At 35.8% G+C, this 114181-nt stretch overlaps 2 protein-coding genes across 4 annotated transcripts; one reads left to right on the forward strand and one right to left on the reverse strand.

The window, feature by feature from the left end:
- Positions 1 to 11129: 11129 nt before the first annotated feature.
- Ype (yippee zinc finger protein) lies at positions 11130 to 30938 on the reverse strand. Of its 3 annotated transcripts, none has more exons than XM_081771889.1 (4): positions 30784 to 30938; positions 25134 to 25275; positions 23378 to 23550; positions 11130 to 12150 (listed from the first exon to the last, which is right to left on the reverse strand). In XM_081771889.1, exons 3-4 carry the CDS (start codon positions 23536 to 23538, stop codon positions 11952 to 11954), a joined length of 360 nt encoding a protein of 119 aa, XP_081628015.1. In that variant the 5' UTR covers positions 23539 to 23550; positions 25134 to 25275; positions 30784 to 30938; the 3' UTR covers positions 11130 to 11951. The 3 variants fall into 3 exon arrangements, with proteins under 3 accessions (XP_081628015.1, XP_081628018.1, XP_081628017.1); XM_081771892.1 differs by having other exon boundaries at positions 30769 to 30920; XM_081771891.1 differs by having other exon boundaries at positions 30652 to 30790.
- A 148-nt stretch (positions 30939 to 31086) lies between these two features.
- On the forward strand, positions 31087 to 107200 carry Coq8 (ubiquinone biosynthesis protein COQ8, mitochondrial). Its single transcript, XM_081771888.1, has 11 exons — positions 31087 to 31186; positions 38532 to 38743; positions 40657 to 40744; positions 46895 to 47259; positions 57258 to 57483; positions 66063 to 66187; positions 71518 to 71740; positions 93860 to 94000; positions 95636 to 95838; positions 101164 to 101316; positions 106704 to 107200. The coding sequence occupies exons 2-11, from the start codon at positions 38546 to 38548 to the stop codon at positions 106980 to 106982; spliced, it is 2001 nt and encodes a 666-aa protein (XP_081628014.1). The 5' UTR covers positions 31087 to 31186; positions 38532 to 38545; the 3' UTR covers positions 106983 to 107200.
- The last annotated feature ends 6981 nt before the right edge of the window (positions 107201 to 114181 follow it).

Here is a 114181-nt window from a genome sequence, read left to right on the forward strand (position 1 = left end):
CAAATATTCAGTCCTCCGAGCAGTATTTACCAGATTTTTTCCGATTTCTGCGTAAAACAGGGGGGATCCAGAGGGGCAAAGGGTTGAAAAAGGGATATTTTTACCCCAAAAATCCCGTTTTTCAGGACTTTCCCGCCTCACATACATGATGGAGACACGTGAGTCATACCGTCTGAAAGGCAGTTCCATTCTAAAGAGAATGACGGTCGAAGTATCATTCTAGGGTAATTAGGGATGTCTCAGGGAATTTCTTAAAAATATACTTCTATATAGGGAAAAATGGGACATGGTCGGTATATATATATGGCTAATTCCATTTGTGACTTACACGACAACAGACGTCAGACGGCAGTAAATATTATGTATTACAAAAATTATAAGATATATTCATGGGCAAGTTTTAGGTTATAAATAAGGGGCAGTAAGTCCTTCATTCATTTTTATTTGCAGCATTTAAATATGTAAACAAAATGGCTGAAACAAGTCTCTAAATATATACGTGACTTACACGACAGTAGGAGACATTATGTTTCGAATAACGGTTAACTATATGAAAATTCTGTTCTTCTATTGCTGCAAGAAAACTAAAACTTTTTACATGTATTAAGTAGATACCAAGCTATAAGACCAAAAGAAAATTATTATATTTTCTGTATTTATTTTAAAATATATGCTACAAATATAACGTGACTTACACGACATAAATTTGTGACTTACACGACAAGTCTAACATCATGTCTTCGTTTAATTACACTTTCAAAATCTTTTGGCGGACAGAGTGGCACTAATGATTTAGAGAGATAAAAGGAAGTTAACAGACAAAACAAGAAGTTAACAGTTCTATTATTGGAGCAAAATTTGTCAAATTCTAATTTATATCTGTGATCGACGTCTGTTAATGCAACATAGGCCTAATCTTTCTATTGCGGCCAATAAAATTCGTTATCTTGATGGTAATGGCGAAGAAATGTTACATACAGTTGTTCTGATTCTTTTCTCCACATCTAACAAATATTTAATAATTCTTTTTCGGCGAAGTGTAATAATATCCTGTCTCCAGTAGAGTATTCTTCGCTGCGTTTATTCCCTTCACATGCGCCAATGAACAGTTCTGGAATGTAATCGAACTTCCTTTGTGGTGAAGAAATATCTTAGATGAGACAACATTCAATAATATACGCTGAAACACAATGAAAGTAGTGCTGGTTTAGTGTTTTTGGAATATTACATATTTCTTTCTTATGAAGTTTCCATTGGCTCATCAACTGAAATTTTTGAAGTAATACTCTTTACTGTAGTATATTACATTTATGTTTGGGCATAACTTGCGTGCTCTCTCATTAAATTCTAAAGCAGATTGAGGATCAATTTGTCTTTGAGAGCCTTTTCCATAGTTCGTAGCCGAAAAATGCCAATACATTTCAACTTTCTGCAATGTTATTGAATAAAGTGAATAATGTTGTGCACCATCATCCGACTGATAATTCATATTGTCGATCGGAAAACCCGGATGACACCCTTCAAAATCTTCCATAAGTGTAGAGTTGAAACAAGCAAATGGAAACATATCTTGATGCATACAATCAGACATAATTACGCACGAATCATGTTCTGTGGTTTCCTTTTCTTCAGGAAAATATATTATTGCAGTTTATGTAGTACAACTGTGTGATATCCAGTGACCGGTTTGTATCTTTTCTTGGTACATAAAACAGTAATTTCCACTAAAAATCCATTTGATGTAATATGATTCTTTTCAACTTCTCTATCTATTTCCGCTTCCATTCAGCTTCTGAACTAGGCACATCTGAAAATGCAATAGAAAAGACAAGTGTTACATATTTGACATGTCCTAATTTCATAATCTTAAACTTTGTTGTGACTTACATATTTTCGTTTGACTAAGCATGTTTTCTACCAAGGAAGCGTGACAGAGTAGTAGCGTGCTAGATTTGGCTCCGTAGGTTGCGGGTTTAAAACATATAGCTGGCAATCCTGATTGAGGTGTTCCTCATTCACACCAGGCAAATGCCAAGATGATATACTTTCAATAGATCTGAACGAATCCTTTTTCACATGCCCACCTCCGTCCTATACCGACCTAAGCTTTAGATGCCTAAAGGCAATAAATACCAATTTAGAAGTATGTTTCCAAAACAACGAAAGAGTACGAGAAAACCAATAATGGTATTAAAAGTAGCTGGGCTAGAAACTTCGGAACCACATATGCCGGCATTGTTCCAGAGAAAGTAGATACTTCTTGTCACGTTTTTAAAACTTCTTTCTAGATCACATTGATTCATATTGCTTAACTTTTCATTCATTTGTTATATTTATACTCTAATCAAGTACATTTTACATCCATACTTCATAATATTGCTTTTATCCTCCTTATCTTTCATTCTCTTACACTAAACATGGCACTTAATACATTAATTGAGTTATCAATTCACTATTTATACGTTTTACTGCAGTTAGCTACTATTGACAGTGTGGTAACACTGCAACAAAATGTGACTTACACGACACGCATAATGTGACTTACACGACAAGGAAAGAAATGTGACTTACACGACATATTATATTTTGTATTTAAAAGAGTTACGCGTATTATTTCAGGACTTTCTGCACGGCCTTTGATTACCGTCTGTCCAAATGAAGAAAACTTAGAATAACAGCCTTTTTGTTTAATTATGTATACAAATACATAAACTTATTTATGTTTTCTTGTAACTTACACGACAGCCTAGTTGAATAAATCAATTATTATAATTTTCATGCTATTATTAAATTATGTGCAAAACAATGTCACTGATGTAAACACAAACATTACCTTAATAAATGCCATACGCGATCTTCACTTACCTACAGGAATTAGCAGGAAAAAACTTTGTGTTAACATCCAAACGTAGGTACGACATTCTGCGACATGAAAGTGGCCATATTTTACCTCCTGCAGAGCCATCTACAAATCAATGTTGGTATCATCTTGTTCATGTATGAAAAATTCAGCATTCTTAAAAAATAATTTTAATACTTATGTAGGCTAAGGTGAAACTTCAAATTTTTCCTTCGTAGGGTCACTTACCGCGGAATTGACCATATATATATATATATATATATATATATATATATATATATATATATATATATATATATATATATTTTTTTGGCGTGCTTACTTTTGCACCTAGAAGATTGAAATTGTGCATAAACATTCAGCCCACCTAGTAGTATTTATCAGATTTTTCAGATCTCTGCGTTAAAACAGGGGGGTCCAGAGGGGGAAAAAGTTGAAAAAAGGGATTTTTAGACCCAAAAAATCCCGTATTTCGTGATTTTCCCGCCGAACATACATGATGGAGACACGTGAGTCATACCGTCTGAAAGGCAGTTCTATTCTGAAGAGAATGATGGGCGAAATATGACCCTAGGGTAATTAGGGGTGTCTCAGGAATTTTTTTTCCCTGAGATCATGGTGTTTTGCGGTAATTTGGGGCATTGCGGGGATTCCTGATAAAATTTCTCCCGCCCTTACTATTCAAGATAAAAACTTGAAATTTGGTACACACATTTAGTTTATCAAGTACTATTTATCAGATTTTTTTGAGGTCTCTACGTTCAGACAGGGGGGGGGCAGAGGGCCCAAAGTTTGATAAAAAATTCCCTCAACATTTTCCCTTGACTACAATTTTCCCTCTCCTGGTATATGGTATGAGCATGCAAGTGATACCATTTTTAAGCCAGCTCTATTCTGAGGAGAATGAGGTATGAACCATGATCCTAGGATAAATAGTGACGATGCAGTAGCTGCTTGACTGAAAGTCTAAAAAATGGCCCAAAAAGCCAGGATCCGGAAAGGGTTAAATATACTGATATGAATTGACAAAATTTATCGATTACCTACGTAGCTTCCAACATTAGCTTGGATTGTACTTTCAATGATATGTACGCACTAAATTTTTAATTTAATACCTCAGTTTTAGCGTATTGATACGTTGACCTTTAAATTTTACATGCAAAGCAATAACAGGATTTTTTCCGTTATTGTTTTACATTTAGAGTAATGACGGGATTTTCCCGATGGCTAGGGCGGGAGTTTCTCAATTTAAGAAATTTACTGACCGGACTTCTTTAAGCTTATGTGACCTCTTCCAGCATAACTCCGTTGTTGCATAATAACACCAAGGCGAAACAAACTTATTTCTGTCAATATGTAATATAAATACATAAAGCAAAATATCTAAACCCAAAAGAACCTGGTTTAAACCAAAAAAGCCTAGTTTAAACTCCCCCCAAAAAACGAGTTTTTGGCATTTTCAAAAACAACCATGGCTCTTGCCAACCCTGCTTACTTTTGTATATAGGAGGTTAAAAAAATCTTATTATATGCATTGGTTAATCCTTTGGAATTCATAATGTAAATATGTTAAGAAGTAAAACTGTTTGAAATATCTTTTCGAAATTCATGGTTTATTTTCGAGGTTTTATATTATTATCGGCATCAACCACTAATTAAATGACTTTTTGTGTTGTAGAGAAGCAAAACAAAATCTGGTTTATCAATTTAAAGCAGAATTTTCAAAAAAGCCCAAAATTTCCCAAGCAAAAAAGCGAAGCAGAAAAAACCGAGTTTTTTCAAAAAAAACGGTTTTTTTCCGAGCCCTTGCATCTCTAGTGAAGTGAACACTGTCTTTTATAATTCCAAACTCTGCAATACATAAGTGTCGGAAGACTTATAAAAAAGCTATGTCCGTCCATCTATCTGTCGACAGATGTCAGAGCAAAAATGGTAAAATATATCGAGAAGCGCTTTTTTTTTTCCCCAATAGATTCCATGTTCTTCGTTAGCCTCTTGCTCAGACCGGAAGTGATTGAAATTAATTATTTCCAGTTTTAACGTTTCTCGCTGTACAATAAAAACGGTAACATATAACGACAAATTTTTGAAATCGTCATATCGTCACCATTCGCAACACTCTACCGAAACCGGGAGTGGTTAAAATTTACTAGTATTTCCTGTTTCAATACTGATTTTCATAGAGCAAAAGATATCGGGAAACGTTTTTTTTTTTTCCTCAATTGATTTAGCGTCCAAAGAATAGGTTTAAGTCCTAGGCTAACCCTCTATTCAAACCGAAAGAGGTAGAAATCAACCACTCCCGGTTTCTACGTTTATCACCATAGACTGAAAGCGGTAACAGATAGCGGTAAGATTTTTTCTTCAGTAGGATCACTCTCGAAAGATCACCACCACCACCTGCAACACTCTACCGGCACCGGAAGTAATTAAAATTTACTAGTAGTTCCGTTTTCCATACTGGCTTTCATAGAGCAAACGCCGCAAGGAATGAAGAAAGAATTGAATTTTTCCTAGCTACGTGATTTTAGTAAGTCTCCTCGGGTCATTAGCCAGAGGAAGCTATTGAAATCCAGTCATCGTGGATTTTGAAGAAGAGACCGGAGATGTTGGCATATATATATGGTGACTAAGCGCGGAGGTATGAATTGTGGCTGAGAGAAATGCTGGATACTGAGCAGCTGTTGTGGCTATGAGGAATGACTGTTGAATATCTGAAAAGGGCCGCCCATATAGGGCTGAGTTGAAACGCATTGTCTCTCTTGAGACTGTTCCTTTTACGTCAGATAACTATGGCTTCCTTTATTATTCTGTCCCAAAAAATTGCTGCACTTGGCTACTATGGTGGTATTTGTAAAATCAATTTTGTGGCCCAGCTCTAAGCTATGCTGTTAGTCCTCACTTTTCGAGTTGCTGAAGTCTTATGTAGCTGTTGTGTTCTTTTAATCGTTGTTCTATGGTACGTCCTGTTTGCCCTCTGCCATATTTACATGGTATACGATATATACCAGGAGTGTGCAGGTGAAGGTTGTCTTTCACTGGTTTGAGTAACGATCTGATGTAGGCTAAAGGATTGTGAATAACTCTTACACAATGTCTTGCAAGTATTCTGCAGAGTTTGTCAGAGGTGTGGCCGATGAAAGGTAATATGGTAGTAGAGAGAGAATTCTCACTATTGACTTTCTTCGATCACTTTGTGTTGGAAAGTGATGGTCCTTTTTATGACTTTGTTAATATCTGTAAGATTGTAGCCATTCTCTTGTAGCGTCAAACGAAGATGATTGAACTCCTCTTGAAAAGTCCTGGTCACTTGTGGAGACTGCTCTGTGAGTTAAGGTGTTTAGCACTGTGAGACATTGCGATTTCTGATGGAAGTTGCTTGCATTGAGATAGAGATCCGTATGTGTCGCTTCGTATACGCTGTGTCCTAATGTTCCGTCAGGTTTACGGCGAATAAGAATATCAAGAAGAGGCATCCAGTCTGCTCCAATTCCATAGTGAATTCGATTTTAGGGTGGCGACTGCTGCCAGAAAATCCCGTAGTGTTTCAGGTTCATGTGGTCAGATAGGAAAAGTATCGCCAACGTATCTAAGGCCGTGTCCAAAAGTACATAGTGCACACTTCGAGGATGCACACTCGAAGTCTACAAACGGAGTGCACACTAAATAGCGTACACAGCTCGTCAAATTAGCTTTTGATCCGTACTTGATTCCAACGCCTCATAGTGGTGGAACATGGAACATTGATAACAGAAGAAGGGAGAATTTCGCGTACTAGAAAAAATAAACATGCTTTTTTTTTTTGGATGAATGATATTCCAGTCATATTAAATATAAATATATCGTACAGATTGACAATATGGGGTAACCATAAAATGACTTAAGAGTTTCCTTCATGTACGCCAGTAGGTTCAGCTTTGCCGTACCTGCAGACATTTGTCACTTCGGATCTTTCACGCATAGATTAACAAGAGCGGAGCGCAAATGCAATACCTATATATATTGGTGATGTTCTATTTATTAATTCCCGGAAGAACAGTAGCACTGGTGGTTAGGGCGCTGATGACACTATGCTTAGGAATTTTATTGCAAGCGAAAGTAGGCAATTTGCAAGAGCGTTAGGACACCGAAAGTACTGAGGGAAGCATATTTACAATAATATGGCTCAAAACTACTTTGGGAGAGTTCATATTGGGTATAAATGCTTCTTGTACGGAATATGACACATAGGTTCGTAGTTCTACTGTATTGCTCCAGTTACAGGTATACTGATTGGACAGTATGTCTTATGTAATCGCTCTCATTGTTCAACTATACGGAAGTAATTATTTGTTCATAATCGTTTCATAGTGGGCACAGTAATGGAATTATATGAATTAAGAGGAAGGCTAACTTTTACTTTGGCCATTTCATTCAATGAATCGTTCCATGACCCGATTCGTATCGAAGACAGAATACAACGTGCCCACCGGTGATCTACCCCGCCTTCACTCGCTAACGCTCGCTCGGCAATACTTTGTGAATTAAATATTAAACTTTGGTACAAAAAGGAACCAACCTAGCTACTAACCTATATGTATGGGCTAACGGGCAAGTTTTCAAAACCGGTACCGAAAGATCAAATCACTGAATCGAAGAACCGAAAAAAAATCAAATGGCCAAAGTAAAAACTTACCAAGAGGAACTTCTGAAATCTTTGATAAATGTACGGAAAGAAATTATTTTATATGTATTTCACTTTTGGGCAGCTGTCAAAAATGCAAAATGTACGATAATTGGCATATTAGTCTCTCACAAGTGCAAGGAAATATGGTAGCTTTGAATGGAATTTGTTTAAAATCAAAACTAGAAAATTAGGCCCATCTACCTAAGAATTAACTTTTGCAGCTGCAGCTGTAACTGTAGCTGTAGAGAAATGAATAATCTAGGTTATCATTATTCTATACTAGAGCTTAAAATTTTAATTCATACGGAATTGATATTTTTTATTTACATGCAAATAGCTGTATTACCGATAGTCTATCTCAATTAAGCTACATAAACCATGTAATGTTTAAATACAAATGCTTTATATCATTATTAAAGAAACTATTTGGTTGCTTTCCCTTTGCATGCTGAGAACAACGTAAATAGATTTATTTGTGTAACATTTTTATATTTCACTTCTAATATCATTAAATTGTATATTTATCAAGTAAATTATTATTAGATCAGCTCACAAATAAATTCACCTCAACAAAAATATTAAAAATATGGCTTTTAAAATTGTAATAGGTTATTTTATTAGATATCGCCATGTTAAGCACACAAGTATACTAACATAGTGTACATCCTCGCACACTACGCACTATGCACTCGCAGACTTGTGAACTTGGACCTTTTGACGCACACTAGGTGACGTCAGTTCCGGAAATAAGCGTACTTCAAATGTGCACTTGTATCTTTTGGACACGGCCTAAAGAAACAGGACGGCTTACGAACCGCCGCATCAAGAGCTTCACGTTCAACCCACTTCATGTAGAAGCTGGAAATGACAGGGGAGAGGAGACCCACGGCTACTCTATCCGTTTGTTCATAGCAACATCCATCGCACAAAAAGTACGCTGAAACAGGTCAGTTAGTTTCAGGCTGAAATGATTTCGTATAAGCGGCATCACTAATATTAGCATACCACATACATCATAACTAATCATACCACAAAACTTCTATGTCTGCCAATCTATTACTGTTACTATTTTCATATTCAATTCATTGTTTTCAACAGTTCATTTAAAGAAACATCATTTTCACACAGTTTGCGATCACTATCAATAGCAATAACAAAATTGTTGACAGATGCACTGACTTTAGTAGCGCCGATGCATTTCTTTTGAATACAATCAGACTAAAATTTTAAAAAGTGGGGTGAGGTTAACGAAAAGCCTCACGTCCACCAAAAGAATTACTGCCGCCTTTTTGAAAGGGTACGGTCAATTATCAATATCTCGTCGTACAAAAATACGTAACTGTTCGTGAAATAATATACTTTGTGAGCCGTTGTGATTGCAAGTCCATTTCATGAGTTTCTTCTAGCTTCTATGAGTTATTGGCGGTATATTCGAATTACAGAATACATACAGTTTTAAATGCTTTCGATTTGTGCATACAATATTCTCTAAAACAATCCAAACATGGTTTCGGACTTTTATCAACGGTATATGGTGTATCATTAGTATTACCCATAAAGTCAATAAGAATTTAATTGTGAAGCACCGAAACAGATTACCATCAGTAATGTACTGTATTGGCAATATTTTAAGAGTGTCTACGTAAAGTTGAAATCAACTTCAGTTAATGGAGTTGGAATAAATCTTAGTAATTACATAAGGAAAATCTCAAAAAAGCTCCTGTAATTTTCAAATCGTACAATTTAAGACATCCTCTATTCTCTTCCAGCTCCACTTCCCCCCCCCCCCCCAAAAAAAAAAAAAAAAAAGGAAACGCTACTTGTCCTGTTCTTCAGTCAGTATATGTGTGAGAGCTATGGTGCTAGAGGTCACAGAAAGTATTCCAACTCAGTTCAGACTAGCAAACAATTCTATCTGGTTATACTGCAATATTCGCCGGAGCAATGGGTTTAAGAAAATTTACGAACCACAACAGTCTCGAATAAAATTTAAAAAAAGTGGAAAGTGCTAAAATACTTATTCTACAGCTTCAATTCTTCCAAATAAGTACCAGCTTTTTTAAATTCCTTTCTAATGAACACACACCTAATAAAGTTAAATATTTTTATCGTTGCAAACTGAATTTCATTTGTTTTTTCAGTATTGCAATTACGAAACTAAAATAATTTGGAACACAGACTACAAAATTATGTATAGTTTAATAATGTATGTAAAACCTTAATTTCTATGTGTAGCTCATTTAAGAGGAAAAAGCTCTAACACTACAAATCGTAACCTGGTGTGCTCTTAGAGCTCCTTTGTGGCTAAACGGTTAGCGTACGCGCCTTTGGCGTGGGAGATCCAGGTTTGATACCCGGCGGAAGGTCATGTGGTTCGGATTCCACGTTAATCAGTAGGTCCTGTCTCATATAGCCTCGCTGCTGAAAGGAACGTTAAACTAACATCAACTTAACTCGTATGCTCTTTAATTCCGCTTTTATGTTGCCCTTGATCATACATTTGTTAACTACTATATCGAATTCACATTTTACTTCGTAAATGCCACAATGAATTTCATACCTTGATTGCCTTAATTTTAAATCCGGGAAGAAAGAAGGACCGAGAACTCCCCCTTTTGATGCATATCATATTTCTCACTATTGTTACAGATTTCATAGACCTTATAAACCACAGGTAACAGTAACATCTTTTCCTCAAGTATTCTTGTAATAATAATTTAGTTTCTCTAATTTGAAAGTTTGATATGAGAAACTGTCTACCAACTCTTATAAATAAATTACATTTGATTCTGCGAGTTGATTTTTCGGGAATGTAGAAACAGCTGGACTTAAATTACCAACACATTTTAGAAATAAAACTAACTTTCTCCTTTATGGAAAATGAAATTAAGAGAATTTAAAGAATTATTAATTTCTAATTCTACTGTGAATTTAATCTTTGGACTTATGTTGAATTCTTTCAGAAGAAAGTAACTGGTTATTGCTCTTGTATAACTTAAGTTTTCAGCGTACCGGGATATATTGAATACATACTAGTTCTTCTTTAAGTAAAATTTTAGTTTTGAAGCGATTATTACAGTTGACTGACAAACAAGATGAAGAATTACCCATAGCTAAGTCTCCATGATGCTGATAGAATTTTCTTCAAATTTAAAGTAATTGGTTGTGATACGAGATTTCTGTCAGAAAATTCATTAATTTCTAACCAGTACTGTATGCACAGAACTGCCAAATTGAATGGAATAGAACTGTACATGTATCAAGGTTATAGATAAGAATCTCAGTTTTATTGATCGAGATTATTTTTAAAAACTTAAAACTACTCAAATTGAGGGGGGAGGGACGAAGCGGCTTGTTCCTCCTGCTTTATTCCTCAGCTCGTATTGTTTTTCGTAACAAATTCATGGTTTGCGTACGTACCTTCAATGTGAGAGATGTGGGTTAAATTCCCAGTTGAAGCTCATGTGACTCGGACTCCACGTTAAGCTCTAGATGCAAGTATCGCCTCGGTACTGCACGGTGTGAAACTCCAAAGCAGCCAACCACCCAATAAATTCGTCGCATATAAGGATTATGCGGTATTTGCAAATAAAATCTAATAAATTACATTCATCATAATTTATTACATGCATTATTATTCTTCTATTTGACATTATGTTGGAAAGATGTAACATTTTAAAAGACAGGAAAGAAGTCTGAAACAGACGTTTATGGCATTAAATTCAGAACCTTTTTCTTTCACGAATATTACACACAAAGCCATTATGTTTTAGCAAGTTAAGGAAATAGAAAATATATCTCCTCTAATAAATATTATTTCGAAACTCCAAGAATATGACATGTATCTAAATTACGATGTAATTCAAAAATTTAAAACTATAAAATACAAAAAAATGGCATACTTGATATGACCAAAATTTGTTTAACGATGTCTTATATTTTTTTTTTTATTTAAAAGAAATGTTTCTGGTGTTGAAAATGAAGCGATGAACGATTTAATTTTACCACACATATATACGAGATATTTTTTTCTCCAGTTTAGTCCATTAAATCGTTACCATTAACCACATAACACTTCACAATTAACTAGAATTATCAAAAATATACACTTAAAAAAATGCACAGATTTCACTTTTTATATATATGATAACATATACACAACGTTCTGAAATACTAACTTGTAAATTATGTGGTGAATAATATATAGCTGGACGAATTACACTTACTCTTTCCGTTTTTTTTCTTTAATGGTAACGAAAAATTATATCTCTATAAACAATACTGAGTCATTAACAAAATTACACAAGGAGGAAATGAATTAATGTGTGGTAACTCCTTCACTGTGATGCTACATGATGAATTAAATGATGAAACGAAAATGTCTTTTTTAAAAAAATGAACGAATCAACATTGTGAATCGCTGCATCAGTCATCGCCCATATGCTCATCAATGCCATCACTCTCCGTAACAAGAGCTCGTTCCAAAATCACTCGGCCTTCCTTATATCTCTGATTCTCCTCGGTGGCGAACTCATAGATCCAGCCAAGTTTTGCATCGCAATTTTTGCAGGAAACATCACGGACCATGTGTCTGCCTGTCAGCATCACTCTATCTTGAACTTCACTGAAAGCAAATAAAATGTTTTAGAATGTATTTTGTAATAAACTTGTGGCATTATCCACACACATTACTTTCTTCTGCGTACATATTTTACATCTTTCCCTTTCAGGATAAATTACTGAAATTAGTTTTTTCGCAATCCATGTACTAATTATTTCAAAGGATAACTTAAAATAGAGAAAGAAACTGGTAAGAATAAATTAACATATTTAATGGGATGGGAGAACTATTTAGCATGATCTAAGGATGATATGAGACTACAGAAATATAAATACGTGTAAATTTACTACGAGGGGTTTTGGGAAAGTCATGTCTAATTACCTCTATTTTCATTTTTAGGTGAATGAAAGCAACCTGGCCATAAAGGACAAGCATATTTAAGAAGGTGGACAAGATCTGAAGGAAAACTAGAGCCTCCACAGTTGCACAAGTTGAGCAAAACCCAGAAAAAACTAATTTAGAACAGAAACATATGATTCGTTTTTTTCTTTTGTAAGGGCGTCAGTGTTAATAAAAATTCATCAATACTTGGTGGAAGTGCATGGTGATGATGCACTGTCGTATCGACAGATAACACGATGGATAAGCTCATTTAAGTGTGGTAAAACAAACGTCGAAGATGAACCTAGGAGTGGTCGATCAAAAAGCAGCAACTTCACCTGAAGTCGCGGAAATTGTACAAAAATTGGTAATGTCCGATCGACGAAAAAAGATTAGAGAAATAGAGGAGGAAGTAAGGATTGATATTCAGTCTCTGGGATATTCTACACCAACATCTTTGGCTCACAAAAGGTCTGTTCCAGATGGGTTCCACACAATTTGAACGTTTTTCAGTAGCAAACTCGGGTGCAAATGTGTCAGGAAAATTTGGACTTTATAGAAGGAGATAACTACTTCTACCAGCATGTAGTGACAAGGGATGAAACATGGGGTCACTGGTATTGACCCAGAATCTAAACAAGAGTCCATGCAGTGGAAGCATCAGGGATCACCAACTCTAAAAGAATTCACGGCAAAAAAAAAAAAAAAAGCTACTAAGGTTATGGTAATTGTTTTCTGGGACAGGGAAAGAATTCTTTTGCTTCAAGCTATACCAAAGGGACATACCATCACAGGGACTAAAATCACTTCAAAATTTATGCCGAGCTGTTCAGAATAAACGACGCGGAGGTGCAAATCGTCGAATTTTGCATCTTCATGACAATGCATCTGCACACACATCCCATCTTGCGCAAGCTGCTATCAGAGAACAGGGAATTACTCAACTTTTCCACCCACCCCAAACGATTATTATTTGTTTCGTCATTTGAAAAAATATCTCAGGGGCCAGTGATTTTCAAGCGACAAGCACATAATGGATGCTGTGATTCAGTTCTTTGCCTCCAATGAGAAATCTTTTTATGTTAAAGGCACTGAGTCACTTGGAACAAAATGGAGATATGTGTAGAACTGGAAGGTGATTACACTGCAAACTAATATTTTTTTTTTCTCAGCTCATTGGTTTTCTTGTTCGCCCGCCATAGACATGACTTTCCTAATAACCCCTGGTAATATCACGGTTCCACGTTATTTTGGTATTTTAGTAGTACACTTAAAACCATGAGAAATACTGTATGCTATACTGAAAGTCGGAGACTACTATTTCGTACTCTCTGTTTTCACTGCAATATATTCCATGCATAAATTAACTAACATCACTACATGAATCATGAACACTAAATTTAAGTACGTGTCTCCCTCAAGCTTTTGGCTTGCCGTACGCTTAAGTGAAAATCATGCTTAAAAGTTTTAATCGTTTACATTTAACTTTTTTTTTTTCACCAATTAACCTGCGGTAATATAAATATTAATGCTCAAACCTAATCATGGTTACAGTCTGTTAATGGTAGCATGTTTATGTGGGTTTGTCGTAAAGACTCTTAAATACTGCAATGTCCTGAAGATAAATGTTAAGAAGTGTCTGTAGTTTATATACTGTGCTTGACATGGAATAACACTTATGGATTTTATATAAGTAATTACAACTGTAAAACGAACGTTGTCTTTATAAACAGCAAAGCACGTTCATATTCAGCATAAACATTAATCATTTTCAAATAAAGCTAGGCAAGCAGTGAACGTAGCAGGGCAGCGACATTTAATGATTAGAAAGTAGTGTGAAACAGTCTGAGACATTTTCCTCTTATGATAAGGATCTAACATGTATTAGAAGAAATGCTATATTTTTTATACCTAACATTTTTTTCCTTTTATTTCCTCAGCAGCATAAAGATAATAGTAAAAAAGTAAAACGACATTTCCCATTCGAGGTAGACAATCCAGGTGGTGTGAAAGAACGGATTCACACTTCTATCTCAGCACTTTAGATGTCAACACCAAACTCTCGCAGCTTTTACCCACGAAGTCTCCCCAAATATCCTTTTTAGGTTGGCAAGTCGCAGTCTTTATGGAAAAATATACTGTCTGACAACCTTTAAACTTAAATCTTTCGGTGATTTAATAATAATAATAAAAAAGTGAGAATGTTACAGAACTCCTTGTGAAGACAATCAAGAGATTCACTTTTCAGCAAAACCTTGTCTTGTAGATTTGGAGGACTTCGAGTCAAAGTCATGTAAACAGCCTAAGGACTGGCGTCTACATTGGAATACCACTTCTCGTAAGATTAGCGAAGTCGAGCACTGCCGGGTCTAGTAAGAGGAAAGATGAGTGGCGTTCTGACAAGATGGTATTGACATTGTGGCATCCATCCAGTGTCGTGACGACAATTGGAGAGGCACTTGAAGGAGAGAAGTAGTGAATTCCGGTCTAGAAAGCCAACAGCAACGGCGAGGAGAGCCGATGTGCTGACAACATACTCTCCCAAGGCATGAGTGTCACAAGCTGGCTGGTAGGCCCTGGTCCGCTGCGTCAGAATTTTTAGCTTTCAGTTTTAGATACTGGCAGGACGCTGTTGCATTTTCATCAACAAAAAAACTATTAATTTCAAAGATTTATGAAAAAGTAAACTGTATATCTACCCCAAAATGAGCAAAAGGAGCCTAAAATCCCAATTAAATTAATCTTTCAGTAAAAGGACAATAGAAGTTTCTTTCCCAGTCAACCGTTTCTTCTATTTCTTTCTTTTTAATTTTATTATTTTCAAACTGATGTGTCTTTCCACCAATCAACTTTTCACTTGTAATGACGTGTATCGTGATTTTTTTACGAACCAGTATTCAACCTTAGCTCTATATAGATATTACAACGGAAGAGTAATTAGAAAATTAAATTGTATGAATATTTCGTACGATACCTTGCATATATTTGGTCTAGGAATTAATTCGTGCGGGTGGACAAGAGATGGCGCAACGAACGAAGCGTCCCACAGTTCCGTGTATCCACACATGTGTTGCAAACCCCTGTCATCGCGTATCGTTCGAGGTATAGGGCAGTGGATTAAAGCGTCAACAACACCAGTTTGTAGTTAAGTGAACATGGCGCAATTTGTGCCTGATAAAGTGTTTTTGCGGGGTGTCCTGATGCATTACTTTAACATGCAGAAAAGTGCGACTGAAAGTCATCGTATTTTGGTGGAAGTGTATGGTGACCATGCTCTAGCTGAGCGAACGTGTCAGAAGTGGTTTGCACGGTTTAGAAGTGGTGATTTCGGCTTGGCAGACCAAGAGCGAGCTGGACAGCCAAAAAAATTTCAAGACGAAGAATTGACAGCATTGCTCGAGGAGGATTCGTGTCAAACGCAGGAACAACTTGCAGCAGCATTAGGCGTTGATCAAACAACAGTCTCCAAACGCTTGAAAGCCATGGGAATGATTCAAAAGATGTCACATTGGGTTCCACATGAATTGAAAGACAGAGACGTTGAAAGACGAAAAACCATTTGCGAATTGCTGCTTCAACAACAGAGCAGAAAGGGGTTTCTGCATCGAATTATTACGGGTGATGAGAAGTGGATCCATTACGAGAACCCTAAACGAAAAAAGGCCTGGGTGAAACCAGGTGAACCAGGTCCATCACAACCAAAACGAGATATTCACTGTGCAAAGGTTATGCTGTGCATATGGTGGGGTATGAAAGGTGTGGTGTACTATGAGCTGCTGCAACCGGGTGAAACTATGAATGGAGAACGTTATCGACGACAATTAATGCGTTTGAAGCAAGCTCTGGCCAGAACACGACCAGAATGGGAGAACAGACATGATAAACTTATTGTTCAACATGATAACGCTCGCCCACATGTCGCAAAACCGGTCAAAACCTATTTAGAAAATGTCGGATGGGAAGTTTTACCCCACCCGCCGTATTCACCAGACGTTGCTCCTTCGGACTACTACTTGTTCGATTGCATGAACAACGATTTGATTGGACAGTGGTTTACTTCTTCAGAAGATATCGAAACATGGGTCTCTGACTGGATCGCTTCCAAGGATGAGGACTTCTTTCGCCACGGAATCCGTACATTGCCTGACAGATGGGCGAAAGTGGTGGCTAGCGATGGACAATATTTTTCTTAAGGTATTTATGTATTTTGTGTTTGTACTACAGCTTCAATGTGTGCGTACCAACCGCACGAATTAATTCCTAGACCAAATAGCTAACACAAAGTAATACGAAACAATTATCTACACTGGTCAAAACATTAGAAGAGCAATTTAGAAATCACAAAAACGACCGTGAGGAATCGAAATTTTCGATGTATTTTGTTGTGGGGATCGCTGCCTTGATCAGTATAATGCACTTGTGCTGGATTGTCTAAACGAAGGAACGAACGTATATGAAAATGAAACGCTTTGAGTTTTACGTCCAACGATTATGCCGGTGATGATGAGAAATAAATGCAATGGTGGAATGAAGGTGAGACGAAACGGAAGAACCCCGAGAAAACCCACAGACACGGTATTTGTTCACCACAAAGTCCACTTGGCGCGAGCAGCAGAGATCGAACCAGAGACCCCATACATCAGAGGTAAATGCTCTACACTGAACCACCGCGTCCCCACGAATGCATGTGACGTCACACGATACAAGGTACATCTAACGATAAGACGTTAACTCGTAGTCCACTTGGGAACGTTAGTAGGGTCGCCTTGACAGGCATTGAGTGAAGATAAGCTGACGTAGTATAATGCTGAATCGAAATAATGGAAGCACAACACGATTCATACGAATTTGAATTTGTGGCATACGAGGGTCACTACGAAAGTTTTGAGATGTGAAATAACTTATGTACTTAAAATCAATTTAACACTTACATTTTCTCAAAGTATTCACCATTACACTGTACACACTTTTGCATCCACGAAAACCAGTTTTGGAAGCAATGTTGCCAATCTTTTTCTTCAAGTGTTGAAAGTTCATTCTTGTAAGCCACTACAGCTTCTTCAGGGCTGCAAAATCTCTTCCCACACATGCGATTTTTGATCCTGGGGAACAGAAAAAAATCACACGGGGCCAGGTCAGGGCTATACGGCGGATGAGTAATAAGTTTGACCACCGTAGATTTTAAAAACTGAATTGTGATGTTGGCCGTGTGTGTCGACGCGTTGTCATGATGAAGCAGGATCCCATGCAATCCAGTTCTTGGACGCCGTTCTCGAAGCTTCTGGAACAGTTTTGTTAGGCAAACAGTGGTGTAGCACTGACCAGTAACAGTCCTTTGTTCTTCAAGTGGAACAGTTGCAACATGGCCAGATTTGGAGAAGAAAGTTGCGACCATCTTCTACCCTACACTTCACGGTCGCTTCACTTTCGTGGGTGCATTTTCGTCTGGAAAGATCCAAACTGTAGACTGTCGTTTATTTTCAGGATCAAATTGATAGATCCAAGTCTCATCACCAGTAACAATGTCAGAGACGCATCGAGAATTGCATCCATCAAATCTTGCAAACATTTCTTCACACCATTCCACACGGATGCGCTTCTGCTGTTCAGTCAAAATGTGAGGCACCCAATGAGATGAAACCTTCCTGAGCCGAAGATGATCATGAAGAATTTTTGTTACTGCTGGCGATCCAATGTTTACTGTAGATTCAATGTCCTTGAAAGTTGTTCGAGGATTTTCTTGAATCATTTGGTCCACAGCGGCAATGTTTTCATCTGACACAGCTCTTGCCGGACATCCAGCTCTTTCTTCATCTTTAAGCGATGTCAGGCCTCTTCTGAATTCACCAAACCACCGAAAAATTGTAGCACGGGAAGGAGCAAGGTCCCCAAATGCCCCCTGCAAACGGTCAAGGCTTTGTGTCTCGTTCAAACCACTTTTCAAATCGTAAAGGATCATTGCCTGAAAATGTTCCCTTTCGAGCTCCATTCTAGACAGCCGAATACTGCTTACATCAACAAACAAGTGAAGGCGATACGGCCACGCCGATAAGTGAGGCGAGCTGAAACTTGCTTCGCTTCTTCGCTGTGGATACCACTACCGAACGCAATTGTTGGAATTCAAATATTGTGCAACAATGCGTATCTCAGAACTTCCGTAGTGACCCTCGTAGTCATAGGTAGGATGAAATCTACGCAGACACAACGTATGCTAGCTGAGGCCCTCGACATGACTTGAAATCATTTCCGGACTCTGAACACACTCTTAATAGGCGAGAACAATACATCACAGGTCAAAACAAAATTAATCCAAAATGTTAGTACGGGAAGATGGTTTCTTGGTGCTTTCGGTTCGGAGAAGTAAGTTATAAAATACAACTTATTTGAAAGTGGGGTTTGTACTGGCAACAGGACGCAGGATATCAATCCAAACCATACACAATCCCAGGAGGGAGGTCTTTACGCAAGAAGGTCGTTGGTGTATGTCCCTTTGACTGCTCAACAGCTTAGGGCCCACAGAAACAGGGATGCTGAAAATCGTTGAGTTAGAAGCATATTGAGTGGAGCACTGTTCTATTCTCAGACGAATCACGCTTCAGCTTACAATCAGTCAATCGACGTATTCTTACCTGGAAGAAATGTGGATCTCGAAACTGTTCACTTTATGTGCAGTAGGTATCGCAATATGGAGGTGGTTGAATAATGCTAGGGCAGGAATCAGCGACGGACGATGCACAGCCCTGCAGATAATCCGAAACGATAATCTAACAGCTCAGTGGTACAGAGAGAAGATTCTTAGGCATCATGTTGCACCTATGGCAGCAGCAACTGGCAATTATTTCATCTGCTGGACGATAATGCCAGACCTTACCAAGCATGTGTGGTAGATATGATGTCGCAGGCAGAGGATATCAAACGAACTGTATAGCCAGCGTCTCACAAACCAAAATCCTATTGAACACGTGTAGCACACACTCGGCAGACATATTGCTGCCAAGTCAGCACCACCTACAATTCTACAACAGTTGTAAATGGCCCTACTGGGAAAATGGGGAAACATCTCACACACTTGCATCAATAACCTGATCAAATCCACGTCTAATAGCAATTGTAGCCGTTCCGGAACGCCACACACCTTATTATAGGTATCTTTTATTGATCAAATATTCACTTGTCATGTTAATGTGATCTTCCTATGTGTAATTTTTTTTCCTTCATTCAAGTGCACAAATGTACCGTGTTATGCAAAAGTGAACTAAGCGCCAAACTTTGAAAATCCATGCAAATGCGACGATTGGTTCTTGATAAGCATTAGAACGTTTTGCACAATCGAAAAGAGAGGAAAACCAACACCTTTCCAAAAAAAGAAACATAATTTCACTTTTGATTACGCCTACATTAATGCTGGACATCAACCTTTTTACGTAATTTTCTTAAAAGTATGAAAGTGGCGCTTAGTTCGTTTTCGCAGGACACGGTACAAATTATCTCTAGAGTTCACTCTTGTTGGCCATCCAGTACTAAGCATTGAAGTTATCATGGCAATAGCCCTCACAAACAACTACATCGGTAATTTCGGTTTCCCTCAGTCGTTTTCTGGCTTACTCCCCTAACTGTTTTAACTCAGTGTATTTCCAGCGCTATTATTATAATTATTTTTATTACATTCCGCACTATGTTGTTTATAAACGGAAACAATTTTTTTGTTATTGGTTAAGTAATTTCAATATTGTTAAACTACATTTCTAGGAGATAAACCTATTTCAAAGAACGTTTCTTACCTAGTTTTCTTATTAAATACTACTCATCCTATACCACGAGGAGCTTTCACGCATCGAATCTCTAACAGCGCATTGAATTATCCATCATGAAACCCGAAGATCGCCATATTCTTTTATCATTTTAATATGTGGATTACGGACTCGCATACTCAACATTGGCGGCAAAACCAGATTTTGAAAAAAAGCAAATCTATGAATTATGAATAGTGAAATAATCCACTGATTGATTAACGTTTACGTACTTTTATCAGCAGCAAGGCTATACAGGGCAAAGCTTAGAGTTTGAAGTGAGGCACTGTAATGAGTTCGATACTCTCCCACCCGCATCCGGAACCTCATCGACTAAAGACACGCACCTAGCCATCAGAATAGCAAGGAGAAAGTCCATCTATTTATCCAACTATAGCGAAACCGAAATGAGGAAATTGTGTTTCGCATGTCCGTATGAGAGTATGTATGTATTCATACTATCAGTTCCACAGGGAAGTTTAAACGACTTCATGGTGACAGTCCGGGTAACATAGGATAGATGACGTCATTAAAATGTCAATATAGCGGACATCAGCCGTTATCATGTCTGACCTGATTTTTTCTTTCACCACAATGTGAGTATCAAATGAAAGCTCTCATCACGAGGATTCCGAATATATATGCGAGGGATTTTTTTTTCAACATCCGTTAAACCACCACAGAACCACATGAGACGGAGGAACGCAAATTAGTAAAATATGTTCGTTGGAGATCTGCATATCCTCTATGCCAAAAGATAAATTCTGGTATTTGACCACTGTGGAGCAGTGAACGCAAAACCGTATCAAGTATAATCAAAGCGCATGTCAAGGACAAATTACATGATGTAATTAGTTTTCTCTACGCGGAAGGGCACAATACCGCCGCAATTCACCGTCGAATAATTACGGATTATGACAGGAATTTTGCGCACAAGTGTTAAAGAGAGTTTAAACAAAGACTTAGGACCTACACAACCAGAAAAGCCAAGGATGGATATCTGAGGCGGAAGGCGACATTGAACGCATGAATCATATATTGTTTACCTGACTACGTCAAAGAAAAAAGGAGAGTATTGTGTTTGGCACGTCCGTATTGAGTGTATATGTATTCATGTAAATTAGTTCCACTGTGAAGCTCAGAAGCTCAAACGCCTGAACAGATTTCAACAGGGTTGGCTGGTTTAATCCAAGGTGGTTTAAACCAGCTGGTTTAAAAAAGTTTAAACCAAAAACGAAAAATGTTCGTAAAAGTGTAAGTGTTCGTAAAATCTTGATGAACACACATTTGTTGGTTATCATGTTTCACTCCCGTATAATATTCGTATTATATTCAGACCTAAATTCCCCATTCATTATTCAAAGAGATTATACCAAAAACAACTTTATATATATATATATATATATATATATATATATATATATATATATATATATATATAAATTTATGTATGTTCCTGTTGTGATTTTTTTATAGTTTGTTATTATTGTTATGCAACTACAATCAAAGAAAAATTCTAAATATTGTTTCGTTTTAATAATGTTTATTTTACTATTGATAAAATACATTGAAATGCTGTACTTTTTTGGGGTGGTGGTGGTCATACAAACTCGACGAGAGGCATTTATTGAAATCAGAAGTATCTTTGGTATCTATTTATGTATAAATGGGTAAGAGCCAAAGCGAACTCAAATAATTTGTATCTTTATTCACTTTTCTTACCGATATGCAAATTAAGTCGTGTTATTTCTTTAACTTGGACTAATAGAAGTCATAGTGAACTAACCCGGACTGAATTGGTTCTTCTGTACTCTGCAATATTTTGAAATTGTCCATATTTAATTCTGTATAATGGTTTCACTTGTGCAATTGTTTATCTTTTCTTCCTTTTGTAATGACTCTAGACAACTATATTAACAAGTACGTAAAGATAAGTACAATGTATTTTTATCAGAGTCCTTCGTGAGTGAGTTGGCAAACGTATCGCATTTATGGCCAATTAGTCCCGGTTTCGAGTTCAAATGGAGGACAATTTCTCTCGGATGTAAGCCGAAAAGCCGTTTGGAATCCGCTTTAAGCTTATGTGACCCCTTCCAGCATAACCTGGTTGTTGCATAATAACACCAAGGCGGGACAAACTTATTTCTGTCCATATGTGATAGAAATACACAGAGCAAATTATTTAAACCAAAAAAACCTGGTTTCTTGGTTTTTTCAATAAAACCCATGGTTTCTGCCAACCCTGGATTTCAATAAATGACATATTGTTGGAATCGTAGTGATAATCTGGATAACACTGGAGTGGTGACATTAATTTGAAAGACGTCAGCCGCCATTTTGTCTAAGCTAAATAAATAAAAGCTTTCCCTACCATATGGTTATCAAATGAAAGCTCCCATTAGGAGAATTCCAAATATTATATCTAGACTGCGCGGGAGAAACAGTAAGTCAGAAAGTGGCCAAAATGAGATAAGTCAAAATTGGAGATCTATGTGTCATGCTACACCTCCGGTTAACTCTAAACGGATAAGTCAATTCTAAACGTGAATTGAATAATCGCGTTTTGATACTGTTAGTATAAGGATTCACACTTATGCTTGGTAAAATAAAAAATCGCCCCTGATTTTTTTTTCTTTTGACATACTGTTTCTCCCAAGGAAATCGATAAAATTGGGAAGGAAAGAGGGAATTTACAATCCACAGTGATCCATAGTACATAAGGGAAATGTAATCTGCTATAATCAAGAGGATCACGTTAGATCAGTAACCGATAGTGTCTTGTCTTGCACTCGAAAGACCTTCTCTGCAACGACTCTAATCCCCTCTTCACACTCCTATTCTGATACAAGCAATCTTTTCCTATTTCAGAATTAATCTTCACCAGAGTGGTTAGAGCTTTCAAACCGATACCATTTTTGTGATTTTTTTTTTTCAAATAATATGACATTTAACAATTTAATTTTCCCTCAAATAGAACCACTAAGAATAAGTTATCAACATAAGTAACTTATCGACTAAAAGATAATTTTCAGCTTCGAACAATGAATGTAGAGAAAGATATATTACTAAAACTTATAAGCATAAAACATAATACTAAACGCATATACACCAAGATTTACCTGTAATTCAAATTGACGACTTTGTTGAACAAAAAAGCTCGTCCAGTGGCTCCAGTAAATCTTGTGCTTATCAGTTCACTCCTGTTTGTCAAAATCGTGTCACATGATGCACAGGAGAATAGTCTGGAGCCTCCAATATGGTCAAGAAAAATTCGGCCCATCTTTGTTTAATCCTATAAAAGCAAAACAAAACATGAGTATGCTATTATTCAATCAGTATACGTTATTTTTAGGCTTAATGGTTGTTTAAGCGCGCACATGATGTGACATTTAGACCTACAGCTTAACGTGAAATTTGAGCCCCATGACCTCGCAACGGGGATCAAAGCCCCGTCTTAAGCGCCGGAAGTATATGTTAACCATACAGATAACAGGAAGCTCTTCAACTACGGCTCATTCAAGATAAGCTGACAGATCAAAATAAGATTTCTTTACATCACACTCACACACATGGTCTGATAAATCTGAATATTGTTCACCTTTCCGCCATTAACCCCGTACGTTGAGGTATAGAAGTATGTGCATACACCTAAAGAATTAACTCTTTCATAATAGCTCTACATATTTCTAAAACATTTTGTTATATTAATTTATTAGTGAGATAAGTAATATCTTTCATGTAATAGTAAATAAATGAACATTTGTGTTTTCTTGGTAGTGGGGTTTTGAAATGATATTGGAATTGCAAGTGATGACAGAGTTGGGAATTAAATGGATTCATACAATAATTTCGTGTTAATATTCAATCCAAGAGCGAATACTGTCAGCATGGGAAAAGTATCAGAGGTCTAATATGATAACGGCGTAATTTGAAATAAGAAAACCAACTCGTGACCCGAGATGTTCTTACATTAAAAAGAAAAAATAGAATTTCAATAAGATTGGTTAGATTTCCAACCTCTTCCAACTCTTATATGAAAGAATCACGGAAATTAACTCTTATTTCTAGAAATTCAACTTAAAAAACTACGACAAAGATCACACCTCTAGTACATAAATAATAAATAATATTCATTGTGTCTTTTAAAGACACAAATAAAAATGGTAATTATTTGTTGCTGGAGTTTGACAATGGCTAAAAAGAACAATGCCTTCCCAACATCAGATACTGTGAATTGGGGTAAAAGTCTAATTTTACATGATACAGTATCTTGAAAATGTTTCGCTCCCTGTCAAGATTGGAGACTTATTTAACCCTTTTGCGACAGTACAGAGATGGGAAGAAGGCAAGTTTGCTTTGACTGCATATCAACTTATCTGGAATAAATTATATAGTTTAGTTTGAAATTGGGAAAAATGCAAGTATAAAGTGAACAAAATTGACCACTTCTCGAAATTGTTATTTGTTCCTACAGTACACAGTGACAGTAGCCCTGACAAACAAATTTACTTCTACAAATGATGAACTACTAGAATTACAAACTAAACCAGGTTTTGTTAGCAGTAGAAGGCAGTTGCGGCTACGTGCAGACTCTTAAATGGGTCGAATGTAGGATGGCGACAAAAATTACGGAAAACAATTCCCTAAATTCTCCCAGCTTTCCAGAACATTTTTTTTAAAAAAAAATTCTTCCTCATGTGTACTTATCCAGGATTCTCCCATGCTGGTGGATAAACAAAAGACCAAGAAAATCTGCCAACAATTATCACAGTAATATATTTTTCCCTAATCATACATGGAATTTAACGGAAAATTTAAATTCAATATTATGTCATTTAAAAATAAAATGTAAACACATTTTTTTTTTCTTTTTACCTTCAACAAACTTGATAGCAGAGAGTACAGCTGATTCTCTTGCACGTCAAGGGTTTCTCTTCCGGTATAACCAGCACGTTTCTAACTATCCTGATCTCTTCGCATACATTCACGAAGTTACAAAGAATTTTGCCAATTTAATCTGAAAATAACAATAACATAAAATTTCATATTCAAAAGACCTGTGAAAGAATAATAGCTTATATCAACATTCCTCTAATATAGGCGTTTTATTAGATAACATTTCTTATATATATATATATATATATATATATATATATATATATACAAACCTGAGGATCTAGTTCGTTTGTTGGTATCCAAGGGGAATTGTTATGAAAGTAGTTCGGTCACATTGATGTGTTATGTTATCATATTTAAAGATAGTTAAATACCTACAATAATAATAAATGTTAGGGAGACTTCCACCCCTAAATAAATTATAATAAATGTTAATATTGTTATTTAGTTCGTGTTAGAGGGGCCTTCCTCCCATCAATGCTTAAACTACTTACTTTTTATGAAGTATTGTCTTTCCTTGTCATAGATGTCTACTCTTTCACCTGTACATCTTACTTTTTGAGTGTTTTCTTGTAGAGTGAACATACACTTAGAGATTAACATTTAGTTATTTGTCTTTCATTAACTTGTTCGTGTTAAAAGAAATTCACAGAGGTTAGTTTTGGTGCTTATTTATTGATATTTTTTTTTCACTGCACTGAAAATATTTCTGATCCCAAATTAATACGTACTTCGAGATATTGTAGTAGAAGGCAGCGTCTTGTTTCAGTTGACAGCGAGTAGGTGGTGTTAGCACTTTTCCGTGATGATTCATGGTTTTAAAGCATTGTGATCGGTTTATAACGTAATGTTGTCATTCGGTGTGTCGTAGTATGGTTGTGTAAGTTATTCGGTCAACGGAGACTGTTTAACACGTGGTTTCTCTTTAACTTTTGTCGAAATGTGATTCTTTTTTGTTTTGTTTTATTGGTACCGTGCACGAGTTGAAATTGCTTCTTTGGATATTGAAATTGTGGTATTTAAATTTTTTTTTTTGGATGGAAAACGATGGAAATGGAAGTAGGAAGGGTTATAACCATGTTACAACCGTTTGCATTGCGCTACCTGGATTTTTTTTTGAAGATAATTTTCCTTTCTACTTCCAATCTTGACGATTTCCTTTCAGAAATATATCATTATTGCTTCATTATTCAGATAACTGTTTCAAATACTTATTTCTTTCAGCGAATACCAAGTAACGAACTTGAACCACATCTGATTAGTCCCCATCCTTTTTTTTCTTTCTTTCTCTAATGTAATAGCTTTCACGTACATTTTGTACACAAATCTCATTACACAGGATGGCCCAAAAGTAGATATATATCCTTGCTATCAAGTATAACATTCTAGCTTACAGGTTTATTTGCTTCAGCTGTTCCGAGTTTAAGATATAAGTAAAAAGAAAGGAAGAACAAATAATAAAGAAACTAAGTCTACCTGATGGATAACATTAAGAAATGGTATCAAGAGCAATGAGTTGACTGTATACCTACTTCTGGGCCACCATGTATATCGTTGAAGGAAACTATCATGTACAAAGAATTTTAAATTAGATTATTTAGCCTTGAAAAGCACTGAAGACTCTAATCTTTAGTTGTACTGGGAAAGTGGAATTAAGGGAACGACAAAATGACCCACAATGATGGATTAAATGATACCAGTGTCGTATGTGCCAATGATACCTAAATAGTAGTAACCAGTGTCGTATATGAAGAAAGAGTGTTCTAGGTTTAACCACATCTTCAAGAAGATATCTTTATTATAAAAGCAAGAGGCACAATGCTTATATACAAACCTCAATACATTTAACTAGCATGTAACCTATAAACATTTAGGCGAATTAATTCCTTATAATAATAATAATAATAATAATAATAATAATAATAATAATAATAATAATAATAATAACTAGCAGCGTTCACCCCGCTTCGCTGCGGTCACCCCGGAACGCAATAAACTTTGTTACTTAGATAATTTTTACTTTTTCGCTTTCAAGTGATATGATAAAAACCATAGAAGATTGCAGTAAATCTTAACATTATATCGCCTGTCATTTATGTTAACCCGCCCCGCTTCGCTGCGGTCATCCCGGAAGTTTTCGCTTTCAAGTGATATGATAAAAACCATAGTAGATTGCAGTAAATGTTAACATTATATCGCCTGTCATTTATGTTAACCCGCCGAGTGACACGGTCATGCGGGTTGCATATAAATACGTTTATTTTTACCTATGATGAACTAACAAAGGATTTGTACGTTATGGACACTTGAATGGTCAATTATCTCAAGACACTGGTAATTAAAAATTAAAGTGATATGATAAAAACCATCTAGGGTCCAAATCCTAATAACCCCCCAAAAATAAAAGAAATTGGTTCAGCCGTATTAGCGTGATGAGGGAACAAAGGATTTGTGCGTTCTCTTTTATATAATAGATAATAATAATAATAATAATAATAATAAAAAACAAGACGCATCAGTCTATGAGTTACACTCATTTCTAATTGATCAAAGTCAGGTTAATAGTTGTTGCTAGCTGCGTTGCATCCTGTACGACGCCAAGAGATGTCGCTAGAGTGCAGGCAAGCTGAATGCTTCTGTGGAGGCGAAAAGCTGTTATGGAAAAACAGACATTCCGGTTTACCATATAAGATATACCGTATATTAATGTATAAATGAACTCCCCGTTGATAAAAATTTATCTAGGCCTACGTCACTGGTTTTAAGGAATGAAACGTGTCTCAACTGCGACTTTAGAACAGCCACGCTACCCAGAAACAATGACCACCTCAGCGCAAAAATACAAACTGCTTGATCATGAACTACGAACTTGATTTAAAAATTATTTCTACCAAGCTTGCGTCACTCACATTCTACCCCTTATAAACACACCGTAAAACACCATTGTATGTGCTTTACTTTTCAGTTTGCATATGAAATAAAATGAATGAAATTTCCAGGTTAACATCCCATGACTATGCTCTGGACGCTAAATGAGACGAATGGGTTAAACCTGACTTACACTGAATAAAAACTTCTTGCACCTTGAGAGCGAGCGACAGAAAGATTGAGAGGGAGAGAGATTTTCTGCAACTGACAACGCTGATTCAGTTTTGAGCCGATCGAAGCTCAAAATACACTGTAAAGCGCACAATGTATACACAATAGTCAATCGAAGCGCTAATAATACGGTAGGGATATTTGACCTTTAACATTGGGTTTGACATTGACACGGTCACCTCGGAACCTGTAGCAATCGATTTGTCACATCAAATTACGTAGAAATGCTTAAAAAATTTTCGTAACAATATAAATAAATTCATTAATGAGAACTGAAAAAAAACTATAATAAAATAAAAAAAAAGAAGTTCTCGTATTAAAAGACAAACAATACATTGTGAACATGGCGAACGATTCCATCAGCAAATTTCTACAATAGAAAAGAGGTACTAAAGCAAATGGAGTCTCAGGATACTGACTAATGCTGGACATTGAAGAGTGACATCTCAGAAGCTAAATATAGCCGAAAATCAGCACTTACAACTTGTTATAGCACGGCCAACAAGAGATGGTCTCTGACGTTTCTTACCACATGCGGTGGAACATTGCAGCCCCTACTTTGATACCAGTATTAACAACCACGATCACTCTGTCTTATACCATTAATTAAATTGCCACTACAGTTGCGCCGGAAAAAACCTTGACACGCGAGTAGTGGCAATGTCACTGCGAGCTGTCAGAGACGTTCTCTTACTGGACGCACTATAGGTAACGAAGATGTTTACTTTTTCTTTACTGTACAAAAATACTTTCCCCAAATCGAACACCTATATGACGGGTGTGTGTCCCACAAGGTGTCTAACTATAATTTTGAAGCCTGTTGATAAAGGTGCGGCAAGGCAGAGGGGATTGCGCATTACAAATATACGATTTCCACAATATTTTACCAAAATTTAATGACCTTTCCATTTTTCTATGGGATTGATGACGACAGACTCTATACCCAAGGGCGCCAATTTTTCTCTGTAACTTTGGGGGCCCATTCATATATATAACAATACATATAACAATGAAAAATACATATTCGTAAAAATACATGGGGCTCAAATGAGCTTTAGGGGGCGGGCCCCCCATGATCGGCGCCCTTGTCTATACCAGGTAAAAGCTTTATCCTTCCACAATAATCTGACACTTACGTAATTCTTCTACGTTAATAAATAGTTGAGCTATTATCGCTCCAAACATGGATGCTTCAAGAAAATATGATCCACTTCGCGTAAAAAGATAAATTCTAACTACATTTTTGAATTAAAAATGAAAAAGACACTTTAGACTTAGTAGTTAACTTGGGTTCTTGTGAAAAAGCTTTTTTTTTTTTTTTTTTTTTTACCAGTGTAATTTACAAATTTGTGTTTCGGTCGTTTAAGAGCTGCGTTGTGTACTCGCATTTATTTTGTTACAGTTGCAAAGTTTAGTACACACTTCATTATAGGTTAACATTTGCTGAAAGAACCTATTAGTAGAACGTAGTTAATACCGCACATATTTACATCCGAATGGCCCTTTTGTCCCTTCAAACACATATAAAACCATGTACTGTATAACTAATAGATAAAGAAAGCAATCTCTCTTTTGGATTTATAACGTTCATTGCTTAATCTAGGAACCTATATGAAAATTTCAAGTTTAAGTACCGTTTTACCAGAAAAAAATAATCATACTTTTGGACACATTTTTTTTTTATTTTCCCAGCATAGCTTAGTAAATAAGTGTGCTACTATAGCATTGTTTATTATTATTATTCTTTCGTTATATCAGCATATAAATTATACAACGTTAAGTAGAATATAATTTCTACACTGTGCACACGGAAAATAAAGTATTTGACAGTTGACATTTTTTTTTTTTTGCCAATAACTCAGGAACAAGAGAATTAATTTGGATCTTTTTGTTGTTATCCTTAGCATAGTGATAATTTGATAACTTGCCAAAATCGGCACTCTAATATGTTAATTTACTGTTGAATTATTAGGGAAAGAAATTTTGTCAACTGAAAAATTCCTTCGTGACTGTACTTGTGGAAGATCCATATAAATTCTTTTTTTTTAAAAAAAAAGTTTCCTGATTCGTAATAACTCCTATCAGTTTTACTTGGATACCCATTAAATATTCACAAATATTTTACTGAATTTATAGTATGCAATAAAAGTATCACATATAGGCTGTATGCTATTAATGTTACGTGATGGATTGCGATAGCTCATGCCTATGTCGAAACCATTTTAATATGTAGTCAGAATACATCGATTGTAAAAACAAAAAGAACAGAAAATAGATATAACACATGTCAAATATTCTTAGTGCATGAAACTTTTCTTTAAATCCACAAACCTTAGATATTCACATTCGATCAATATACGACTTTGAATTCATAAGTTGGAATACTTATTTGACCTACCTAAAATTTCACAATAGGAACAGCTAAACACCTTGAATTTCCTTTCTCATTACAAGACAGAGCAAAATTTGTTTTTAAATTTATTAACGCATGTTGCAAATATACTAATGAACTTACAAAAATGAGTCATACCCTTAACGAAAATAACGATATTTGAACAACTCCAATGAATTTCCTTTGTCTTGTACTCAGCAACAGCAACTTCCAGCTCAAATGACGTCATGAACATATGGGTAAATAAACAACCTTCAAAATATATTTACAGCAATTTTCAATTGTGCAATTTTGATCGTTATCCATAATACTAAAATAATCTATGTGTATAATATATACTACCACATGAGCCATATATCATAATAACACTTTGAATTTCTGTCGCAATTTAAAGTACGAAAGAAACAAAATAGTTATTCAATTGACTTTAAATTATCAGCTGCGCAAAAAAAAAAAAAAAAAGGAGACACGGATCACGAATAAAAGGTGAACGAGTAAGCCAAGTGCGGAAGGAAGTTCATGGCAGGACGTTAATATTAATGTAAGTAAACTGATAACAGAATTTTACTGTAAACAAGTACAGTGTATAAACAATGCGATGTGAAACGAAAGAAAGAGTGAACTAACTTAAAAATAAAAATATTGCGCCACTGCGTCATGTTCTTGAAAATATATTACAATACTAAGGTTTATGTTTTCCCGGGCGCCAACCAAAAATTAAAAAATGATGCTTGATTTCAGTATTAAAACTAGGAGCATGTTGTAAGTAATCAGAGACGTAGTAGTTATCAACTAAAATATAAACCATGGTTGGACCTGATACTTTTGTTTATTCTTTGCAGCCTAATATGTAAATACACGTGGTTCCGGGTATGATACACGATGGTAGATGAAATTTGAATCGATTCCAGTGGTTCGAATTCCATTTTAGGGTTGAGTATAGCCCGCTCCCCCCAGTGATTTTTAACGAATCATAGTGATTCTAACGATTCATACTAGCTCTTAATGAATCGGAATCGCATGTTATAAAGATTTAAGATGTAAATCTTGCAGTAAGGAAGCTTTAGTATAAGTAGTAGTAGTAGCGGTAGTAGTAGTAGTTAGTACAATAGTAGTAGTAGTGATAATAGCAATAGTAGTAGTAGTAGTAGGAACGGGTTAGAAACCCCGTAGGGGTTGGTTGGTTTCTGTTCTCGATATAAGTAGTAGTAGCAGTAGTGGTAGTAGTAGTAATAATAATAGTAGTAGCAGTAGTGGTAGTAATAATAATAATAGTAGTAGTAGTAGTAGTAGTAGCAGTAGTAGTAATAGTGACTTCCAGTTCTGGTGACAAAGAACTGGGGGGAGCGGGCTATACACAAGCCCCATAAATGTATGTGCACACCATATGTAGCCTCGGCAGAATCAAGGGACTAAAATCCAACAAATGAATAAGTAATAGGTTAAGGGGCAGCGAAAATCCAGATCATGACTAAGTTAGTATTCAAATAGAAGCTTTATAGGTGAAGTCGGTGCCAATCCAGTTTTCTAGAAGTTATGGGACCATAGATATATAAAATTTAGAGAAGAAATAGCCAATGTTACGTCAAAAACGGAATGTATAAGTACATTTAGAATAGTCCGTCATAAAATATAAATTCTGCGGTTAAAATGAGCGAGGCCTTTGTGCCGCAGAGTAGATTCAGCATTTTCAGGCTTAAAGTTTTATTACATGCAGATTGATTGTACTGGTCCGTACATAAATTCACGAAATATATACTTTCTCTCCGCGTTCACTTGCTGTACTTTCGGCAATCATTTCTGAGCTGTTCACTTGTATTCCCCGGTGTAGATATACTTTAAGATGTCATGTACAAAAACACCAAGCTTGTGGTAGGTTGCCACTAGAATACACAAATGCTATCTAAGCCAGTTAGGGCAGCAGCACAGCAACAGGGAGCGTCCGTAGGGAACAGACGCACCAGCGATGGTGGGCATACGCATAGACGGGCCTTGTGGAATCCACTGCTTTCACGATACAAAGATATGTGATTGAACCTTTCATTTACACTTTCACTAAGAGATCTGAAAGAAACTTACCTTCTACTATTCTGCACATTTCCACATCTTAGCACTCTTTCGTGCTGACGGTTTGTAAGAACTTCACGAACACTTCAATGGTTCCGCTTCTTAACTCGTCACCTTCTATCACTTTATACACTGTGCTCAATGAGTACATGAAGGAGAATGTATGTGTGCAACATGTTACATTTAGATTTCTGTTTTTCTACGTAAAAATCTGTGTCAGACGTAAGAACACAACATACTTTGATTATTCATATACTGATTTATTACAGTGTTACTAATTTAGCTATTCTGTAAATTTTAGAAATTGTACATCCATCACTACTTACCTTATGGGCAAATACATGCATACAAGTTCGACATTCATTAATGTATTTTCACGTACATACGCATCTCACAGGTAAGAACACACATTTTGATTAATTACACACTACCGGTAATCCATAAAAATATTATTACGAATTTCCTCTGTAAATTTTACAAATCTGAGGAATCGTAAATCAATCTGCAGCCTTTATTAATTGTCAGGAAATATAATATCACTACTTTAGAAAGTGGTTCTCTAGAATTCCTTATTACATATTTACTTTAGGAGTTTACCGTTTTATATGTGAATACTCCATCCGAGATTATGACATAAAAACTACAATTCAGCTTATGCTAGGTGGCCATTAAAAAAACGTATGCTATCTAACTGCGTCAGGGCAGGAGCGCAGCAGGGGTGTCCGAGCGGCCGTGAGGTGTGCATCCGTCAAGAGCAGGTGCTTCAGCGATGGTGAATGTGTGCGTAAACGAGGATGTTAAAACCATTATATTTCATTAGATTGAGTCCTTTCTTAATACATTCACTGCGATTACAAACGTTTCCGGTTTGTACAATCCCGACAGTGCCTTCGTGCCTCCACATAACGTTCTAACTCTTTATTCCTCACTAACATACGTTGTTATAACACTGAAAATCGAAACGTTGCATGGAATTGCAACTGGAATTGCCTAGTGTCTAACATCAGCATCCCTCCACTTAAAATAGTACGAAGACGCAGTTTTTAACATGTCAGAAACAACACATTGAACGTGTTTGTACGAATTTCGCGAAAAATAACATTCACTATTTCTTTCCGGTATGTTTTACGTATCTCCGGACCTACGCTCCGGCACTTAACCTTAATATATTAATATCCATTGGCGGGATGTTTCTGCACAATGTAATGAACATGTGTTTTATACTTGTGTCAAACCATGATAAGTGGGTAATCTAACCCAGAAGTTCTCAATATGGACATTAAACAAAAAGGGCGATACACTATCTAGGGAACGTTCAGAATTTCATGATCTGTAAGATTTTTATTATTATTATTATTGGGCGAAGCTAACTAGAGATTGTCTATTCCACCTATGCCCTCGGAACTATACTTCGGTCCCACCCCCGCCGCCCTTTGGCGAATGAAACCCTCCCTTTGCTTAGGAGAAAGAAGTGAACGACCTCAGCTGTGTTGCTAATTTGTCATTCAGTCGTTTGGTCTTGACGAGTGAAGATCGTAGACTACTTAGAGTGGCTAGCAAGACAGAGCACAGCGAAGTCCGTAAAATAATTCATTGTGACAATGCTTCCGCATCCAACAATTGAAAGATCTCAGCTGCAGCAGCTTGTCCTTCCTCTTTCGAGGGAGGTACGGGAAGTCATATATCGACTGCAGCGCCAGAAGGGGCACAGTTGAAATAGAACGGCTCTAATTCCAAGTACTGCAATGCAAAAAGTTGAAATAGAAAGGCTCTAATTCCAAGTACTGCAATGCAAAAAGTTGAAATAGAAAGGCTCTAATTCCAAGTACTGCAATGCAAAAAGTTGAAATAGAACGGCTCTAATGCCAAGTACTGCAATGCAAAAAGTTGAAATAGAACGGCTCTAATGCCAAGTACTGCAATGCAAAAAGTTGAAATAGAAAGGCTCTAATGCCAAGTACTGCAATGCAAAAAGTTGAAATAGAAAGGCTCTAATTCCAAGTACTGCAATGCAAAAAGTTGAAATAGAACGGCTCTAATGCCAAGTACTGCAATGCAAAAAGTTGAAATAGAAAGGCTCTAATTCCAAGTACTGCAATGCAAAAAGTTGAAATAGAACGGCTCTAATGCCAAGTACTGCAATGCAAAAAGTTGAAATAGAAAGGCTCTAATGCCAAGTACTGCAATGCAAAAAGTTGAAATAGAAAGGCTCTAATGCCAAGTACTGCAATGCAAAAAGTTGAAATAGAAAGGCTCTAATGCCAAGTACTGCAATGCAAAAAGTTGAAATAGAAAGGCTCTAATGCCAAGTACTGCAATGCAAAATGTTGAAATAGAAAGGCTCTACTGCCAAGTACTGCAATGCAAAAAGTTATAACACGACTATGACGTAACTCTTTCTGCTTTCATTTTTATCGAACTTCTATGAAAAATACAATTGATATACTATTATGTAAGTTTCCAAACAAAAATGCAACTCGTGCACTTTATGAACAGTAAAAGAAAAATCACATGTTAACCGTATCCTATGACCGATTAACCCACACAACCTCCACGATACACAAACAAAATAGCAACATGGGATAACATTACGTCACCAACCAATCACAATACTTTAAAACTATGAATCATCGCAGAAGAGGGCTAACAACATCAACTTACTGTCAAGCAAGATAAAGCACACTCTCAAAGTACGCTTTAAATTAGGGTAGAAACATTTTCAGTTGAGTGAGAAAAGAATACAAATCCATGGAAAAACTCCAAAACTAATCTTTGTATTGGATTTCTTGTAACACGAACATGTAAATTAAAGACAAATACCAAAAATTTACTCTCTTGAAGTTGTATTCACCCAACAACAAAACACGCTCAAAAAATAGGAGCAGCAAGTGAAACAATAGATTTCGTTAAGTAGCTTAGATATTAAAGAAGGCAGTTTCCACCCCCACGCCCCAACTATTAAACAAACTAAATAACAATAACATCACTATTATAATAAATATTCAACTGTTTAACAATTTAAAGGAGACAACGTAACACACCAACATCATGGAAATACTTCCATGATGAAGAATCTATCACCTCGTGATACCAACTAACGAAATTGATTTTTTTTTTTTACAAATGTTATTTCCTAAAGCAGCTAAAGATTTAATAATTGAAGAATATTAAAATACCGGTTAAAATATCTCTTTTCAATAATAATCAATTGGTATTGCTGTTGCTGCATTGTTATGATCATGCATTAATGGAAACATGTTGCTGCATTAATGGAAACAGTATTCCTCTCTGTACTCACATACAGAAATACGTAGTATATCAGAAGGGGAAGTGAGTTTATTCTAAAACCAGGAAGGAAAAGGTAATAGAATGGTGTGCTGTGAAGTCAACAAAGCAGCAGTATTGTTGAATCAGAAATCGTGTTCAACCTTGTCTATGAATGGATTGGGTCAGAATGACAGGGGACGCTAGGCTTGAAGAAATTGAGAACCACTGCTCTAATTTATACAAGTGCGCTGTTTTTATGTGATATAGTGTTTTTCCACTGTTCTCGCCTGTGCACATACGCGCTCCCTGATGCGCATGTTGCGTAATGCCTTCCTGCCCTGATTCGTTAGATAGGTTGATTACTGTTTTTTGCGCAATGATTTTATGGCATACGAGCGGATACGTAATTATATCTGTAATGAGTCAGTCATTTTCCACTAATATTATCAATCTGTACGCAATTATTTGGGTATGCACCATGGAAACAGGAGTGTAGAATGTCTTAGAGACCCATTAAGGCCTCAAAAACTAAAGCTTTTTTCTTTTCTTTTTTTTTTTAATATGACGGGTTATTTGGAATTTGCACGATTATATATAATGGAGAAGATTCTAGAATGCTGGTCTGCTCGTATAGTAGTCAGATTGATTTCTTTTTTATCAAAGCTCGATACTCATCATTAGTAATGCCGGGCAAGCTAATTAGTGAAGATAGCGAGTGAAGGCAGATTAGTAGCCAGGTTGATTATTTTATTACGACTCAATTGATATATTCTAGAACCTTGGCTATATAATCTTACCTGTGACATTCCTAGTAAAAAGCTGTCCGACAGGTAAGTCATAGGTACTCAGTGTGTTTTCAGTTACCTCGTTTATGCGCATGCCTACCATCGTTGGTTGACGTTCCTTACAGACGCACTGTTGCGTGTGCCCAGCAGTTTCACCGTACTCTTACTCAGGTTGGATACAGATCTTGCTTTTAATGGTCATCTAGTACAAGTTTTTTGCCACGCTAATTTTTATGACATATGGCCTCACGCTGTTTTTATACCCATAACGGTTAAGCTCTTCGAGAGTCAGGAGAGAAGACAGGAAAAATCACTGCAGGAAATTTCTCGAAGACAGGAACAGGCTAGTCAAAAGTTGTTAGAACGTTTAGAGACTGCAGAGCGGGAAATAACTGTCTGTGTTAGGCAGGAATTAAATAGCAGTTTCCAGGAACTGAATGCAAGATTAGACGCTACCTTCACAGATTACTCAACAGCTTCAACTGACTTTCAGTCATCTTGTTCGCTGGTCGAATGAGACTGGATTTCGGTTTTCCACCGAGAAATCCCGGTGTGTTCACTTTTGCCGGCAGCGTACTTGTCTTGTTGACCCGGACTTATACTTCGATGGAATCTGTTCCCTGGAATGCAACGCCTCTCGTAAGAAACATAAGAAACTAGGGGTGGATTTCGTGTTGAAGTACAAAACTCATGAATTCACGTGTCTCATAAACTAGATTCTACCTCATTATCATCCGTCAGTTTGCTTATTTGTGTGTGTTTTGACCTTATTGACTTCGCTAGTCACGCGTCTAAATTACTGTCGTCATTTTGTGCAATCTTCAGCTTTCCTTTAAGGCAATCTGAAGTGGCAGGGCAGTCGTGTGTTTTATTTGTCCTATCCACATATTCTGTATCCTCACCTTCTCCTGCCCTGAATTTTGCCTTCCATGATAGTTTTATGGATATTATCTCCGTCCCATCGTGCCAAATAGCTGAAGAATTCGAAAAGATAGACTCTGAAGGAATCGTGAGATTCTCAGTGATAGATGCATTAGTTCTTCTTGCTGTCCAAGGTATACATAGTATTCTTCGCCACACCACATTTCGTATGCATCTTTCACAATCCAAGTTTCAGATCCATATAAGAAGACAGAGAACACTGTCATTTGGACCAAACGAATCTTAGTGGTGTTCGTGGTTGCTCGATTTTTCCAGATCTTAGATTTGCATGACAACACGTCCAAGCGTGATCCTTCTTCTAACCTGTTTTTCTTCTAACTCACTCACTAAAATGTACATCGAAGGTAGACAAATTAATGTATGATCTCTAACTCACTCAAACAGCCTTGAGTTGGACTTGTGCTCCTCAGTCGATTATCATTATCTTGAATTTACTGAAGTTTAATTCTAGTCCGTGTTGCAACATTTCTGTTAGTTCAGGTTCACTAGTAGCAGTGAGTGTTGTGTCTTCAGCAAAGCACAAGTTGTAAATTTTTCTTCCACCAATTGACAAGCCACTTGACCTACCATCAACTACTTCTGGTATAAGTTAGTGTATTCGCTTCACTTTAGATGTACAGTTGAGGAGATTGTTCAAAGATCCGTTACTGACTCCCCATTAAACAACAGCAATCAGTCAATGCATTACAATCTGTATTGGTGAAAGTCTTCATGATACTTGTAACAGATAGGAAATGCTATTTAAAGTATGTGGCAGAAATAGTAATAAAAAACAACAATAAATTACTTGATGCTGTATATTAATAATAGTGTTTTCTATTTCAGACAATGTAAATAAGATGGCAAAATCGTTAGGCCACGACTTACAGGTGGTGCTGAAGGGTTTAGATTGTGTGGCCCGTGAAGTGTTGAAAATCCAGGAATCTCAACTGAAAAGAAAATGGAATAACTCAAGTGTTAAATCTCTTAGCGATGAAACTTCAGTCGTAGTGTCAGAGAGTTTGAAGCAGATCGTTACCCAGAAAGACATTGTTCCGGTAAGTTTTTCTCTTTCTCCCTCGTGCAGAGGAGAGCCTTTGATTCGTTGTGATTTTGTTTGAATCAAATTTCGAAAAGATTTCTTTGAAATGAAAATAAGTGAGAGACTGATTTTGTTTTAGTAGTATTGTAAGGTTTACAACGAAAAAGTTTTCTCCATATAAACGAATCTTTTCAATCGCACTAGCTGATGAACCACCACACTAATAATGTGTAATATGTTAAATAAGAAATCAATGTTTGCAGTTCAGCAAACATGGAGACGCAAAAATGACACCGAAAACGTGCATATTGTTGTGTGAGGGAACCTAGAACACTTTGAATTAATTTCTCAACAGTGCTATATTGTTCGTGTGGTGCGGGCTCAAAGGAACAACCTGCTGAACTGGCACCGTTGCAGTTTCATTTAACGGAGAGCATCATCTTACTGTAGAACCTAAATGGATGGTGCGATTGGAAGAATCCTGACTCAGAACGGAGTTGGTCTATGGCCCCAGACCTTTGATACATATATATATATATATATATATATATATATATATATAGTGTTTTTTCATTGTGAAACTTGTATATTATGTTAAATCTTTGTTGTGGACAAATTCAATTCAAACCCATTATAAATGGAAGGGTTGATTGCCAGAGTAGGCTATGTGCCACGTTCATACTTTCGAGAAAATTGAACCTAAAGTCTGACCTTTCTATAAGTATATATATATATATATATTAAAAAAAACTCCAGCACTGCATGTTCCCCAATAGGTTAGTTAATCTCTCCTTTAATAAAGAATGGCATCTAGAGATAGTGCATGGATCTAACTGAGAAATTTCTATTTTAGCGTGTAAGCTATCCTGGCAGTCAACCCTCCAATTGACCTGGAACAAGCTGTTTTGTGTAAGTCTGTCATTTCTTGAAACATACTAAGCGTTATGCAAGATATTTTTGCATATTAAAATTGCTATTGGGTTTCGGTTCAGTTGTGAAACTAAAGTAGGCTTCCAAATAGTGAAACGAATTCAATAGTGAAACAGATCTCTAACCCCCGGATGCAATAGAGGGATAGTGAGAGATGAAACCTGTTAAGTAGTAGATCTCTGTCATTTCTAGTTTAAATAGTGGGTTACAGGAGATATGAAATCTTTTCTTCAGACGCTGAATTCATTCCAAAAACCACTTGACGCTATCTAGTACCGTTTTCGTTTTATGATAATCAACGTTGAAACCGGAAATAGTGAATTTTTATCACTTCCGAAATGGTGGAGATGGTATCTTTTCTTGAGGCTCTGAATCGATCTGATGGTATCTGAGACGCTTGTCGCTATCTATTACCGATTTTATACTGTTGTTATCAACGTTGAAGCCGGAAACTGTTAATTTCTACCACTTCCGGTTTCAAATTAGGGCTATTTAAGGAGATGAAGTCTGTTCTTGCAACGCTGAATCAATTACAAGAACCCGCTTCTTAATATTTCTTTCAGATTTTGTTATATGAAAATCAATATTGAAACTGGAAGTACTAGTATTGTTAGGGGCACTTATAGTATGTTTTCTTGCGACGCTGGATCGATTCCAGAAAACCAGTTGTCATTTTCTGTTAACGCTTTTGTTCTACTACGACCCTTTGATACCTGAACAAACACCAACGGACGGATGGATATAGCCGTTCTTTAAGACTCGACATTTATGCATAGCATAATTTGATAGTCTAATAATTCATTTACGAAAATATAGAGTTATTTGAGGGAGATAAGAAACTTTGTTTCTTCATATAAATTTAGAGAAAATGCTTCAATTATATAGCGCTTAATATTTATTTTATATAATGTTATAGTAAACACTGCAGAACAAAACTTGTACTTGTTACTTTATTGTTGATAGTGATAATGAAACTGTTTTTTGTTTTTTTTCTTGTAGAAAAATGTAAGCAAGAAACTAACTGAGGCTGTGGAACGATCATCTATGGTGTTGGAAGGAGTTAGAGGATATGTTATGTACGGAAAAGGTAATAAAAATTTCTCGTACCCCTATCAACTCAACATATCATGTTTGATTGGCCCTTTCAGACTTCGAATATTTCTACGTCATGTGAAGATATTGTAGCAAGATCGAAAAATACCAAATTTCGGTCTCTTAGGTTCATTATTTCTCGAAATTTTACGGTTCGAAATTTCCATTTTTTGTCAAGAAAGATGTATATATTGGCTTGTTTACTTTGATAAATCTCGGCCCCTAATGAACGTACGAACTGGAACTTGCGTCGTTGCGAAGCTCATATTTTTAGCTTCCTTCAGACATACAGCTTAATAGGGGTGTACTAAAACGTATTTTCGTAATATCGAATTCTAATTTTCCAATTCGAATTTCTAGATAAAGAGCAATTTTCATTTTATTTTATTTATTTATTTATTTTATTTTATTTTTTTAAATTCAAATGTAGATTACGTCTTTATAAAGATACAGTTAAAATATGATTTTGGAATCGAGAGATACAAACTTCGAAAGCTATCTGAATAAATAAAAAATAATATGATGTTAGTGTGCGCATATTTAATAGCCTAAATCTGCTTGATAATGGCTTAAGTAATTTGCGTACATGCATTCACTGGAATTTCTTTGTACTTAACATTTGACAGTCAGTTCCACTATAGTACATCTATCAGCAAAGATTTTCCTATAGCTAAAGCCTAGTTTGAAGAAATGTTTTTCTTGAAATTTCTGGTAGTTCTTTGGATATACGGCAAACACGACCAATAGTTTGTCACTGGGCTCACTGTGGATATTAATGACTTGTGATGGAGCCCACAACGCATCTAACTTATTTGGATATAAAAATACAAGTGATAATCCAGCAGAGTGCGAAAATGTTCCCTTCACCTGCTCATCTTTATTAATAGAAGCGACATACCAAGTCGTTTCACTAGCTGGTGTACGTTGGATGTTGAAGAGGGGAGAGCTAGTCACCGCAGACGGTCTATTCTCGGGGTGGAAAGACACGGAGGGTTCCTATTCCTGAAATTTCATAAATATCTTTGAAATTTGTTTTTAAAGAAATTTGTCAGTCGCCTCATATTCTGATTGAATAAAAAATCGAACTCAGTCCCTGAGATGCTCTTCTGTGCTCATTTATTAAGTTGTAATAGAGGTAGATCTGAGAATATTGGCGTTGGGTCTTTACCATGAGTTACGACTATTAAAAAAAAAAAAAAAAAAAAAAAAAAAAAAAAAAAAAAAAAAACTCAGCATGCACTCTAAAATCTTGTTGGTGTAAGTATATAAGTTCAGAAAGTTCTTACGATTCTTATATTGTCCAGCTGGACCATTCAAAAAATAGAAAAAAAATTCTCAGGAAATGGAATTTCACAAGCGTCTTCTGAAAAGAGTAGAAAGCTGTAATATCGTACTCAAAAGTAGTCAAGAGCTCCTCCGTGGCTAAGCGGTTAGCGTACGCGCCTTTGGCGTGGGAGACCCGGGTTCGATTCCCGGCGGGAGCTCATGTGGTTCGGATTCCACGTTAATCAGTAGGTCCACATCTCATATAGCCTCGCTGCTGAAAGGGACGCTAAACTAAAATCAACTCAACTCAACTCAAAAGTAGTCAAGAGATTACAACCAGGTTATAATGGTCAATTTCATCACCTTTTCGGTGATAAATAACAAAGGGTAGACTATAACTTGGTTGATATTCCAATGAAATTGTGCCCCATTTCGTACGGCAAAATCATAGTTTCCGTAAAGTCACAAACATTAAGTTCATTTCAAGAATTTTTTTATTTTCTTTTAATATGGTTGGAAGACAGACGTTGCTGTGATATAAAGTCGTTATATAAAAGAGTATTTAATTTTTGACAAAATAGCTCAGTAAATTCTGATGATGGCTTTTGGAGAATTTCTAATATACATGTATCAACCTTGATGGTTAGTCACAATTTCGATTAAGGTTTTCTCTAATGCTTAATCAAACAAAGTTTTAATGGCGTCTGTTCCTTAATAGCAAAAGCAATTTCCTGTGACAGTCTTCATACAAGGTTACACGTCATGAAATACAGACAATCTTTGTAAGTTGTTATGAAATCATTGGTCAGAATCTGTAATTAACCAGTTTCTGTTACTAACTTGACGTGTCGTACAGCCGCAGACACTGTGCGTCTCATTAGCTCCAGCTAAGATATTTTTTGAACGAAGTTCTGAGAAAAAAAGAACTATTCGTATAAGGGAGCTGCTCTTTAAATAACTGACATATTTCTCCAAGTTACACAAAAGCAGACGTTTAGAAATTTTAAAACTCTTCTCATTATTGTTTTTCAACTGAAATTTAGAATTTTATGTTTAGAAAATATCATTAGTTTGGTAGGATTCAAAATCATTCATCTGGTAGGATTTTTTTTAATTGAAATTTTGGAAAATCGAATTTGAAAATGTGAATTCGGATTTTCGAAAAAAAAAAAAAAAATAGTACACCTCTTTGAGTTGTATGTATTTAAAGGAACTTAAGATAAGGCTTTGCAGCAGGGTTGTCAAAAACCATGGTTTTTATTAAAAAAAACAAAAAAAAAACGTTTTTTTTGTTTAAACCAGGTTTTTTTGGTTTAAACCAGGTTTTTATGGTTTAAATGATTTGCTCTATAAATTCATATCATATATGGACAGAAATAAGTTTGTTTCGCCTTGATGTTATTATGCAACAACCGGGTTATGCTGGAAGGGGTCACATAAGCTTAAAGCGGAATAAAAACCGCTTCTCGAGTTACATCCGAGAGAAATTGTCCTCCATTTGAACTCGGAACCAGGACTAATTGGCCGACTCACTCACGAAAGAATCTTGATAAAAAAAATACGTTGTACTGACTTTACATGCTTCTTAATATAACTGTCAAGAGTCATTTCAGAAGGACAACAAGATAAACAGTTGCACAAGTGAAACTATTACACAGAATTACATATGAACAATTTCAAAGTACTATGAAGTACAGAAGAACTAATTTAGTTCAAGTTAGTTAACAACGACTTTTATTGGTCCAAATTAAAGAAATACACCGACTTAATCTGCATATCAATAAGAAAAGTGAATAAAGATATGAATTATTTGAGTCCACTTTGGCTAAGACTCATTTATACATAAATAGATACCAAAGATACTTATTTCACTAAATGCCTCTCGTGGGGTCTGTATGACCCCCCTCCCCCCCCCCACACACAAAGTACGGCATTTTCGATGTATTTTATCAATAGTAAACATTGAAACGAAACAATATTTAGAATATTTCTTCGATTGCAATTACATAACAATAATAACAACTACAAAAAAATCACAAAATAAACATTTATAAACTTGTAAAAAAAAGTTGCTTTTGTAGTATAATCTTTTTGAGTAATGAATGGGGAATTTAGGTCTGAATATAATACGAATAATATACGGGAGTGAAACGTGATAACCCACAAATGTGTGTTCATCAAGATTTTACAAACACTTACACTTTTACGAACATTTTTTTTTTTTTTTTTTTTGGTTTTTTGGTTTAAACCAGTTGTTTTTTTTTGAAAAAACCAGCTGGTTTAAACCACCTTGGTTTAAACCAGCCAACCCTGCTTTGCAGCGACGCAACTTCAAGTTCCGTTCGTCAGTTAAGAGTGAAGACATGCCAAAATTAGACAAACTGGCGTTTTTTTATGCAAAAATTACAAATTTCGAAAACTAGTGAACTTTGAAGGTTGAAATTTGGAATTCTTCAATCTTAATATGACATTTTCATGTGACATACAATTATCAGTCTAAGGGGAAAATAAAAGCTTTTTTCTGTATTTCTACTATAAGCATGATCCGATATGCTTATATTTATGTATTGAACAGTCGAGTTGTGTGAGACAAAAGAGTAGGCTTACCACACGTCCGTATTTAGCAGGACAAGTGGGTACTATGTTTCGAAAATTTATAAAATATCTGCAAGTGATATTCATATTGAGTGTTTCCATTTGTGTACAAATGTGTGTTTTTTGAACTGGAACTAGCTAGACTGACCACGTCAGTAGACAGTTTAGAAGTGCAGTGAGGAAGAGAGCGTTAGTAGCAATGTATATGTGAGAACTGAATTGTGTTGGTTTGTACACAGTACTGTAAGGCAAGTTTTCATGTATTGTATTAAAAACAGTTTTGTCAGTTTTGTTGTATAAATCGGTTTTGATGGTTTCTTAAATCTGAATTTTTTCTGAAGTTATTCTGAAGTTTTTCGAATACATTTTTCCTAATTTCATTCATCAATATGGTTACTCTACAAATAAGCATAAAATGTATCAGAGACTGACTTGAATCTCGGCTATAGCGTGAGTTAAAATTTCCCTCCACCATAATTAATTCCCAATAACATTCAGTCTCTTGAGTAAAAAGAGGAAAGAAAACTCAGAAATAATTTAAGTTACCGGTACCTGCATGTATTTGAACGTGAAATTCTAGATAGGTGCTTAATTACATAGAAAGTCTTCTCTTAGAGATACATATTCGCAAATCTTGTATTTTTGAAAACGCCGTTTTATATACAAAGAGAGAAAGACTGAGGAAATATGCGCGACTGAATTGGTGCATTTTTTTTCACTCTTTGTATATCATTATATTTGCACCTATAGAGGATTTGGTAGGGTTTCAAAGCGGTTATTTCTTCCACTTATCGTATATAATCTTTTTGTGTACGTGTGTAACAGAGCTTTTATTATTTCTTTCGTTTGCTGAGGCTAATTTTTCTTTTGTACGCTTAAAAGAAAGTAATCTGTAAAACAAAAAGTCAAATTTCGACTATTTATTAATAAATGATGGAGAAAACAACCAATTTTTAACACACTAGTTCGTCTTTGGATGCAAATTTAATGATTCTTAAAGAGTGAAAAAATGTGCGGGACGGGATGTGGGATACCGTGCCGATGAGTTAACCACTACACTACGCAGTCCACTCCTTGAGTCGGTGGGGGCACGGTGACTCAGTCGTAGAGCGTTCACCTCCGGTGCTTGGGGTCCCTGGTTCGATCTCAGCTCGCGCCGTGTGGACTTTGTGGTGGACAAACACCGTGCTCGTGGGTTTTCTCGGGGTTTCCCGTTTCCTCCCACTTTCTTCATTCCACCATTTCACTCATCTCTCATCATCACCGTCTCCTTTAGCCTAACCGGCATAACCGTGGGACGTAAAACTTAAAGATTTCATTTCATTTTTTTTCCTTGAGTCGGTGTTCATTCAAGACTGAGGAAATGTATGGCTGTTCACTGAGTGGAGTAGGTAGCGTAGTGGTTAATACCTCGGAACAGTACGCCGAAGATCCTGGGTTCGAATCACGGTCCACTCGTGCATTTTTTCACTTTTTGAGTATCATTTCAATTATTTATTTTTCATAAACCTTTTAACTTAACAATTTATTCTAATTCTTGGGAAAGATGGTAGATTCCTAGCTTTCGGTTTTCCTATCGAAACCGTAGCCGTAAGTAATTAAACGAGTCTAGTAAAGTACAGTTTCCAAGAAGGTAAAAATAAACGAGACGAAGTATACAGTTATTTCATGATTATTTCATATCCTGAATTCGCCATCAAACTTACATTTTGACGGTATGGAAAGGACATATGGCAAAGTGAGGCATGAATATTTAATGACGAAATACAGACAACTTTTTTTATTTATTATTTTTTCAAACTTGAATGAGAAAAAAGATTTCACGTTATGTAATTAATATGATTACTTAGTGTAACAGCGACCTTTAATAGGTGGACTGATAATGATAAACGACTTAAGGTTACTTTGGTATGTTTTGGTGGTATAAATATAAAATTTGATGAATGTTTGCACACCAGTGTAAGCTTTTGTTGTTTCGAGAACTGAAGCGTCGCATAGAGAAATATTCGTGAAGTCAAAGCTCTTTATTTAGTGTCTGGCTGTTGAAGACAACAGGATTGGTTACCGGAATCACATCAGGATTATAGTTCCCAGGGTACATATAAGGCAAGTATTAGTCGTAACAAATTGGGTCAAATTGTACATGTTAAAGCTACTAATAACTTTACTCAGACGTATCAAATTTATTATGTTGTTTATTTATCTTTAACCGAAAATTAAAATGACGAGAAAATCTATTTGTTTTGTAAGTTACTTAACATATTGTTCCTTCTTTTCTTTGTAGTCGCTGTAGGTAATATAAAAACAGATGATAGTGAGTGGGATACATATGCTCAGAGTTTGCAAGGTGACTTAGAGACGTATGACATAGAACCTGTTGTAAGACCGGAGTTGAAAAGAAGTGGACAAGCTCTAAGTCAAGAACTGTTGAAAGCTAAAGATATTAAAAGTGACCCGAAACGTGACAGTACTAATGTTCCAAGTCATGCTTCATCTGCAGCTGAATTAGTTGATAAACAAGATAAGACACCTGTGAAGGAAACGACGAATGAAGTGGTGACAGATAAACAAGTTGATACGACGCTTAAAGCTTCCTCTGATCCTGTTACTAGTATAAAGCAGAATGAAATAATAAAGAAAAGGCAAACTGTAAGTATGTAAAACGTAATATCCGCTTGTATGTGTTTATTTATTTTCGAATTAAATTGAATTGAAGTCTATAGTTTTTCACGTAATGCGACTGTGGCTCGTAAACGAAGTAAACTAGTGATAATTGTAACTGAATGATTACGACCTAGTTTCGATCTAATGGCCAGCATGTGTGCTTTAGATGCACATGCTTTGAGATTGAATTCCTTGTGGGAGAACATTGAAATTGGATCGCATTGTGTTGGTTCGGATTCCACTTTAAACTGTAGGTCTACGTATCACATAGCCTGGGTGTTGAAATGGGACGCTTAAACTTCGAAAAACAAACAAACAACGAAAGAGAAGTAAGGCATAAGGAAGAATCGCAAGAAAAATGTGATCCACGAGTCGTACGGTTTCGGGTTGAATCTTAAAAAATATATAAGCTTTAGCAACAACAAAATCCGTAAGTGGGTCGTTTTCGATTCGTGGGTCTTATATGGGTTAATCATCCATTTCTTTTAGCCCAAAGAACATAAACGTGAAACGTAAAACTAAAAATATCCTTTTCTGATAATACTCCCTTGTTTACTGTTCTTGCTTTATAATCTTGATAAAATATCCTTTATCCATATATTTGTTCGTGTTACTTCATATTCCGCTAATTTTACCATTTTTTCCGTTGTATTAACTGTATCAAACGATATCTCGAAGTCTATAAAGTTTATATATATGTGTATGTTGGTATCATTCTAGCTATTCTATAATTGCTAGATCTACTTGATTTTTCTTGAAGGTTTATTCTGTTATCACTTCCAGCCGTTTTATTGTTTCAGATCTTCAAGGGAGTTGTTTCTATGTTGAATTTTAACGTAATTCTGTATTTCAATAATATTAAAAGTTCTTCCCAATATTTATTTAGAAGATGCTAAATATAAGGATTCGTTTTAAGTCAGAGTGTAAAATTTGTCAATTAAACTTCTAACTAAAACTAATGGAGGACGAAATTAATAAAATCACGTACCTTAGCATATTTGTGTTTGTTTAATTGGATTATTTCAATGCCACATTGGCATCTTTATTCAAACGTTAACCTTGAATTACTTGTTGAGTTACTGATATATTACATTTTTAATGTGTCTTCCTCTTCCAACTAGAATGCTGTTTGTTCACACTCCACAAATATAAACTGAGTCTTGAAAAAACATTTGCGGAGTACATTAAATACATTTCAAATTAATGTTTAAAATACTAATGCGTAGTATGAAGAACTACGTTATGCTCAAATTACGTCGCCATTTTCCGTCAGTAAATATGAGCAAGTAGTTAAGTTTAGGGGAGAAAGGACATAGTAACAAGCAATTAGATTTACAGAGGTACAAGTTGATGGACAAGCAAATAGATTTAGAGGAGGAGGAACAAAAGTTGAAAAAGTTGCTATGCTCAGGGAAAATTGTCAGGTTTAAAGAATAAAGGAAATTGTGAACAATCTGTTAGTTTAGTAGAGCAAGGTGAAATGGCAAACAAACAGGTATATGTAAGGAAAGAGAGAGAAACTGGACAAGTAGTTAAATTTAAGAAAGGTAAGACAAGGTGGACAAACGAAACAAAATTAAATTCAAATAAATATTCAAACAAGCTGGGACAACAAGGTATTGAGGAAAATCGAAGTAGGTAGATTGAAACTAATGTTCTACGGTAGATGATTATAGTAATGAGAGAAACAATCATGGACAAAAAAATGTCAAAGCCATCCAGTTCAGAGCTCTGCTGTATGGGGTTCCTGGTTAGATCCCAGAATATGTGAGTTTATTGTGGACAACATATGTCCTCCTCCGTGGCTAGCCGGTTAGCGTACGCGCCTTTGGCGCGGGAGACTCGGGTTTAATTCCCGGCGGGAGGTCATGTGGTTCGGATTCCACGTGAATCAGTAGGTCCACGTCTCACAGCCTTGTTGCTGAACGGGACATTACTCAAAATCAACTCAACTCAACATCATGTCTATGGGTTTTCTCGGATTTCTGTCGCATTCTCATTCTCACTATTTTTTTCTTAAATATTCACTCTCATTAATCATCCAAATCCTGTAGCCTAGAAGGTATAATCATGAGACGTTCAGTTTGACTTCACTTTACCATGCAGTGCAGGGTTAATGGAAATCAGACTCTCATCTTCCTCTGAGAGAGTAGAAGAGTTTGCATATGTAGACTTCTATATAAATGCATCCGTAACACAGTAGAAGAAAGGACTATTACTACTTGTTTTCGCTTTCAAATTGTAGCCCTTGGTACAGTATAAACCGCATTATGTGACTAGAACGCTCCAATATGGTAACATCGTAAGTGTTGGGTAGTGCGTAATTATAAGAGGGAAGCATTTTGTTATTGCAGAAGAAAATGGTGTTCTGGCAGAACAGTGCTCTTTATTTCATAGAGTAAACTAGTTTTGATGGACACCGAGAGAAATATTCACACGTGTTTTGAAATAGCTGCACATACAGTGTGTTTTGCAGCACTTAAAAGTGTGAAACAGACAACACGACGACTTCTTCATTTTTTAATGAAGCTATTAGCGGTCAGTGTAACCGTTGTAACAGTTAAAAAACACAGCATTTTTATTTTTTTAATAGAATGAGTGTATTTTTTATAGATTTAGAAAAAATATAACGCTTTTCATTGTACTTCCACGATTTTATTTTATTAACCTTTTAATAGAGATGTATGGCTCTACCGAAACTGGATATATCACAGAATTTATACAGGTGAAGCATTATAAGTATACAGGGTGTTTCAAAACAATACCAACAACGTTTGGGAGGTAATTCCTGACACCAAGATAAGACAAAAAGTATAGACCAACCTGGGTGCACAAATGCTTCCTTTCGGAGTTATAGGCCGCCGAAAACATGAAAAAATTAACTTTAAAGGTCCATAGGTCCAAAACTATGGAACCTACCGTAGTCGGGTCAAGACTTCAGTCAGGAACTAATATGTGCGCTATCCAAAAATACATGTTTCAGAATCCTATGGTAGTTCCGCAACAATTTTTATAGAGGGAGTTCGGCTACGGACATATAATTTGAAGTACTCACCAACTACGTCTAGAAAAATTGTTGCAAAAGACCACAGGATTCTGAAACGTGTATTTTTGTATAGCACACATACTAGTTCCTAAGTGAAGTCTTGACCCGACTGAGGTAGGTCCCATAGTTTTGGAGCTATGGACCCTTAAAGTTCATTTTTTCATGTTTTCGGCAGCCTATAACTGCAAAAGGAAGCATTTGTGCACCCAGGTTGGTCTACATGGTTTGTCCAAGAAGAAATTAGACTGGCCTCCGCGCAGCGCTCCAGTCGCCATCAGAGCGCTCTCAATGGGTGGTATCGGTGGTGCGGGTCTTACCTAAGCATCGCACCGCGCGGCAGTCGCTTGTGAGAAGTGAGAGAATGAAGGTCGATCATTGCACAAAGTTTGTTTTTTCATTTTGGTCACGTGATAATAAGCTAAAAATGGAGCGGAAGATAGAGCAGCGATACGCCGTCAAATTCTGCGTTCGCTTGGGCAAAACTGCTTCAGAGACTCTTGCCTTGATTTAGCAGGCCTACGGAGACAATGCCATATCGAAAGCCCATGTTTTTCGCTGGTATGAGAATTTCAAAGACGGGCGGGAGACAGTTGAGGACAAAAATCGATCTGGACCCTTCGACGAATTGTTCGGATAAAAACGTGTCAAAGGTGAAAGAACTCTTGGACTTCAACCGTCGGTTGAGTCTGCGATTAATATCGGAAGAACTTAACGTATGCAAGTCACAACATTGTAACCGGTAATTTGAACGTGCAAAATTGGTACAAAATTGGTACTAAAAGTTTGTACAAAATTGGTACTAAAAGTGTTGAGTGGTGAACACAAACAACGATGAGTTAACGTGTGACGTGGAATGGTGGAGGTTGTAGAAGGTAAAGCAGACTTTTTCCTGTTTCCCAAAATCACCTCCCAAACGGTGTCGGTGTTGTTTTGAAACACCCTATATATACAATGTTGTATATTAAACCAATCACAACACACACCATTCGGGATTAGAGCAATATGTATTCGAGGAAAATTATAGGAACTTTATTAAAGATAATAGTTGTTATCAGCAGAACCACGTCCACGTATAAAAGCTTAATAAGAGAAGCACAACAAATAAAGTTGAATGCCAACAACGTATCTAGGAACGATGATTTGAGTCTAATGGTTATTCAGAATATTGTATTATAGTACTATTTAGTGTTATTTTTAAGTATTAATTGTTTCGCGAATTAACATTGAAACGGTGCTCTTGTTAATCATAATGCAATCAATTTTAAAATTATAATCACACTACTGTTGTCCTATAATGTGTATATTATTTCGCTTGAAGATAAGAGCAGTAATTTGGTTGATTTGAATTCATTTTAGCAGAGATTAAATAAACCTAGTTCTTAGTAATAACTGAATTACTGCTTGCGTATGTACCGAGGCGAAAATTTCCACTGAGATCAAACTCGGAACTGTGTGCACAAAGCAAACATGTTAGTTGCTTGGCCACGATGGGGCACTATGAATGTAGTAAATTGCTTTAGAATTATCATCGACGAAAACCAGGAATGTATAACTCTGCAAAAACTATGTTGAGGTATTATAGTGATAAATTGTTCCAGTAAACCATCGTCGTCTTCCTCATTGTAAATTGAAAATCGTTTTATATTCTCAGGATCTTCTGTGTGTTTGTAGATTTTGTCTTGTAGTCCATTATCTCGTCTTACCAATATTGTAGTGAATCAGTTTGTGATTAAAAGTCTCCCAGAAGTTACCTTTAAATACATAGATATTTTGATTTGTTGATGATTGTCTGATAAAGTTTTAACTGAGCTCCTTTCCGATCTAAATAACAAATTTTAACCCAAAATTATCTTTAAAATAGACTCTAACCGTCGAGTGAGTTCTTTTGACCCTTATGTATATCAGGGTGACAATTAATGAACTATATGAAATAAAACGGAAATTAGTGACAAACTACGTAGTACAGAAACTGTATTGCACATGTAAACGGCACTACAAACATTCGGATTTAAGTTACGACATTCGATATGTCTGCCATCTCTGGCGATAATGTGGCGCAGACGAACAGCAAAATTCTGCATGACCTGCTGAAGTGTCGGAACATCGATGCTGTAGATGACCTCCTGAATGGCAGTTTTCAGCTCGGCATTGGTTTTGGGGTTATTGCTGTACATCTTATCCTTAACATAGCCCCACAAAAATGAGTCAAATGGGTTCAGATCCAGGGAATATGGCGACTAAGCGAGTCCCCATCCAATGGCCTCTGGGTACCCCAGAGCCAGAATGCGGTCCCCAAAATACTCCTCCAGGACGTCAAACACTCTCATGGTCCGATGGGGTCGAGCTCGTCTTGCATGAACCACATCTTGTCGAAATCAGAGTCACTTTGGATAATGGGTGTGAAATCATTTTCCAAAACCATCACGTATCGTGCAGTAGTCACCGTGCCGTCAAGAAATATCGCATTGATTATTACATGAGTGGACATTGCACACCACACCGTCACCTATTCAGGGTGGAGAAACTTCTCCACTGCAAAATGCGGATTCTTAGTCCCTCAAATGCGCTGTACTGTGACATTTTCACTTGCAAATGGCCGACAGCATCACGTTGCGTGCGCACGCGGATACGAATTCCCATCATGCCTTGTGTTCAGCCACGCAGTTTGGACGTCATCATGTGAACCGTTCAGTAATTATGATGGTGTTATTTCATATAGTTCATTAATTGTCACCCTGTGTATAGTCCAATCAAATTATTGTTTTGCTGCGGAAAAATCGCCAGAAAGCTGAATTTTTCTGTACACCTTAATAGTGTCGTTATATACAAAATCTAAAGTCCCATCGATTTGACCCCTGAAGGAATAGCATTTTTTGCTGAAAATCTCGTAAACGGTTGGTTATTAGAAAATGTGCAGTCCAGAAAATTTGCTACAAAAATGGTTTAATTACTTGTTTTCGTAAAAGTAATCGTTTCGGAGTTGTTTCTTTATGAAGCATATGTAAGTGTATAAATGTTATATATACTGTATATACAATGTGGATCGGAATGAATATAGTACTAATTAAGTACGAGTTGGATCTGAAGTCAAATGGCATCAGTATTGAGGGTAGAGGGAAACGTTATTACATGGTTACGGTCGTCGTACACCATCTTGATGGCAGCCATATTGAATTCAGTTTGGTTATTTCAGATAGGAACATGATCATGCGATGTATTAAACGACACTTTCTTCATACGAGAAGTAGAATGGTGCTGTTTATTTTACGATAACTGTAACGGTGTGCACTTACGAGCGATTTTAGGATAGGGTTTGGACTCTGCGACGTGTTTCGAAAGGAAGAATTACGTTCCATACATACATACATACATTGTAACAGTATAACAATCACATTCATTGTTAGGGAGAACATCTGCAAACCACAAAGACAGCAAACAAACATAATCACAGGACATCATCCCCATGACCGCCTTTCTCTTCTAACTCTTCCATAAACGTTTAACTCACTGGCCGTACTCCCTACGAAGGCTGTCAGATGATATTTGTTTCTTTACATGACTCAGCAGTTCTTCTTTTCTGCTAGCCAACACCATTAATTTTACACTGATACACAGTAGTTTTCAGATGCCGCCCCATCCCATCAAGATAGAAATTGAAAGAAATTAAATAGGGGGACCGTTGGGCCATGTAACTGTTCCACTCTGACCTATCCATCTACCTGAAAATTGTTTATGAAGCTACCTGACAATATTGCCACCATAATGCGTCTATACTCCATTCTGTTGCCAATACTGAGGAAGTATAACATCTTCATTTAACAAATGTGGCATAACAGTACTTTTCAACATACCTCGATATGTCGCAGCATCCAGGCTCACATCAATGAAAATTGTCCAATGACTATCATTCCATATTGTCACTACACAATATTATCTCACCTGGACCGTGCATCTTCATTTAACTTGTCTAATGTGGATTTGAGCCCAATTCCGAACATTCTGCTGATTTACTTCATATGTAACAAACAGTTTGCTTCATCACTAGAAACTATTTTATGTGGTAACAGTAAATCACGTACCATCTACCCCAGCGCCAACTAAAAACTTCATTCGTCGATCAGAGTCATTCTCAGATGTTTTTGAAGCAGTAGCTTGAAAGGTACTCTCTCTCCCTACCCCCCCCCCCCTCCTCTGCTCAAAATTCTTTATATACTTTTGACTAACATCATGTTCACTTGTTAGACATCGCACACTTTTTGTTGGATTCTTCACCAACATACCTAATAGAGCTGCAGATGTGTTCAGATCAGTTGCACTTCGCTGAGGCAAATCTTCCACATTTTCAGTTGCAAGAAATGTGCACGAGTTTTCTTGCAGCACTGTCACCGGGTCTTGGTTAGAATGTTGCACGCTGAAGTCAGTTGCTACTACTGCTGAAATGCATCCCACAACTAAAAGGATTATATCTATCCTTTCGTCATGAGCTAACATCTTGGCGTTAATCTGCAAAAATCAAAGTGAAAGATAGATTTCATGACACACAGCGCTTCATAACATGTTGCTTAACGCTTACGTACAAGAGCAGGCAACACATGGAAATGGAACACAAAACCTAAAACATGCGTAAATGGTGCGGCGAACTGCTTAGAAGAAAACAACGACCATGTGGAACATATTCTATCATAGCGTTTGTTTATTGTTTTTGTGATTTGCAGATGTTCTCCGTAATGATGAATGTGGTTGTTGTAATGTTACAAGATGGTTATGAAACATAATTTTCCTTTCGGAACACCACCGCTATAGTTATCATTGATTGAAGTGCACCATTCAATTTCTCGTTGAAAGAGGAAGGGTGTCATATCACATGAACAAGTTGCCGTTTGAAAAAACGAAGTTGATTCAATATAGCGGTTGACATTCGTAATAATGTCATAACGTTTCCCCCAATACTGATGCCATTTGACCTCAGATCCAACCCATACGCAATTTGTAAAATATTCAACCCGATCCACACCGTATGTACATTGTATATACCATTTATACTACTTTATACCATACTTACTTCTGCTTCACAACAAAATAAGGTATATCCGAAACGGTTATTTAAAAAAAAATAGTAATAGAACCATTCTTGTAACAAATTTTTTGGATTACAAATTTTCTAATAGGTATTTTTGTCGTGGAACCAATAGCTTTACGAGGTTTTCATGCTAAACTCTTTTTTTTTTTCTTTACATTTGACTAGGTTTTTTTTTTTTTTTTTCAGGGATCAAATCGATGGGGACTTTCGATATATCGTTTAGAACGTCAGTATGAAGACCCGCACAAAAATTCAGCTTTCTTAGGAATTTTTCCGCAGAAACCTTCTTTGACCGGACTGATATACATAGATTAAATAACAATTTCCTTATATCGATTCACAGCAAATTGAATGCCTATGACTTATTTTGTGCTTCAAAAGACAGCTCGCTCTTACTTAATCAGAACCAATGTTTGAAAAATGTTTTATCGTGAGAGCTTTTAGGACTATTTTAGAGCGAGAAGGAATATCGAGAAACTTAAATCAGTTACAGAATTTGAAAAATATATATATATATATATATATATATATATATATATATTCATTGGAAACACTGTTTAAGTAGAAAAATAAAGCTTGGAATCACAATAGCCGTATTTGCCATTCAAAAAATAAGGATAACTGAATATCTCTCTCCCTTTGGTAAAGTATTATATACAGACTTTAAAGATTTGCCAGAAAAGTAGGTTCCAACATTGTGGTTAAATCTCTTAGGAACATTGAAAAGCCACTTCGAGTTACGAAAATTATTTGAAAGATAAATTGGGGAGTTCACGAAGCTATTTCCAGCTGAAATGAGTTATACATTGGCATAGTGAGGAGAAATATTTCCACCAGGATCAAAGGATGTTAAGGGGGACGATCTATCGTCTTCAGGGAGTTAGAGACATTTTCAAGCATAAATAAACTCAGATTTAAGAAAGTTGAAATTCTTCACAAGAGTTGGTCTCTTATTAAAAGATCTATTTTTAAATCTTTCTGTATCAAAATTAAAAATCTAATGTTAAATTGAGAGAAGGGAAATCTAGATAAAAGATTTACATCGGCAGCAGCAGCTTCGCTGAGTACGAAATACAGAATAAATAAAGAAATAAAACTAAAGATTTCAGAGCTCTACGTTTTTAATCTTCCGTCATGTTGGGTTCCAGAATTATTACAAAATAAACATGTAATCAAAACGAGAATCTGGTTTGTTCTACTTGACCAGCATGTACGTAAGTATATTAATCAAAAATCGAATATGTATCTCGACTTGTAGCTCGATCTTTCAGTGATTCAGCTGTTTTATTTGAAATGCAGTTTCCATGTAATTTCGGTTATTAGTATCAAAGAATTTTACTAAGTGTGAAGGACAAACATTATTCTACTACCAGTTTCTTTTCTACGTCATCTATACACAATAGTGATATGTTGGATGTTTTTAGTGATTTATATATCAGTCGTTTCCTTCTTCACCGAATATTCTTTGTACAAGTTCACGTTAGATCACATTGTCATTTTTTTCTTTAGTTCAGGGGATCCAGAATGTAACAGTTTCTCCTGTATATAATGTTGAAGAACGTACCCATTCCATCTGTATGTAGTTTTATATAAGTTGGAAGCAATTCATAGTGTTCAGCAGCTAAGTATTTTGTTTTCAATTTACACTGACTAAGACTACTGTGGTTCGTTGTTGCTGTCTATGACATTATAGAAAGCTTGTAGGTGACTTTTTTAATAATTTGAAGATATATCCAATATCATTTTTGAGCTATGTTAAAGACAACTTGCATAAGAATTATAATAGTATTATTAGCGTTTTAATATCAAGGTGATCGTTGTTTGTTTTAGTAAATTAATTAATTTCGTCTATTGTAGCTTAGTGATACGGCTAAACAAAGAAGAGTCCCAGCATCAAGACTTGGTCGACTAATTTCTTTTGGAAGTTTAGCAGCAGGACTAGGAATAGGAACTGTTGCTGAAGTGACAAGAAGATCATTAGGTCTTACGAATGAAACTTCTCTAAGATCTACTATTGATTCTAGTCCCTTTCTGTCAGAGGCGAATGCTGAGAGAATTGTTAATACGCTTTGTAAAGTTAGAGGTAATTTTATTTATTTATTTATTTATATTGTTATTAAGTCTTTTTAGTAGTAACAATAAGAATTATGTTTACTGGTCAACAGTTAGTTAAGGTCAAAGCTGTTGTGTATTCACCCTCTTTTTTCTTATCTTCACAAAACTTAAAAGCAGTAGTATTGTTCACGTTCACCCACACTAGATCTTAGCGATAGGCATAAGAACTCATAAATATGGATATTCATTTCATGTCAACTGTTTCAACTATGGACCTAGTCCTCGTAATTTCTTCTGTTTTCTGTCCGTTCCTTCAGTTCTTACTCTTCTATTTCATTTCTGTATTCTGTATTATCGTCTCTTTCTAACATTCTTTATCTGTCGTTTTAACTATTTTTTTTTTTAAATCACTTTTGACTTTTGAAAGTTTACCGTCATAATATGTCGTCATTTACCTTTCTTTACAGATTCGTTTCTAGTTCCAGACTGTTGTAATTTACTTTTTAATTGTGAACTAATAAATCTTCGCTTACTTGTCAAAAATGTCGTTTTCATAATACAGGGTGAGGCAAAAAGATGTTAATATTTAATCGGGGTTTACTCATGTGAAATTACAAGGCAGGGATTTGGTTACAGGGTTTCAATTTGGCGCCCATCCCGCTCAATGCACTTATGGAGTCTGTCCATTGTTCATTGTATGGCCCTCTGGGATATTTGGACAGAGATAGCAGCGATGACCTGAGCGATGAGGTGCTTCAGGTCGTCCAAGTTGCTAGGTTTGCTGGTACACACACAATCCTTGTCCATGCTCCACAAGCAAAAATCACATGGCGACAGGTCGGGGGAACGTGGCCATGGGAGAGGACCACCTCTACCAAACCAACGTTTACCGAACGTGTCGTTCAGGTAATCCCGAACAATCTGACTGTGATTAGCAGGGGCGTCGTCTTGCTTAAAATACCTCGCTGGAGAATAGCAAGTGGCGCGCTCCCCTCCATGAACGTGCTGAGCATGGCAAGATAATTATCTCCCCTGACGGTGTTTTCTTCAAAATAGAAAGGCCTAATCACTGTAAATTTACTCACTGCACACCAAACGTTCACCTTGGGAGGAATCCCGCATGTGTTTGCGAACTTCCTGCGGTGCTCGGTCGCCCATATGACGCCATTGTGTTCGTTCACACGACTGCTGATGTGGAATGTTGCTTCATCGGAAAACATGAACAGAATTCCGACTTCCAAGATAATTTGTGCAGCATTCACATGAGCTTGCTTGTCCGCGTTTGAGAGATGCGTACAAACTACAAGTGGCATGGCTATGTTCCTAAATGACGGTGTAAGATCCTAACCACTGACCTTTGAGAAGTGTTAAGCCTCTAGAGAAAGTCTGCGCGAGGACTTGGTTGGGCTGGCTACCATCGCTCCCTGGACGAGGATATTCTCTTCAGTTCGGACAGATCTCTTTCTAGCACTATTTCCCTTACAGTCGTCTTGAACGGACCCCTTCTTTACAAACTTCTCGTAGATCCTACCAATTGTCAGGCGCAAAGTTGCATCCCGTCCGGTCCAGGCCGAGAAACTTTCTTGTATGATGCTTGGGTTCTGAAAAACCTCCATCCAGGCAGCTATTTTCCTTGGTTCCTCAATGGAATATCGATACACCATGGTTTAATCTGCAAAATAAAAAACTAAAAGAACACCCATGGAACATCCTTTTGGTCTCACCCTGTATTTTATCTCATTTTACTTTTCCACGTTTGTGATCCGTATATAGCTGTTAATAGTACAAAGTTAGTTTTATATGGTGCAGTGCGCGACAAAATTTTCGAGACGGGGTTACCAGGATTCGATTCTTGCTGTAAATTTATAGTTTAATTCGTCTTTAGAAAGACACACGCAAATAATAATAGTCTTAAACGGACTTACTATAAACTATATACTAATATATACTTACTTGTCTTATTCCATCTTCCATGTTTCCGCAAAATATATACATCGAATGTGTACATATTAAGCAGAATGGGTGAAAAGTAACCGACTTTAAGACTCAAAATCTGTATTTTTTACATCACAAAAATCTCGGAAATAATCACTTGTAACTTCGCCGAAAACTTGAAATCGTTGTCCCAAATAGAGTGCTGTGATGAATCATGATTGGCATATCGTTTTGGCCTGTGTAGTGTTCTGCGATTGAAATAGACTAGTAAAATAACAAGGCAAAACCAATATTTACTTACATATTTGTAAAGAAATACCTACACTGAGAGAACAAGAACATTGATCACAACAAATAAATAAACTGTTAAAAGATGTACAACGTAACTTCATTCTTCATTAAATTATACTAGTTTTTATTGGTTGGTTGGTTAATTTAAAGGTTGGCGTCCCATTCAGCAGCGAGGCTATTATGAAACATGTACCTACAGCTTAACGTGTGATACAAAACGCATTCACTGCCACTGGGAAGGGATCTCGAGTCTCCTGCATCGTGTGCGACGCTCACCGTGTAGCTAAGTAAGTTTGCTAGCATTTACAGACAGTGAAATATTTATATTTGTGAGAAACTACTTGAATTAAGAACAAGTGAACTACTGTCTAGAAAACCAGGAATAACAGCGATGAGATCAGGTGTGTGGTGACCACACACACACACACACACTCCAGTTAAAATCGCCGGCTGATCAACTTAAGGCCTTCGGGACTTCGTGCCACTGAGATTAATTATTATTAGTATTATTATTACTGCAAGAACAGCAACTACAATCGTTCATTTGAAGTGATAAAAAGAGTTACTGCTTTCTTGTGAACATTCAACCACTTCTACTGTTTCGTCCTACACAACGTAATAAAATGTCATGGCAGTTTTTTGTTTTCACTTACAATACATATTTTTGGATAAAAATAGAAGAGAAATTGTTGATGTTACAAAATAAAGAATGCACGAGAAGATTATAGCATCCCGCGGAATTGTAGATTTAAAACTGGCACACCTTTTATTCTCCTGCTAAAGAGTGCCTGAAAAAAACCTTCCGATTTAGCGGCAAACTGCTGTTGTTGTTGTAATTGTAAATTGTATTTAAATGGACCGTGAGGCTTAAATAGACTGGTGCCAATTTTCAAAAAGATGCGTATTAATCGACCAGGAGGCATTTTTGGTGAAAAGCAGGTAAATAGTTAAAAAAAAAAAATTAAAAAAAAACATAATTAGACCATGCTGAATTCAAATTTTCTGTTTACCAAGCTGAAATTTCACTCTGGAACCTTCTAAACCATAGTTAAAATTTTCAGATAAATGGGTAACACACGTGAAATCAATGTTAATACATATGTATTTGTGTACGTTCTACATCTCCTCCTAAACTACAGGACTAATTTCGATTAAAGGGTCTTTTCTAGTAAGATAGTGAAATCGGCCCTTGATCCACATTGGATCGCTATTGACCCAAAAGATTACCCTTGGCCTAAAACTACCTCAAAAAAATTTTTACCCCCTACCCCCTTCCCTTACCGAATTATCGTATCATACATGCTCAAAATTGAATATTTTGTAATTTGAGTGGGGGTGATCGCAAAATCAGTGGCAGGGGTAATAATAATAATAATAATAATAATAATAATAATAATAATAATTTCAAACTTGTAATTAGGCGTTGAGCGGTATTTGGACATGATTTAACAGCATTTTCAGGGCTCTCGGAGGTGTCTACGCTACTACTTTCAGTACCTTCTACGCAGCAGCAAATAGAGCGTTGGCTTCGGATTCGAATTTCGCGGCCGGCCATTCTAATCCAGGATAATGCCTTTAAATGAGTCCCCTGGTAGAGTCTTTTGCGCTTTCCTGATTCCTTTCTATTCTAATGTGAACAATATACATAAAAAAGTCAAAATAAATGATTACACCGATAAATAAAAATTAAATCGAAGAAGGACAATGAAGTAAATTCGATCTCAGTTTGAAGATTCACTTATTCAAGGAGGATCATTTACAGTGAATCCTATTCCTCAGATATATTTTTTAAAATTATTTTACGATACGCATTATAGAAGATGATACGGCTGATTTAAATTTTAAAAATCAACAAAAATAATTTTAAAAACATAATGATTCTTTTCCTACCTTGAAAGGTAATTTTGTAGAGTAAATAATAATAATAATAATAATAATAATAATAATAATAATAATAATAATAATAAGTGAGTTTTGTTTGACACTGTGAAACTACAGTAGACTTCCAAACTATGCGAATTCAATACTCAAACTTGAAGTAATGCATCCATAACTACTGGTTGCGATAGAGGAACAGCATCAAAGATGGAACATGTTCCTCTGACGCTGAATCCATATCAAGAAACCATTACTCCTTACATCTGATTGTTTTTGCTGTATAGAGATTAATACTGAAGTCATAGGTGCTAATTGCTTATCATTTCCAGTGCATTAAAGAATAAATTCAGAGGTAAAATATATTCTTACGGTAATGAATCCATATCGAAAACTGCTTATTGCATTTTCATTTTACCAATTATGCCATCAATTTTGTAACCGGAGGTAGCAAATTTTCACCTCTTCTTGTTTGAAGAGAGAGACTAAATTTGAGACAGAAGTCATTATTGGGCCGCAGAATCAGCGTCACAAAAATTGCTTTTCAATCTCTCTTACAGCTTCAATATCTCTATGAGAATAAGTATTGAGACCGGAGGTACAAGTAAATTTAACCACTTCCGGTATTTGTAGACTTTTGCAGGTGGTGATGGCCTGTTCTCTTAAAGATGCTGAATCAATTGCATCAAACTCCTCGCAGCATAGCATAATTTGGAAGTCTAATAATACTTGAAGTCCAGAGTGTGCTATGATGTCTCATCCAAAATGGCGACCATGACAAAGCTAATAAAGCAAGTTTTGTTCACTATATTTTTATTAGTTGAACGAACAATTCTGTGTCACATATACAATGATCAAAGTTAATCAGCTTTAAATAAGTAGCATTTTCTTTCACTGAAATAGTATGTGCAACAATAGCACTTGTCTCATTTTCTCCAGGAAAATATCATACTGTTTAGAATGTAGGTTCAGATTGCCTCTACTTTTGTCCTTTTGTCACGGTGAATGTCTCTGTCTTCAAAATATCTTCTTCTGTTAGTAAAATATCCGACTAGTAGTTGTGCTTACGCTCTCAACACAGCTGCAGATATCAGAAATTTAAGTAATTACTCATTTTCCTGTCCTTATTGTACTTAAAATATTTAGTCAGATACCCATGTCATTGACAGCTCCCTTTCTATGGAAACTTGCGAAAACTATCCGCTTTCCATTGTTCGTATTAAAATTCGCAGTCATCTGAGTGCTGTGGGTCGTAAGTATCTGGACATTTCTTCAAGAATATCTGACCAAGAAAATCTCATCTTACGACAATGTAATCATTCGAAATCAGGACTTCGGTCGAGGATTTCGGAACAGGATGTTTATAAGAATCGTTGACATGAGTGTGAAAAGTCAATTTTTAACATGAATGTATTGTGTATTGTTCCTTGCGTCAGAATATGTATTTATAATACATGTTAACAAAGAACGTTTAGTGCTGTTTGTAGTACAATGTATATTACTTATTACTTATTATACGGTATAAATTCTTGATATTAAAACGGATGATATTTGGATATGGAAAGCGTCAAAGCGCCATTGAAACAAAGCGTCTTGGCAGAAGGTTTCTCCTTGTCAATGGAGTGGACTAATTTGAGAGACACCTAAATTAATGTCCATTACTTAGATACATTAGTATATCAGTCACAGATTATGTGCTTACTAAGTAATGCAACAATAACGTCCTTTAAGTATATGCCAGAAAGAACCTCTAGGGTTCTTAGGTACTATGGGTACTTTGTTATTTAATGTGTTTTTAAGTACTAAATAAGGAAAATTAATTTCTTCTTGCTAATGTATTTTCGTAAAGAGCAAAATGTAAAAGAAATTAGATCCAGGAAACCTGTATTAGTGAAAATCGGTGTTTAATTGGTATTCTAACAGTTACGAGTGTATCCTTGATTGAAGACTGTTGAGGAAAGGTTTTTGAGGGAAGATGTGGTGGAACCCATAGGATTCCCCGAACGATCAAGGCCTAGGGAACATTTAGTTTGATGTGGGAGCTCTTGAAATGAAGATATTGCATGCTGTTAGCAGTTTGATGTATACGTCATCTCATTCTCAAGTTTGTCCTTCAGATCAAGAACGATGACTGGGTAGTTGGAGAAGGACCAATTGAATTTGGACTTCATTGCCCCATCCCAAATAGGAGGAGGAGGGGCTTTATAGTTTTTGTTGTTTAAGGACTGTAGGAATAGTTCTAGTAGTGATTGACCGCGAGTTCGTATGAGGAAAATGTCTTGAATCGAAGCCAAATGAAAGATTGAAAAAGTGGAGAGAGAGAGAAAAAAAAAAAATATATGCACATAAACCTAAAATAGGAACGCACCCTTCCTAATATTTTCACAAAAGGAGGCAGATTGTGAGTCACTCAATTAAGAAAAGAATATTGTGAGTCACTCAATTAAGAAAAGAATACTTTAAGGTGGTAATAAGTTCCACTATCTCGAAATGGAACTGATTCCTCGAATTCCAATCCAATAATGTATTTCCACGTGAAATAAATTCAGCGTAATATGTGTTAAATTAGACAGGATTAAATTTAAAATTCATGAAATGATTATATATTAGTTCACTCCAGTATGAAGGTAGCTTCACTTTTGTCACGAAAGATCCATACACTATCGACTAACATTTATTCTGGACCTCAAATGTATAAGTCCAGGGTTTTTCACCGAGAGTTGCCTCCATAGAATCTAGGCAGTGTATTTTCGCATCATTCAGCACTTTTCTGCGCGTGTATGTCAAAAATGGTTGGAGAAACAAGCCAAGTTTCCAAAAATCCATACCTAATGCTTGTAGTGTAGTCCTATTTATAAAGTAAAAACGTCTGTCTGTGAGTAATGCTAATATGCAAATTTCAAAACATTTTAGAGTTACAGGTTGCGTAACAGTAGGTGAAAATGTTTATCTTTATTATTTGATATAAATGCAAGTCACACTAATTCCTAACAGTTCACAATCACGCCAATAGTTGTCACTAGCTGCGCTTTATTTCTACCTGACGCCAGAGATATAGCGAGTGTGCTGGTAATTCGCAGACGATCCGAAGGCTTGAGATGAACAGCTAGTTTAAAATAGTATGAAATCATCGAGTGTAAGTAACTACCCTATTGCAGCCCCAGGTTTGTAATGCACTGTTGAAATGTAAAGAGACGAGAATACAGTCATGTGGCACTAGTTATCTCGCAGAAGATGGGACATCACTATAATGTATACGCATGAGTTATATAAAAATACTATGAAATTCAGAGTGAAAAATATTCAACTGGATCGAGAATTGAGAGTGAGTTCCCATATGCTCCTAATCTACTTCCTAACCAAGCATGCATTCCCTATCGACCTCGATATTTGTCAGCCATTCAGAGCACACTGAGTGTATCGCAACTACAACTCCTGTTATGCGAGGACAGCCCAGTGTCTATATTAAATGTTAAAAAGTTTTCATATTATATGTACACACTTTTCTTTTATAATAAAATTAATTACCTTTTAGTGCTTCTAATTTTGTTCATTTTCCGATCAATTTCTATTTCACCAGTGTCCGAAATCTTCATCAGGGCTCATGTTTTAGAAGAAAATTGGAGTTGTCCTTTTAATATCACATATTTTGGTTCTCTTCTTGTCTTCGGGTTTTATGTTGAATATATATACAAATAACTGATGCGTTGTCGTCTTGTGTCTTGAACTATCAAATACCAGTAAAATTCACCATATTCGTGTGCTTGTTGTCAAGTCCCAATTCCGTCTATGTACTTTTAGCGTATGAAAAACATCATGTTTTAAATCATGTAATTAATTTTTATTTTATGTTCAATAGTTTATAATGTAAGCTGGTTGTTTCTCCAGAGTTCTCTATCTAGGTTAATTTGAGTTCCCTAGTTCGAATAAAATACGAACCTTCCTAAATGAATCCTTCAGTATGCAAAGAGACCCTTTGTAGGATAGTTATCTTATGTATATTGTGACTATATTATTGAATATCAGTGACAGTTGAATTAGTTTTTATACAGTAAATAAAGGAAATGGCCTATTTTTTCTCACATCATATTCTGCTATCGTATTTTAGTAATTCGACTGTCATAGGTGTTCAGTGATACAGATTGGGTTGTCAACCTATGTCAGTAACTGTGGTACAGTCCATGTGATCCAAATAGTTGGCCACTGATCTCAAAGAGTGAATGTGTTTGATTGATCAGTAAGTGAAGTGGGGGCCGTAGTGATTAACGCACCGGCATGATAAACTGGAGGCCTGGATTCGATTCTTGGTTCAGTCAAATATTTTTCACTCTGAATTTCATAAATTTCGCATTTTTGAAGGGTATAATGTGAGGAAACCAGTTCTTTCCTTCATTTACCATATCGTACTGTGAAATTCGGACTCAAGAGAAAAATATTTTTGCAAATTTTTGTAGTTAAGCAGTGACGGCAATAAACGAAGTATAATGGAGGATTGTAATGTTTCAGGTGCTGCTTTGAAAATCGGTCAGATCCTAAGTATCCAGGACAACAATCTTATTACTCCACAACTTCAAAAAGCATTTGAGCGTGTCCGCCAGTCTGCTGATTTTATGCCTACCTGGCAGGTTGAGGTAATTATAGAAACGTACTTTAAAATGTAATTGTTTTTTGGTGGTGGAAAAATACTCGCATTCGCATTGTGTAATTATCTGCCTACGTGAAGCTCTAGAATTACGAATCGCACATGAAATAGTAGTAGTTATAGGAGCATAAAGCTATGTATAATATTATCTAATTAAAGATTAAAAATTATATCAGTTTTATGCGATTTAACAACAACACTAACTAAAATGTAACTTCTACACAATGCAGACTACAGTGGAACAAGATACTAAGAGTTGGAAGGTAGATGGTAGTTGGAACTTGTACGTTACAAGAGCTTAGGATGTTGCAGAGTGAAGATAATTCACGTATTATACTGATCACGTATTAATATTCAGTATATTAACGTAATATACTGAAGTTCATAGTCCAAGCTCTAGTGTGAGCGAACAGCATCAGTCTCTGAACATGGATGGAAACTACGAGGAACAACCAAAGAGTTCCCAGAAGTGTGTTGTAGCTCTTTATTACGATAATATAAGTAGACATTTACTTAATCGCCTTCAAGGTAGGTATCTCCGGAACACACAAATTTGTTCCACCACTCGTCCCGTTACTAGAAACACTGACGATCGTCTTTTTTTTTTTTTTTTTTTTTCCTTGGTATCTTCCGAAGTACAGCCGTCGGATTGGTTTTGATATTTCCTACGGTGGCGAAACAGGCACCTTTGAGGCCCATTTTTCTTAAAGCATTGCCACTGTAAACTGTTTCTATGGCTATGAAAGTCTCTGAAGCAGATCTCCCCCAATTTGCACATGAACTTGATGTTTGCGCGTTGCCTAAACTGAGACATTGCGTCAACTAATCACCATTCTCTTTACTTATCAGATTGCAACACAAATGCCAAAACTACACTCCGGGAACTTTTTGACTTCCCATTGTATATTTGCATTTGTTTAAATAAAACTTTTTCCCACTGGTTCCAGGAATGGGATATAGGAGGTAGTAAGACTTCCAAAACATGATACAACAGTGCTTTGGAGCCTGCAGTTTTTGGAAGATGAGGACTGAAGGAGTAATCCATGTATGCTGTGTTGTAAATGTTTGTGAAAAAATAAATAAATAAAATAAAAAAATAGCGTATTGGTCCGGAGAGTATAATATTTTTAATATAAAAACTATTTTATTCAAAGCATACTTGCATTAAAGTCACAACCTCTCCCTTGACACTTAAAAGAACGAAATTTATTTCATGCCACACAGGGCTACCATCCGCATCAATCTCCTGCGACCGTGCCATGCCGTTCGGTAACTCGTGAACGACATATATATATATATATTGTAAATAGGTCATGTTATAGTTTGACAGTTTGACACCTAAAATTTGCTGCTAATGTATTTTCACTGAAGACTGAGATTTAAATCTGAAAACAAGTTTTAATAATAAATTTTCCAATATTCCCTCCCCTCCTCACGAAAAAGTGTTAATATTTTATGCTGGATATTTTTATTTTTCCAGTACAATCATCTAAAAAAAACTTAGGATCCTGTTATATTTGAGATCGTACTGTATGCTCATCAGTAAAGAACGTGTACTTACTCTATCAGTTGGCAGTGCATAAACTTTTCCACTAGTGCTTTGAAAATAGACGAGCGAAATCATGTTAATTGAGTGTTCGTCCTGTTGTTATAAGGATCAGATCCTACGTACTCACTTTCGAACTGTCAGAATCAGATATTAGTAGGATAAATTTTATGTTTAGATGTAAAAATAGCTTCAATGTATGGTGTTTTGGCAGAAGGTTTTCTCCTTGACAATGGAGTTAACTATTTTGAAAAGCACCTAGAATAATGTTCATTACTTAAGTAGAATAGTATATCAATTTTATATTGTGTGCTTTACTAAATAATGCAACAATAACGTTCTTTAAAAATATTGCCTGAAATAATATAATGTTATCATTTAAACGAATTTCTCCTGTCTCTAGATGTTGTGTATAAATCTGAGAAAGGAGTAACATTCAATATTCGTTTGTTGTCCTCTATTCATTATGTTGTATAGGAATCTTTTTAATCTCTCATTGTCGAGTATGATTTAAAAGTTTTTATCAGGTAAGATTTACAAATTTCTTCTTTAGATAAGTTGAAGAGAAAGGTTCTTCTATTCGTGATCATACTAATAAAATAGAAAACTAAAGTATCACCTTCCTCTCAACCTTGTGGCTCGAGTACTTTATTTTCGGTACACTTGTTCGCAAACTCAAGCTTTAAGTCCTATTGGGAATAAACGTCTCTGAATCAAATTCGAGCTGTGTTTCATGTTCTATCCTTCACAACCCCTTGTTCCCTGAGGGCGTGAAAGAAGGATGGGGAGAAAACGTGCTTTTTTTCAGACTTCTTGCTCCATTTAAAGGGTAACATTCATAAGTCCTAAAAAAATATAGGCACTAGTCCTAAATTGTAGGACTTGTGCCGCAAAATGATCTTTAGGTCTTGTGCCATTTAGGAGTAGTGCCGCGAAATGATTTTTAGGTCTTGTGCCGTTAAGGAGTAGTGCCGCGAAATGATTTTTAGGTCTTGTGCCTTTTTCATTCACCTGCTTTAGTTTCGAAATTCGCCACCACCACAAGAAACTGGGACGATGTAGTAACTAGTTGCCAATAATGTTAGGAACGTAGCTAATGCCAACGGTAACAGCTATATTTGTACTATTAAAATTATTATTATCTGTTCTGCAGTTATACATCAATCACATTATATAACCTATTTCATTCTAAGAATTAATTATATAATTGGTTAAGAAATTCGTTTCTTTCAAATGGAAATACGAGAATCCCATAACAGATTTCTAAAAAAAGAATTTAATAAAAATGTTTAAACAACATATTTTACCAGACTTTTCTGAAAGCAAACAAGCATTCAGAATTGCAATATATATACTCTGTGGAGTGTATTTTATTAGGAGTAAAACAAAAGCCCACTAACTTTCCAAAGGTAGGACATAATCCCAAAAGTCCACTAGATACTTCACAAGTGAACATTAAATACCGACTATATACATTAAGAACGCAGACAGTTACTATATTTCGCAGTGTGTTTTGATAGAGTTGATACGTATAAGCAAAAAAATCAACAAATAACGCTAAATTACTAATGTAATACGCAACACAATACGTTTGAAGAAATCAATACATAGTCATTTAGGGATGTAACCTGCAAACTTTTCCAGGGAAGCAGGCTTTTTCATATTAAAAGTAAACCAAAAGTATATTCCCAAATTACGAAAGCTTCAATAAGACAATAAATATATACATATTACCTACGTACATAAATACATTATTATTATTATTATTATTATTATTATTATTATTATTATTATTATTATTATTATTATTATTATTATTATTATTATTATTATTATATTTTCAGTTTGTTACCTTTTTGAAACCTGGGTCTTGACAGTGCATGAATTTAAAAGTACAGCTTGTGGGAAATGTACGAATAAGAAATCGTAAAGTGTACATGACAGTCCATTTGTTTGACTGTCTTCATCTTCTGTACTCTTATATAAAAGAGTTAAGATAAGTGACTTTCAGGACATACTACTACAAGTAGAGTCGTTAATTTTTTAAAAATCATTTTCTTACGAAAGCAGAATATAAGAAAGAATTTTTGGAAATATGTATTGTAAAAAGAGCGGGATAAGATTTTTTTTTTTTTAAAAAAAAGAGTAGCGTATCTCTCAAATCTCTGAAGCTAGTAAAATGAAACTTGATATATTTATAAGCTTTCAAATGTAAAACAAACAAACCAACCTGAAAATTCAACACATAAAAGGGAAAGAACAAAGGGTGCACTTTCTTTAATGTTCGAATTCCCCATTACTTATTCAGAAAATATTTATAAAATAAAGAAGGATTTGCTTAAGCTGGATGCGTGAAACTCGGTATTTCAACTTTTAACTAAAAGTAATAAAATATGTTTTAGCGTCTTGAAAATTACAAATTTTAAGAGGGAAGGAGGTTCAATTTCTATAATATTAAAATTTCCCACTGCTTATGAGATTTGAGCAGAAAACTTTACCTTTAGGTCTGGGTTCGTCCAGTTAAACAAATGAGAGTACAAAGTGGATGATTAATTTGGTTCTTTTAATTATTTCAACGTGTTAACGTAGTTTAATTTTTTTAAAAAGTGTTTCTTTCACATTCTATTACAAACATTATTAATTTACTGTAATTATTAAACAGACTAACCCTCACTTGGGCGGGCAAGAGTTTGTTTTGGGTGTTAAGCCATCATTTGTCGTCCGTGACATAACCTTCGATTTTAACTTCAAGTACAATCAAGGCATATTTGAATTATTATTATTATTATTATTATTAATAATAATAATAATAATAATAGTTAATTCCAACAGTAACAGCTACACTAGTAATACTAAAACTTGTTAATAATGGTAAAGAGTAGTTAATTATGAGTATGACAACTATTTGCTACGGAAAGAGTTGAATATGATAAATATATGTGTAAAAATAATTTACTTCAAATCAAACAAAGAAAGCAAAATTTATGACGTATATAACTAAAACTCATTATGTTACTAATACAAGATCAATGGTGTGGAAATAGAAAAAGACAGAAACAGACATTATGAAAGATCTGGGAATCACATTTGATAGGTAGTTACTATTTTGTCACCACACGAATGCTATCATGCAAACAGCAAGAAAGAACAATAGGCTTTACTTATTTTTTTTTTATTTTTTTTTTAATTTTATTTATTTATTTATTTTTTTAAATTTCAGAACGATAGAATATGTATTTATACAAATTACTTGTAAGAACTAAGCTAGAATCTCGTTCTGTAATATGAAATAGTATATCTAAAACTTTGACTAACAGATTGACAGTATGCTTGGCACGGACGCGATGGTAGCGCGACAAGAGATTTTTTAGGTACAGTGCCGTTTAGGACTTGTGCCGCGAAATGATTTATAGGATTTTTGCCGTTTAGGACTTGTGCCGCGAAATGATTTTTAGGTCTTATGCCGTTTAGGACTTGTGCCGCGAAACGATTTTTAGGTCTAGTGCCGTGTCCCCCATTTAAATAGTAATTCTTTTATAAGAGAATTCTTTCTTATATTCTTTTATAAGTCCGCGTACGATATGAATAAAGAAAAAAGTGTTAATCTGTTTTCGTCCGGTATTCTAGTTAATTTGATAACTTAGTCGATCAATGAAAGCTTTTTCTAGGGAAAAAAAAAAAAACTCCAAGGGAAATGTGAGTTCAATCATTGTTAGATTGTTGACTGAGACCACACAAAATGATAATTTATTTTCCGTGGTTTTTACTTTCAGAAAGTTTTGACGAAGGAGCTTGGCTCGAACTGGAGAACAAAGTTAGCATACTTCGAGCCCAAACCGTTTGCTGCTGCATCCATAGGACAGGTTCACTTAGCAAAATTACACACTGGTGAAGAAGTGGCCATGAAAATTCAGTATCCTGGGGTAGCACAGAGTATTGAAAGTGATATAGATAACCTTGTGAGTGTTTTGAAGGTTTGGAAGATTTTTCCTGAAGGTAGATTACTTCCTCATAGTTTATATGTTATAAATATTGTGTGTATTTGCTTCACTTTACATGAAAACTTGATGGACGATCGTAAAGAAAACGGCACCTATTCGTTGTAAATGTAAAATGGACTGTATCATTTTGTTGCATTTACGAAAGTCTTTGCGTGGTATTTTCATATTTTAACTAAAGATACAGAAACTAGAGGGGAAATAATGGACATGGGCAAATTGTGAATCGAATAGTGAGGAATGCCTTAGACTATTGAATGAGCGTCTGGCGGCTTTGTACAGAAATCAGTGGTAATTCTACAGAAAATTTTAACATGTTAGAACCACCGTTTTCCAGAAATACAAATGCCGGCCAAAAAGTATTGCGTGCTTTCAAATAAAACAGTATTTAGAGATACTGAGGAAAGTTTTTACACATCTAGACCATGTTACTCGATGTACTACCTTCATTTCTTTAACGCATTATTCCCATATTTTTCCCCAGGCCTGAAATGCACCCTGAAAAAATTCGGTACCTACCTTGGAAGTAAAGCCAACTTTTCATTGTTGTTTCGAGTTCAGGAACTGAGCTGAAGTACCTTCTTCGTGGGTGACATTTAAGTCTTCCAAATTTAACCAAATCGGAATAGGTTAGGGCTGGAGTGTACGGTGAATGAGGTATGATTGTTCGCCCGAGTTCAGCATTGTGGTCTTTCGGTCTGTGTGATGCTTCGCATTATCATGGGTATTGTAGCCTTTTTGTAATTAAATTTCTTTTCCACTGCCTTATTCAGTCAGTTTGTCTGATGTCTTTAGAAGTAAAATAAAATGTATGTAAGGAAAAGTCAAACTCATTTGGTGGATACTTTCTATAATCAAATGCATTTATTTTAAGTATGTTCTCTTTGGAACATTTGTAAGGGCTTCTATCGTAACATACACCGAGATACTCCTGTTATTTCGAATCCCTTTGTCTCACCTCCCTAATTTTGGGCCCGTTAACACTGACTGAGATCTTTCACGTTTGGGATGGTCATTGATTATTATTTCGCCATATTTCAATACTACTGAAGTCAATACAGTCACCCTTATACACATCCTTTAGCTTTCTGTGAAGTACCACAACGATGCCTTCGCCACTTTTCATAAGGAATTCGATCACTTTCTGCAGCTTAAAATTGACGTCTTGTCGGCTGGTCACTACTACCCAACTACTCCAAATAAATGTTAATGTTTATGGCTAAAGACCACAGGCAAGCGTACTTATTGTCGAATTATCAGAATAAGATTTTAGTAGAATATATTTCATGTTTATATGTGAAAATGGCTTCAGTGTATGGTGTTTTGGCAGAAGGTTTTCTCCTTGTCAATGGAGTTGACTATTTTGAAAAGCACCTAGAATAATGTTCGTTACTTAAATAGAATAGTATATCAGTTTTAAATTGTGTGCTGTACTGAGTAATGCAACAATAGTGATTCTTTCAAAAATATATTACGTAAATAACTTTAGTGCCTTTTAGATATACTGATCCTTATATACGTTGCTTAATGTGTATTCAAATTTAAAGTAAAATATTTTCAGTCGTCAGGTATGGTGTGTTTTCTCAAAGTGCAAAATCAATTATGTTCATGAATTAACTACGATGAAACATGAAATGAATAGAATCTGTACTTGCGGGGGGGGGGGGGGGAGCATGGTGGCTGAGTGGTAAGATCGCTCACCTCTGGTGAAAGGGATTCCTGATTCGATCACAGACCCGTGGGTTTTCTTTTGAGTTCTTCCGTTCCTTCCCGCATGTTCATTCCACCAATTAATTCATAATCATTCACTTTCATCAATCATCCGTCCTTTTAGGCGTTAGTACATTAAGCAAACGTGGAGCATTAAAAAAAATGGTTTATGGAAACCTCAGAGGAACAGTTTGGTTGGTTATTCAACTTACAAAATTAATAAAGGTTGATGAAAAACTAGGTTTTGAGGTCATCCATATATTTTAAATAAATTTTCTTTATTCAAAAAGTAAGTGTGTTCATCATTTTGTTCTGTTTTTACTAACCAAGTTCACAGTCTGATTATTTTAACTTAAGCTCTTAAAATTCAATGTACTGTGCAACCCACGTAATAATGAATTTCAAGGAACCAACACAATGAGTTCTTTATATCCGAACTTCGTTATAAACGAAAGTCATGTATTTTTCCGAATTGTATAGAAAAAAACAAAGGATTAGATAACAAGCAGATACGTTTTAAAAAAGAGTATACAGCATGATAGCATTACATCTGAAGATAATTTTATTAATAGAGTTGTTATCTAGCCTATCGTACATGTTGCTGTTCTTTCTACCTGTTCAAGTACGCTTGAAGAAGTCTGTACTCTTCTTCTGAACCGTGTCTGCTGCCGCTGTTCGTAGCACCGCCGCTTCCATTTCATCAAGTGCCCGAAATGCATTGCCCAGCACCCTGTTGATGTGTTCAAAAAGATAGTGTTGCAAGTTTACCAAACTTTGGATCGCTTCTTTAGAACTTACGGGTTGTTTTACATTTTCCACTTCTCTCTCATCATCGGAATCTGCTTCATCTTCGTAGCCTCCCTCATGCTTTCCACAATTGAATTATCAACATCGGAATTCTCAGTTACAATCGCGTCATCTGCAGCGACGTATTCGACAAACGTGATTCCATGTGTCGCTGCTTCCTGAAATTCACTCCAGGTTTCAGAATCAGCAAAAACAGAAACAGAAAATTAATAATAAGGGACGCTCCTTGGGAAAGTCCGCGTCCTGGACAGTGAGTAATGCATCAACCAACCTTCTACATGACTCTCCTCCATGCTGTTAGTAAACTAAAGCATCTGTCAGTTGTGTGTGTGTGTACCGTGGCTTCTATCTTTAGCGAAAGATATTTACACGCATGTCTGTTATTGTCGTGTAAGATAGAAAATAAGAAGTGTAAACAAGAAGTTGAGTTGAGTTGATTTTAGTTTAGCGTCCCTTTCAGCAGCGAGGCTACATGAGACGTGGACCTACTGATTAACGTGGAATCCGAACCACATGAGGTAAACAAGAAAATAGGAAACCGCGAGAGAAGTTTTTTGTTTTGATAGGACAGAAAACCTGGAAACTAGGAAAAAAAAAAAAAAAACCTTGTCGGTCATGCTGCGTGCATAAGTATTTACATGGCAAAACCACAATTGAAGGGTGGCAAAAATCCATGTAAAATTGTCTGTAATAACAAATTATTAACTTATATGTTATATTTAAAATCTATCTGACTATGTTGTATAGAAATCTTTATGTTGTCTGTAATGGGAAGATGTATTGTTAGTGGGGATCTGTGTTATTTTTTTTTCTTAACATGCAATTATTCCGTCTCGTTATCCTTTGTCTGTGATGTGTCATCATCTGTCTACAGGTTGCAGCATCTTCAATTCACCTCTTCTACCCCTGCTACTTCTGCTTTATTGTTCCGTGGAACTGGCGTAGGTTTTGCATTCGGCTGCTTGTCCCTGTATTTTATTTTGTCTGCATATGTTGGTTGAGTTACATGTATTAATCCGTTGGTAGCTGTTGTTTGTGCGAAGACTTTCTTTATCGGTTTCTGTATAGTTTCCAACATCTTGTTTCGTTCTTCTTGTTGACTGGTTGGTGTGAGAATGGTTGTGACCCATGTAATAATGCGGTTTGTAGCTATCTCTATTGCAGAAGTGATTTGTTGTTCTATCCCGGCAGGAGCTCATGTGGTTCGGATTCCACGTTAATCAGTAGGTCCACGTCTCATATAGCCTCGCTGCTGAACGGGACGTTAAACTCAAAATCCACTCCACCCATTTGTTGTTCTAGGTCAGATGTATGGCCTTCTGAAACATTAAATTTTGTGTAGTTTTCAGCTGCTTCGGTGGTGGTGTGATCCTGGGAAGGGCCAGATCGTCTGCTTGGATTAGCTTCTTCTTCTGTTGTGATGTTAGTGTATCTCTGTAGATGGGTGCTTCGTGGTTTTTTGGGGGCAGGTACTGTTTCCCGTTGTGTCCTTTCTGCTTGCAAATGGTACAAAAGCCATTATCCACTGGTTTGTTGCAATCCTCTTTATGCGCGTTACCACAGCGGAAGCAGACTCGCTGACTAGAGCATTGGAACTTCAGATACCCGTATTGGTAACAATTCCGGCAGGGTATCGATCTTGAAGGCTGTCGGGAATTCTCTTCGCTTTATATCGCCTGTCTCCAGTTTCCAGTCCTTGTGTTGTGAGCCTATTGATGTTATCAATGTGCTTGGAAAAAGCCTTAACAGTGGTGCCAGGCCGTTGTTGTGTTCATACGGATGAGGTTGGTAAAGCAGATTTCCTGTTTTTATAATGCTTTTTTAAGTGAATTGATGCTAGTTGTGGTCTCAACTCCCCGAATAACATATGTATACGTTGATGTCTTTTTCTCCTGCTTTTGTGGGACATGCTGCATTCTTTCTTCTTGTGTTCTGGTCTTCTTACTTGAGCTTCTCGCTTCTTCGGGGAACTGTTTTTTTCCTCTTCTATGCTGCATCAGCTTGAAGTCATTTTCTTGACTATCTGTTATTGGTTTTTCACCTGTATGAGGGAAGTTTTTCACCTGTGTATAATTTTTGAGCCTGAAAAGAGTCGACAATTTTAGGTTTCTCCTGTGTGAGCTGTTTGTTGTGTTTTGACTTGATGCTTTGTTCTCGCTCAGTAGCTACCTTTTCTGGTTGAGTCGCTTCTGTTGGTTTTGAAAGCTGTCCTAGTATGATGGCTTGTGGGCCAAAGTCACTATTTTTGAAAATTTTCAGGAAGATCTCCCTTGTGGCTTCTGATTTGAAATAAACGCGATGCTTCCCTCCACTCATGCTGAGCAACATGAAATCTTCTGCATCGATTTTCTGTTTGATGGTGACTTCGAAGTTTATATTTTGACTGGCTTTGAAGATGCTCACGGGTGGATACATCAAGTAGTCATCATTGATTGTCTTCTCTGGAGATTTCATTTATATTCGTAATATCCAGTAATTCGCTATTTCCGAGTTCATTACAAGTGGGTTGCACTGTAACTGCTTAGTGCTAGTATTGTTCTATTACTCATTACACACAAACTTTTACACTAGTAGTTGTGGAACAAACAAAACTACAAACTGAAGAAAGAAGATGATTAAAAAAAGAAACTAATTAAGTATAGTAGATTGTGACACGTTGTCTCATATTTGGTTTCTGGTGCTTCGTTCATGCGGATGAAGGAAGGAAAATTTTTAATCCTTATATGGCAATACCAGTGGTGTTTGACCGAAATCGAATGGTTGACACGCTGCAGAACTTGGCGATTGTGGATACGGAGTAACAGATTACTGATGAATTATTCTCTTGAACCAATGCTTTCTGTTGGCCATAAGAAAGGATAGGGAAGTTTTTTAATGGCATTTTTCGGAATTTTATGCGTGTTGGTCACTGGATATAATGGAAATAGGGAGCACATAGAACTCGGAGGGAATATACATTTGCATTGACTCATTTGAAATCTCTTATACATGACGTGCTAACAATCGATTGAGAGCTAAAGAACTATATTACTCACAGGTAAAAATCCATTTGAAACTATTTAAAAATGTAGCAATTATGACCGTACAAGCAGGACTTTGACTGACCTTTCTAACTATTACCTTTATGTGTTAAAGTATCAGTTGTTTTGTATTTTCTGTTTGTTCTTACAATCGCTAAATTTGTAGTATACAATTTTGCTTTTGTACACGAAACGATAGAAGCTTTTAATCCTCTACCGCTATTAATAATAAGGATCATTTGCTCACCAACATTCACTTACTATCCGCCATGCCAGGTTAGTAGTCTGTAGATCCACTTTTGAATGTCTAGAAACATCAAATATTGTAATAAAATATCTGGTCAATGTGACAACTCCGCAACGTTTATCCCCAAACAAACTACGAGTATCAGGTAAAGGACTTCCACTTTATAACATTCAAGAACCAACACACATGCGTATAGGTAAATCAGTTTATTAAATGTTTTATAATTATTGAATGCCATGTATCGGGTTGAAATTAGTCTTCACTCAATACCGTCCCACTTTATCCGTCAGAAATTGGTTTTCTTTAGTTGTTTAACCCAGTCGTTAAACACGCTTACCTTTGATTCTCGTGTTCTCAAATTCAGTCAAGGATGTTATAATATAGATGATGTGCCCATAGCTATCTTTCTCCCCGAAACTCAGTGAAGCCGAAAAACAAGCGAGCATCGCTAAACCTGATTGGCTCCTCTCTCTTCCGCTATTAATGTTGGCTCAAACGTTAGGGTCTTGGTATGTGAACATGTAGTGTTTATTGTGGTTATTTTTATTTAAATCTTCGTTTTAACGTCCAAAATGGTTACATGATTCAAGATGAGCTCGGGCTCACTAATCTTAATCAAACTCGTGCTCACTTCCTTCAGATTGCCTCAGGTTCATTACCTTCAGTGGAGATCACACTTTATGCTTTCCTTGAGCCTGATGCTTACTGAGGCTCATATCCTCAAATGAGGCTCGCATTCACTAGCCTCCTTGCAACTCACACTCCGTGTACGCGCTTACTTGGGCTCAGGCTCAGTAATCTCAATTGGATTCGTGCGCACTTGTGCTCAGGCTTATTTTCCTCAACTAGGCTCGAGCTCACTACCAACAGTGAGGCTTACACTCATTTGGGCTTGGGTTCATTATCTTCAGTGGGACTCGCGCTCATTACTCTCGTTGAGGCTTGCTCTTATTCAGGGTCGTGCTCACATCATTCAATGAGGCTCGCATTCAGTAACCTTACAGCTCGCGCTTACTAATTTCTTTCGGACACATGCTTACTTGGGTTTGGGCTCACTACACTCGGTGAAGCTTGGGCTCTATGACCGACCTTTGTGGGTTTATCGTAAATAAGACTATATATTATCTCTCTCTCTTTTTGTTTCACTTGATCCAGACTTTGGTTTCGTGACTTCCAGCGCCCACAAAAGGTCATCATAAACCATACAAGCAGTCGCCGTCTCCACCGACCGCTGGAAAGATATCGGGGGAGAGAAGAGTGCTTGCCGTAAAGATTAATGAATAAAGCAAATAATTTATAAACTGTTACAACGCCCTGTAAAGCTACAAGCGATTACGGCTAAGAATTAAACGTGAGATTAAAATTGCGAGTACTATGTATTATGATTAAACAAACAATATACAATAAGTAAACTACAAGCAAATTATATATTTAACAACCTGAGCGCTCAGAAACAATTACTTTGCCTTTAACTTTTATTTTCTTAAAATCATTTACTTAAATCAGGTGGCCTTCTCGATTTATAAGAGTTACTCTTTCTCAGTTTTACTTACAGTTCGTGCTGGCGGCAAAAAATTGAGCAAGGGATAATTTATATAACACTCGCGCTTCTCTACGCACCGCACAAGGAGAGTGGGGATTAAGTCAGTCGCAGTTTCCTCTTCTGGGCTATCCTCTTCACAGAAATCTGGTTAACAAATCCAATCTAGTAGTTCATGTGTCACACGAAAGAAACCAACAGCTAAGCTGCTCACTACAGGGCTATCGTTTAGGCGTGCCTTAAAACGTTGTTTATGCAGAAATTCAACAACTCAATTGTCTTAAAAGTGACTCACTAGCGTTTCTTCCTTCGTTCGGCCGCCAAACGTTCAATCACAAACAAATAAATTCAGGTACAAGGCCCGTTTCGTAATTATATAACACTCCAAAACTAAACTTGTGTCGACGAGCTGGGTACGAGCCCGCGGAAAAGCCTACTCTACGTGCAGAACGCACGATAGGTGCGAGGGCACCCCTGCCTAGCCGAGTCTCTTCAATAGACTGATTTGCTTTTTCGCCAACCTCTTGTGTTGCTTCTCCAAAGGGAAAATCCCGGTTTTGACTTGAAACGCAACCAGCTGATGCAATGGCTAAACTTAGGGATGAGACTTCTTGCTGGAATGTTCTGTGAAGCGATTTTTCTTTCTTTTTAGCCATAAAAGGACTGCTGGGCGATTTGATCGAAGTTAGTTGCACACACACACATTCAAATATATATGTATATGCTTGGGAAGAGAGAGAGTTCTTGGAAAATTTCCATACGAGGCCTGTTCATTAATTTGGAAGTTTACACTGCATAGACTCTCTCTCTTCTCTTGATTAACACAATTAATGAGCGCCAAAAAATCCGTAACAACTCTATCCATAACCATTTTTTTTTTTAAAAATCTTACAACCTAAGAATATATCACCGACCCGAAGCTCATTTTTCCGAATTTAATAGGATATTGGGAAAGACAGATTTAATTTCGAACTTTATCAACCAACCCTCATATATGAAAGGAATAATCTCGAAGCTTTCTTCACCAGTTTGGTATTTTGTACATTTGTGTTGGTAGGCTTCACTTCGATTTTTACGGCCATATATGGTCGAGGAACAAGGACTATTCACGTGATGATAACTTGCTTAGTGAGTGTTCCTTTGAGTCTGATTTTCGGGACAATCACTTCTCACCTACGCATTTCCATAACTAAAAGCTTATTGGACAATAATTCTGGTCCGGACGTTAGAAGTGAAAATCGGGATTTTCCCGGTTGGCCATATACAAGCCTTGGTTTGCTAACTAGGACGCTCAGTGTGTGTTTGGTACGCGCGTATGCTTGCCTCTTCGAAGAGCACCCACAAAGGCGAGTGGGGTGCATTACTTTTCAAGAGTAATATACCGGAGTGCTCCCGGGGAAGGGTCGAGCTTTGCGTACGGAAGTGTAATATTTGTAAGTGAAAGTTAAATTTTTTGTAATTCATCGCCAGTTACATTCTACGCATCCGTAGAGAATACATATTTCAATAGTGTATAGAGATCTTAAGCGAAGTGATTCATATATAGTACGTGCTAACACTTCCGTGTTTGTTTGTGATCTCAATTTTTCATAATGGACTTTTGAGTTCGAACCATCGAGTAACAGGAACTAATAGCACCAGCTAAGACGATCGCTTACCCTTGTCAGTGGGAAACGAAATCGGGACCTCGAAATTAACCTACGCAGCTCCAAGCTTCTCCTGGCCTTAGCCCAAAAACCTTCTGTGGATTTGTTGTCTAGTGGATTCAACTCCAGGACCCGAGTGATATCTGCTGACCGGTTTAAGATTGACTGTGAGTAAGTGAAACATTAATTCATTAACATTTAAATAGCCACCTCTTCGCCAAAGGAAATCAAATAGGATTAAAAAATAAAAGGTTAAAACGATCAAAGAATTACAAACAAAAGTTGCTTGCAATCTTTTAGTGTCATTTTAATTGTATATTTCATATTCAGTAATAATATATTTTTGCACAGTTTAACCAGGTTTTGTGATTTATATTGTAAGGTAATTCTCGTTCGTTCATATTTGTGCTAAACTTAATCACTTACACATATTTCTATATAACGGTACTTATGTTTTGTTGACCCCTGCACCCAGCTTCGGTTTCGATAAGGTATAAGTACGGATGTGATCGTGATCTGCCGTAGTAAAGCTGGGATGAATGCAAATGAATTTTTGGGTTTATAGGATTTTAAAAACGCGATAATAGCTCACTATCATCAATGGGGCTCGAGCTCAGTTTCGTCAGTGGGGCTTACACTCATTTCGATTGGGGCTCATTACCTTCAGCGGGGCTCACTTTCACTATTCACGTTGAGGATCGCTCTTATTTGGGCTCAGGCTCACATCCCTCAATGAGGTTGACACTCACTAGCCACTAATTTCTTCCAGATACGTGTTCACCTGAGTTCGGACATTCGACCCTCAGTTGAGCAAGCGCTCATTCAGACTAACTAATCTCAACTGTATTCGCGCTCGAGCTTACTACATTCGATTGGTTTTACTGTCGGGCTCACTTCCGATTGTTTGTTTAATTTTCAAAAAATAGTCCTAAAATATTGAAATTTTTAACTGTTTACGTTGACGCATCAAAGATGGCAGAGTACGTGTAGCGGAGCTGTGACGTATGATTTCATGATTTAGCAGTATGAACATAACCTCTATTTTATAACATCCTTGAATTCAGTGCCCAGTGAGGGCTCAGAACTTTTGGTTGATAGATTGATACTAGGTTAGCGTTTCTTTTCAGCACAGAGGCTATATAAGACATATACTGCTTAAAGTAGAATCGGAACACTGCGTGAGTTTTTGTCTGATGCAAGTACCCTCAATAGGGATCCAATTCGAGACCACGTGCCTTTCCCACTTGGCTGCGAGAGGCACTAGAGTTTTCAATGTTAACTCAGCATCATATGGGAATGGCGGAGCAACCTGAGTAAGGGATTAAGAATTCTGGTGTAGAAACCTAGGAAAAGTTGTGCTGGAAGTAGATGCGCAATCACTTTTTACAGAGCTTAACGTACGCCACCTGACGAGGCAAGAGCGCTTCATCAACGTAGTGCAAGGTGTCAAATTCTCTCGGCACGATCATGAAAAGGAAACTATAATTTACTAAAGCATGAATATGCCTAAATTCCTGCTTCAAACTTTAAATTTCCTGTACTTGCACGTTATTTAACATTACAAGTAATGAATTCAATTATCTTAATCTTTTTATTTATTTATTTATTTTTTTCTAAATTGTCCTATGTTCGTTCCCCTCAAAAACGTAGGTTTCCTATCTCAGCAACAACAAATATTAAGCACCTCGCGCTCTAAAACATTCTTATGTCTTCAGGATCGTCAGTATTATCAAGCCTGTCGTAACTGCGAAAACCACAACAATCATAGGTATAGGTGCTAATGGAGGTACATAAGAAACTCCTTGCGCAGTTCACGCATTAGTATTAAACGTTTAGAGTTAATGCAATGCAACGCAGCGTTACTAGATAGCACAATGTAAGGGCGCTGTTCATATCAGAAGGTTATGACTGTTAAGTTTTAAAACTGTTGAATGCAGTTCATATCACTTAAAAGTATATTTATCGCTAAAATAATGTGGTGGTTCTGCAGCTCCTAATGTACGACCAGGGCCGTGCTGGGATACTAATGAGGGCGGTGGACAAGTCTACTAAAAGGGCGCCGATACAAACGGGAATATATACTTTGAAAGAAAGTATGGATGTCTTTCTATATCAAAATCACCACCAAATTTAGTATTAACGTAAATAGCTAATTTGTGGAAACCTTGAATAGAAATCCTCTTTACTAGAGAAAAAAATTTTTAGTTCCTCTAATAACATTTCTGTCAAATAAAAAGAAGCTAAATGTATCAACAATTTAATATAGTTCTATGGCCTATGAACAGAAGGAGGTTCAGTGCCGCGTTTACAAAAGCTCTCCATTGATTTCTGTCCTTAGCCTACTGGACCCAGTTTCTACGTTATATTTCAATCTCTGCGAGAACCATTTTAATATTGTCCTCCCAATCTGCGCCTCGGTCTTCCTAATTTTTGTTTTCCTATTTGGATCTCCAGTTAGAATTTTGAAAGCGTTTCTAATTTCTTCCATTCTGGCTACATAACATGACTATTTGGGCCTCCTAGACTTGATGACCCTAACAATGGTTTTGTAAACGCTATAAAATTATGCAGTTTCTCGTTATGAAATTTTTGCCATTCCCCATTCCCGTTTCTCTTGGAGTTCTAATATTGGTTTAAGAATCTTGTTTTCAAATACTTTCAGTCTGCGGTTTTCCCTCAGATTCAGTGACCATGTTTCGCAACCATAAAGCACAACAGGCATGATTATCGTTTTATATTTTAAGCTACAAATTCCTCTACAGAATTCGCGACAACAAAAGATTTTTAACTGAATAATAACACGAAATCCCTGCTTTCAGTTGACATCAAATTTTTATAGTGATTATGGTTTTGGTCTGTTAATAATGATTCTAGATATTTGAAAGTATCCACTTTGTCGAAAGAAAATATTATTTGGTATTTTAACGCATCCATAAAATTCAGTATTACAATCCCGACAAACTTTCATTTATTTAGTTTTCTCTCCATTTATTTTTAAGCCCATATCTCTGCAAGCGTTAAGTAAGGTTTCTGCATTCCTTTCTATTGTTCTATCATCCTCTATTAAATTTACATCATCAGCCACAACCTGATAAATACAATTCAGCTCTAGGACCAGATTCCAGTCTTTGATTTTCCTTATAGTGTTCTCCAGAACAAAGTTAAATAATAATGGCGACAACGCATCTCCTTCTTTCAGGCCATTCTCAACGTGAAAGCTCGTGAACAAGAATTTCTCTACTCGAACCTTACTTTGGGATTTATTTAAACATATCTTAATTAATCTACCTTTTTCGGTATTACAAATTCTGTAAGCATGTTGTATATACAATGTTTCCCTCCTACCCTAGTCTAAAGTCAATAATTGATGTGCCAGAATATTGTATTCCCATTTCTTTTTCAAGTATTAGTTGAATAGTAAATATCTGGTCGATAGTTGATCGATTTTACCTACATCCGCTCTGATAATCTCCAATAATTTCATCTACGTATGGAGGCAATCTTTCTAATAGAATGTTTAAGAGGATTTATTGGATGTTGACGGAAGAGAAATGCCTCAATAATTATTAAATCAGTTTTGTTGCTTTTCTTCTGAACTAGAATAATGATTGCTTCTTTTCACTATTGTGGTAATTCCTCCTTGTTCCAGATAAGGAGAATCACTTTGTGTATCTTGTTCTACAATTTTCCCCCTCCAGCTAAAATTAAGTCAACCAGAATTTCGTCTATACCCGGAGACGTGTTTTTTAATTTTTTAAATAGCGATTTCTATTTCTGTCTGGTAAGGTTCTGGAATATACGGTTATGCTGTATGCATTCCACTTTCTCCACGCACATTAGTTTTTGGCTATGTGTTACGCAAATCGTCAATGAAGTCTTTCTATCTATTTAAGATGCTATCCTGATCAGTGAGAACTGTTCCTTTAGCTTTATTTAAAATATAGGCACGAAATTGATAGCCTTTCTTAAGTCCGTTAATGCATTTATACATGTCCCGAATGTTTTTATTTTTACTATTATCTTCAAGTTAATTAATTTTAGCTTTCAAAAATCGCGTTTCTTTGTTCTAAAAGTTTTGGAAGTTTTCCTCCAGATGACAGTGAAATTTTATGTTGTTTTTTCGTTCGGATTTTGTAGCCAACGCTGTTTCTTCTGTTTTCTCTTCTCTGCTACTTTAGTGCATTCCTGGTTGAAATATGCTTTGTTCCTACGGTACGTATTTCTGCGTGTCTCAATATTTCTTTTGCTGAAATCTTAATGTTATCTCTAATTTCAACCAAGTATCCTGAACACTAGTGCTCTCCGAACCTTATAAAACCGAGAGTCTATTCGACACTTCAATCTGGTTCCCCTCTCATCTGACTCTCCTCTGTTTTCAGATATTGAATATTTCCTTTGTTCAACGATAGTCTCTCTCTTATTACACTGCTCTACAATGATTTTGCTGTTTGGAAACTCTTAAGGTTTTCTGAATGTTTTTGACCTGAGAAATCCAAAAATGTAGTTAGTTTTGCCCTATGACATACAGTTTTCTTAAAATAGAGGGAGAGGAGAGGAAAATAACCGTATAAATGTATATTTCGGAAGAAGTACTGATTGTAATTACAAATATAAAAAGATACTTTCGATGCCATAGCCTTCTGATTATCTTTGAATTTGTAATAAAAGACGTGCAGTTACTTATTCTGCTAACATGGAAAAAGTATGTACTGTATCTGGTAGTACTGAATAATACCACAACGCGTTACAGGTTGGGAACGCAATAACAGCGTTGTGTAAGCTGTGATTGCGAGAACTATAATGCAGAGGAATGTTTTTTCATTGATTCCAACAAGAGAAGTTTGAACGGTCTGCTTCTTCACAACAGCAATCAACAACCCTCTCTATGCTCATTATTCATTCTGTGCATTTAAAGGAGACTTACGAAATATGGAAATGTTTTTAAAAACAATAAAATACGAGGATCATCAGTGGTTATTGTGCGGCGATCTGAAGGTGATATGTACGCTTCTTGAACAGCAGTAAGGGTGCAACAAATATCCATGCCATATTTTGCGAATGGAACAGCAGAGAACGCGATAAACACTGGACTGAAATTGGTTGGCCTGTCAGGGAAAGCCGCAATATAGGAAGTAAAAATGTGAAAAACATCTGCCTCGTAGACCCTTCACAAGTCATATTATCACCTTGCATATTAAATTACGCCTAATGAAACAATTTGTCAAAGGTCTAAATAAAGATGGGTAGTGCTTTCAGTGTCTAATGACAAAATTTCCAGAACTTTCAAGTGCTAAGTTAAAAGAAGGAATATTCATCGGTCCTCAGATCAGAAAGTCTCAGATCAGTCAGACTTTGAACATTGTATTATAAGTGTTGAAAAGTAAGCATGAAGTGCATTCAGGAACGTGTGTCATAATTTTCTCGGGAACAACAGAGACGAAAATTACAAGTACATTGTGTCTAATATGCTCCAGAAGTTTAGAAGATTAGGGTATAAAATGAGTCGTAAGATTTATTTTCTGTATTAACATTTAGACAGCTTTCCTTCTAACTTCGGTGATTAAAGTGAAGAACACTTTCCTTCTAACTTCGGTGATTAAAGTGAAGAATACTTTCCTTCTAACTTCGGTGATTAAAGTGAAGAACATTATGAAAGATTTCACCAGGACATCAAAGTAATTGAATTCCACTATCAGGGACGTAGGAGAACAACAATGTTGGCGGATTACTGTTGGAGGTTAGTACGTGAAGATTCACGAACTACTCACAAAAGGAAGTCTAGTTTTAGGAGCTTCCAAGTGAAGAAACAGAGACAAAAATGAGATAAGTTGTTTATTAATGACCTTCAGCGACATGAATACGCTAGTTGTCGCCTGGGGCAAGAACGCGCCTTAGTGCCTCCTTATCAACCAAACAGAAACGCTCCCCCCAAATATTTGCCAATTTGAGCCTTCCCAATCCAGCGCCCGGGGCACAAGCCCCGTTTGCCCCCTAGTTACGTCACTGATGACCTTAATTATTTGAATATCGATGTTCAGATTAGTTCTGACGCAAAATAATGTTCCTTTGTTATAAATATATAGTCATAATGTTACTCTATATTATCAGCGTTGCTGTGTAAATAGCACAATTTACGCAATCATGTTTTCCGATTTGTGAAAAAACCTGACGTGATGGGGGAAAACTAATTTCATTTGCGTAATTAGCAACCTCAAATTATATAAAATCAGGTGTCAAATCAAAAACAGCTTTCAAAAAGTTTAATTTCGTCGGGCAGTGTTTTCATAATCAACTCGAACATAAGGTGTGCTAGACTGTTTTCTTCTATCTACTAAAACGTGATCGATTTGATTATGTGTTTTCCCGTCTGGTGAGGTCCATGTATAATTATGAACGTTGCGACGTGGGAATTTTGTAATCATCACCATAAGGTTTCTGGATTTGCAGAGTTCACGAGTCTAACGCCGTTGTCACAATCTTCCTTACGCAGACATTTATTCCCTATAATCGGTTTGAAAATACCCTCTCGTCCTACCTTTGCATTGAAACCGCCTAACAGAATTTTCATATGGTATTGCAGGAGATGATCAAATACCCGTTGTAATCTTTCGTAAGAAACTTTTCTTATTGTCATCCTTATTTTCTGCTGGGGTATGTACACTTAAAACAATAATATTACACCACCGACCCTTAAGAGAATTAAAAGAAAATCTATCATTAACAAATTCAACCCATGTAATTGCTGATATTACGTATTTGTTTGTGAACGAAAAGTCCTTATCCTAATTGGTAAATTTTAATTCGTTCCCCGTAAAAGAACGTATAATTTCCCGACTTGAATCCTCAATTTCCTTCTCATCTAACTTCCTGATATCCCACTAGGTCCATCTTCTATTTCTAAACTCATTCGTTACACATTTTAACGCGCATGCCCTATAGAGACTTCTTATCTTCCATGTTCCAATTCTCATGTCGATTTTCCTTTGCTGAGTTCGTGCCAAGTTATCAGTTCTGATCCGAGGATTCTGCGAATATATCTGAACAAGCCTCTTTTTATATATATATATATATATATATATATATATATATATATATACAGGATGAGTTGTTAGCCGCACACCAAATCCTCGAGCTGGAGGATCACCCCTTGTCTGTCCGCGACTGCTTATTCAGTATATTCGCAGCTAACCTTTATATCCCAGAGGCCTTCTCCTCGATCCACAACCTGAGGACGTGCCGTGCCGTGGTGACAGGAAGACCACATTTTACGGAAATTAATATACCTATATTTTAGAATTATAATAGATACTGATTATCCAAACATTGATTTAAAAAAACACACAGGAACAATCAATATGCTCAGATATATGGATGTACATTAAGACTGTGAAAGTTTCGATGCCGTAAAAATCGTAAATCAGAGACTAGTGTCAGTGTAGTATTTCATGAATGCATCGTACGTTTGACTATCCGAACTATACTTGATGTATTACTTTGTTTCGTTTTATAGCTACATACCGTTATAATATTTTTGTAAGTAATTATACTCTTTACCTGTTCTGCCAATAACTACTGTATGAATTTATAATACAAAACTGAAATACAGAAGAATATTTTTTAAATGAGATATTTCGCATGGTATCCCATGTAAAGGGCGCCTTGTATTCTTCACAGCTTCTTTATTAACAATCACGATTCGAATTTATTATACAAAACTGGCACACAGGATAACTAAAACCACTTATCTATAATGTGATGTTTCGTAGGGCGCCTTATGTAGAAGGCGCACTGTACCTTTCACGGATTATTTAACAATAGTAACTGTATGTATTTATGTACAGAACTATGGTATACAGAAGAGTAAATAAAATCGTTCATCTTTGGTGTGGACTCGCAAGGGCGCCTAATGTAAAGGGCGCACTGGACCTTTCACGGGTTCTTTACCAATAAAACTGTAAGAATTTTTATTACCAAATCTTGAACTTTTATTTATACTGTGATATTTCAGAGGGCGCACCGGGACGCGTCCCGGTGTCCCGGTGGGCCAGCACGGGCCTGTGTACGACCCGCGCCTGATGAGTATAAAACTACTAAACTCTGCAGATGGATGAAGGATATGTGACATATAAGTGAATGGCAATGAATTAAGCAACTCTTATCTCTAATTTTTTCTTATCACCAACAAAACCCTTTCAGTTAATATTTCGAGTAAACTCATGTACTCATCACCAGGACAAAACTAAATGAAATCTTTGAGTTTTACGTCCCACGGTTATGCCGGTGAGGCTAAAGGGGACGGTGATGATGAGTAATGAATGAAATGGTGGAATGAAGAAAGTGGGAGGAAACGGGAGAACCCCGAGAAAACCCACGCACACGGTGTTTGTCCACCACAAAGTTCAGGACAAAAGTAATAGGTTAAAATAAACAAAGGTAGGAATCTTATATGAATACATAAAACCAACTACAGTTAAGAAATGAAAGTGTCATAGAATTCCTGCAATTTATTTGGCATGGCGTCTGTGGAGTCTACAGACAGACAGTGGAAGACTACTTTGTCAGTTCAATTCTTGTTAATTTTACGTGTGCCTGTTAGCAGGGCCTAAAATTCAACGAAATCACAGCTCCACACTGGTAAACATTTTATATAGTATAGAAAAACTAGTTTAGTCAGCATTTGTTTTGACATATAATCAGTGTTCTGTCCAATATATCATGTTTACCTGCGATCAAAACATTATTATTATTATTATTATTATTATTATTATTATTATTATTATTATTATTATTATTATTATTATTATTATTATTATTATTATTATTAGAATTAGTATTATTATTAGAATTAGTATTATTATTAGAATTAGTATTAGTATTAGTATTATTATGTAGGAAAATTTTGGCATATTTAATTGTATTAAACCATAAAATACAGGAAACAAACTGGTAAGAAAAATAGTCACACTGGAAGAAAAAAGTTACTTTTTCTTACATAAAAATTTCACTGTCATTTTTCCGTGATCATGACGCTGTCTCAGTCTGTTTTCTGCCGAGGCAAATACACCGTTATACCAGGGCTGTTCCTTTAACTTCCTACCAACTTCAAAACGCCTTTCCTTTCTGGCCAGCCATTTCATAACAGCAGGGGTTGGGCTAAAATCTTCCAACGGACTCATATTTACATTAACGTGAAGGTAATTTTTCACAGTAGTGGGAGCGAAAGGGAGTCTGTTATCAATTTTTAATATGTTGTAGTCACTTATAAGTCTTTCAAAATCGGAAGAAAATGGTTTCGAAGCAACAACTCGGGCTAGACTTGTTGACAGAGCACGAAATGACTGATTTCACAGATTTTCATGAGAAGGCTTTCAGCGTCCAGACCTTTCAACACACTGCACGATGATGCCTCTCTATATTGCATTGCGAACTGCAAAAGACCTGTATCAGGACAAATAACTTTGTGGCGACTTAGGAATGGGTTTTCAGATTGTACAATATACTGTTTGCGATTGTATATTGTACAGTCAAAAATTCAGATTTTTAACTGTTTATCATATATATTTTAGTAATTTTGCACTTATTGTGTTTTTGCACTCACATTGACATATGTTGTTTCTAGCCTGTAAAAACACATTAAGTGGCATTTCTTGAAGTAAAACCATTAAAAAACACGTAACAATATTTAACAACACTTGTAAACTCAACATGGGCCTATAATTTTGAAAAAAAAAAATGAAATATATAAAATAGGTTCATAATAGCAATACGGAGGGTCTAAATCTTTGAGTTTTACGTCCCACGTTTATGCCGGTTAGGCTAAAGGAGACGGTGATTATGAGAAATGAATGAAATGGTGGAATGAAGAAAGTGGTAGGAAACGGGAAAACCCCGAGAAAACCCACGCACACAGTGTTTGTCCACCACAAAGTTCACTTGGCGGGAGGAGGGTTTGAACCCGAGATCCCATGCACCAGAGGTGAACGCTCTACCACTGAGCCACCGCGGCCCCCACAGTCTACAGCATTCTACTTACTCCCCATTATCACTGTAGCATACACAAAACGATGGAAAGTAATGACGAAGAAACAGAAACAGATGTTACGTTTCTTATATTAGTAGGCGTACCTATTTTCAGGGATCCCTCCTCGTGGGGCGTCGTTTTCCGCACTTAACATCGCCGGGACGCCGCCCCGCACCTTACCCGCACTTAAAATTTGCGCGTTAATTCGTGAAAAGAATAAAAATACTCCGAGTTGGTGAAGTACTTCTCCACTGACAAGACCATGTACTCTTTTCCCCAACATGCCCAACTTGGATCAAATTTACTGCGTTATAGGTTACAACCTTCTGTACCTGTTCATACTGCTAACTGTGAGCGCGATTTCTCGAAACCGGGTAATATTTAGTCAGTAGTGAGTGCCCACACTAAGAAATTCCTGGAGAGATCCCTGTATAATTTTACTGAGGCTTTGAATTTCAATGTTCCATATAAACATAAATAGACCTAATGTCCAACGCCCAGCAACATGGAAAATTGAATACCCTATGCTGCTTGTAGGCACAAAGTACCGGAAAATCAACTACTGTAGATGAGAACCATGTGTCAGGTGTCGTGTCTGCAGGCATAAAGACGAGGAACATTGGCTTACTTTTTGTTTCTTTATTTCCTTCCTCTGTTCCATTTTCGTTATTGTTTCTAAAGTAATGAAATTACTTTACCTAAGAGAACAATGCATCGTCACCAAACAGCTAACACTGATCTATAGACAAAAGAATTAACCCGGGCCGGCTAGCGAGATTTTTTCCCCATGCAACTTACGAACGGATATATCCTGTGTTATGACTGCTTGTTGAGAGTCTACGGTGCTTTGGCTAAATTTTTGGCGGTTGTATGTTATCTCTGGTAGTACATATTTCTATAACGGATTCAAAGAATCGTGTAATTTTTATCTACAAAACAACATACTTCGTTATATTGGAAAAGTGTAATGTCCTATTGAAACAACAGATAAACGTGCAGTTAGTTGCATATTTTAAAACTGTATGAATGCAACCGAAAACGTTTGAAAACTAAATATAGTTAAAAAGTTCCTTCACCTCAGAATTGGCAATGGTTTTTCCTGCCATTTAGGAGACATCTATACGTATTAACTCTGGCTTAATGTCATATACTGGCAGTTATATGGAATCGAGTAACCCATTGCATAATAAATGTATTGAATCAGTAAGACTTAGTTTGACACATTAAACGCGTTTAAATATACAATTCGAAAAAAGTAAGGTACTCACATTAATACCACTCCACACTTTAAGAATTATAGTCCCACACTCCTTTCCTACAGTTCCACAAAGTGTGGAGTACTCCACTCAATTTTAGGCTCTGCCTGTTAGAATCCTCTATTTTAACTTTCGGTTTTCTTCCCCTGAGGATGAACACAGACGTTTGTATATCATAAAATAATTAATTGACAGTGCTTTCATAGTGCATGGAAGCAATAGATATAAGTTTTTTTTTTTCTTTCTTCCGTTCTTTAGAGTATAATTAACTTCTGGGCATATATCACGAATATGGAAAATGCAGTAGCTAATACGAGGGATTATTATGGCTCATAGATAGAAAAATAGAGCTCAGATTGAGTTTGAACCGTAGTTTTTCGTGGTTTTACGATAGTAAGCATTTTGTACGTAGGCTTTCATGATTCATGTTTTCTGCAGCTTACTATTCCTGTTATTTTTTTCTCACTTTTAATTCTATAATTGCTATATAAAACTTGTACTTTCAAGCTTTCAGTTCTTGCATGGCGCCTTGGTCGCCGATAAAAAAGCAAGAATATCACTTATTACTGTATTTTATTTGTTTCAACTCGCTATTCCTACCCAAGAAATGTATTTCAACAATCCAATCTCAAATGTCCATGTATGGACATTATGTTGTGTTACTCCTGCAATTAATTTTTATTTTCGTTTTTGAATTATTTTGAAAGACTTTGGTATACAAATTCATTAGTACTTAACATTTTAAGTTATTTATAAAATTTTATACTATTCATTTTTGATAATTGGAAAAAGGCTGAGTTAGTAATTAACTCGAAAACCCTTTTTAAGGTTATTGATTAGATTGCTTCTTCAAGCGGTTTATATTATAATAAGTTTGTAATTAATTACATATATATCGACGTTGTCGTTTTAATAATTGACATTTGTCATTTTATTATCTGCTTTTATCTTCTGAAAGTCGAATTAAAGCCCTTTGAATTCTATATGTGTTCACACTCAGATAAATTTTTTTAGCGGCGTTCGTCTTAGCGTCATCAAATAGAGTACTTCGAGGGTTAGTGTGTCAAAGTTGTTATCTTGCTATGTACATAAGATTACCTACTTTGTAATGAAGCAATATAAAAACAAAAACAAAATTTTGACTACATAATTTTTGTATTTTTTTTCTTTGACTGGAATTTATGCTATGTCTATAGTCTCCAAATTCTAAATAGAGCGAAAATAAACGAAAACTGAGGACCAATTTTAATCACATCAGGATCAAATAGGTTAACATGAAAAACCATAAAATGTTGCTTTGTACTGAAAAATTCTGTTTTTGCTTGTTTTCTGAATTCTTAAACATGTCCTTTGCTTCTGTTCTAATATTACAACTATTGTACACATACGTACGTACACTCATGTCCAAAATGATTGTCGCACATCTATAACTGTTTTCTTGTAAGAATACAATTTGATAATGATTTTGCAGGGTACTTTTAATACTGATACTATGTGTATAATCGGGAAATGTATATTGTGGTAAATTTCATAGGAAAAGAATTATAAATACGAAAATTAGAGTGAGTAAAACAAATAGTCCTAAATGAACAAGAAAGTTTTATTTTCGTTTTATTGTTCTTATTTACTGCTCTGTTGACATGAAATTTTCCACATACATGTCTTTGCCGATTATACACATACTAACATTACAAGAAGTACCGGGCGAACATATTTATAGATATGCGACAATAATTTTGGACATGAGTGTACATTGGTCTCTTTGTTTCTGTAGTAATATTATTTTTGTTGTTTTCTCTTTACATTCAGTTTCTATATTTATTTACAGAATATGCTTGCCTATGTATGATGTGTTTATGTCTATTTGCAGGTCTTTTTATTGATAACGTGATAGAAGTAGCGAAGAGAGAATTAGCATGGGAAGTCGATTACCTTCGAGAAGCTGAATGCACTAAGAAATTTAAAAAACTTCTTGAGCCATATCCTGAATATTATGTTCCAAAAGTTATAGGTGAGTTATCTATGTAACACGATAATATGGGGTTGGGGGTTGGGGAAGGGTTGCTAGTAGAATTGGCTAGCGTTCGTGCTTTCTGTGAACGTTTTCAAGAGATCGTCTTCAGATGCGAAAGAATAGAATGGAATGTTTCTTTTTAAACCAGTTAAAGGTTGAATTGGATTGAGTTTAGCGTCCCGTTCACCAGCGAGACTATATAAGACGTGGACTTATAGCTTCACGTGGGATCCGAACCACATGAGCTCCCACCAGGAATCAAAACCGGGTGTTCCACGCCAAAGGCGCGTATGCGATTCATATTACTACGAGGAAGCTCAAACCAGTTAGAGTTGTTGCCCCATCCTTATAATCTAACTGATGATACAAATATATTGTCCATTTTAGTCACATGAAAAAAGCATAACATGGGCAATGAACATAAAGCGTTGACTTCTGGATATAGTCATAAATGATTCAATTCAGTATATATATATATATAAAATTTATATCCATCTCTTGCGTACAAACTATAACTAAATCTCCTAACTTTCTCGTATTTTTCTGTGTTAAGAGATTGAACTCTTACGCAGTAAAAGAAGGAACGAAAGGTCTCGAAAGAAGAGAAAACATTAAAGTTCTTTTATATTGTTCTTTATCTCAATGAATTTCGAAATAATTTACTCATTTCGAGTGTTGTAAAATAGACCTTTAATGAAATTAATTAAAATGAGTTGTTTGATCGACTTTCGATTAACAGGTTGGATACTCCGACACGTTAAAATTATTATTTGGATTAACTTCAACATTGTTAAGTATCTAAAATTAAAATAGTCAACTGGTACAATAGGAATTAGTATAAAACTCGGCAATCATTATTTGTAATTTTGTAAACCAGCCATCTCTAGAAATTAGTGAATTCTGTTATCTCATTTTTGCCCTCTTGCTGGTATGTGCATACATTTAATTATTATGTGTATAAATGTTTCTGTGCACTACTAATCGTTCTTTCCTTTTCAAGAGAAGTATATGTAGCGCATTAAAAAAAAAAAAAAATCCTGAATCTTTGAAAGTACGTAATCACTAACTAATATTTAGCAGTTTTAGAAGTCTAGTGGTGGTAAAAAGGGAGAGAGATGAAATGCTCATGAAATAATCTGAACATTTGAAATTTTTGAAAAAACTGAAAGCGTTTTTTTATTTTTTTAATGCGTGGAAACTTTTTGATCTTTCAGAGCAACAAAAACATTTTTCTTTGATGCGACAGGAACTGTATAACTGCCCACATCACATTCTGAAAACTGTGTTTATCGATTCGTCTCAAATGTCTTGATTTTAGATATTTTCTGGAATATATTAATGATTGTAGTCATGTTAAAAGAACATCACAAACTACTCTTTTTTTTTTTCCTTCGTGAAAAGTTTTCATCAAGAAGTTGAATATTTTAATGAAATACGTTACCAAACATTATTATTTCGTCCCCACTTTTGTGTGAAAGAAAGAAAAAAACAAACTTCAATTATTAAGTGATCCAAGCAGTGTTATTTTTAAAATTTAAGATAACTTAATTAATTATTTATATTTTAGATCGTTCTACCTGTCCTTTTAACTTCAATAATCTTTATTTAATTACATGTGTTAATTTATTCTAGATGAACTGACTACAAAACAGATATTCACAACGGAATTAATTGAAGGCATAGCGGTGGATAAATGTGCGGATTTCACTGAGGAAGATCGAAACGAAATTTGCCTAAAAATCATGAATTTGTGTCTAAAAGAGTTGTTTGAATTCAGATATATGCAGACAGATCCTAATTGGTCGAACTTCTTCTATATCCCAGACAAGAAACAGGTATGATACTAGTAGTCCATTTTAATGAATGTAATTAGGAGAAATAATAAGTTAACAGTGTTGTAATGAAACAATTATTGTAAATTGTTTGTGTTACGTTTTCCGATCCACTCTGAGCTAGTTCCTCGATTAGCAAATCAACGCTGTTGCCGATACAATATATCAAGGATGATATTTCTACATGATATCAATGTAAAATCGTTAAGAAAGATGAAACGTTTGGATGTCAGCACGAATTATTTACTTGACATTTAATAATAAAAACCTATCTAAAAATGGTGCCAATTAATTTAACATAATAATGTGGTGTGAAATTTTGGTTGTTAGGCGGAGGAAAAATTTCTCTTTTGACTTTTTATTAATAGTACTAAATATATAAACATAAACTCTGATATCTATATTTCATCTGTTCTATTTATTTGTTTATTATTTAGTTGAGTAGATGGCGAATTGGTAAAAATGAAATAAGCCTTATTGTGTTTGCCGTTTTGACGTTCTTCTGTAGAAGAAAGTTAATGTAAATTAAGCATAGTAAGAGAAAGAAGGTAGTTCAGTGCAGTGTCAACAACAATAACAACAACAACAAAAATGTTTCTGACGTTTATCACCACATCAAAAGTTTCTTGACAGCTGGTCATCGACTGCCGGTAGGTTATAAGCATAACTAGATTTTGAAAATTCAATCCATAAATTGAGAAGGTTTGTAACAGATGTTATTACATGGACCTCTTGAAAGGACATGACATTTTATATAAATGGCTAATATGGATATTATCATTCGTTTGCAAATTTAATTTGGTTAACTCAAAAGAGAGGTCTACAAGATATGGATTGCTGCGATGATATGTGGGTAGATTTACATTCGGTAGTCTTTCTTTAGTTTAAGGTTCCACAATTATGCACCGAGGCTGAGAATGATTTTGATAATAAGGTATATAAATATAAATGTCATTTTATAATTTTATATGAATATATGAAGTGGAAAGAAGTATTGTGGATTGACTGAAGAAATTAAACTTTGGTGCTTTTTCTTCAAGTTACACTACGTTCGTAGTATAAAAGTTCCTTTGATTATTAATAATCAAGTGCAAGGGAAATTTTATGGAAAACTACTGAAAATAAGAAAAGTAATGCTGTTCGGAAGATAATCAATGGAATGTAGTTTCATAGATAATAGTCCGGGATCCACAGTACATGCCCGTAAAAATTTGTGGGTGCACGGAGTTTTATTGTTGCATCGTATTCTTCGACCTATCGCTTTCTATTTTTTCTTGGGCAGACATCGCAATTTTGGTCGCTTACCTCCACAGACGCCATTTTCCAATATGGCCGCCAAATAAGCAATCACCGTACATAACTAAGGAACTAAGTCATCTAGGAAAGTGGTCTTGGTGTCGAATCATAGGTTTTCGGGGTCAGAGAATTCAAATATTACCTTACATTTACGATATATTGAAGTCTTGTATATAATATAGCCAGGGGCGTACGCAGGAATTTATTTCGGAGGAGGTCCAAAGCTGACACACCGATACCAAATCATTTCAACTTAAGAGACTTTACAATAGGAGCTCTTGACAAGTTCGACTTTGAGGATATTCACCGCTCTGAGGTACATTTGAGAGCCATCGTACTGCCGTGGTTCTTTTTCAACATAAAACATCAGAAGAGATCCACAGAAAAAAAGATTTCACAAACTGCACTGATGAACAGAACTTGTAAACTTTTGTGTGAGCTACCGTGTCGAAAAAAGTACTAAATCGAAGGAAGAGTACAAACAACCCTGCTCTTCCGAACAACTTTAAAGTAGCTGAGGATGTTGGCATTCGTTCATTTGATGAGGCATCCACATGTGCTCTAAAAACTGAGTTTGTTATTTCTCTTACTCGATGTGGTGCGTCTTCAGGCGACGCTCAGTTCGTATTACCAACGTGGAGAAATATACACTCTTTAATTTCATCTAAAGTTGTACTAATTAAACAAGTTGGGTTTCTACCAATTATTCCTTCCCCTGTTACCGATTACGCTACTGTGTGTACTGTCCTTAAAATCTTTGAATCTGTGAGACAACTATTGAGACAACCCAACCTTCCGGTCTTCTGCGACGAAGGAGTATTCTGTACAGTTGTGTACATAGTTCTAAGTAACCCAAAGGAATTTTATGATATATTGCCCATGCTTAGAATGTTTCATTCCGCAAAAGTGGCTCTACGGTATGGTGGGAAATACCTCCTTGGTAGCGGTTTCGATGATGCTCTGGTTGAAACAGAGATCTTCAGAGTGAATTCAGTTAAGAATGTACTAAATGGAAAATATTATGTTCGGACGTTTCAAGGAATGTTAATTGTCTCTGAAGTACTCGAGAAAATGATTTGGGATGCTCTCTGGAGTAGTAACGAAAAGGAAGCATACAGCAATTTGCTTAAAGAAGTAAATCTGTTTCAACTGGCCTTGCAAAATAGAGAAGAAAAATGTAAATTCCTCCATACTCAACTGTTAGTTTCAAGTCAACAACTAAGGGACTGCTATTTAAGATTTGTGAATGAATGTAACGAGAAATCAGAACTTTGCAGTTACCTCAACAATTTCCTTAACATTGAAGGACTCATCAAAATCTTTGTAACGTCTGATAGCGAAGAGACTGGAATTTACATGTTGAGACCGTTGAGTCATTAATCCCTATATTTCAGCAATTCAATTACTTGAATTATTTACGTTATGAATCATGATACTTGGAATTAATGGAGCGCCTTGGAATAGATTGTCCTTACTTGCATGAAAAGTTCTTGAATGGTCAGTTTGTAGTTTCTGGAAAGCCAGCACCATTACACGCAATGGGCCCAGATATGAAACAATTCAACGAGCTCTAAAAAGTACGAGAGGAATAATTGGACAAACGCGTAAAACTCAGTACGTCACTGAATGGCAACTGACACATCACGAAGTTCTCGCCATTGCCAATGTTTGGAACAATCTTATAAATGCACAGGTAGTGAGTCACATAGAAACAGTTCATCATAAATTAACAGGGAAGCAAAGTCAATCGTTTGCTTCAGTTCATAATAGCAGAAGGTAATCAATTCAAATTTGATAGTTCTTTTATTTTACACAACATTGTGACAAAGCAAATTGTTTCTGAGGATGTGAGAGCGAAAATTTTAGGTGTATTAAGAGATACAAGGAGTAACAATGAGAAATTTAGGAAAGAGCGCTTCTTTACTAAAGAAAGGAAACTGACAGACAGAATTAAAAAAGTATATGTCCCCACCTTCGAAACTCTTACCACAAACAACGTAACTGTGACACCTGCCGTAATCAAATCAAGGGATTTTGCACAGATTCAGAAGAAAATCACATTGCAAATGAAAGAGGTTTGACAATGCAAGAAATATTCTCTCATGATCTCGTAAATTCAAGTTAGTTGTTTGAAGGTGATGCACCTTCGAGACCAACATAGTATGAGCAAGTATCGCATTTGGAGAAAAAAATCGACAAGAGTACCTCATTTCATCCAACATTTCAAACACGGACTACTGTAGTTGTTGATTTCATGTTGCAGATAAGAATGTTGAAAATGTCAATATTTAATAACTTTGGAGAAGCAATAAACGCTGTTATTGAACGAACCACTAAAGTATGCCCAGCCAAAGAAATACATTTTATTTTTGACAGTTGAGTGACAATTCACTCAAAGAAAGTAAGAGAGTACGTCGATCATGTACTACCGGATCTATTCATCTCGCTTGCCTTCAGTCTCAGACTCATATACCAATCCAAACTGGCATTCTGGAATGCCGTTCAAAATAAAACAATGCTGCAAGCATTAGCAAAAAAATGATACTTGAGAAACCTTCAACAGACTTGATTCTTGTTACAAGCGGAATGGTAATAAATGACAATGTCCTTCCTGCTATAGTACGTATAAAAGGAAACGTAACTAATATTGAAATGCTCACATCAAAGGTTGAAGAAGCCGACCAAAGAATTGTACCTCACACATACTGGGCACTTGAACGCGGCGCGCAGCGAGTTGTCCAATGATACTGATGTGGCTATTTTGTTACTAAGATATTTTGCAACCTTGAGTAGTAAAGGTTGTTTTTGCGTAATTATTGGATGCTTGGTTGTTTTTAATGTTTGTGATATTGTAGCGTCGTTAGTTTACAACAGTGAACAATAAGTGTGGTATTGTTTTCTATTTAAATGTAGATTTGAAATTTGTAATAACCTGACGTAGTGAATTTTTAAAAAATACAACTTTGTGATGGATTGGCAACACTGTTAATATGTTGGTATTGAAGAGTACGCTAAAATGTGTCTCTCTTTGTGGTGAACAAATATAATTCAAAATTTCTTTTGATTCGGTTTGTGGTTTTCGAGATATTCCTGTGGATGAATTAAAATGATCCACCCTGTATATACATAGTGTATCTTTTGTCTGTAATATATAAATTTCTTCAATATATAGCAATTTTGTGGTAATATTTCACTTCCTTGACCTCGAAAACCTATGATTCGACACCAAAATCACTTTCCTAGGTGACTTAGTTCCTTAGTTATGCATGTTGGTTGCTTATTTGGCGGCCGTATTGGAAAATGGCGTCTGTAGAGATAAGCGACCATAATTGAGATGTCTACCCAAGAAAAAGTATACAACGATAGGTCGAAGAACACGATGCAACAATAAAACTCCGTGCACCCACAAATTTTTACGGGCATGTACTGTGGATCCAGGACTATAATGTTAGTTTTCTGAAAAGACATGTGCTGAAGAAGGAAATAACTTCTGCTGAAATGTTCACAATTAGATAATGTTGGTTTCTTTTTAATAGAGATGAACGTTACATATGGGACACCGAATTCACATAAGAAAGCTATTTCTCTCTGCCTTTTACCATTTTTGCTGTATGGATGTTGCAGTATATTTTTACCATTTCCGGCTTTAAAAGAGAGAAAAGGATGAAGGTGGAGCCTATTCTCGGGACCCAAAATCCATATCAATAAATGGCTTATTGTTTATCCATAACAGTTCTTGCTTTATGATGATTACATTAAAATTAGAAATTGTTTATTTCTACTGCTTCCGGTTTGAATGGAGTGTTAAAGAAGGAGATGGACCATATTCTTGGGACTCAGAATCCACATCAAAAAGCCATTTCGTGCTTGCTGTGATTCCTGTCGACAGACTGACAGACTTAACCGTTGTCTAAGACCTCCTACACTTATGTATAACATAGTTTGGAATAATAATAATAATAATAATAGGAAACAGAGGATAGCCATATGACGATGACATTTCGTGTTAATGATGAAATATTTTTATTTCAGATGGCTCTGCTTGATTTTGGAGCATCAAGATCTTATAGCAAGGAATTCATGGATAAATACATCCAAGTTATAGAAGGTGCTGCGGAAGGAGATCGAAAGAAAGTGCTTCGAGTTTCTCAAGAGATGGGCTTTCTAACTGGATATGAGTCAAAAGTAAGTTATTCTTCTATCACTTTGATTTCAGCTTTTCAAATACAAGAGCTACTGTAATTAGATTAAACAAAGAAATAAATTCTTATAAATTTTTACGTGAGTCTTTAAGGTCCAGTCAACTACAAACCGAGAATAGACTATATTGTAATGCCACTAATTTAAGCATACCAGATAAATTTAGATATATATTTAAGCTCTGTTTTAAAGGAGGTGGCTAAAGATTGGCCTTTTTTTCCCTATGATAGTCGTAAAAGTGTTCATAAAAGCCCGTATATCACTTGAATGGAATGTTCAGGCATTAAACGGCACTTTCTGTAAGATGCATATGAAAAATATTGTAGCAAACCACAAAGAACCCCGCAAACAAAGTATGGTTGTTGATATTCTGCCAGTTTAGTCGTTTTGTGAGCTTTCAACAATTTTAGTGTGGTGCGTTTCAGAAACCATTACACTTCTTGATTTCGTGAAGACTATCGTCAATAAGTTAATCAACAATCAAACGCCTCACATTAAATTATTGTTCCAAGTTCGAAAGAAATGTCTAAACTGGCAGAATATCACCAGCATGCTTTGTTCACGGAATTCTTTGAGTGAATTTCACCGTACAGAACGCTTAAAGTTTGAACTCCATGACGACGAAGAAAAAAAGAAAGAAAAAAAAAACTTACTTTATACGTATTGAAGGAAATTTCGCATCGTATCGTACGATTGAATATGAAAGAGAAATACAGTATTCGCAAAACAGCTATAACTTCATTAAGAACACCAGCAAGAAATTTTATCAGCTGATTGCAGATTTGCTAAAATTAAACGATTATTTCTGCATTAAGCTAGATAAGGATAACCCTTGATAACCCTTTCACCATTATTTATAAGGACGATCATAAAAATTAATTAATCGGAACAATTGAAAGGTTTTAATGTTCCAGTAAAGTCATCGTTAACGAAAACAAAACAATAATAATAATAATAAAAAGGTCAAGTTCTCAGATTGCTGAACATTATCAGGCATTCACCAAGCGGAGTATATTTATAATTAATTTTACAGAGGCATAACCAAAGAAACAATGCTACTAGAATCAAATAACACTCTAGAAAAGTTAAGGAGGACGATCCAACTATGTGAGGTCTGTAAAGATATTTATATGCGTTCAAATACAAAGTCAAGGAAGTTAAAGTACTTCACAAAACAAATTCTTTGATTAAGAGAAACGTTTATAAAGTATTTTGTAGGACAAAAGATCCTTGTTTGAATCAACATAAAAAGTGGTTTAGATAAGAGATGGAACACCATTATCAACAACCATCCAGAACAACATACATCTAATCAGTTAAGGGAGCGACTCAGGTTTAATTAGAAAAGGAAAAAAGAAAACTTCATTTCCATACATGTTATTTAATGATGCATCCGGACAAATTTCTGTGTAATAACAAAGAATTAATGTGGTAATATTGAGAGAAAGAATAGATAACTCATTTGAGTTTGATTTTTCATGGATCTTTGAATTATTAATATTTATTTGTCACTACGGTATGCTATGTTATTAAACATTGCACTTAATTTAAATTACTCACCAATTTTTATAATCGAAGACAAGTGGCTAGGCACAAGGGTTTAATCAACTGAAGTTATTGCATATAAGTTTCCATGATTTTCGTGTACACTCATGTCCAAAATTATTGTCGTATGTCTGTAAATATGTTGGTGTAAGAATATAATTTGATAACGAATTCGCTCGGTATTTCTTATAATGTTAGTATCTGTATAATAGGTTACCACAAATATACATTTCCCGATTATACTCATAGCATCAGTATTAAAAGTACCCTGCAAAATCATTATCAAATTATATTCTCACAAGAAGACAGTTATAGATATGCGACAATGATTTTGGACATGAGTGTACATTTCAACGCAGTAGACAGATTTGAAAACAAGTGGCTATGCAGTCAACTGTACCATTTTAGAAAAGTTACAAGAAATTTCAAGTAGAGTCCTGTTATTTTAAATATTCTATTATGAAGGTCACAGTTCAGTAAATTTCTCGATTTTGGTAAAATTACCATCAATTTCATAGTGAATGCTTTTAAGACCTATCATGATATTTTTTGTTATAGCAAAATATGACGTTTCTTAGTTTTTTTTTTTTTTTTATACTTATTTACTAACTTACTTACGTACTTATTTTCCGTATATTAAGTTAAGTAAGAAGTGTTTACGGCTGTTTGGGAAAAGTAACTTCTTTTAAAATTTATTATAAAGTTGATAGTTCTTGTGTGAATTCTACAATTAAAGAAGTATCCTTGCAATATACAGTACTTGTTAATCATGTGGTCAATTCGTGGCTAGTTATCTTACTTTATTTTCACAGTAGCGTCATTTTCGTTTCGTAATCACCTTATCAGTGCCTCAAAGTGATTTTGCCATACGTTCTTTTTCTTCGGAAATTCAAACGTGGCAGGTAAAAAATGTGTACTACCTGAGCAAAGAAATAGGCATAAAATCATTTTTGTTTTAGTATATAAAATTACTCTTACATCAAATTCTTCGTTTGGGAATTATTTTACTATGAGCTTTAGACATTTTCTTACAATTTACAGACGTGTTCAAATTATTAGACTCAACATTCAGTTTCTGAATATTTTACTGTTCTTACATTATTACGTGGGAGAATACGTTCGAATTTAGTCCAAATTACTACTTTGTAACTCTGTCCTAATTTCTAGTGGGTGTGGCATATACTTTTCAATATCAATAAAACAAATGCGTAAATGACATTCAAATATGATTACTATACAGTGTGTATATCCAAATTGGAAACAAAAAAGTGAAATGGAATACTCACAAGAAAATTCTCTCTCACACAAAGATTAATATTTCGTATGAAATCCTTTATTCTTTATTAACTCTTCTATCTTTTATGGCATCCTATGTACGAGTTTAGCACATTTTGCCTTCAATTCGGCATCATGATACCACAAATTGTTGATCTCGATCAATTGATGTTTGGTTGTAATGTGCTTCTTCTTTAGCTTTTCCTTCATGAAGCTCCAAAGGTTTCCAATCGGTTCATATCAGGACTAGTGTCCAGCCACGGAAAAACACTAATTTTGTTGTCCTGGAAAAATTTTTGTCACAGCTTTTTCCCGGTGGCATGAGGCTTCATCATGCATAAAGATGAATTGTACATCATCAAACCAGACTGCAGTCTGAGAAAGCAGCTCTTCTTGAAGAACTTATAAGTATTGGTTGTGCTTCATTGTCCCCTCTACTATATACAGTCTTCCAGACCCGAAGACAGAGATCACACCCCAGACCATGACTAAAGTAGGATGCTTCACGGCTTATTAAAGACATTCCAACTTGAATTCCTCCCAGGTCGACGTCGCACATATTGTGAACATTCATCAGACACGAAGACACATGATTCACCATTGAAACACACTATTTTCCAATCGTCAGCAGTCCAATATTCTAGATCTCGTGCCCATTCGAGGCGCTTCTTTGTCATGATTGGAGTAGATTCTAATTTCTGTTTTCTTTCTTGATCGCGTGCTTTTATTCCCTCGACACTTTCAGACCAAATGTCTGCGCCATACTTAACCATGTTTATGCTTAAGTCTCTTAGAAGTTGCACTTCTGTTTCCCAGAGCCAATCTTTTTAGTTTTTTGATACCTCTTAGCTATAACTTTGGTTTTCGTCCACACTTCCCAGGGGCTCTTGTTCATTCCAACAGAGATTCTACTCACAGATTCTTGTTCTATCCCAACTCTACTAGCAATGTGTCGCTGTGTATATCTTTCTTCCACCAGAAGTATTTTGTTAACTTCCACTTTACGCGGAGAAAGGTCCTTTTGCTTTTCCCATTATGCTGCGATTACAGGACTTCACAGAATAAAAGATTGATTCACGAAACACGTCATGATCATTTTAAACTGGGCCATTCGAACTGTTGAACGCTTTGAATGTTGTAACTTCTTACAACAGCAACCACAACACTTCAGACTGTAACTTGTTGATAGGAACCATAATACCTATCTACAACTGAAACATCACTTTCAGTATTTCCCTCCGCATTAATGCCATCTGCTGTTCAACAGTGATATCACAGCACTGTTGAAGTGGAACAACTGTACAGTAAACAAATGAAGGATCCTATATTGGTGGTATAACCATCAAATTAAATGTTCTAGAACTCTGAAATTAAAACTTCTACATCAACTTTGCATTTTTCGAGAGTGAGTCTAATAATTTGAACACGTCTGCAATATGAATTCAGTTTGCAAAATTAGCGCGATGATGTTAGTTTAACAAGTAAAAGTTCATCAATCACATAATTTATTTTGTCTCTACTGCTAATATTGTGTCAATATGTTTGAAACAGAAGACTTGAAGATAGAGTTTTTAAATTTCTTCCTCTTCTGTGTACTTTAATGACCTCTATAGATTTATATACTTGTTCAGCCTACGATCTCTCATAAAATGTGTCTTTACTTCCTGAAAATGTTAACTAACTGAAGTTTTAGTTTATGCATAAATTGTAAATGATAATTCCGTGAAATAAAACTTAACCATCTCATTTTCAGTATACTTACTGCTATGCTAATACTATTAAAACATTTTTTGTCGGTGAACATTACTCTAATAGCCCTACAAAAACTTCGTTGAAACTAGAGAACCTACTAAGTCCACCGACTTGCTTTTTTATCCTTTCCTGTCGAATGATCGATTATAATTGATGATTGTTGAAAATTTTTCAGTTTTTTCTTCATAATGCAGTAAGTTATTTTTTTGTGTTAAAATGTTTTTAAAAAGTATATAGCAAGTACTTTTTTGTAAGGAAAAGATTAAGCTTGATATGCTCAAACATGTCAGGCATAAAGCTGTAAAAAACGACTTTTTTCTTCTTTCTTTTCTGTAAACTAATTCCCCTTCCTCTTTTTTTATTTCTATAGTTTGTAGTGTTTTTAACACACACACACACAACTGTACGACAATAAGAGTAAAACGTAAAACAGTGTGCAATTTGCAGTTTACAAAGAAATACTTGAATCTTTTGTTGGCTATAGTAGTCTGAAAAGCAACTCAATGCAAAACTGTTTATTTTCGTTTACCGCTATTTAAATAATTGCAAAATCCAGTCACACCTGTTGATTTTTTCTTTCTGAATTTTTAGAGGTTCGGGTAATTAAGTCTCTGTTGTAAATTTCTTCAAGAATAATATTTTTTTACTAATTGATTTGCTAAACGCTTTTAGTGAAAGCGTTATTTGCATCATGTTTCATCTTTCGTAATTATGAACTATTTTTTTTATTTTTTTTTTATTTTTATTTATTTATTTATTTATTTATTTATTTATTTATTTATTTTTGTTCTTCTCCATAGATCATGGAAAATGCTCATGTGGATGCCGTAATGATTCTTGGAGAAGTGTTTAGTAAGAAAGAGGCGTTTGATTTTGGGAAGCAGGACACAACTCTTCGTATTCAGAAGCTGATTCCAACAATCGTGTCTCATAGGCTGTGTCCTCCGCCGGAAGAAATATATTCTTTGCATCGAAAACTGTCTGGTGTTTTTCTATTGTGTGCAAAGTTAAAAGCAAAAATAAGGTGCAAACCATTGTTCGATGATGCATGTAAAAAATACAGATTTGGTCCAGATTGAAAGCAGTGCAGTTCTTATTAAGTTAATAGAAACTAAGGTAGTGTTTTGTACATAAACGTGACAGTATGTTCCAAATTAAGTAGTAGTTGAATTTGCAATATAATTATTTGCTACTTTTATAAGCAGCATAGAGGTTTAGTATGAGCGTTTTTTGCTCAATAATTGTTAATACAATCATGAAAGGTGTGTAAAAACATAAATAAAAGAATGTCTAGTAACATTGTGTGTTTACATTGTAATTTTCTATTTATTTGTTCTTTCTTCAAAGTTTCATTTTCATATCTCGGCTATGGTGAATACTCGTTGTGCACGAGCGTAGTCTTCACTACAGTTGACGTGTTATGGAGATAATTAGTAGCTGAATTACCCATTGTTAATACAAGAATGGGCAGCTTTCTTGCCCAGAAAACGCTGTATTTATAACCGTAATAAGTATGCCCGAAAGCTAACGTGCACCAAGGAATCCAATGTCGCTTATAAAATACAATTTTTGAAGGTACGACCAGTTGATTTTATCAAGAAAGCAAGATGTATGTAATGATTTTGTATTGGTACATCTGTTTTTAATGTGGTGTACAAACATCATATGTGTGTGGGTTTCCTTGGATTTCTCCAGTTTCACTTCACAACGTCGTCATTGTCTCCCTTACTTAGCCTCAAAACATAATCGTCGGACGTTAAATTAAGAAAGAGAAAAGAGGAAACTAAATCTACACCAACTACACGGTGTGCCTGTAAATGTTGCTAAATACAGGATTTACACTGACCTTGAAGGTCGAGGGAATTAAAATGAGTGTGGAAAATTGGTGTATTTCACAAAATAATTCAGGGAAACTTGCTTTTTTTTTGTAAGCTGTCCTCAGAAATGAAGAACATCTTCAAGAATCAAGACATTCAAACAGAAGGTGACAAGAAAAAGACTGCTAAAACAAAGCTATCTTTAGAAATTAAGGAAATTGAGGAACGCTAAAAGGTACTGAAATTTCAAGTTTTAAAAGAAGAAATTAAATGCTACCAAAGAAAATAATAAGTGAGGCTTATTGGTTGTACATAATCAGATAAGTCAAATTTTAATATATATATTAATTTATATACTGTATTTATGAGTGTATTCAGAATGCTGAGATGTTAAAGATACCATTAGTGTATAATTATTGTTTGAACGGCTAATATTAATGTTTAAGTGGATTCCAATTAGAGGAAAGAACCGTGGTGGTTACTAGTAGAGGAGAGCACTTAACGTCGAGTTCCTGGTCCGATCCCAGCTCGCGCCAAGAGAACTATACGCTAGGTGGTAAAACGCCGTGTGTGTGTGTGTGTGTATGTGTGTGTGTGTATTTTGTTATACTTTCTTTATTCCACTATTCATTCTCATTATCACAGTTTCCCGTAACTTTGGTTGCATAGTCGTGAACGTAAAACTAGAAGTTTCATTTCATTTGTCGAACTACAGGAAGTTTGACTCGTAATAAGTATTTACAATAAGAAAGTAAGCTTATATTGTATTCAAAATAAATTAAATAAATAAATAGGAGAGCGTAAGATGACTATTGGGATGGTGCATTTTTTTTAAACCTAATCCTTAATGGTAGAGTTTATGGTGTGGCGAATCAGTGAAAATTTAATTAGTTAATCATGGAAATTTAGTAAATCAGGAAAATCAGTATCAGAACTTTAACCCTTTAATTGGCAAGCATTAATTGCATTACAATTAAATATTTAGTTTGCTTTTATGGTTGAACCATGTCTTCCTGATCATAATTTCGTAATTTTTGAAGTATTTTTGTACTTTGGTTACAAAATACAGGGTGTTTATTTTAAAGCGACATTGGCATAAAATAGGTCTTATGTGTAGCTACTGAGCAGCATTGCCCTATTATGGTCAAATATCATAAGAATACTCACAGTAATTACTACAGTTTCGTTGAAATATTTTCCTACAGAGCAAGAAACCACAAATAAAATAAATAATAATAATAATAATAATAAAGAACTTTCTTGATAAAGCTTCTACAATACTAAATTTGACGGTCCCATGTTAACGAAGATTAGAAGTATCTAAAGTAGCGACCTGCAAATCATGTATATGAATATTGTATGAAAGCATTAATGCCAATTAAATGATCACTGAAGTTATAATTCGTGCGGATAACGTAATAGAATGCGACGTTGCTTGAGAGCAACACTGCCCAATAAAGGGTTAATGTGAACCCTGTAAATAGTCTACGGTGTCTTATTGACATTTACCTAAAAGTATATCAAGTCAACGATGGATTTGTGGAAAAAAAAAAAAAAAAAAACATACATTCAGCTTTCATTATGGCCAGGAGAGGGATTTATAAAGTATGAAGAGGAATACTTGTACTTCGTATTATTTATTGAACACAGTGAACTTGACTTTCAATTATTCTGGCACTGCATACACTCGTTCCAGCGCCGAGGAAACTTTTTAACCTTAGAAGAGAAATCATATTTTGTTTGCATGTATATTCATTCGTGCATCAATAATCCCCTAATTGTAATCTAATTTCTTCCCATTTGAAGATTCCTGAAGTGGACCGAAGATATGATATCCAATGTATGCGTATCTGACAGGTGTTTCACATGTCCATTGCTTTCTTCTTCTTCTTCTTCTTCTTCTTATTATTATTATTAAAAAAGAAAAGTTGAGTAAAGCTAACGAGACTTTTGAAAATATTTCGGGTTTTCCAGAAAAAAAGTCTGGTTCTCCATTATTTCAGTGTTTGTTTTTTTCAGTTCCACGTTTGGTAAGCTAAAGTAGAAGTCAAGTAATACATTAGTGTTAATGAAATGATGGAATAAAAATACTATGCTCAAGGTGGGGCCTTAAGAAACGTAGAACCTAAGGCATAAACGTATTCTAGTTATCTGTAAATAATATCATTATTTATGATTACAATACAGCTCCCTCGTAGCTATATACAGTGTGGGTCAAAAGTAGATATACAGTACCGTACTGATCAGCTCATTGGATTTTATATCATTTGTTACTGTTATCCATCACGTAAACTTAGTTTCTTTATTATTTGTTCTTAATGTCTTTTTACTTATATCTTAAGTCTGGAACAGCCGACGCAATAAACCTATAAGCTAGAATGTTATACTTGATCAATGCTGGGGTGTATACGTACTTTTGGGCCACCATGTATTTACCAAATGCTCCTTGTGCGCGCGAGATCCAGGTTCGATTCCCAGTGAGAACTCCGTCCATGTCATATATAGTCTCTCATTAAAAGCTGGTCATTTAGGGGAAGGGCTGGCCCTGATGGACCCCCTGTGGCCACACCCCTGCCCTTAGCCTTGGAACATAATGGAGAAATGCTAAAATGATAACAATAAACTCAATCCAGCCTTACCAGTGTAGTAGCTTGGGCATGCGACGTTAATGCACGAGATTTCGGGTTCAATTCCCAGTGGGACAGCTTTGAAATTAGTGTGGTTGGCGTTTTACAATATGTAGGTCTACATCTCCTGTAACCTCGGCCTGAAAAGGAACCAGTCATCCAAAATAAGCGAAGTAAAAAAAAAAAAAAAAAAAAAAAAAAAAAAAAAACGGGTTACAACAGTAAACAGGTCATTATTTGAAACTACACCTTTAAAAAATTATTTAATTATTCAGTAAAACCTCGCTTCATTAATAAGAAGTATTTTGCTTAAATCTCGTGGCCAGCCATTCTGTTTACTATTTTTCCACATTGTGTCTCAGTTTCATGAAGTAATACCTGTAATATCTTAGACCTTGACCCGACTTCACATCAAAATATTCAAGTCCTTAAAAATTCCGAATGTTTATATGAGGCCTGTCCAGAGTGTACCAGACGTTTTGGCCTATCGCAGTAGTAGGCGGGGCTAGAGTCACCATCTTGGTGTTAGAACGTTGCCACACTCAGTACTCATCCAGCTGTGGTAGCGTGAAGACTGTGCCGCTCTTACTGTGCTTTCTGTGACATGTTACACTGTGCGGTACAATAGAAAATCCCGCCTCTTGTGAGGTGTGTGAAACATTGAGAAATTTAAAGCGCGCGATTCAAAACACGCCGGGGAAAACGTAGCGCGTGAAAAGTTTTTTTTTTTTTTTTCACGACAACGCTCGTCAACACGGCCAAGCGTATCTGAGAGCTCTTGGATGGTTTTGAATGGGAGGTGTTCGATCACCCACCATGCAGCCTGGATTTGGCGCCGAGCGACTACCACCTCTTTCCAGCGATGAAGACATGGTTCGCTACACAACGCTTTGATACTGACGCCGGATTACATGCCGGTGTAACCCAGTAGTTGAAATCGCAGGCGGCAGATTTGTACTGGGACGGTATGATAAGTGCCTTGATTTACATGGCAATGGTGTGGAAAAATAGCTTAAGAGTGTACCTTTCAAATGTATATAATACAATTTGGTTTGTTCATTCTGTTGTATTTTTATTTCAAAACGTCTGGACAGCCCTCGTACTTTGTAAAAGATCATCACGTAACTGCATCAAACGTGAACCCATTGATCGCTGTGGTGTTTAATTTTCCCTTTCAGCGCCTAGGCTGTATGAAACGAAAAGAGAGGTCTACTGAGTAAATACCAATCAATAAATAATGAAGCAAATAAAGTATAAAACAGGGTGGATTGATTTAAATAACTTGATTTTTTAAATAAAAATCGTTGATTTAAATCGAATTCCGAAATAAATTAATTTAAAGTGAAAATAAGTAAATTCCGGTTTCTGTTCTGTTGTTTCGATTATGGAAGTTAACAATCATAATACAATGAGACTCACATGTACAGTATAGTATGAAAACAAGTGTCATGCAGAGGATGATTATGGAAAATCCCGTTTTGAACAGGTAACGGAGCAATCCTGCTTTCTTCTTTTCGTAACATTGGGTTTGGGTTTTAAAATCGTTAACTATTCCAACGATGAAATCACCATCGACATTTAAGACAAAAATTCTTTTTTGTGCGTGTCTGTTTGTTTGTTCCCAGATAATAGGGCGTATTTAGAGGGGTCCTATCACCTCCATTTTTTTTATTTTTTATTTTGTTAATTTTATAACTTTAGGCGAAATTTATGTATTTCATGCCGCAAGCTAGTTCTGAGTTTTTAAAAATAGGCCCCTGTCAAATATCAATAACTTTTGTGAAAAAAGTGTCATTTTGATAAACGTTGCTGTACTTTTTCCTTAATGCTTAACCTTTTAAATTATATCACCTATTTTTAGGTGATAGGGTAGAATCTTCATTATTCGATTAAAAAAGTACCAATAAGGCTTTTTACTTAGTTTTCTTCAAGACTGAAAGCATTTTAGAACACGTTTCATATGCTTCCATGCCTTTCTGCGTTGAGGCATAGTATGTGATGACGTCATAAATTTAAAAAGATATTTTTTGTTATGCGTATTATTATTATTTTTTGGCGGGTTACATTTTGCATTCAGAAAACTGAAATTTTGCACACTCGTTCAGTGCACCCCTTTATAATTTTCAGATGTTTTCAGATTTCTGCGTGGAAACAGCGGGGTCCAGAGGGGCAAAAATGTTTTTAAAAAGGATATTTTTAACGAAAATAGCTTTTTTCGTGATTTTCCCGCCTCAGATGGAGACATATGAATGGTACCGTTTGAAAGGCTGTTCTATTCTGAAGAAAATGATGTACGTACTATGCTCCTAGGATAAATAGGGATGTCTCAGGAAACTGTTACCTGAGATCCTGTTTTATACGGGAATCTGGGGTATTTGGGGAATATTATTTATCGCGGGCTCACTTTTGCACACCTACAAGACTGAAATTTTGCACATTTAGTCGGTGCACCCTTCAGTATTTTTCAGATTTGTTTCAGATCTCTGCCTTAAAACAGGGGGAGGGGTCCACGGAGGTAAAAATATAAGAAAAAAAATATTTTTAACAGAAAATTCCTTTTTTCGTGATTTACCCTCCCCAGATACATGCTGGAGACATTTGAAGGGTACTGTTTGAAAATTTGTTTTAATCTGAAGAGAATAATGTACAAATCATGATCCTAGGATAAACAGGGATGTCTGAGGAAATGTTTATATTACATCCGGGTCATCTGGGGCATTGTGGAAATGTTCTTAGCTTATTGTTAAATAGTTTCCTCACCCTTACTACTCAAGATAGAAGCTTGAAATTTTGTATACACATTTAGTACAACCCTTAGTATTTCCTAGTTGATTTTGAGATCTGTGCTTGGGAACACAGGGGAATCCAGAGGGGATCAATTTAAAAAAAAAAAAAAAGCCGATTACTCTCAAAATTTCCCACTTCAGGGACATGATAGGGAAATGTGAATGTTACCGTTGCAAAAGCTGTTCTAATCTAAAGAGAGTGATGTATGTACCATGATCCTAGGATAAATAGGGATGATGCTGTAGCTGCTTGACTGGAAGTCTATAATTTATCTTTAAGAAGAGCCATAATTTAAAAGGGTTAAGAAACATTGTTTGAGATTGATATAGGTTAACGATTGGGGATAATTCAAAATTCAACCCCAATACTTTCTCTTAAATGGCATAATTAGCATGTATTATACGAGGAAAAAGATTTGATTTAAATCAAAAAAATCGATTTAAATAAAAAAAATCAACAAAAATGATTTTTTTCCACCCTGGTATAAAATAATGAATAAATTGTTTAATGTGAAACCCAATCTACTATTCAGGTTTGTATCCGCGACAAATATTCTTACCAGGAATCAAACGTGGGCCTACACGCGCAGACAGTTCACGCATTAGCCACTGACCAGTTAAGATGTTTACATTGACCTATTGTTTAATGTAGAATCTAAACATGTATTCTCACAGGGAATGAAACCCGTGATTTACATGCCATATGCGGTAAAACTTACCGTTAAACTAACTAGCCATTGAAGTTAGTTTCCGAGATATTTTGTCCTCATTAAATAGCCTCTTTCAGTTCTGTCTGGAATCTTATTAGTAAGTAAATATCAATAAAAATCACAAATCACAGGTAGTCTATATCAGAATCCTTAATTTACTTGTACTTAATTTCTGAACCCCGTAACTCGTTTCGCTTGATATCGAGTTTTCGATGTTTGGATTAAGCGTTTTAGAAGTAGACAATAGTTGTTCTGTTGAGCTTAGCATCCCTTGCAGCAACGAGACTATATGAATCGTTGTCCTACTGGCTAACGTGGGATCCAAACCACATCTGCTT

This window comes from Thermobia domestica, chromosome 9, assembly GCF_964235325.1.
Source record: "Thermobia domestica chromosome 9, izTheDome1.hap1.1, whole genome shotgun sequence".
In the NCBI taxonomy this organism is placed as follows: Eukaryota; Metazoa; Arthropoda; class Insecta; order Zygentoma; family Lepismatidae; genus Thermobia; species Thermobia domestica.

Coding starts and splice junctions, on each gene's coding strand:
- Ype (XM_081771889.1), bottom strand. CDS start 23,538: ATGGGCCGAATTTTTCTTGACCATATTGGAGGCTCCAGACTATTCTCC. Junction 12,151..23,377: donor GTCGTCAATTTGAATTACAG/GTAAATCTTGGT, acceptor ATTTGCTTTCAG/TGAAGTTCAAGATAGAGTGA.
- Coq8 (XM_081771888.1), top strand. CDS start 38,546: ATGGCAAAATCGTTAGGCCACGACTTACAGGTGGTGCTGAAGGGTTTA. Junction 95,839..101,163: donor ATATCCCAGACAAGAAACAG/GTATGATACTAG, acceptor TTTTTATTTCAG/ATGGCTCTGCTTGATTTTGG. Junction 101,317..106,703: donor TAACTGGATATGAGTCAAAA/GTAAGTTATTCT, acceptor TCTTCTCCATAG/ATCATGGAAAATGCTCATGT.